At 37.8% G+C, this 121,896-nt stretch overlaps 7 protein-coding genes across 15 annotated transcripts; 3 read left to right on the plus strand and 4 right to left on the minus strand.

Annotated features, from left to right (window-relative positions):
* Nucleotides 1–22,530: 22,530 nt before the first annotated feature.
* LOC111564418 (proteasome subunit alpha type-4) lies at nt 22,531–28,345 on the minus strand. 2 transcript variants are annotated; one of them, XM_035945321.2, is made up of 9 exons: nt 28,184–28,320; nt 27,765–27,790; nt 27,628–27,670; nt 25,537–25,699; nt 25,380–25,457; nt 24,905–24,993; nt 24,560–24,690; nt 23,057–23,180; nt 22,531–22,758 (listed from the first exon to the last, which is right to left on the minus strand). In XM_035945321.2, the coding sequence occupies exons 2-9, from the start codon at nt 27,765–27,767 to the stop codon at nt 22,604–22,606; spliced, it is 786 nt and encodes a 261-aa protein (XP_035801214.1). In that variant the 5' UTR covers nt 27,768–27,790; nt 28,184–28,320; the 3' UTR covers nt 22,531–22,603. The 2 variants fall into 2 exon arrangements, with proteins under 2 accessions (XP_035801214.1, XP_054865399.1); XM_055009424.1 differs by lacking the exons at nt 22,531–22,758; nt 23,057–23,180 and adding an exon at nt 23,893–24,018 and having other exon boundaries at nt 28,184–28,345.
* Nucleotides 28,346–31,450: 3,105 nt separating this feature from the next.
* Nucleotides 31,451–38,734, plus strand: LOC111564417 (solute carrier family 25 member 44). The gene is made up of 4 exons (XM_023263964.3): nt 31,451–31,655; nt 35,506–36,177; nt 36,271–36,398; nt 37,430–38,734. The coding sequence occupies exons 2-4, from the start codon at nt 35,547–35,549 to the stop codon at nt 37,619–37,621; spliced, it is 951 nt and encodes a 316-aa protein (XP_023119732.1). The 5' UTR covers nt 31,451–31,655; nt 35,506–35,546; the 3' UTR covers nt 37,622–38,734.
* Nucleotides 38,735–44,772: 6,038 nt separating this feature from the next.
* Nucleotides 44,773–54,488, plus strand: LOC111564423 (cellular retinoic acid-binding protein 1). Its single transcript, XM_023263977.3, has 4 exons — nt 44,773–44,909; nt 46,121–46,299; nt 48,401–48,514; nt 54,167–54,488. The coding sequence occupies exons 1-4, from the start codon at nt 44,840–44,842 to the stop codon at nt 54,215–54,217; spliced, it is 414 nt and encodes a 137-aa protein (XP_023119745.1). The 5' UTR covers nt 44,773–44,839; the 3' UTR covers nt 54,218–54,488.
* Nucleotides 54,489–61,043: 6,555 nt separating this feature from the next.
* Nucleotides 61,044–86,203, minus strand: LOC111564410 (paired amphipathic helix protein Sin3a-like). 2 transcript variants are annotated; one of them, XM_035945323.2, is made up of 22 exons: nt 86,004–86,203; nt 81,799–82,009; nt 81,378–81,563; nt 81,022–81,128; nt 80,608–80,929; nt 80,270–80,521; nt 79,285–79,437; nt 77,581–77,736; nt 77,194–77,277; nt 76,962–77,080; nt 76,374–76,599; nt 75,502–75,618; nt 75,149–75,387; nt 74,871–75,054; nt 72,078–72,654; nt 71,762–71,931; nt 71,223–71,396; nt 71,039–71,131; nt 70,129–70,223; nt 67,903–68,110; nt 62,489–66,033; nt 61,044–61,548 (listed from the first exon to the last, which is right to left on the minus strand). In XM_035945323.2, the coding sequence occupies exons 2-21, from the start codon at nt 81,985–81,987 to the stop codon at nt 65,815–65,817; spliced, it is 3,870 nt and encodes a 1,289-aa protein (XP_035801216.1). In that variant the 5' UTR covers nt 81,988–82,009; nt 86,004–86,203; the 3' UTR covers nt 61,044–61,548; nt 62,489–65,814. The 2 variants fall into 2 exon arrangements, with proteins under 2 accessions (XP_035801216.1, XP_023119723.1); XM_023263955.3 differs by having other exon boundaries at nt 77,194–77,280.
* Nucleotides 86,204–88,945: 2,742 nt separating this feature from the next.
* LOC111564425 (lactase-like protein) lies at nt 88,946–105,457 on the minus strand. 7 transcript variants are annotated; one of them, XM_023263979.3, is made up of 14 exons: nt 105,306–105,457; nt 104,742–104,890; nt 103,273–103,433; nt 101,955–102,042; nt 100,843–100,952; nt 100,630–100,758; nt 100,403–100,498; nt 97,259–97,313; nt 97,007–97,168; nt 95,408–95,682; nt 94,079–94,205; nt 90,650–90,849; nt 90,514–90,577; nt 88,946–89,400 (listed from the first exon to the last, which is right to left on the minus strand). In XM_023263979.3, exons 2-14 carry the CDS (start codon nt 104,866–104,868, stop codon nt 89,285–89,287), a joined length of 1,710 nt encoding a protein of 569 aa, XP_023119747.2. In that variant the 5' UTR covers nt 104,869–104,890; nt 105,306–105,457; the 3' UTR covers nt 88,946–89,284. The 7 variants fall into 7 exon arrangements, with proteins under 7 accessions (XP_023119747.2, XP_035801199.2, XP_054869372.1 ...); XM_035945306.2 differs by lacking the exon at nt 105,306–105,457 and adding an exon at nt 104,979–105,268; XM_055013397.1 differs by lacking the exon at nt 105,306–105,457 and adding an exon at nt 90,317–90,393 and having other exon boundaries at nt 104,742–105,268.
* Nucleotides 105,458–107,622: 2,165 nt separating this feature from the next.
* crybgx (crystallin beta gamma X) lies at nt 107,623–115,148 on the plus strand. The gene is made up of 6 exons (XM_023263980.3): nt 107,623–107,728; nt 108,063–108,111; nt 108,940–109,061; nt 110,726–110,861; nt 113,309–113,448; nt 114,922–115,148. Exons 1-6 carry the CDS (start codon nt 107,685–107,687, stop codon nt 115,052–115,054), a joined length of 624 nt encoding a protein of 207 aa, XP_023119748.2. The 5' UTR covers nt 107,623–107,684; the 3' UTR covers nt 115,055–115,148.
* A 2,539-nt stretch (nt 115,149–117,687) lies between these two features.
* On the minus strand, nt 117,688–121,324 carry ccnb2 (cyclin B2). The gene is made up of 8 exons (XM_023263956.2): nt 121,165–121,324; nt 120,838–120,939; nt 120,112–120,381; nt 119,880–120,038; nt 119,575–119,811; nt 118,662–118,802; nt 118,474–118,584; nt 117,688–118,402 (listed from the first exon to the last, which is right to left on the minus strand). The coding sequence occupies exons 1-8, from the start codon at nt 121,189–121,191 to the stop codon at nt 118,292–118,294; spliced, it is 1,158 nt and encodes a 385-aa protein (XP_023119724.1). The 5' UTR covers nt 121,192–121,324; the 3' UTR covers nt 117,688–118,291.
* Between the last annotated feature and the right edge of the window lie 572 nt (nt 121,325–121,896).

The following is a 121,896-nucleotide window of genomic DNA, read 5'->3' on the forward strand; positions in this document are numbered from 1 at the left end:
TATATATATATATATATATATATATATAAAAAGAGAAAAAATTAAATTAGCATTTTGGGCTACTATGGAGCAAAAGAACTCAAAAACATCTCCCTCTACTTACCTCTTCTGGAGACAAGAGCGCATCTCTTCATCTGGACTCGTGTTTCTGGTACCTTCACTAAAATGGTCCGTTGTAGCTCGGTTTTGGTCTCCACATTCACATTGAAGGAGATCTTTAGCTGCTCCATTTTCTTCACCAGTTTGTTGTAAACTTCATGATCAGATCCTTGGTTTGTTGTTTGATGCTACGAGGTGAGAGCGGTTTGCTGCAAAATACAAAACGGGGTCAATGTGAAAGTCAACCTATAAAGACAGAACAATAAAATATTATAAAATAATAATAATAAAAATAAAATTAAAGGAGCTGAACAGTCTGAGGTCATGAGTTTAGGTTTAAATTGTCTACATCTATCTATCTATCTATCTATCTATCTATCTATCTATCTATCTATCTATCTATCTATCTATCTATCTATCTATCTATCTATCTATCTATCTATAATCTATCTATCTATCTATCTATCTATCTATCTATCTATCTATCTATCTATCTATCTATCTATCTATCTATCTATCTATCCATCCATCCATCCATCCATCCATCCATCCATCCATCCATCCATCCATCCATCCATCCATCCATCCATCTATCTATCTATCTATTCATCCATCCGTCCTCTGTCTGTCCGTCCGTCTGTCCATCTATCTATCTATAGTGATTCCATATATATCAGTAAAATTTCTAATGTTTTCTTTAAGAACATTCACATAAAAATCAAACAAAATCCAGTGAAATTCGCTGGATTTTGGTTGATTTTTTTGTGAATGTTCTTAAGAAACATTTTTTTAATATTTCTTTTTTTTTTTTAAACCAAAAAATGTTCAAAGATTCCCCAAAAATGTTGAAAATGTGGACATCAGATGTTTCACTGTGAAAATATGTTTTTTTCCCATATTTTCAAATTTTAAAGCATGTCAGTGACCCACAGGACGACACGAGGACTAAACTCCCCAGACAGACTTAACATAACTAACTTCCATGGTTTTATCTCCACAGTGCTGCTACAGCCGGCCCACTAACTCCTGCATCTTGTTGTTTTGTTGCAGTTAGAGTTGACGTCTTGGTGGAAGCTGTTGGATGCTACGCTGTAATGGAAACAGAAAGATTGAAAGTGCAGATTACAGCTGTTCCTGTAAATGTTCCCCTCACATGTGCTCTGAGTTTCTGAGGTGTTTGTATTAATTACGTGCACGTGTTTCTCCCACATGTTGATAAAGGTTCTGTTAAATCCACAGCGGTATCAGAGGAATGTAAATTTGTCAACGTGTCGTAGTTTGTGTGACTGGTCGCTGTCGTTTTCAGCTTCAAAAGCAGCCTGAAGCAGCTGAAGCAAGAGTCCTAACCTCTGCACAACAGCTGGAGGAAACCATGTTCTGTCTGTCTCACCTCCTGGTCCAGATGTGCAGCAGTGACACGGCGGTGACATCTGTCTGAGAGGAGACCATGAGAAACAGCTTCACTGCATGAAACTGTTGATGGAAACCATCCAGCGTGTCAGCATTAATCCTTCTTAACCCTCGTGTCGTCCTGCGAGTAAAATTGACCCGTTTTAAAGTTTGAAACTGTGGAAAAAAATATATTTTCACAGTGAAACTTCTGATGTCCACATTTTCGGAAAATTTTTGAAAATTTTTTGGTGGAAAAAAATGTTTCATGAGAACATTCACAAAAAAAAACCAACCAAAATCCAGTGAATTTCACTGGATTTTGGTTGATTTTTTGTGAATGTTCTTAAAGAAAATATTAGAAGTTTTACTGATATATATGGAATCACTATAGATATATTTAGGATTTTTTTGGAAGATTTTTACTAATTTTTTGAAAATATTTACAAGAATTTTCTTGCCAAATTTAGGGGATTATTTTTTTAACAACACTTTTAAAAGAAACTTTTAAGGAATTATTGGAATTTTCTTCCTGAAGGTTTTGCAAATGTTAAGTTTGAAAATGTGGAAAAAATACATATTTTCACAGCAAAACTTCTGATGTCCACATTTTCAACAGTTTTGGGAAATCTTTGAACATTTTTTTGGGGAAAAAAAAGAAATGTTAAAAAAAAGTTTCGTAAGAACATTCACATAAAAATCAACCAAAATCCAGCAAATTTCGCTGGATTTTGGTTGATTTTTTTGTGAATGTTCTTTAAGAAAATATCAGAAGTTTTACTGATATATATGGAATCACTTTACATATTTTTAGGATTTTTTTGGGAAGATTTTTACTCATTTTTTGAAAATATTTACAAGACTTTTCTTGCCAAATTTGGGGGATTTTATTTTTTTCAAAATAAAACTTTTAAGGAATTATTGTAATTTCCTTCCTGAAGGTTTTGCAAATTTTCTGAAATTTGAAGATTTTTTTTGCTGAAGTTTTAGATTTTTTTCAGACAAGGACACAATATTTTTTGTCGCCCATAAATGAGGACAACAGGAGGGTTAATAAAAAAAGAAAAGCCTCTCAGCTCCACCAAACAGAAATATCTCCTAAGTGTGACTCTGCTAAACACAGTAACTCCAGGTCATTGCCTCCAACTCTCCTGGATCTCAAAAGTGTTATGTTTCCTACAAAGACAACAGAGTCGGAGCCAGCGCCGACTGTGTTTATTTTCTCATATGAAGCACAAAACAAAACTATGAAGTAGAAAAATGTTCCGGAACATTTGCCAGATTGGGGGGACTACTGTGAGGTTGTGTTGCATGTTGTTTGCAGCTCAGGAATAAAAACAAATCTTTATTTCATTTCATCTTTCAGGTCGACTGCTGGTTTCTTTCGGACAGTTTTTTTGGACGTTGAAGATACGTGAGGACGGAGATGATCGTGATCTCCAACAGGCTGAAACAGACGTAATATCAAAGTGTTTCCTCCAACACTCCCACTCTGAGCATTCCTAACTGGAGGAAACGCTGAAGAAACGACCCACTGGGACCATTTAAACAGCCATTTTCTCATGAAACCAGCAGATAAAAAAGAAAGTCCTCTGAGACTTTCCTCAACATGAGAAAAACATACTAAAAAAAACCTCAGAAACTCATGAAACAATTAAAGTCAATCTAGAAAATCCAAAACGAACACAACTAATCAGCATTTCTTTCTTCTTTTATAGTGGTGCAGCTGTGAAATGTGAACTTGATGGAAAAAATAAACACTTTGACAACATCCTCCCCCAGAAGTGAGGCCTTCACTTCCTGTTTGTGTATGGAGTATTGGACGGAGGGTTACACTATTTAAACCAAAGGGCAGCAGATTCCCAGCTCTCCCAGGCTGGTTGGTGGGATCTCACAGTCTGCTGCCAGCTTCTCAGGGGGACCAAGAGGCTGGGAAAGGCCCAAAGCAACACCAGATAGTGATGCTAAAGAGAAGACGAGGGGGATCATTAACCGGAGGGGGGACGGGAGGACATGAAGACATGACATGATGATAGATTTTTACAACTTTGTATTAATTTAAGAAGCTTTTTAAAAGAGAAGTTTATGCAAAGAACAGTCAACAATATCGAGACATTACTCAGACACTATCGTTAACAGTCTGGGGTCACTTAGAAATGTCCTTATTTTTGAAAGAAAAGCAGTTGTCTTCAATGAAGACAACGTTAAATGAATGATAAATCCAGTCTAGACATTGTTAATGTGTATTTTTTTAGTATTTTTATTTCATTTTTTCCAATATTTTTTACTGTATTTTTAAAATATTTTTAATGTATTTGTACTATATATATATATATATATGTGTGTGTGTGTGTGTGTGTGTGTGTGTGTGTGTGTGTGTGTGTGTGTATATATACATATTGTATTTCTACTGTATTTTTCTATATTTTTTACTGTATTTTTGCTATTTTTTTAAACTATATTTTATTATATTATATTTTTGCTATATTTTTCCTATATTTCTATTGTATATTTACTGTCTTATTTCAGTGTTTTTACTCAATGTTTTATATATTTTTACTGTGTTTTTTCAATATTTTTAATGTATTTTTGCTATATTTTTCAATATTTTTACTGTATTTTTTCTACATTTTTACTGTATTTAACTGTATTTTATTACACTACTGTTCAAAATTTTGGGGTCACTTAGAAATGTCCTTATTTTTGAAAGAAAAGCAGTTTTTTTCCCAATGCAGATACCACTAAATGAATGATAAATCCAGTGTAGACATTGTTAATGTGGTAAATGACTATTCTAGCTGGAAACAGCTGATTTTTAATGGAATATCTCCATAGGGGTACAGAGGAACATTTCCAGCAACCATCACTCCTGTGTTCTAATGCTACATTGTGTTAGCTAATGGTGTTGAAAGGCTCATTGATGATTAGAAAACCCTTGTGCAGTTATGTTAGCACATGGAGAAAAGTGGGAGTTTTCATGGAAAACATGGAATTGTTTGGATGACCCTAAACCTTTTGAACGGTAGTGTATATTTTAATTGTATTTTTAATATATTTTACTGTTTTTATCTGTAATCAACAATACCTGGAATTTTGTGTCTGTTTTTCTTGTGTGTCTCATTCATGTTGTTTTGTGTTTTTCTTGTTTTGTTGTGTCTGTTTTTGTTGTATTGTGTCTTATTTGACATGTTCTACCTGTAATCGTTCAGTTCCATTTATTGGCATTCAAACGAATGAATGAATGAAATTCGTTCCCGATAGTTTTGTGTCTTATTTTTGCCATTTTGTGTTTAGATTTTGTAACTTTGTGTCTGTGTTTTGTGGTTTGGGTCTCATTTGTGCTATTTTGTGTCTGTTTCTAGTCATCTGATTCATTTTTGGTTGTTTTGTGCCTCGTTTGTGTTATTTTGTGTCTCGCTTGTGTTGTTTTCTGTCTGGTTTTGTCATTTTATATCTCCTTTGTTTAGTTTTCTGCTGTGTTGTGTAAGATTTTTGTAGTTTTGTGTCAGGTTTTTGTCATTTTGTGTCTCATTTGTGTCATTTAGTGTCCTCTTTGTGTTGTTTTCCCGATCGTTTGTGTTGCTTTATGTGTTCATTTTTGTTTTTGACACCAGAAAGGCATCAGATTTGACAGGTTTTAAACATATTTTGGAAAAACAGTGCGATACTGTTAGAATTTGCTGTATTTTGCAGTAATTTATCCCAGTTTATCTATCTATCTATCTATCTATCTATAGTCTATGTATCTATAGTCTATCTATCTATCTATCTATCTATAGTCTATGTATCTATAGTCTATCTATCTATCTATCTATCTATCTATCTATCTATCTATCTATCTATCTATAGTCTATGTATCTATAGTCTATCTATCTATCTATCTATCTATCTATCTATCTATAGTCTATGTATCTATAGTCTATCTATCTATCTATCTATCTATCTATCTATCTATAGTCTATGTATCTATAGTCTATCTATCTATCTATCTATCCATCCATCCATCCATAGTCTATCCATCCATCCATCATCCATCCATAGTCTATCTATCATCCATCCATCCATCTATAGTCTATCTATCTAATATAAACCCTTGAATGTATACAAAATATAAAGTGCTCAAAACTGAATTTGTCCAGAGAAAAAACTCTGAGCCTCTGAAATGATAATACTGCATTTTATGAATTCACTATTCAAAAGTCACATCATTGTTGGAACACAAAGCAACATATTCCTGTCATAATTACCTCGTTAACGTTCTGTAAAGGTTTTCAGAGAACGTTTCCGTCTGCAGGCAGATGTGTTGATACTGCAGTGGTTTAGTTTCTGCCAGAAAATGAAAATAAAAGTCATAAAAGGCCAAATTCATCCTTGATAAACTTACAGGAGTTCAACATGTTTGCTGTCTTTCCAAGAGTAAAATGAAAAGATCAATATCTGTCTTCTGTCTGAGGGTTTCTGACCTCAAGCCCAGCAGCTTTTCCTTTTATGAATAGGTCATGGTAAAAAGGAACGCAGCTACGCATGACCAGCGACAGGAACATGGAGCTAAACGCTGAGGGTTTCAAACTTTTAGAAATGTGACTTTGGGGAAATGAATGCATTAAACATGTATGTTGGTGAGGAACACTGAACATAAAAATAACTCTAGTTTGTTTCCAGAGAAAACTCCACAGGGCACATTGAATTATTCAGTCAGGATGTGGTTAGCTTAGCTTAGCTTAGCTTAGCATGAGGACTGGTTTTGGTTCTTTACAGAGAAAAGAAAAAAAACCTACAAACACCTGAAGGTCATCAACAAGTTGCATTGTGGTTGTTTAGAACTAGAATATGGGACTTTTGAGACAGAATAAACTGCAGCATCTTCAAATACAGTGAAGAAAAAAGTGTCCAAGAAAAGTTTCTGATGCTCCAGATAAAAGAAGAAACTGAACATTCAGAGTGAGGAATCTAAAATAGAACCAGGTCAATGTGTTCGTACCACTCTGTAGGTTTAATCCTGTGTGGTTCTGGGGGCAGTACTGCAGTATAAATATGTTTTATTGATCAGCAACCAGGAATAATGACTGGACACACACTGCCTGTCCAAAAAAAAACATGTCTCCACCTGGATTTACAGTTTTTCTCAATTGACACAATGATGTGAAGATTGAACAAGTAGTTTTGCGAATGTCAATTCCGGTCAGAGAAATGTACCAAAGCGACTGAGAAAAACTGTCCTTAACCCTCGTGTCGTCCTGTGGGTCAAATTAACCCATTTTAAAGTTTGAAAATGTGGAAAAAAAAATTTTCACAGTGAAACTTCTGATGTCCACATTTTCAACATTTCTGGGATATCTTTGAACATTTTTTGGTGGAAATAAAGAAATTTTAAAAATGTTTCTTAAGAACATTCACATGAAAATCAACGAAAATCCAGCTGATTTCACTGGATTTTGGTTGATTTTTATGTGAATGTTCTTACTGAAAATATTAGACGTTTTACTGATATATATGTAATCATTTTAGATATTTTTAGGATTTTTTGGAGGATTTTTACTCATTTTTTGAAAATATATGTAAACAAAACCAGACATTAGACATGATTAGGGAAGGATTGTCGGAAAGCTGAAGATCCAACAATTATTTCTGTTTTTACAGTTTTAAACCATGAGAAATGTTGTAATTTTGCCCATTTATTTATTTATTTATTTGGCTTTTATTTTCAAGGTAATAAATGTTTGAGAGCCAGTTCTCATTTGCAAACGTGACCTGGCCAAGAGGCGCCAGCAGGAACAAACTACAGACTACAGACACAAATAGATATAGAAACACAACAAAGAACAAAAATTTAACTCTGTCTTTTCAGAGCAGAGTTTTGTGGAGTTCATCTGCTGTGATTCAACATTTTTTCTGTTTAAAATCAGGTCGCTTTTCATCCAGATGAGCCTATTGAACATAGATATCTTCTGAGAGTTCATTAACCCTCGTGTCGTCCTGAGGGTCAAATTCACCCGTTTTAAAGTTTGAAAATGTGGGGAAAAAATATTTTCACAGTGAAACTTCTGATGTCCACATTTTCAACATTTCTGGGAAATCTTTGAACAAAATCAACCAAAATCCAGCGGATTTCACTGGATTTTGGTTGATTTTTATGTGAATGTTCTTAAAGAAAATATTAGAAGTTTTACTGATATATATGTAATCACTTTAGATATTTTTAAGATTTTTTTGGAAGATTTTAACTAATTGTTTCAAAATATTTACAAGAATTTTCTTGCCAAATTTGGGAATTTTTTTTAAAATAAAACTTTTAAGGGAAACTTTTAAGAAATTGTTGGAATTTTCTTCCTGAAGGTTTTGCAAATTTTCAGAAATTTGGGCAAATTTACTGAATTTTTTTCAGACAAGGAAACAATATTTTTTGTTGGCTGTAAATGAGGACAACAGGAAGGTTAAACACACAGGTAAGATCCTTCCATTGGATAATTACTGCAGTGATGACACCGACTTATTTAACTCTAGCTGATGCAGTGAGGAGCTTCTCGTTGCTTAGAGGCTAATGAAACTAGAGAGCCTGGCTGAGCCGTCCTCTAAACAAGTTCACCTAGAAAATGTTTCAAAACGGTCGCTCTAAAACTGCTCTAGAAGTAAACCGAAATGTTCTGGAAGTAAACGAGCTTGTCTTCTCACGTTTTCGTCCTGCTGTTTATTCAGATTTGCACCAAAAACTGACATTGCTTCTTTGTCTGACTGTTACTGGAATAAGATTTTAAGATATTGACGCTAAATAAGACACTGACAAACAAATAGCACAGAACCTGTCTAGTGAATGTTAAATATTAAATGTGGAAATGTAGACGAAGCAAAAAATGCCTAAAATCTGGACATTAACACAGAAAATTATCAAAAACCTGCATTTTAAAGCAGAAAGTGTCTGCAGACGTCCTCAATCTAAGATCCGAATAGAACATAGATGAACTTAAAAGTCACCAAATAAAAATGACTGATGGAGTCTTATTGCTGTATCCTGAGTGTTTCTGTGTTTACGCTTAGACCTGATCTGAGGACGGTAGTTAGCAGAGACTCAGACAGGAAGGCCTTTAGATAATAATCTATGAAATATGAAACTTTTATCATGAAAAATCAGAGCTTTTCATTTAAAACTCTTCAACATTTAACATGTAAAGTGTGTGAAGCAGCTCGTTTACCCTGAGTTCAGCCCTCTGCTGCAGATCTTTGAAGGACGAATCTCAGCATCAATCACTGGACTCCAATCCAAACACATGTTCAAGCCACGTTCTCCTGTTCCCTCTCAGGCATGGATCTCGTCTAATGGACAATAACACAGCAGCTAAAAGCAGCAGGACCCAGTTCAGGCCTTCTCCAAGACACTAAATCAATCTGTACCAAATAAACATCAGGCTTTTACGCCACTAGCTCATCCTGAAACCTGAGTTCAGAGGGAAACATCTCCAATTTATTACAGTCCAGCCACTTTATTTAACCTGGATGGAACACAGTCCTCAGCTAAAATACCTTCACTCTTCCTCACATTTCTCTTCTGTCCCTGAAATCTAAATATTCCTTCCTGGATTGAAGAGGAGCCGTTTGGGGGATTCATTTGGTTTTATTTTCAGGTTTCAAGAGAAACTTCACCTTGACTTTGTAAAAAATCTTATTTTCTATAAATTAATGCACAGTTTGATGTTTCTGTTGAAGTCAACAGAAGATCATGATTTGGTTTATTTAACACTTGATGCATGAGATGAACATTTAACATGAATCCCAGCGTTTCCATAACCTTCAGGAAAAGTGGTTTTGGTTCTTAAATGCATTCAGGATGTGAACCAGAGTCTCTGGAGTCAAAATCCTGCATTTTAAATGTCCCACTGTTCAAAGTCTTCTGATTACTTCTATGTGGTATGAAACTGTAGGATCTTTCTGATATTTTAACTGAATAACCAGCAAAGTAATTTTAATTTATCTAAAAAACTGTTGTATGAATATAAAAATACATAGATGCTACTGCAGTAACTTAACCCTCGTGTCGTCCTGCAGGTCAAAATTGACCCGTTTTAAAGTTTGAAAATGTGGGAAAAAATATAGGCCTTCACCTATAAGCACCCAAAAAATATTGTTTTCTTGTCTGAAAAAAAAATCCAAAGATTCTGCAAAAAATTCCCCAAATCTCTGAAAATTTGCAAAACCTTCAGGAAGAAAATTCCAATAATTCCTTAAAAGTTTCCCTTAAAAGTTTTATTTAAAAAAAAAAAAAAATCCCCTAAATTTGGCAAAAAATTCTTGTAAATATTTTCAAAAAATGAGTAAAAATCTTCCTAAAAAATCCTAAAAATATCTAAAGTGATTCCATATAAATCAGTAAAACTTGTAATATTTTCTTTAAGAACATTCACATAAAAATCAACCAAAATCCAACGAAATTCACAGGATTTTGGTTGATTTTTTGTGAATGTTCTCAAGAAACATTTTTAACATTTCATTTTTTCCACCAAAACATGTTCAAAGATTTCCTAAAAATATTGAAAATGTGGACATCAGAAGTTTCACTGTGAAAATACTTTTTTCCCCCACATTTTCAAACTTTAAAACGGGTCAATTTTGACCCTCAGGACGACACGAGGGTTAATGACTATTAATGCTTGTTAATGGTTTGCAGAAACCCTGTAATACAGGAGCTGCTAACAGTTAACAACAACCAGGCTGCTGATGAGAATCAAAAAGCTCCACAGACATCTTTAAATTGTCACTCATTACACGTGAAACCATTTACTAAAAAGGAAAAATCAGGCTGGAGGCACTGAGCAGAAGTAAGAGTGCCAAAGCAGCGAGCAGAACTAATTTCATCAAATATTAAACCTGGTTAGGAAGAGCAGGACTCAGCTGGAGGATCATGGGATGTTTAGTTGAGGAAGCAGCCATTTTAGAAAGCTATTAGCCCAATTCATTGTGGCTTATTATCAATATTTGGTAGCTTGTCTGTGACTTCTGTGCCCCAGGGTAAAACTGCTGCTAATGCAAACATGCCTCATGTGCTGGTGAGTTGGTTTCTGTGTTTTTTAGATTATTAATAAAAGCAGAACATCTTGTTCTCCATGACAGCATCCGCATGAGACTCAGAGTCGGCTGCTTTATGTATGAATGTGCGTTTCTAAGAAAGTCTCAAAGAGTGGAATCATTCAACATGTTGAAAAAAGAAAAGTTAACTTGCCGGGTTAAAAAAGAGACATTCTATGGAGGATAATAAGTTTAACCCTCATGTCGTCCTGCGGGTCAAACTGACCTGGTTTAAAGTTTGAAAATGTGGAAAAATAATATTTTCACAGTGAAACTTCTGATGTCCACATTTTCAACATTTTGGGGAAATCTTTGAACATTTTTTGGTGGAAAAAAGAAATGCTAAAAATGTTTCTTAAGAACATTCACAAAAAAAAAATCAACCAAAATCCAGCGAAATTTGTTGGATATTGGTTGATTTTTATGTAAATGTTCTTAAAGAAAATATTAGAAGTTTTACTGATATATATAGAATCACTTTAGATATTTTTAGGATTTTTTTTGAAGATTTTTACTAATTTTTTCAAAATATTTACAAGAATTTTCTTGCCACATTTGGGGTATTTTTTAAAAATAATACTTTTAAAGGAAACTTTTAAGGAATTATTGGAATTTTCTTCCTGAAGGCTTTGTAAATTTTCAGAAATTTGGGGAATTTTTTTGCTGAATTTTTTTCAGACAAGGAAACAATATTTTTTGGTCCCCGTAAATGAGGACAACAGGAGGGTTAAATGAAGTCCTGTTTCTGCAGCATTTTTGACTCTTCAATTTTTTTAATCCAAGAGCGACGCACTTCCTCAAACATCTGGCATTAATCTAACATCTGAATATTAACGGAGGAGGAAAACTGAAGCTGATCTAGGACAAAACTATTAAAAATACATCAGGAAAACTCTGCTCAGATCAACTCCTCTTAAAACAAACAAATCATGTCGATGCATTTATTATTTGGCCATTATTTATGAACATTTGTACAGGGAGTGTCTTTAATGTTGTGCAGTAATATTTGATTTCCTGCTTTCTAGAGTTCTAAGACTTTGTGCCGTTACTTTCTGTAAGACATTACTGATGAGTTTAAGAACTCTTAAATGTCTCAAACACACGGATGTGATGAAGCATTTAAACCTGAAAACAGACGGAATCTTCATATCTGAAGACTGGATGTTATGTAAAGAGCATCTTTTTAAAAAGCGCTGTGGATCGCCATCTGTTAGTCGTCCTCTGCACGGCTGCAGGACTTTTATTTGGGGAAAATGGAGATTCTGGACGTTTTAGGGCCGGTGCTGTGTTGAAAGGTGGGGGGCTGCAATGTTTTTTTGGAGATAAAGTGCATTAACTGCAGGCGACCAATAGGGTGGCTCCGTCCCATCGCCCTCCATCGCCTCCACTCAGCTCCTCCAGCTGAGGCGTACTTAGCACCATCCATAATGCATGTCGCCACCCCCCACGCTCCGGCCTGTCACGGCTCGTTCCCTTCGACAACTCAGCCCAACTCTACTTTTGCCCCTAAGAGGATGCGAACGGCTGCATAATTTAGAAGCCTCCCGCTGTTTTCTGGGCTCATCTCTTATCAAAAATGTAACAGACGGAGTTTCTGGGGGAGTTTTATCTAAAGGGGGCGATGGAAGATGTTCTAGATCAGACAATGGATGGAGGCGTGGGACAAAACTTCTGAAACTTTTTCTGTGGAACTTTTCCGAACCCCAGTGACGTCAGTGACATGTACGGCTGACTGTATGTAGACAAACCCTAAAACCTCCATAACATGTATGTCGTATTTAAAACTGATTCTGCACAAACTAGTCTACTTCCTATTAAAGACTTGCTGTTTTTCTTGTGCTTGTTTTTCACCATTAAAGCAAAATTTACAGTCCAACACTAAAAACTTTCCCTAGTGTGTCTTAAAATGTCTGAATATGAAATGTGTGTCTCAGCACACAAGTGTTCAGGGTGGATCAAAGTATAACATGTTTAATAAACCAGAGGATTGTTCCAACGGGAACAAAAGGCCCATTGTGGGGAACTTTTCCAGCCGGTGTGGCCATCTGTAGCCGGCAGGTCAAGGTGACCGAGGTCACAAAGACAAGAAAGATACCTAAGAGAGGCAGCGAACACCTGCTGGAAATATCTGACTATTAAAGCAAAGACACGGGTCTCAGTGGATAACCTGAGGTGTCTTTAGTTAACAGCCTCCTTATTGGTCTGCTTGGAAAAACAACAGGTGACAAAGTTTAAACAGGTATTCTGAAGACTGTTTCGATGTTATTGACAGCTCTCCTGAGACCATAATAAGCCCTTTGGTTCTGCAACAATCATGTTTTCAAAAATCCCCTCTACATGATCATCAGGGACATTTCACTACCTACCAGTAGTGGGAGTTTTTGTCTGGGTGACCCCAAACTGTTGAACAGTAATACATATTTTTAGCGTATTTTAACAATATATTTTACTGTATTAAAAATATATTTTTACTGTATTTTTGCTGTTTGATGAGATTTCTATTGTTTCTATTCTACAATTTTTTTCTGTATTTCTACTGTATTTTAAAAATATTTTACTGTATTTTTTACTATATTTCACATTCTATTTTTACTATATTCATGCTGTATTTTTTTACTATGTTTTTACTGTAATCTATTCTATATTTTTACTATATTTTCCTATATATTTCCAGTATTTTTTCAATATTTTTACTATATTTGGTTGTATTTTATTACACTGCCATTCAAAAGTCTGGGGTCACTTAGAAATGTCCTTATTTTGAAAGAAAATCAGTTTTATTCCAATGAAGATCACATTAAATGAATGACAAATCCAGTGTAGACATAGTTAATGTGGTAAATGACTATTGTAGCTGGAAACAGCTGATTTTTAATGGAATATCTCCATAGAGGTACAGAGGAACATTTCCAGCAACCATCACTCCTGTGTTCTAATGCTACATTGTGTTAGCTAATGGTGTTGAAAGGCTCATTGATGATTAGAAAACCCTTGTGCAATTATGCTAGCACATGGATAAAAGTGTGAGTTTTCATGGAAAACATGGAATTGTCTGGGTGACCCCAAACTTTTGAACAGTAGTGCAATTCCAGCTACAAGTTTTGGCATTCCTAGTTTAAATCTAATCATCAGCATCGTGGCTTTAATGGTGCTGTTTTCTGAGTTAAATAGTAAAATATTTTTGGTAATGAAAACATATTTGAGCAGCGTCCAGAAACCCAACTGGGTTCATCTTTAACTCCTAAATGGGGTTAGAGCAGACACACAGATGATCAGGAACCTAATGTTCTTTGTAAATTGATTCCAAACCAGGTTACTAGAGTGCAGGTAAACACATCTGATGCATCTTCTAGCTGCTCTTGAGTATTTAAAGGCCACAGGTCAACATAAAATTGTTAGTGTCTGGCTCAGGTGGAACTTCCACCATGTTTCTGCTGCCGTGATCAGTTAAATTATGTAAAGGAAGCCGTCATGAAACCAGCACAGCTCTCATGCTACGTCTCTGTAGCAGCGTTAGCAGAAGAATGAGATCAGTTCAGACGGACCAGCAGCACCTTGAACAGCATTAAATCCGCTCCGTGTCGATATGAAACAAGCCAAGCATGACGTGTAGCTGCTCGGTTTCTGTCCTCCGTGCACCGCAGCTTGTTCCACATCAGCAACTGAAAACGATGCAGTCTGGAACACAACATCCCTGATGGAACGGAAACACTTCCGATAGGTGATCTCATGTATTAACGTTAGTTAACCCTCCTGTTGTCTTCATTTACAGGCACCAAAAAATATTGATTCCTTGTCTGAAAAAAATACAAAAATTCAGCAAAAAATCCCCCAAATTTCTGAAAATTTGCAAAACCTTCAGGAAGAAAATTCCAATAATTCCTTAAAAGTTTCCCTTCAAAGTTTTATTTTTTTTTAAAAATCCCCCAAATTTGGCAAGAAAATATTTTCAAACAATGAGTAAAAATATTCAAAAAAATCCTAAAAATATCTAAAGTGATTCCATATATATCAGTAAAACTTCTAATATTTTCTTTAAGAACATTCACATAGGGGCTGCACAGTGGCGTAGTGGTTAGCACTTTCTCCTTGCAGCTAGAAGATCCCTGGTTCACGTCCCGGCTTTCCCGGGATCTTTCTGCATGGAGTTTGCATGTTCTCCCTGTGCATGCGTGGGTTTTCTCCGGGTACTCCGGCTTCCTCCCACAGTCCAAAAATATGCTGAGGTTAATTGATCATTCTAAATTGCCCGTAGGTGTGAATGTGAGAGTGATTGTTTGTCTCTGTATGTAGCCCTGTGACAGACTGGTGACCTGTCTAGGGTGTCCCCTGCCTTCACCTGAGTCAGCTGGGATAGGCTCCAGCCCCCCATGACCCTAGTGAGGATTAAGAGGTGTATAGATGATGGATGGATGGAACATTCACATAAAAATCAACCAAAATTCAGCAAAATTCGCTGGATTTGGGTTGATTTTTTTGTGAATGTTCTTAAGAAACATTTTTAACATTTCTTTTTTTTCCACCAAAAAATGTTCAAAGATTTCCCAAAAATTTTAAAAATGTGGGCAACAGAAGTTTCACTGTGAATATATGTTTTTTTTCCACATTTTCAAACTTTAAAACGGGCCAATTTTGACCCGCAGGACGACACAAGGGTTAAATGAAACTTTCAGTAAAAAACTTTGAGCTTTTTTTTTGATAGGAACGATAAAAAGCGGTTTGAAGGCCACGTAAACATTTAGCCCCAAAAATCTGCCAATGCCGACACACTCTGCTGCGCCACAAACCTGCTGTTATGTTCAGCAGCAACAATAGCTTCATTTAGCTCCATAATAGGTCACATCAGCAGCACGGCTGTAATTACTGTTTACTGCCACCAGCTCCATCTATGGACGAGTCCTGATCTGGAGGATTTACAGCCTGCTCACTAAATTACTGTCATGGATGAGAAGATTATTTAATTCCTGATTCCCAGTAAGGTCAGCATTTCACACTCCAGTGAGCATCCTGGACGTTTAACCCTCGTGTCGTCCTGCAGGTCAAAATTGGCCCGTTTTAAAGTTTGAAAATATGGAAAAAAAATACATATTTTCACAATGAAACTTCTGATGTCCACATTTTCAACATTTTTGGGAAATCTTTGAACATTTTTTGGTAGAAAAAAAGAAATGTTAAAAATGTTTCTTAAGAACATTCACATTAAAATCAACCAAAATCCAGCAAATTTCACTGGATTTTGGTTGATTTTTATGTGAATGTTGTTAAAGAAAATATTAGAAGTTTTACTGATATATATGGAATCACTTTAGATATTTTTAGGATTTATTTGGAAGATTTTTACTCATTTTTTGAAAATATTTTCTTGCCAAATTTGGGGGATTTAAAAAAAAAAAAACTTTGAAGGGAAACTTTTCAAGAATTATTGGAATTTCTTCCTGAAGGTTTTGCAAATTTAAAGAAAAAAAAAACATTTTCACAGTGAAACTTCTGATGTCCACATTTTCAACATTTTTGGGAAATCTTTGAACATTTTTTGGAGGAAAAAAAAGAAATGTTAACATTTCAGACAAGGAAAAAATATTTTTTGGTGCCCGTAAATGAGGACAACAGGAGGGTTAAATAGGATCCTGATGGTGAGTGGAGGAGAGTCGATCTGTCCACGTTCTGACTGCAGGTCTCTGCTCTTCAGGATCCTGATCTTACATCTCTGATAATCTATGATGCTGAGCTTTGGGCTTTCTAATTATCTAAGGTGCAGTTTATGGCTCATAAATTAGGCTTCTGATAATAACGATCCAGTGTAACTCCAGGTGTGGTATTATGGCTAAAGTTCAGAATAGTTGGTAGTTATTATTGACTTCAGGTATAATAAAGATATTATTTATCACCGGCAGAGAGACACAGAGATGATGTATTAGGTCCAGGACAGTTCAACTAATCCATTACAATCAATTTAAAACAAATTAGGTCAAATGTTTTTTTTCCTAAGAAGTTTAGGCGACCCATTAAGAGATGCTTTATGCGTGTGCTATAGGGAGGATCATACAATTTCCTAAACAAACAAGAAAAGCCTTCAGTGAGTGCAGTACTCCTCCAAGGCTGCGCAGTACTCCGATGAACAGATAACAGGAGGAAATTAAGATTAAAACTCTTATTTACTCGTGTTAAAACTGGTAAAATAAGTTAAGAGCCACAATACCTGGTTGAACAGTGAGAGCTTTGGGTGTTTCCACACTTTGTTGTTGAATTGAACTTCATTTGCTGCCATCTCTTTACTGTCCATCATCTGGGAAAAAAAGAAGAAAATACACAAAAGCCTTGTTTAAAAAAAAGAAAGAAAAACTATAAAAGACTAAAATGAAGAAGGTATTCCCTTTTAGTTTTTAAAGCATATTATAAAACAATCTATGAACCCATCTGTTTTCCAAAAAATACATTTTCAGATTAAAGGTTTTACACCCAGCTTAAAAACATTAATATGTACAATTATAGATCCTAAAAATCACATAAATGTGAATAATATGATGTAGATAATGTGCAAAACATAGTGTGGGGAAAGCTATCAGGAAATAAACTGATGACTGAGAAGACAAAATGTTAAAAATGTTTCTTAAGAACATTCACAAAAAATCAACCAAAATCCAGCAAATTTGCTGGATTTTGGGTGATTTTTATGTGAATCTTCTTAAAGAAAATATTAGAACTTTTACTGATATATATGGAATCACTTTAGATATTTTTAGGATTTATTTGGAAGATTTTTACTCATTTTTTGAAAATATTTGCCAGAATTTGCCAAATTTGGGGGATTTTTTAAAATAAAACTTTTAAGAGAAACTTTTAAGGAATTATTGGAATTTTCTTCCTGAAGGTTTTGCAAATTTTCAGAAATTTGGGGAATTTTTTTGCCGAATTTTTGGATTTTTTTTCCGACAAGGAAATAATATTTTTTGGTGCCCATAAATGAAGATAACAGGAGAGTTAAGTATGAATCTGCAGCAGTAAAACAGTAAATAAACAAATTTAAGAATCAATTTTTATGGCCAGAGTTCAACATGCTGCGAATGATCTTCAACAACAAAGAAGTTTTTATGCAGAATGAAGTTGCATTTCTTGTACCCGATGATGCAGCAATAACTAATAATAGGACCTATAAGTCGCATATGTTTAATATGATGTTGATAATCTGCCTAACATGTCCAACGACAGATCAAGGAATAATCTGATTATGATATTAGATAAATAGAGTGTCACACAGTTCTATCACTATAATCTATCACATAATCTGGTACATAATTAGTAGTAAAGTAGTAAATAAACACTTCAGAGCAGTTAACAGGCTCAGCACGCTGTAATCCTGGAAGCTGTAAACCATCTCAGGATCAGTGCTGGATCCAGATCAAGGCAGATAGTCTCATGTTTAGCCTCCTATGCTAACTGGTGTTGCCCCTGAGGGACTGAGGGTTGGTGGGCAGATGATCGGGACACTCCCCCTCGTTCTTCTCTTCTTTCTCCTCCTCCAGAGGCAGCAGGATCACATACCGCCTGCTTCTTGTTTGGATAAGTTAATGCTGAGATGTCAGCCTCCGTTCTGATGTATACCACCTGCCTTGGCCTCCGGCTGACCTCGTCCTCCAGCTCCCACTGCAGAGACATTCCAGTGCTTTTCTGGTTCTGTGTTTACTCTGCAGCAGATTGCCCTGCTCTCCCTATCTGCCTCCTCCAGTGGACGGTGGAGGGCCGTCCTGGTACTCTGCTGCTGTCCTGGTACTCTCACTGCAAAAACTCCACATCTTACCAAGTCTATTTGTCTTATTTCTAGTCACAATGTCTCATCCCACTCAATTTAAGATAAATTCACTTAACAAGAGACATTTCAGCAGATGGAGGGACTTGTTTTAAGACAATGCATCTTAAATATCTTGTAAAGTCAAACAATCCTGAAATTATCTTGTTTTGAGTTGAATTTTACAAAAAAAACTCAAAATAAGTTTAACCCTCGTGTCGTCCTGTGGGTCAAATTGACCCATTATAAAGTTTGAAAATGTGGGGGAAAAAAATATTTTCACAGTGAAACTTCTGTTGTCCACATTTTCAACATTTTTTGGTGGAAAAAAAGAAATGTTAAAAATGTTTCTTAAGGACATTCACATTAAAAAATCAACCAAAATCCAGCAAAATTCGCTGGATTTTGGTTGATTTTTATGTGAATGTTCTTAAAAAAATTATTACAAGTTTTACTGATATATATGGAATCACTTCAGATATTTTTAGGATTTTTGGAAAATATTTACAAGAATTTTCTTGCCAAATTTGGGGGATTTTTAAAATAAAACTTCTTAAGGGAAATTTTTCAGGAATTATTGGAACTTTCTTCCTGAAGGTTTTGAAAATTTTCAGAAATTTGTGGATTTTTTTTGCTAAATTTTTGGATTTTTTTCAGACAAGGAAACAATATTTTTTGGTGCCTGTAAATGAAGACAACAGGAGACTTAATACATCTCAAATTAGGAGATTACATGAAAGCAAAAATCTATTTTTGAGTCAAAAACTATTATTTTTTAGCATGTCTCGCTTATTTTAAGACACAATCCTTGACAATCCTGGTAAAATAGAGCTTAAAATAAGTTTCCCAGCTAATTTTATGATCTCAATATTCTAAATATCATATCTTATTTCTAGAAATCTTACCAAGACATTTGCACTTGTTCTATTGGCAGATTTTTTCACTTATTTCAAGGTAAAACTTTCTTGAAATAAGTTTTTTTTTTCTTGCTTTGAGAGGGGCGTTTTTTCCAGAGTGTCCTATGTGAGCTAAAACACATCCTAAAAGTGTGAACTGAAACGTTGGTCACAGAAATGAAAGTCTAACAGGACTAGAGGAGGAAAGAGGGGAGGCCTGTTAGCAGCTCCAGCCACTCGGAGCCAGAATCCTCCCACTCATTGCTGAGAGCTCATGTGAACACCATGACCTCACTACGTCTGCCTCTAAATGACTTAATGCTGCTGACTTACATTTTTAGTCCATATAAGATCCCAACCCAAATGAAAACAAGTTTTATTTCCGGGAAGTCTTTCTGCTAGATGAGGCTCACATATCCCTAAAGGGTGACGTCACTCACAGTCTGACCATAGACTGTATAGAAAGAATCTTTACATACAGTCTATGAGTCTGACAGCAGAAAGTCGGAGAGGAAATGTGATTTTATGGTTTTTTTTTTCACTTTTAGTTAGTTTATATGAAGGCAGACATGTTACTCCGCCACCAGCAGTTAATATGCTGTTATAGCGCCCTCTACTGGCAGTCTGATAGCAGTTTAGGTGGTGTTTGTTACTTCACCATTTTATCTAGTAATATCAAAATATCACATGTATAACAGATGATATTCAGTTTTAGGTGTCTTTTAATCATAGAAATGCAGCTGTTTTACATTTACTGTGTGGATGCAGTGAAGATACAAACATCCTGATTAGTCTATAAGGAAAACCTCGGTTCATTTTCTTTATTTCTCAAAATTCCCAAAAATGTTGAAAATGTGGACATCAGAAGTTTCACTGTGAAAATATTTTTTTTCCCATATTTTCAAACTTTAAAACAGGTCAATTTTGACCCGCTGGAAACACGAGGGTTAACTGAGATGTTTTTAGGCTGCTTTAGTGTCACAGATCACGTTTTGTTCAGTACAAGCAGCACTAAAAACCTCAGGAACACCAGTTTTTATTTTCCTGTTCTCCCCAGCAGCTGGTTTCAGTCCAGTCGTGACCACCTACGTGGAGTAACTGAATGCCCTTTACTGATCACACACACCACAAAAACACACACTCAGCCGCCGCCGTTCACCAGCTGTTCTCAGATACACCAAACCACGTTTAAACCACCATCTCCAACATTTCTGAGAGTTTAACGAGCAGAGTTTAGATTTAAAACGACATCAGACTTATGCAATAACGTGATTTATGTAGAGCTCCTCTATGGATCAGGAAACACACATGAACATGGAACTGGTGTGTTTTTGTCTTTACAGTAGGTAATGGTGTGTGTGTTTGCACTGATCAGCTGAGTTCTCTTCACTGATTGGACAGCTTTAAACCAAAATGTGATAAATATTAACATCACTTGGAAATAAAACAACTTAATCATGGCTCTGTGTTATTAAAGTATGATACTGTAACACAGAACAGAAAAACGTCAACCTTCATATATGTAAAGAGTGAACACCATCGCCATCAAGTGGACAAACAAGTAAATAAATAAAAGGTTATGTAATATAAGAAATCAGCAACTTTAGTTAGCCTGACTGGCAAAGGGTTGAAATTGTGATTTATACCAAAATTAAATGTATAATTTGCTGCTCTAATTCAGGTTTTTCCACAACAAATTGTTTACCTTAAATGTTCTACAGCTTTTCTTCCCTGCTTCAGTTGTGCCAGAATAAAAAACACCTCTGTGGAGGTTTAACCCTCGTGTCGTCTTGCGGGTCAAAATTGACCCGTTTTAAAGTTTGAAAATGTGGGGAAAAAAATCTATTCTCACAGTGAAACTTCTGATGTCCACATTTTCAACATTTTGGGGAAATCTTTGAACATTTTTTGGTGGAAAAAAAGAAATGTTCAAAGTGTTTCTGAAGAACATTCACAAAAAAAATCAACCAAAATCCAGCAAATTTCACTGGATTTTGGTTGATTTTTATGTGAATGTTCTTATAGAAAATATTAGAAGTTTTACTGATATATATGGAATCACTTTAGATATTTTTAGGATTTTTTTGTAAGATTTTTACTCATTTTTTGAAAATATTTACACAAATTTTCTTGCCAAATTTGGGGGATTTTTTAAAAATAAAACTTTTAAGGAATTATTGGAATTTTCTTCCTGAAGGTTTTGCAAATTTTCAGAAATTTGGGGATTTGTTTTTCCTGAATTTTTGTATTTTTTTCAGACAAGGAAACAATATTTTTTGGTGCCCATAAATAAGGACAACAGGAGTTTTAAATAAGATTTTGTCCTCTGTTATTTGTCTCCTCTGACGTTTGCTCTGTTTGTTTAAAGCAACATTTCCCCTCATCGCTGATAATAAACGTGATTCTGTGAACTCCTGGTTTAATGTCGATGAACCAACTGATTTTGATACTTTAAAACCAAAAGTTCTCAGTAAAAAACAGTAAATCTGCTAAATTTAAGCAAACGAGTAAAATATCACGTCTAGTTGTTTTAGATGTGCAGCGACAGGACTGACAGCACCACCATGTGGTGAAATAGAAGAATATTCCGTGCAGTAAGCATAAATATTACATAAATGCCAAAAATTAAAAATGCCTCCTTTAACCCTCCCGTTGTCTTCATTTATGAGCACCAAAAAATATTGTCTGAAAAAATCTCAAAAATTAGCAAAAAAATTCCCCAAATTTTTCATTAAAAGCTTCCCCTAAAAGTTCAATTTACAAAAAAAATCCTCCAAATTTGGCAAGAAAATATTTTCAAAAAGTGAGTAAAATCTTCCAAAAAAATCCTAAAAATATCTAAAGTGTTTCCATATATATCAGTAAAACTTCTAATATTTTCTTTAAGAACATTCACATAAAAATCAGCCAATATCCAGTGAATTTCGCTGGATTTTGGATTTTTTTGTGAATGTTCTTAAAGAAACATTTTGAACATTTTTTTCCACCAAAAAATGTTCAAAGATTTCCCCAAAAATGTAGAATATGTGGACATCAGAAGTTTCACTGTGAAAATAGTTTTTTTTTTTCCACATTTTCAAACTTTCAAACGGGTCAATTTGACCCACAGGACAACATGGCGGTTAAGATGATATAAAACTTCAATCAGGATGTAAAATTTAGATTTTGGAGCTGATAATTTTGAAAAGGTATTTTTACTGCTTATTATTTTGACAAATGTCTGAAATTTGTTTTGAGGTGCGACCAAAAGGATGTTTCTTTATTATATGACATATTTCTGCTGAACGTACAGACAGACAACCATTAATTTCCAAACGTTTAATGTAAAAGACATGACAATACAGATTTGGTGACACATGGGCATAAAACAGTGGAATTATTTGTCTTTCTCCTTCTGCTCTTTCTCCTTCTTGTCCTTCTCAGCCTTGGCCTCTTCGGCTTCGTGCCGCTTGATGAGCTCCTCCACTTCTTTCTGTTTCAGAACCTTGATCTTTGTTTTCCCATCTTCCCGTGTCAGGGTGGCAATCTCAACTGCAACAGTCAGAATAATACAGGTTTACTACTATTACTGCCCAGAGCAAACTGTAGAACCTGAAAGATCTTCAGCAACAAGACAGAAAACTAATTCTGTCCATCAGTCATCGTGTAGCCGATGGACATGTAGAGAATAACTCGACTCTTTCACCATAATCTGGTTCAACTTTCAGACACGGACTGACTTCCTGCAGTAATTGTAGGTGTGATGTATTTTCATTTTGGTAGAGCTACTCAAGCTCATAAGCAGCTCAGATTCACACACTAGTTAAAAACAAGTCCATCTGAAGCTCACCTTTCTCTGCTGAGAGCTTACTGACATCCATCGTTTTGTTGAGGACTTTGACGGCCAAAGCCAGAGCAGAGGACAGCGTCATGTCTCCCTCTTTGTAGTCCTGCTTCAGCATGGAGACGGCAGCCTGAAGACGACAAGACAACAAATAAAACACCAGAAACACAATGAGCATTTAAAAAAAAAAAGGGCTTCTGCTTCAGCATGGAGACGGCAGCCTGAAGACGACAAGACAACAAATAAAACACCAGAAACACAATGAGCATTTAAAAAAAAAAAAGGGTTTCTGCTTCAGCATGGAGACGGCAGCCTGAAGACGACAAGACAACAAATAAAACACCAGAAACACAATGAGCATTTAAAAAAAAAAAGGGCTTCTGCTTCAGCATGGAGACGGCAGCCTGAAGACGACAAGACAACAAATAAAACACCAGAAACACAATGAGCATTTTTAAAAAAAAAGGGTTTCTGCTTCAGCATGGAGACGGCAGCCTGAAGACGACAAGACAACAAATAAAACACCAGAAACACAATGAGCATTTAAAAAAAAAAAAAAGGGTTTCTGCTTCAGCATGGAGACGGCAGCCTGAAGACGACAAGACAACAAATAAAACACCAGAAACACAATGAGCATTTAAAAAAAAAAAAAAGGGTTTCTGCTTCAGCATGGAGACGGCAGCCTGAAGACGACAAGACAACAAATAAAACACCAGAAACACAATGAGCATTTAAAAAAAAAAAAAAAAAAAGGGTTTCTGCTTCAGCATGGAGACGGCAGCCTGAAGACGACAAGACAACAAATAAAACACCAGAAACACAATGAGCATTTAAAAAAAAAAAAAAGGGTTTCTGCTTCAGCATGGAGACGGCAGCCTGAAGACGACAAGACAACAAATAAAACACCAGAAACACAATGAGCATTTAAAAAAAAAAAAGGGTTTCTGCTTCAGCATGGAGACGGCAGCCTGAAGACGACAAGACAACAAATAAAACACCAGAAACACAATGAGCATTTAAAAAAAAAAAAAAAAAAAAAGGGTTTCTGCTTCAGCAAGGAGACGGCAGCCTGAAGACGACAAGACAACAAATAAAACACCAGAAACACAATGAGCATTTAAAAAAAAAAAAAAAAAAAAAGGGTTTCTGCTTCAGCAAGGAGACGGCAGCCTGAAGACATCAACAAATCAGACACCAGAGAAAGAAATAGCATAGTAAAAAAAAAAAAAAAAAAAAAAGCATGTTTTTTGTTGCAACTTGTGAATTTTAACAGAAAATTGCACTAAATTCAATTTTGCTGCTGATCTTTAGAGTGAATGTCTGTTCAACCAACAGTTTTACATCTTCTATTGTCAGATCAAAATAGCATCGAACAAACTACAGCAACTCCAGAAAACATCCTCCTTTATTCAGGATGATGACATTCACTTGTGTTGTGTTGTGTTGTTCTTGGTGTTTCTACTGAGATCAGCTCAGTAACTTCCATCATCTGTGTCCTTTCAGACTTACAGCGCTGTTGTTTCCAATACAGGTTGCCTTCCAGCCTCCATAGTTGCCGCTGGGGTCGCTCTGGTACAGCTGGAAGCCGTAGTGTTTGTCCCAGCCCATGTACAGCAGGGAGACACCAAACGGCCTCTTTCCTGTTCAGGCAAATCACACAACTGTTAAACAACGGAAAAATCCCCAGAGATAAGAACACCTGTAGTGTGTTTACCAGAACAACATTCAATCAGGTGCTTTGGGGAGATGTCTAAACTAAGACTGACAATGAGCTGAAACCACCAGATAGAATCCTTCAGCTACATAAAGGGATGAATGCAGTAAAGTGTAGGAGGACAAGGCTGTCCATCTCACCTCCAAACTGTGTGTAGGCCTGTTTAATGTCACACAAAGCTGTGACCAGCTGCTCGCAGGGAATCGGCTCCTGGTACTGCAACAGAAACCTGAACAGAGATTTAAACATGTCAGTGTCTGGAGGTGGAAGTAATAAACATGCAGAAACTAAAGACAAATGTTTGACATGCTGAAGGGAACAGAGTTTTAAGCACTCACTGAACTACATATTTAGTGTAAAGAAAATGTCCGTCTGTGTGTGTGACAGCATATACTTCTTGTTGTTGGAAGTTTTTCTTGTTTTAGAGTTACCAATAATGGGCTGCATTTAATATCATTACTCTCACAATGTTAATATTTGCTGCTGCTGGTTAACTCATTTAAGTTTTGCTGTATTTATGACAATAAAGCCTCTAATCTATCCTTTAAAAATGCATCTTAGTGTGGAGAACAGTGAAAACACAACTCCACAGATTGTTTTTTCTCTGAAACTCACCTCTGTGCAATCAGCCGAAGCTCATTTGTCAGAACGTTGGCGTCTGATGTGATCCCAGCAACACTGCAGGCCATGTCTCTGAAAGATGACCGGAGATGAAGCACTCAATGCCAGCTCTAAAACAGAATGACTGCTGTTTGTGGTCAGAATCACACACTCATTGAGCTTGTAGATCTTCTCAGAGAAGAAAACCTCATCCAGCAGTTTGTGGATGTTGCGTCTCTCCGCTGCTAATAGAACTCCATCGTTGGCTAGGATCCCCAGACATGTTCCAGCGTGACCGATGGCTTCCATCGCGTACTCCACCTGATACAGGCGGCCTGGAAATGATAATGACCAAGTTTATTTATTTACCCTTATTAAACCAGGAAGCCCAATTGAGATTAAAGATCTTTTTTTTTTTTTTTAAAAAGTTATTTTTTTGGCCTTTTATCGGCTTTCTTGGACAGGTGCAGTGAGAGAGAGAGACAGGAAACGGGAGAAGAGTCGGGGGAAGACATGCAGCGAAGGGCCGCAAGTGGGAATCGAACCCGGGCGTTGCGTCGGGGACCAGCACCTGTACATAGGTCACCTGCTTAACGCGTTGAGCTATACGGGCGCCCTAAAGATCTCTTTTAAAAGGAAGACCTGGCTGAGGTAGCAGTCATACAAAATGGAAAAAGTTATACAAAACATATATGATATACAAATAAACGATAAATCAGACTGACAGTTGTTCAGTGGCCTCTGATTCCTCCTTCACTGTAGTCTTTATGATACTCAAACTCATTAATGCACTAAATCCAGTCTCTTTAAGTTGGAGGAGGCTGCATGGCTGTAAGTAGATCACCATCTTCAACCACAGATAGTAAAGTGTTTTCCACGAGAATGTGAAGCATGTTTTATTTCTAAAATAAAAGTCAATCTTTAGTTTGAGTTTCTTAACTAAATTAGAAATGTGTACATTAAATGAAAGCTTTTCTTCGATCCATATTCCCAGGTATTTTAGGAGGACACCTTTTCAGTCAACGTATCATCAGATGTAGAAATTCTTAGACTGTCAAAGTTTTGTTTAATTTGTTTAAATCAAACATTGTAGGAGAAAAACAACCCAGAACCTTTTAGACTTACATCTCTAGAACACACTGACTATTAAAGTAAAATAGTCTGACAAGAGTTTCTCTGATGATAAAACTAGCAAGTAGATCTTCTGTGTGAAATTTCCAACCCAAACAAAGTCTGAGTTTAGTAAAGATTGCGAACATAATGTCTGTGAAACTTCCTACTAGTTGAGGTCCTTAGTATTACTCAGCGGTCCAAGAGCATCAGAGGCACAAAAAACATCACTGCATGTGTAAACCAAAGCATTTCAGAGAATCTACAGCCTGATGAAGACTCTGAACCCAAACATGACTGAAACATTAATAAAGGGTTTGTAGAATGGACTGCCGATCATAAACTAATGACTTAGAGAAACAGGAAGCTGAACAGTCATCATATTTTCATCTTAACTGACCACTGGCTCAATCCTGGAAGAGTTTTCTTCACTTTTTAATCCTCCTGTTGTCTTCATTTATGGGCACCAAAAAATATCGTTTCCTTGTCTGAAAAAAATCCAAAAATTCGGCAAAAAAAGTTCCCAGATTTCTGAAAATTTGCAAAAATTTCCCGAAGTAAATTCCAATAATTTCTTACAAGTTTCCCTTAAAAGTTTTAGTTTAAAAAAAATCCCCCAAATTTGGCAAGAAAATTCTTGTAAATATTTTCAAAAAATTGGTAAAAATCTTCCAAAAAAAATCCTAAAAATATCTAAAGTGATTCCATATATATCAGTAAAACGTCGAATATTTTCTATAAGAACATTCACATAAAAATCAACCAAATTTCAGTGAAATTCGCTGGAATTTGGTTAATTTTTTTGTGAATGTTCTAAAGAAACATTTTTAACATTCCTTTTTTTCACCAAAAAATGTTCAAAGATTTCTCAAAAATGTTGAAAATGTTGATATCAGAAGTTTCACTGTGAAAATATATTTTTTCCACATTTTCAAACTTTAAAACGGGTTAATTTTGACCCACAGGACGACACGAGGGTTAACCACCAACTTTATTGAGACTTTGCTTCTGCAGTAAGATCTTAAACCTATTGAGCATTTCACTGTATGGTAAAAGTGTGCAGGAATAATAACAAGCATCTTATATTTGATTATTTCACTTAATATCTGATCATCAAAAGTTAATGTTGTGTCAGGAAAGAAATAAGACTTGCCTTCAGGAGAAAATATGGTAGTCCGGGAGTCATATCTGCGAGACTAAAGAACAAAAAAACTGCTTAGAGATGGAAAAAGACACAAGACACACAATCCCACATAGTTTGTAAAGTTTAAGAGTATAACAGCTACCAACCATTTTCTCACGTCACTGAAAATATCCTGAAAAGCAGAAGACAACAACAGCAGTAGTTAATAGCAACCAGCAGGAACCAAACAAGGAGAAGAAAATGCTTCAGTCTCTTTAAACGAAATTAACGAAACTGTTCTGGGTTATAAAGGAAGGAAGCAAATAAACATTAACTGTCCGTAAGAATAGTTCCAAACACAGAAACAGCTTGAGCTTTGATAATGAACTGACAGCTAGCTGGCTAACTAGCATGCTAGCTATCTGAATGAATCTGCAATATCTCGGCATGCTAGCTGGTTAGCATGCTAGTTAGCTCATAATAAAGAAAGTCTGGAGGCCGGACGACGGCTACGAAATGAATAATGAGACAATGTGATAAAATTAAAAACAAAGCAGTAAAAAGTGAAGTAATAATTTGCTATTACCTTTTTATGAAAGGACCAAAGTTTCCGTCTGAAGACTGAAAGATCACTTTCAGTTTGATGTTTCCTCGCTGAGACACACCGGCTCTGTGGAGCGGAGGAAGGAGCCGCTCAGCAGCGCCACCGCTCGGAGGGAGGACCGACCAACATGTTTACGATACAACACTACACTGGAAAAAATGCCCCTCTCAAAACAAGAAAAAAAAATTATTTCAAGGAACGTTTACCTTAAAATAAGTGCAAAAATCTGTCAATAGAACAAGTGAAAAATGTCTTGGTAAGATTTCTTGAAATAAGATATGATACTTAGAATATTAAGATCTTAAAATTGGCTGGGAAAACTTATTTTAAGCTGTATTTTACCAGATTTGTCAAGCTTACGTGTCTTAAAATAAGCCAGACATGCTAAAAAAAAAAAAAAATGCAATTTTTCTTTCAAAAATAGATTTTTGCTTTCATGTAACCTCCTAATTTGAGATGTATTAAACTTATTTTGGGTTACGTGTAGAAATACAACTCAAAACAAGATAATCTCAAGATTGTTTGACTTAACAAGATATTTAAGATGCATTGTCTTAACCCCCCTGTTGTCTTCATTTACGAGCACCAAAAAATATTGTTTCCCTGTCTGAAAAAAATTCTAAAATTCTGCAAAAAATTCCAAAATTTCTGAAAATTTGCAAAACCTCCAGGAAGAAAATTCCAACAATTCCCTAAAAGTTTCCCTTAAAAGTTTTATTTTTTTTAAAAATCCCCCAAATTTGGCAAAATTCTTGTAAATATTTTCAAAAAATGAGTAAAAATCTTCCAAAAAAAATGATAAAAATATCTAAAGTGATTCCATATATATCAGTAAAACTTCTAATATTCTCTTAAGAACATTCAGAAAAAAAAATCAACCAAAATCCAGCATTTTTAATATTTCTTTTTTTCCACCAAAAAATGTTCAAAGATTTCCCAAAAATGTTGAAAATGTGGCCATCAGAAGTTTCACTGTGAAAATATATATTTTTTTCTCCACATTTTCAAACTTTAAAACGGGTCAATTTTGACCCCCAGGACGACACGAGGGTTAAAACAAGTCCCTCCATCTGCTGAAATGTCTCTTGTTAAGTGAATTTATCTTAAATCGAGTGGGATAAGACATTTTGACTAAAAATAAGACAATTAGACTTGGTAAGATTTTGAGTTTCTGCAGTGTACAAGAACTTTATTTATCCCTAAAGGGAAATTCAATCATGTGGGAGGCTCATCTGTTTACTTTAGAATTATATAGTCTAATTGCTGATGGTATGAAGGCTTTTCTAAATCTTTCATCTTCTTTAATTAAGTAACTGCTTTATCTTCCTTGTCAAATTAATAAAGATTTATTTCACAGAAACTGAAATGTGTCACTTATAGCTTAGTATTCTTTTTTGACATAAAGTTGTTGTGTTTTCATTCGGTCATCATCTTCTTTCATGATGTACATTTTGTCCACTAACTTCTCATTTTATTTATTGGATGTTATTTTTGTGTTTTGTCTTTTGGTGGCTATCATCAGGTCCTACTACAGACACTTTATCTTCTATTTGTTAAGATAAACCCTTCTTCAATGTCTGCTGAAAACCCATTTGTCTTGTTTAGTTTTATTGAAGTAAATCTGATTATTAATGAATCTAGAGCTGAAACAAATAGTTAATCAAGCAAGTGACATATTGAATTTTATTAACTGACATTGTTGATGATAAATTAACACTTTTAATTGTTACCGATTAAGCAGAAATGCCAAACATTTGGTTTTTCCCTTTCTCTATTTAAATATCTTCAAGTTTTGAATTGTGGTTTGAAAGAAACAAACAGGAACTATTTAACCTTCATGTTGTCCTGTGGGTCAAATTAACCCGCTTCAAAGTTTGAAAATGTGGGGGAAAAAAAATCTATTTTCACAACTTCTGATGTCCACATTTTCAACAGTTTTGGGAAATCTCTGAACATTTTTGGTGGAAAAAATGAGGAAGAAATGTTAAAAATGTTTCTTACAAACACACAAAAAAAATCAACCATTTTTTAATGTGAATATTCTTAAAGAGGGGCTGCACAGTGGCGTAGTGGTTAGCACGTTCGCCTTGCAGCGAGAAGATCCCTGGTTCGCGTCCCGGCTTTCCCGGGATCTTTCTGCATGGAGTTTGCATGTTCTCCCTGTGCATGCGTGGGTTTTCTCCGGGTACTCCGGCTTCCTCCCACAGTCCAAAAATATGCTGAGGTTAATTGATTACTCTAAATTGCCCGTAGGTGTGAATGTGTGAGTGCTTGTTTGTATATATATATGTAGCCCTGCGACAGACTGGCGACCTGTCTAGGGTGTCCCCTGCCTTCGCCTGAGTCAGCTGGGATAGGCTCCAGCACCCCCCCGCGACCCTAGTGAGGATTAAGCGGTGTATAGATAATGGATGGATGGATATTCTTAAAGAAAATATTAGAAGTTTTACTGATATATATGTAATCGCTAGATATTTTTAGGATTTTTTTGGAAGATTTTTACTAATTTTTTGAAAATATTTGCAAGAATTTTCTTGCTAAATTTGGGTGACTTTTATTTTTTATTTTTTTTAAATAAATTTTTTAAGGGAAACTTCTAAGGAATTATTGGAATTTTCTTTCTAAATGTTTTGCAAATTTTCAGAAATTTTTGGATTTTTTTTGCAGAATTTTTGGATATTTTTCAGACAAGAAAACTATTTTTTGGTGCCCGTAAATGTAGACATTAAGGACGATATCTTCAGTACTGGGACAAACCTGTGATTTTTAATTTTTTTTTATATCTGACTCACAGACTGCATAAGAAATAATAATATCTTTTCTGTACAGTCTATGGTCTGACCGTTTGCCTTTAAGGCTGAAACAAACAGTTATTTTATTGTTGAGTTGCTGAATAGTTTGAAAGTTGACTACTAAGCTCTACTTTTGTTTGAACATCTGACAGATTTAACTCAAAGTCAATGAAAATAAACGTAGATTAGCTCACACAGCTAATGCAGCTACAGGCTACATGTAAGAAACTAGGCAGGGGAAAAGTATGAAAGCAAATTAAAATCTGCACTTGAGTTATTTACCTTTGTAACTTTCTTTTCTCTCTAAATGTGCTGACTGAAAAGCTGTAGCTGTCTGGCAGGTCGGTAAAATTCGGTAAACAATCCTCCGGCTCCGGTGGTCGACAGTAAAGAGTCAACTGACGCTTCCTGAAGTGTGAAATTAAAGGGGACGAAGAAGAAGAAACACCCGCCTGTGATTGGCTGTTTCAGCAGCATGGCGTTTGAATGGGAGCAGGAAGACAGTTAGCCGACTAGCCAGGAGGGGCTAACTTCATATTTTAAATGTCTTAAAGCCATTTAACGACGCCACTTTGAAGTACATATATCTAGCTATTGACACGAACTTTCGTGCCAGAATTGGATTCAGGACGTAACATTAAAATATACGTCTGTCCAGAGAGGTAAGTTCAGTTAATGTAAACCGATGCTAACGCTGTTTAGCTTACAGCTAGCCTAATGTTAGCTAACGACACATATCCAGCAGGAAATCTCATAAAACACGTCTCCTTGTGACTATGTCACTCTCTTTGTTAGGCTTGTTGAGTGTTATTGGCTAAAATAGGACCGTCCATGTAGCTGTGAGGTGGTTTGACACCGGAACACGGTGTCCTCTGGGTTGGAGTTTCACCTTTGGCTCCAGGTCGGCTGCTCTCTGGTGGTAGCATTTAGCTGTTAGCTTCACAGAAAGGCGACACTTAAAACATAACAGCGACGTGACTCTGTATTTTAGCTGCTCGTTTCTATTCATCAATAAGTTAGCTTCAGCTTGCTAATGCGTCCTGGTCAGGAACAGTTTCTACCCATGGTCCATCACACTCCTGAACTCCAAACACATGTTTTTACCTGAATGCACAATGTCGCTTTTTTGCAGCTTTCGTGCACTTCCCTAACATATTTATCCTATGCTGCTGGTTCTTTTTCCATTTCATTTACCTCCCATATTGTATATATCTGGCCTCCTTTACCGATGTTGTCATTTTTAATATTTTGTTATAAATGTACATTTGATTTTATTAATTACTGTTGATATTTTATTACTTATTGTTGTGCACCGTCCAGTGGAAGCTATTTATATTCTCGTCATACCATGTATGATGACAACAAAGCCATTCTAATTCTAATTCTGCTGCTGCTGGACCTTTGAACTGTTTTTATAGATAACTTTAGATGAAACCTGCTGCTCCATGAGAAGTCATAGTTTAGCTCAGGATCAATGAATTACAGCTGTTAGACTGTACAACCTGCACTGTTCTGACCAGAAAACCAGTCATTCTCTGATGCAGCATTAACTCATTAAACCAGTGTGTTGTGAATTCTTTGTACATTTAAAACCCTGTACAACACAAATTTATCTACACATTGTTATATCTGTGTCATATTAATGGAATCTGTGCAATAATATCAGTATTTTTATATTCATGAAAGAGTCTCTGGTATACTTGTGTCTTTCTACATGTAGAAAAATGTTGTGAAATATTCTTTTCCACATCCAAGAAATATGTGCAGTGTCTAAAAATCTGTACAATATCAACAGCATTTATGTACATTTCTTATTTATTGTTTTTCTACTGATGTCACAGTGTGTTTTGCCTTTTTTCTGCTGTAACCTTGCAGATTTCCACTCGGTGAGATTGTTCTAGGCTTATCTTATGTGGTCTTATCTTAAAGACTTGTCATCTAAGCAATCATTTCAGACCCTGGATGGACCAGTGCAGTGATCCTGTCCTTCAGAATTTCCACTAACGACACTAACCCTAACCAACAAACTCATAAACTCTGTGTAGTATCTGTGTGTTACTGCCGGATGGAGTAAATGCTCATTACCAACTAGTGATTTCTGCTCTATGTGAATAATAATAGAATTGTTTACTACTAATACTTGGTTGTTTCATTCTGTTGTAGAGATGCTTTGTGTTGGAAAAAGAAATAGTGATAGTCTAAAGAATGGATGGAACTTCATTTAGGATACTAGGAGCTCATTTCTATTTTCATTCAGTATAGTTAGGTGAAGTCCAGTAGAGCAGAATTCTCTGCTTCAGATCAGCAAAATCCAAATAATCTCAATTCAAGGTTCCCTTAGTAGCTTTTTTCCTGGAGTTATTGTGCTAATTCAGATGTAGCATGTTAAACTGTAATTTCTAAGGTGAATTCTGATGTTTAAAACTCCTTTTAGTGACTGATAACCCTCGTGTTGTCCTGCGGGTCAAATTGACCCGTTTTAAAGTTGGATAATGTAGGAAAATATACAATGAAACTTCTGATGTCCACATTTTCGGGAAATTTTTGACCATTTTTTGGTGGAAAAAAATAAATGTTAAAAAAGATATTTATTAAAAACATTCACAAAAATCCAACCAAAATCCAGCAAATTTCACTGGATGTTTTTTCTGCGAATATTCTTAAAGAAAATATTAGAAGTTTTACTGATATATATGTGTCAAGTGTTCTCCCACTTTCAATGACGCTTGAATATCATTGATGATTTTTGAGGTCTTGTGTGCAGTTTCCCCACTTGAAAAAGGATGTTTCATCTACCCAGGATATGAGCTGGGCTCCACTCATGAGTCAAACAGTTGCTTTCTTTTCTTCCTCTTTTATTTTGCAATGGTTGCAAGGTCATGGAATACAACGATGGCAACTTAGATGATAGGGTTAGTTGATAGGTTTAGTTGATAGGGTTAGTTGATAGGTTTAGGTGAAAAACCTTTAAACAAAACACAAAAGAACAATGTTCACACTATGGCATTCAGCAGATAGTAGCAGCCATTCCCCATGTACAATTTCACCTCATTAGTAAATGCTTCTCAATTTATGTTTGTTAACCTCATCATCAAATAAGTGAAGCAACAAACCATGGCATGACCAATTTTCAACAAATCCTATGCTGCATATGAATTTACCTGCATTTTAAAGAGTTGATTTTAATCACATTTTAACAAATTTTACTCAACATTTCTATTTGACTTTTTAAACTATTTTATACTTTTTAATTCATATTTTTAAAATTATTTAAAGTGCATAAAATGACTTTTAAAGTGCATTCCTTTCCAGATCCAATAAATAAACAAATAGAATAAAGTGCATAGTACAAACCCACCATTACAAACAGAATGAATTAACTGGTTTTTAACCTTAGCTGGAAAACCTCTAATGAGCACCAATTAGCCTGCAATCTTATTTTCAATTGAGCAATTACAAACACACAGCAATTTTGGCATACAGACGTAAGAAAGTTAACAACCAGCCGCTCGTGGCTGACGCCGATCTCCGTGGCTAATGCTAATGCTAGCACGTTCTGCAGCGGCTCACATCGGCAGGTTAAACAGTCTCCCAGATCTTTTATGATTCTGCTCTTACCGGTTGTTACCTGGATTTCTGTAGATGAAGCAGTCCTGCACAGTTTGCCGCAGATCCTCACGCTCACAGCCACTTTGTTTGAGGAGCTCATTCATTCTCCGTTCCTCCTCAGTGCTGCGTGTGTCCCTTTTTATGCTGCAGGTCGCAAACCTGCAGCCGCAGATTGGTTCCGCCCCAGCTGAGTGGAGTACCTGTGTGAATGCTTCTTCTTTCTATCAGACTTCAGCTTCTTCTTTCTATGAGGTTTCAGCTTCTCCCAGTTTGACTTGATGATATGTAAACCCTTTAGATATTTTTAGGATTTTTTTGGAAGATTTTTACCAATTTTTAAAAAATATTTACAAGAATTTTCTTGCCAAATTTGTGGGATTTTTTCAAATAAAACTTTCAAGGAATTATTGGAATTTTCTTGTTGTTCAAATTTTCAGAAATTTGGGGGATTTTTTTTTGCTGAATTTTTAATTTTTTTTTCAGACAAGGAAACAATATTTTTTGGTGCCTGTAAATGAAGACAACAGGAGGGTTAATGTAGTTCAGTCAGTAATAAGTTTAATTGTTGCTAGTTCAGTCTATATATGCACGTGTGTGTATTAACATGTATGTCTGTGTGCACGTATGGATATTTATACATCATACTTTAGTTGTATTTTCTGTGAATGATTTTTTACTTCTTTGTTGTCTTATTGTATGATATTGTTCTGTTAGGACTTCGTAACTCTGGTTTAGAAATAGTTTGTTGTTATTATTATTATGATTATTATTATGATTATTATTATGATTGTGATTATGATTATTCTGACTATTAAGCAGGGGTTTCATTCTGATTTTTAACGCTCCTTTAGTGGCTGTTATTGTAGCTCAGTCAGTAATAAGTTTAGCTGTTTGTGTTTCCAGGCAGGAATCATTCTGATGACGGGGTTCCTCCAGCTGTCAGGATGCAGCAGAAGAGGAACATCCAGATCATCGAGTGGGAGGACCTGGACAAGAGGAAGTTCTATTCTTTCGGGGTGTTCATGACGATGAGCATCCGGGCCACGGTCTACCCGGCCACGTTGATCCGCACCCGGCTGCAGGTCCAGAGGGGAAAGTCTCTCTACAGCGGCACATTTGACGCCTTCTTTAAGATCCTGAGAGCGGAGGGCGTGCGAGGTCTTTACCGAGGCTTCATGGTCAACACCTTCACCCTCATCTCCGGCCAGGCCTACATCACCACCTACGAGCTGGTGAGGAAGTACGTCTCCCAGTACTCGGAGGACAACACAGTGAAGTCTCTGGTGGCGGGCGGCTCGGCGTCGCTGGTGGCTCAGAGCATCACGGTGCCCATCGATGTGGTGTCCCAGCAGCTGATGATGCAGGGCCAGGGCCAGCACCTCAGCCGCTTCAGGCTCAGCTCCAACTCAGACGCTGGAAAGGCCAAAAAGAAGGTGTTCGGCCAAACCAGGAACATTATGGCTCAGATCTTTGCTGCCGACGGTTTCCGGGGCTTCTACCGGGGATACGTGGCTTCGTTACTCACCTACATCCCCAACAGTGCAGTCTGGTGGCCATTCTACCACTTCTACGCCGGTGAGCAGCTGGAGGTTGTGTTTTACCACAACTGTGTCCCTCTCTGGCTTTCCTTGTGGTTAATAAATGGTCTTTGTGTTTAATGTTCTACAGAGCAGCTCTCCAAACTGGCTCCCAGTGACTGTCCTCATCTGGTCCTCCAGGCCATGGCGGGACCTCTGGCTGCAGCGACGGCGTCCACTGTGACCAACCCGATGGACGTGGTCCGAGCCAGAGTCCAGGTAGCCCTCCTTTATCTGCATTTATCTGGTAGAAAGAGTTAAATTCTTCACTTCACCCTCATGTCGTCCTACGGGTCAAAATTGACCCATTTTAAAGTTTGAAAATGTTGAAAAAAAAATTTTTCACAGTGAAACTTCGGATGTCCACATTTTCAACATTTTCTGGACATCTTTGAACATTTTTTGGTGGAAAAAAAGAAATGTTAAAAATGTTTCTTAAGAACATTCACATAAAAGTCAACCAAAATCCTGTGAATTTCGCTGGATTTTGGTTGATTTTTATGTGAATGTTCTTAAAGAAAATATTACAAGATTTACTTTAGATATTTTTAGGATTTTTTTTGAAGATTTTTACTCATTTTTTGAAAATATTTACAAGAATATTTTTGCCAAATTTGGGGGATTTTTTAAAAATAAAACTTTTAAGGGAAACTTTTAAGGAATTATTGGAATTTTCTTCCTGAAGGTTTTGCGAATTTTCAGAAATGTGGGGAATTTTTTTTGCTGAATTTTTGGATTTTTTTCAGACAAGGAAACAATATTTTTGGTGCCCGTTAATGAAGACAACAGGAGGGTTAAAGCCCAGAAATAGCAGCTAGTTAATGAAACCCAGAGCACAAAACTACTGGTTTAGTGATTCTCTGAGGAAAAATCTGCAGAAAAGTAGATATAAAACGACTGATAACAACAAGGAGGCTTAATGTAGTTCAGTCAGTAATGAGTTTAGTTGTTGTTAGTTCAGTCTATATACGCACGTGTGTGTATTTACATGTATGTCTGTGTGCATGTATGGATATTTATGTTTGCATGTTGTATTTTTTATCTACATCATACTTTAGTTTTATTTTCTGTGAAAGATTTTTACTTCTTTGTTGTCTTAATGTATGATATTGTTCTGTTAGGACTTTTTAACTCTGGTTTAGAAATAGTTTGTTATGATTATTATCATGATTATTCTGGTTACTAAGCAGTGATGCTGGTTTGTGACTCCAGATAACAACAGAACATGTAACATCCGTGTATGTGTTCAGGTTGAAGGACGGTCGTCGGTCGTCGAGACGTTCCGGCAGCTGATCAGAGAGGAAGGATTCTGGGGTTTGACCAAAGGACTGTCGGCTCGAATCATCTCCTCCACGCCCACCGCCATCGTCATGGTGGTCGGATACGAGACGCTGAAGAAACTGAGTCTGAGACCAGAGCTGGTGGACTCCAGGCACTGGTAGAGGAGAACCTGAGAACATCAGGACTGATTTTAGAACTCGTCTGAATGAAACACTGGAGGAGAGAGGGTTTGTTTTTAGCGACAGCCTGAGAACAAAGTGGAGCTGCTGCTTTGAATATGAGTCTAAACCTGTATTTTAACTCAGAACAAACCTTCTCGTGAAGATCAGTCATCAGGTTCATAGTTTATCTGCTGCTGTTTAGTTGAAGTGAGGAAAGCAACGCTGTGGAAGATGCAGACCAGCTGACGGGATTTTAAATCTATTCAGTCTTCAGAGCATCAGTGGAGATGATCACTGGGAGAACCAGGAGGTTCCTGAAGGAAGCCCAGAAGAGTTTTAATCAGAAGACGAACACCTGAACTCACCTGAGCAGTGAACAGATCTGTGTGTTTGCAGCTTTGTGTCCGTTCTGCACTTCCTTCTGTTGGCCTTTTTGTATTTTTAAAGCTGCCTTCATGGTGTCAAAATCGAGGCAAATAATCTGCTTTTTGTTCTTCATTGATAAATATTGATAGAATCTGTAACATGCAGTTTTTATGTTGATTTAAATCTGTGCTTATAAATTCCATGTAACGCATTCTACAGGCACAGTTATTTATCTGACATGCTAGTATTCAGTCTTTAGTGAATCTTTTGTGGATCCAGCAGGTTGATTAAAGGCTGAACTGGTTTGTTGGTAGAATATTGAGATGTTTCAGAGACTAAAGGGCAGTAAACGACTAAAACCGTCTCCCTCTTGTCACACCGTGTGTGTTTGAGTGCAATAATGTAAATGTTTTATCCTTTCAGCACAAATTGTGATTGTATATTCCTGTAAGTTGTGTGAAGAACATGTCTTAAAGATTTTAAATAATTTATTTCTTTTTTTGGGATCACGACAACAAAAAGTGTCCAAACTTCAGAATCTCACATTGTCCCATTTATTTTTGTTGCTTTGTATGAATGTTTTATCAGCTCCAAATAAAAAAACAAGAAATCTTATTTATAGTGGTGAGATGTGGCTGATAGAAGTGGTTTTTATAGGATTTATGCTTAACATTAGCTGTTAATCCGTCTGATGTTGATTCTTTTAACACAGAAAGCAGAAATATTTTGGCTGATTTCAGTTTAAATTCCTAAAACAAAGTCCGATGAAGCTGCTCATGTTTTCTGATCTTCTTTGCTCAGATGTGACCTGTTGAACTCTGAAGTCCTGAATTTTCTTTTCACAGTTTTTAGTGTCTCTGAAAGTGTGATATTTTGCTAGTGATCAGTTTTATGTCAACCACAACTCCTCCGTTAAGTCCATGTGGTTCGGTGTCTTCAGGTCAATAAAACATCACAGCTGCTGAACAAACATCAGGCTGCTGGACTTTCATTTGTCTTGAAACTTATTAAAATTTAACTCTTTTCAATCATTTCTCTTTAAAATTTGACTCCAGAAATCTGCTTTAAGAATGAGCATAAAATGAGTCATCAGGTTGGCAAAAAGTGGGTTTGAGGCATTTATCAGTATTTGACAGTAGAAGAAATCTAATGTTGACACATTAGAGGATGAACATTAAAATTAAAAACTAAATTAGACATGCAGCTGAATAAATACTTTAAATCAACCTAACTTCCCACTAATTATGAATGTAGAGTAAATTATATGACACTGTTTAGTCAGAATATTAAAACCACCTACCTGATATCAGATAATTCCTCCTGCAGTCTGGACTCCTCACACCTCTGAAGGTGTTCTCTGCTTTCAGGTAAAAACATCCACAGTGGATCCTTTAGGTCCTGGAAGCTGTGAAGTGGAACCTCCATGGGTTAGATTTCTTCTTGCAGAACGTCCCACAGATGCACGTTGAACTCTTGGTCATGTTTCTCAAACCGTTCCTGAACAGGAAAGGATTATCCTGCAGGAAGAGTCCATCAGGGCTTACAGCTGCCATAAAAGGAGGTCTGCAGCAGAAGATCTACATGAATGCAGGACTAAAGGTTTCCCAGCAGAACATCATCCAGAGAATCACACTGCCTCTGGTGGTTCTTCTTCCCATGGTCCATCCTGCTGCTGTCTCCTCTCCAGATATATTGTAAAGATTGCATGTTGAACCCACAGGTTGGTTTTGGGGTTCAGTCGGTTAAAGGATGTCTCAGAACTGAAACAGCTTTTCATAGTATTCCTTCACCTTAGTAATGAGACTCTAAAAGAGTTAGGACAACATCTACAGGACATCTACAGGACGGCATCTAGAGGACGATATCTAGAGGACCACATCTACAGGACGGCAACTAGAGGACGATATCTAGAGGACCACATCTACAGGATGACATCTACAGGACATCTACAGGACGGCATCTAGAGGACGGCATCTAGAGGATGACATCTAGAGGATGACATCTAGAGGACGACATCTAGAGGACATCTACAGTACGACATCTAGAGGACATCTACAGGACAACATCTACAGGACATCTACAGGACAGCATCTAGAGGACGATATCTAGAGGACCACATCTACAGTACGACATCTAGAGGACATCTACAGGACAACATCTACAGGACATCTACAGGATGACATCTAGAGGACGACATCTGTAGGACATCTACAGGACGGCATCTAGAGGACGACATCTAGAGGATGATATCTACAGGACGATATCTAGAGGACATCTACAGAACAACATCTACAGGACATCTACAGGACCACATTTAGAGGACCACATCTACAGGACCACATCTACAGTCATTTCATTTCAGCAAAAATATAAAGCCAAAGTGACTTTTCAATAATATGAATTATACCAACAAAGTGCTGCCATATCCACATAAACACTGAATACAGATTTTACTGCTTTGGACTCCAAACCAGTCACAGACCTGAAGGACGCTATGGAGAGGTGATCATCTCCTCCAGATGTACAACCAGCATGATGTAAAACAAACTGTGATCTATCTGACCAGACCACCTCCTTCCAGTGCTCCCTGGTCCAGTTGGTGGTGAACCATGAACAAACTAGTTTCTATCATGGTGGTATTAAAGTTTCTGACCTGCAGTAGATCTTCAGCCTTCAGTCGTTAGTGGTCCTCAGCGTCACTGAGGCCTTGTCCACACGTAGCAGGGTTTTTGTGAAACCGAATATCCTGCCCCCTCCGTCTAGAAAAAAACTTACGTACACACCACCTCGTTTTTAGAAAAAAACTTCATCCACACCTAACTGCATAAGTGCGTTTTTCAGCACATTCATAAGTATGCCGGACCTTTAGGTGGCAGTAGTTCCCCAAATCCTAGCAAGGTGGTGGAGAATAACCGTCCTTAACGTCGTCCTTCGCCTGTGTTGTTGAATGTGGAGCAGTATCTGGGCTTGTAAAAACAAGCAAGTAAAAAGCGCCTGTACAAGAAACAGCGCCCAAAACCTTGTGAGAGCATCCATATTGTTACCGAATGTAAACACAGGTCGCATATGTGACGTAAGAACATATTTTGTCGCAGGCGGTGACGTTTCGAAACGCAAAACCCCGGTTACTGATGTCCACATGCAGACGCATAAAACGGAGAATTCGCAAATCTTCACTTTGGTCGGAGTTTTTAAAAATAATCGTTTTTGATGACGTAAATCTGCGTTTTCGTGTGGATGATAGGCCGAATCTTAGAAAAATATCTTCGTTTTGTGAGATACCCGGCTACGTGTGGACAAGGCCTGAGCCTCCAGGTGAGCATGATCCTGTCACCAGTTCCCTCGTTGTTCTTCTCTGCACCACTTTCAGCAGGTTTAAACCATGACGGACTCTCAGTCTTCTAACCATCAGAGTCTCTCAGATCCTCATGCAGCACATTTTTCTGCTTCCAACACGTAAACCTGAAGATCGTCTTGTTCTCCTGCTGCCTGGTAGATCCTCCTCCTGGTGGAGCAACCAGACAATCAGAGTGACTCAGCTCACCTGTCAGTGGTTTTAATGTTTCGGCTCATCAATGTGAAACTACCGGTCACTTAGAAATGTCCTTATTTTTGAAAGGAAAGCAGTATTTTTCCAATGAAGACACCACTAAATGAATGATAAATCCAGTGTAGACATTGATAATGTGGTAAATGACTATTGTAGCTGGAAACAGCAGATTTTTAATGGAATATCTCCATAGGGGTACAGAGGAACATTTCCAGCAACCATCACTCCTGTGTTCTAATGCTACATTGTGTTAGTTAATGGTGTTGAAAGGCTCATTGATGATTAGAAAACCCTTGTGCAGTTACGTTAGCATATGGATAAAAGTGGGAGTTTTGTCTGGATCACCCCAAACTGTTGAATGGTGGTGTTTGGTTAGGGCTAGTGTGTAGATTCTCCTGAGAATAAAAGAATCCTCTTTCTTTTGTTAATTCAGGTTTGAGATTCAACAAAATTTTTTCAGCTGAAAACACTCAGAAATAGAAAAAAACTTAAAATAACATCAGTTTTAGGTCTATTAATGTTTCTTGGCTGATGAATCCTGAGGAACAGTTTGTCTAAACTTCTACACTGAATGGTGGATGATTCCTTCATTATATGTTAAAGTGCTCAGTTAAAGAGTAAATTTTATATTTAAAACTAACATATCAATGTTAAGACGAAGTAAAACCAGATATTTCATATCTAAAATGCAGACAGAGTACATTTAACTGGGAGTTCCTCCAGAATCTTTGACCCCCATCAGAACAACCTGCAGGTATTTAAGTAGAAAGAGGCTCTGAGCTCATATTTGCTGCATAAAAAGTCAATATGGGACATTTCTGAACCGTCCTCAGGGAGTCGGTTGCTCCGTTAAAAGGGTAAAATGTGATCGTGCTGCTGGAGGAGTTAATGCGTTTCCTTTCTGTTCTCATAACTGTGGGGCGACCATTAGTCTGCTCAGAGGTGAAGCTCTGACTCCAGAGGTCATCTCTCATTATGGAGGGTAGAAGATGACGTGGAAACATCTCCAGAAGGACGTCTGCTCAAACACAAAACTGTTTTTACAACACTGACACTTCAGCTGACAGAATCTTTAAATAACATCCTAATAATCGTCTTCTTCACAAGGTTCAGTTTCATTTTAGACGATGTTGTTCCCATGAATCTCAATAGCAATAAATATGGATTTACTAGATCAACTCTTCCTCTTCATTCAGCCTGAGCTGTAATGTTAAAAAAATCCAGAGTTTGTATTCAAATCCATTACTGGCCCTCCTCATTTTTAATAAAACACAGATTTACTTCACTGGAGATGCAATAAATTCTACTCCTTTAAAAATGGACATAATTCTGCTTTTTAACCCTCGTGTCGTCCTGCGGGTCAAAATTGACCTGTTTTAAAGTTTGAAAATGTGCAGAAAAAAAAAACTTTCACAGTGAAACTTCTGATATCCACATTTTCAACATTTTTGGGTAATCTTTCAACATTTTTTGGTGGAAAAACAATGTTTAAAATGTTTCTTAAAAACATTCACAAAAAAATCAACCAAAATCCAATGAATTTCACTGGATTTTGGTTGATTTTTATGCAAATGTTCTTAATGAAAATATTAAAAGTTTTACTGCTATATATATGGAATCATTTTAGATATTTTTAGGATTTTTTGGAAGATTTTTACTCATTTTTCGAAAATATTTACAAGAATTTTCTTGCCAAATTTGGGGGTTTTTTTTAAAATAAAACTTTTAAGGGAAACTTTTACAGAATTATTGAAATTTTCTTCCTGAAGGTTTTGCAATTTTTCAGAAATTTGGGGAATTTTTTTTGCAGATTTTTTTTGGATTTTTTTCAGACAAGGAAACAATATTTCTTGGTACCCGTAAATGAAGACAACAGGATGGTTAAACCAATAAATGTCATAAAAACACCAACAGGAAAGTTAAAAAGCTAAATGATCACGGACTGGGCAGCAGATGGCAGCAGATAACGCTCATTCAGCTCACATTTATTCCTCCAAACGTCCTCAAACCGTCCCAACGTTCACTTTCCCTTCTGGAAATAAAGCCAGCAGACGGATCTACTCATGAATGAAAGAAACGAGGTTTCCTGGTGGGATGACGGAGTGCTCCCTGCTCTGCTCTGGACATTAATTATCAGCCGAGTCTGGAAGGCACTTTGTCAAAGAGATGGATGAAGATCTGTCTGAGAGGAACAAATGGGACCTTTAGGGTTAGAAGGAGGGGCACCGCTCTCAGGGGACGAATGGAGGAAATGCTGCAGAGAAACGCTAAATATCAGGAAGGAGCTTCATTATTCATGTCCATATCTCATCTTTAGTATCAGCCAAATGATGAAACTCAGCCTTAATGGGAATTTATTCTGCATTTGAGCAAATCTTTCATGTTTAATGCTGTGAACTCTGAAGCGGTTTCTGGCCGTTTTTTTAACTCTCGTTTGTGTCTGCGATATAAAACCCTGAACCTCTGTGGAAACAGAAGGAGAGAGAACTTCAGCAGGTTTCTGTGTAGAATGACACATTTAGAATGAACCATAAACCTTTAACCCTCCTGTTGTCTTCACTTATGGGCACCCCAAAAAATATTGTTTCTTTGTCTGAAAAAAATCCCAAAAATTAGCAAAAAAATTCCCCAAATTTCTGAAAATTTGCAAAACCTTCAGGAAGAAAATTCCAGTAATTCCTTAAAAATTTCCCCTAAAAGTTTTATTTTTAAAAAAATCCCCCAAATTTGGCAAGAAAATTCTTGTGAATATTTTTAAAAAATGAGTAAAAATCTTCCAAGAAATTCCTAAAAATATCTAAAGTGATTCCATATATATATCAGTAAAACTTATAATAATTTCTTTAAGAACATTCACAAAAATATCAACCAAAATCCAGTGAAATTTGCTGGATTTTGGTTGATTTTTTTTTGTGAATGTTCTTAAGAAACATTTTTAACATTTCTTTTTTCCACCAAGAAATGTTCAAAGATTTCCCAAAAATGTTGAAAATGAGGACATCAGAAGTTTCACTGTGAAATATTTTCTCCCAACATTTTCAAATTTAAAAACAGGTCAAGTTTGACCTGCAGGACGACACGAGGGTTAAAGAAATGACACTGCAGATGAGAAGGGCTTCTAATGAATCCTCTGAAAGCAGCGGATGTGAGCTGAGGGGATTGGGTCGACTCTGAGGGATGGGAGGAGAGACGAGGAGGAGGAGGAGGAAGAGATGGAAGGAGGGAGAAAGAAGAAAGGCAGCTGGTCAGACAGACGACAGGAGGTGTTGGCCGACACACAATCAAAAAACCCCCGAGGAAAAATGTCGAATTTTACAGGAACCTGGAAAATGAAAAGCAGTGAGAACTTCGACGAGCTCCTCAAAGCTCTGGGTGAGAAGAGTTCTGCTCTTTATGATAGGAAGGTTGTGTTTTAGGAAATAAACGAGACATGTAGCTTCATTTTGAGCTACAGTGCTGTTAAAGGAGCAGTTTTTGGATTTCAGATAAAATCATCAGATTTAAGCTGCAAACTGAAGGCTGTAAAATGTGATTAAACTGCTAAAAACACAGCAGATGTTCTAACATCTAACATCTCTAATCTGGGCTCCAGAACAGCAGGTTTTTAACCCTCCTGTCGTCCTGCAGGTCAAAATTGACCCGATTTAAAGTTTGAAAATGTGGGAAAAAAACTATTTTCACAGTGAAACTTCTGATGTCCACATTTTCAACAGTTTTGGGAAATTATTGGACATTTTTTGGTGGAAAAAAATGTTAAAAATGTTTCTTTAAGAATATTTACAAAAAAATCAACAAAATTTTTTTATGTGAATGTTCTTAAAGAAAATATTGGAAGTTTTACTGATATATATGGAATCACTTTAGATATTTTTAGGATTTTTTTGGAAGATTTTTACTCATTTTTTGAAAATATTTACAAGAATTTTCTTGCCAAATTTGGGGGATTTTTTTAAAATAAACATTTTAAGGGAAACTTTTAAGGAATAATTGGAATTTTCTTCCTGAAGGTTTTGTAAATTTACAGAAATTTGGGGAATTTTTTTGCAGATTTTTTTTCAGAGAAGAAAATATTTTTTGGTGCCTGTAAATGAGAACAACTAGAGGCTTTTAACTGAGTGTGAAGAGAAAAGGAGAAAAGTTCAAGTGGAACAACTGGTTTTAATTCCAGCATATCCCTGACAGTGGAGGCAGACTGTAATTGTGTAAAACGGAGGAGGTTGATAGTTTTTCCACTCGTTCTAAGGACAGAATCCATCACGTCTGCAGCAGAGCTAAACAAAGCAAACATTCCTGCCTCTCATCACGTCGTCACGGCGACGTCTGCTGATAAGAATCTGAGTTGCTGGAGGATCCTTCTTTAAAAACTCTAATATCTCCTGATGTGTTTTCACTGTCTGCTAAATCTGGTAAATAATCCATCTCTGAAACATGAACTCTTTTTTTTCCCAATGTTTTTGGCGCCAGAGTCAGACAGGAGAATGTGAGGCAGACAGCAGAACCTGGTGACAGCAGGTCTTCTGCTGATCGCTGATGGATGGGGAATGAAGGTTCTTGTCTGGAACTCTTTGGTTTTCTTCTTTCAGGTGTGAACGCCATGCTGAGGAAGGTAGCGGGGGCGGCTGCATCGAAGCCTCACGTAGAGATAAAACAGAACGGAGAGCACTTCTACATCAAGACGTCCACCACCGTCCGAACCACCGAGATCAACTTCCTGATCGGCGAGGAGTTCAGCGAGGAGACGGTGGATGGCAGGAAGTGTAAGGTAACTGGAATAACTGGTGACGTGCACGTAGACTGGATGCAAAAGATGGACGTATACGTCCATGGAGGTTGGAGGTTGGAGGTTATAACCTCCAAGTTTGAGAAGTGAAGCCAAAGTGACTTAAACCTGAATTCTTTCTAACGGCCAGCAGGGGGCGACTGCTCAGGTATCAAAGAAAAGTCAGATCGTATAGAAGTCAATTAGAAAATGAGCCTTTTTCTCACTTCATTTGTTCCCACAGTTAACATCTTCCTGATTGAGTTTATGGTCTCAGTTGCTGATTTCAAGTCTCCTTTCACACAGGATGGTGTTTATTGAGTCATTTATGGTCCCATTTAGCAGAAAACAGGTGATAAACCCGGCTATACTTCAGGGCGTGGCTACCCTGTGATTGACGGGCAGCTACCATATTAGTGAGCAGTGTGTCTTCAAGTTGTGTTCTTGTTACATCAAGTTTTCAAAGACCAAGACTGTAACGGCCAAATTACAAACTTCAGGTGGTTTCGTCCATCTTTTGTCTACAGTCTGTGGATGTAAGCAAATCTGAACTGTAATTTTTAAGTATTTATGAGTATTTATGACATGTAAGAAAAACAACACTTCCTGTATTTAAAATAAATTATAAATTAATTATACATGGGCGTAGATTTAAGGACACATCCCCCTAAAAACCACTATAATGCTACTAATAGATTCAACAATGCCTCCGGCAGACATTCAAAGTTTAAATTATGAGCTCATACAACCACTGAATCAACTTAATTACATCCATATGTACTGTATCACCACCGGATCGGTGAATTTTGTGTTTTCCCTTCACATAAATAGACATTTTCACCATAAATTAATGCAGAAACGGCCATAAAAATCATCATAATGCAGGAAATTAAGTGTTTAATACTCTCTACTTAGTAAATCCCATTCTAATATTCAGATTAAACCTACCATGTCTGGATTATCACACAATGCAATATTGTGTTATTTGCAAAACTGATTTCCCCTCCTGACGTCCCTTTAGTTTGCCCCTAGTTATGCTGCTATAGGCCTAGGCTGCTGGGGAACCTCTCTGGATGCACTGAGCCCTTCTCTAACTACCTATGTATTTACTATATATACCATTATTGCATTACATTCACTCTGTTTCTTTCTGTGTCCTTTCTCCGAGTGTCCCTGGTCCCAGAGCTGGATGCTGGATGCTTCAGATGTGTGGCTGTGTTTTATGGTCCTTGTGTCCCACCCCCCACCTCTCTATCTCTACCCCTCTACCTCTATCCCTCTATCTGTATCCCTCTATCTCTATCTCTACCCCTCTACCTCTATCCCTCTATCTGTATCCCTCTATCTCTATCTCTACCCCTCTATCTCTACCTCTCTACCTCTTCTGTCCCTCTCAACCCGTCCGGCCAGCAGGCAGATGGGTCCCCCCACATTAGAGCCGGGTTCTGCTCGAGGTTTTTTTCCCTGTTAAAAGGGTGTTTTCCTGCCACTGTCTCCTTAGGGCTGCTCTGGGGTTCAGGCATATGGGTTCTGTAAAGCATCTTGAGACGATTTGACTGTAATTGGCGCTATATAAATAAAATTGAATTGAATTGAATTGAATTGAATTGAATATAGCCATAAAAAAACTAGATTAACTATCTCAAACATTATTTAATTCTGCAAACAAACCCAAATTGACACTATAACACCAACGGCTACTAGAAAACTCTACATAGTCAACATTAAAAATAATTAAAACATGCAAGACGCTGGTATTATCAAATGAAACCTGCACAAAGTCTAAACACTGCACCCTAAAAAAAGTCCAAAACTTTGGTTGTACTACCAAAAAGCAATGCAATATAACTACAGTAAACTAGATGAACTGTCTCAGACTAGTCTTAAATCTGCACACTAACCCAAACTGCAACTACAAAACCAACCGCTGCTAGAAAACGATCCACACTACAATGTTCTAAAGGGAAAAGTCAGTAATGAAATCTGACTAAAACTGGTGTGATCCATTAGAAATACAGAGCCAGTCCTCCCATCTCACATCCATCTCTGTTTTACTGGGGAGAAATACGAGGAACTTCATTTAAAAAGTGCTGCTTCTCTACAGAGTTTGGCCACTTGGGAAACAGAAAACAAGATTTACTGCAAACAGATTCTAGTGAGCGGGGACGGCCCGAAGACCTTCTGGAGCCGAGAACTCCGAGGAGATGAACTCATACTGGTGAGCACTTTTTCTCTCTAAACTTTACTGGAGCTACAAACATAATAGCTGTAAGAAAACATGGCTGGACTCCTCAGAATCTTCTTTAAAGTTCTCCGTTTGCTTTTCTGAACCTGTGGCTCCTGAAGCTCCCATCAGTGGAGGAGGATCATCTCCACAGTGACTCTAAAGTCCCTCAGCAGATTAACGGACAGATGTTTGGGTGCTTTAAATGAGGATAAGGTGTCACATCTGGACATCTTTATTCGTTTCTAGTTCTATTTCTGCTAACAGGAAAATGAGGGACTAGCTAAAGGGACGAAGCAAAAACACTTTTATTCTATACAAAGCAGTGCTGGGTCAGTTTGACCTGCAGGACGACACGAGGGTTAAGGACCGTCCTTAACCCTCGTGTCGTCCTGCAGGTCAAACTGACCCGTTTCAAAGTTTGAAAATGTGGAAAAAATTTTATATTTTCACAGAGAAACTTCTGATGTCCACATTTTCAACATTTTTGAGAAATCTTTGAATATTTGTTGGTGGAAAAAAAAGAAATGTTAAAAATGGTTCTTAAGAACATTCACAAAAAAATCAACCAAAATCAAGAAACCAAAAAATATTGTTTCCTTGTCTGAAAAAAAATCCAAAATTTCTGCAAGAAAAATCCCCAAATTTCTGAAAATTTGAAAAACCTTCATTTGCAAAAATTTAAATAATTCCTTAAAAGTTTTATTTTTAACATTCTTGTAAATATTTTCAAAAAATGAGTAAAAATCTTACAAAAAAATCCTGAAAATATCTAAAGTGATTCCATATATATGGGTAAAACTTGTATTTTCTTTGAGAACATTCACATAAAAATAAACCAAAATCCAGTGAAACTTGTTGGATTTTGGTTGATTTTTTTGTGATTGTTCTTAAGAAATATTTTTAACATTTCTTTTTTTCCACCAAAAATGTTCAAAGATTTCCCAAAAATGTTGAAAATGTGGACATCAGAGGTTTCACTATGAAATTTTTTTTTTTCACATTTTCAAACTTTAAAATGGGTCAGTTTTGACCCGCAGGACGACATGAGGGTTAGGTAAGTTTGCAAAAACTCACAGCTTTCAGCTCCACAAACATGAATATTTTCAGGTTTTATATCTGAATATCTGGCTTTTGGATTGTTGATCATATCAAACAAGTCATTTTAAGACGTTAGCTTGGGTTTTTGAGGCTAATAAATCTTTTTAACCATTTGCAGACATCTTAAAGACCAAAAGATGAATCAGATAATTAAGAAAATAATCTCTGCATCAGCTGCATGTTTACAGCAGATATAGAAGTGTGAGATCAATTTTCTCTCCTAACTCTCAGCAAGAAAGCAAATAAAAGTCATTTCCAGAGAATGAAGTCCCCATCAGCAGAAACTGAAGCTGGAATGAAGGTCAGAGGAGACCAGGGCTGGGTGGCGACACCACATGTGAAAATAAGTAATTTTCTATAAAACTGTAATTCTTGGGAATTGTTCTGAACACCCATGGAGACATAATTCATCTCTCAGATTTCCTGCTGTTGCCAAACGAGGGCGTGGATAAACATGCCTGTATCTGTGAGGCATCCCATAATACTGATGCATTGTTGACTATTTTCACATCAAAGAAAAAACAAAAAACAAAACTTGTTTCAACCCTTAAAGCAAAAGACTTGTTTGTGTAAAGAGTCTAGAGTACGGAGCAGAAGCCAGCTGAGATAAAGGCTGTTTTTCTGGATCTTTTAATGCTGATCTTTTCTCCTGTCGGCTCCATGATCCATGTTCACGGGAAGAAAAAAGACGTGAATTATTTCCTGCAGTTTGCGGCCATTCGGGGCTCCACAGGGAAAACAGAATCCAAAGGAATAAATGAAGGTTTGTTGTTGCGTTCCTCGCAGCCCTTCATGATCTTGCATCCATCAGAAACACGTCGAGCTGCTGCTGCAAACATCTGGTCCTGGGTTTGGAGGCCAGATGGACAGAAGGCCGAGTGTCCAGCTTCATGTCTTTTCTGACGGCAGAGAGGCAATCAGGGAAACATTCGGCCGTAAATTGGATTGAATGCAGGTTCTCTGACGGGAAACAAAGCTTTGAATGGACCCAATCTGTTTTTATTCAGGATGAGGGTGTGTTGGGCTGTAATCTGAGAGGCATGGGGGATGAATCACTGCACAAAAACGTGACTTTCAAAGGAAACATGGAGTTTTAATGTGATAGCAGTCCCACGGATTCCCACCTAGTGGACCTCAATGCTGCTTAGATCTGATGATGTTGGAGGAGAGATTCTTGGATCTGACTGTAAAATAATAACTTAATAACCCTTCTGTTGTACTGCAGGTCAAATTGACCCGTTTTAAAGTTTGAAAATGTGGAGAAAAAAATATTTTCACTTTGAAACTTCTGATGTCCACATTTTCAACATTTTTGGGAAATCTTTGAACATTTCTTGGTGGAAAAAAAGAAATGTTAAAAATGTTTCTTAAGAACATTCACAAAAAAATCAACCAAAATCCAGCAAAATTCACTGGATTTTGGTTGATTTTTTTGTGAATGTTCTTAAAGAAAATATTAGAAGTTTTACTGATATATATGGAATCACTTTAGATATTTTTAGGATTTTCTTGGAAGATTTTTACTCATTTTTTGAAAATATTCACAAGAATTTTCTTGCCAAATTTGGGGGATTTTTAAAAATAAAACTTTTAAGGAATTATTGGAATTTTCTTCCTGAAGGTTTTACAAATTTTCTGAAATTTGGGGAATTTTTTTTGCTGATTTTTTGGATTTTTTTCAGACAAGGACACAATATATTTTTGGGTGCCCATAAGTGAAGACAACAGGAGGGTTAAAACTGATCTGGAGGCTGAACTCCGTCGCTGCATGTCGCCATCATCACCTGTAAAACAAGACAAAACTGCAGCGTGAACACAGAAGCTTCGAGTTTCTAAGTTTCTATTACGTGATGTCAAAATTCAGATGTCAAAAACACCAGACAGATTTATTAAATTAACAATCCAGTACCGTCCGAAGGTGGTGACGGCGGTAGGTTTGCATTTCATACTAAAATAAATAAATCTGTATATTTCTAGGAGTCTGAAATGGAGTTAAAAGAAAAATAGAACAAAAGCTGTGCTAAATTCAAGCCAACTGCAGCAGAAAAAGCCTTCAACAGCCGATAAAGTGAAATAATTATGATCCAGTCTTTCCTGGAACTGAGAAAGTCTGGAGTCCATCTGGAGCCATAAGTCAATGAATCAATGACTTAAGAACAACAACCAAGTTTTCCACTTTACCTTCTTATGGAGGTGATTAAAAATGTAAAATTATCCCTTAAAAAAGTCATGGTTGAATACAATAAATGAAATCTCTTTGGGTCGTGAACCAGCGGTCAAATGAAGGAGGGACTTAAAGACGTCACATCAGGTTCAGGTTCACTAAAAGAATCATTTAATGCAGCAGAGAACTCCATTTATACATAAAACCCTTTAACTAAATATTATTTACTATTATATTCCATCATTTTAGAGTTTAGGGTTACATTTTCAAAAGCTACAAAGACTAAATTATTGCTGTCTGCCTCTTAAACTAAAACTAATTCATCATTTTCTCCAGTTTCAACAGAAAAAAAAATGCTAAATAGACCAAGAATCACTGAATGTAAACTTTGGAAGGATTTCAGCTTCAGGGAACAACAAGAACTAAAAGAACAACGTAAAACCAAAAATACAGCTAGAACTAAAAGAACAAATAGAACTAAAACAACTAGAACCAAATGAGCTAGAAGTAAAAATACAACTAGAACTAAAAATACAACTAGAACTAAAACAACTAGAACTAAAAGAACAACTAGAACTAAAAGAACAAGTTGAACTAAAACAACTAGAACTAAAAGAACAACTTGAACTAAAACAACTAGAACTAAAAGAACAACTTGAACTAAAACAACTAGAATTAAAAATACAACCAGAAGTAAAAGAACAACTAGAACTCAAAGTAGAACATTTTAAATTTCTCTGTCCGGTTCAGTTTTAAAGATGTTGTTAAACTTGGTGAAAATGTAAAAACACTGCTGGAAACCACTTTATGAGACAATCAGAGCATTTCTGGCCTTTTCATGTTTAGATTCTTTTACTATTTTGTCTGTTTACAGTATATTAGGTAAAGGTGTGTATTTTGGAGGGAATTCTGACTTCTCTAAAATAAATCGACAGAAAGTTAAAATCAGGGCCTTAAAAATAAAATGAATCCCAGACGGTTTATCCCCCAAAACAAAGAAAATACCCATAAGTAGATGGAAAATGATTCTTTATTCTTTCTTTAAAAAATAACTGGACATTACGTAAACAAACAAATTTAAAGGGTTAAAACCTGGAAAGTGAATGAATATTGGACCGTTACGACCAGAACTGATGTTGGTTCAGAAGTCTAACTCAGTGAAAGTGGAAAATAAAGTTAATAATGAATATTTTATAGCAGTCTTTGAGGTCTTCCGTATGGCGGTTTATTTGGTAAACCGGAGCAAACATGGTGATTTGTTCTGCTGTTTGGAGGAACGTGATGGATCTCTGGGTGTAAACAGGAGGTGAATAAAAGCAGCAGATGAGGAAACGAGGCTCTCAGGGAGAGATGGATGGACGGAGCTTAATGAAGACAACATGTGGAGGTTTGACTGTGATCTAAGAAGCCTGGACTGTAATGAGCGCTGGGGGAGACGTCGGTTCTAAACCAGGACGAGAAACGTTCCGACCTGTCCATGAGATGAACCTCATGTCTGTCCTTCACATGTCCAGGCAGCAGGTATTGATGGGACTGGATCCAGGTGGAATAGGGGGTCGTGGTCCATATGAGTCCTCCTCTGGGCTCTAATGGTCCTCATTGATCAGGCTGGTAGAATCCAGAGGACCTGGTGTTCCTCCAGCTAATGTCTCCCTCGGCGTCGAGCCAGATGGAGTCGCCTCGGACTCATTTTTCACAGCTCCTTCCTCCTCCTTCAGATAATGATGATGTGTGGCTGCAGCCCCCAGGACTCCCATAAATCTGTGGTCACACCCGGATCTGACCCTTAAAGGCCTGAAAGCTTTCACCTCGGTTTAAATCAGCTTTTATCATGTCTGTTTCTTCTGCACAGTCAAGATGTCAGATCAGATCAGTTTAGACCAAAGAGTGCAGAAAAGGACAATTTCTGAGAGTGGAAATGTGAGAAATAAATACTTCAGTGGAGGAAACTCATGAGAGATAGAGATAAACAGATAGAGATAAACATAGAGATAAAGAGATAGAGACAAAGAGATAGAGATGTATAGATACAGAGATAGATGATAGATGATAGAGATATATAGATAGAAAGATAGATGGAGATATATAGAGATATATAGAGAGAGAGAGATAGAGCTATAGATAGATAGAGATATATATAGAGATAGAGTTAGTTCAGATTAGCTAGTTAGGGCTAGTGTTAATCAGATAGGTCTGAAACTTTTTCTCTGTTCATCCTCAAAGTTAAAAGGTTTTCTTAAAACATCCACGCTGTGAATTCAGACCAGGACCTGAGTTATCTCTCCTCTCCTCCTATACACTAAAAGCAACCAATAATATTTAAAAATATCACGATACTGCTGCTGGTAATGATCAGATTCATTTCTTTAATCTGGTTTCAGATCTTCGGAGCTGATGACGTGGTCTGCACACGGATCTACGTACGAGGATAGACGTCCTTCCACCCGTTAACCAACAAATAACTCCATATATCATCCAGAATAATCTCTATTAATAGTCAGCGTGTTGCATTTTATGTAAATCATCATTTCACCAACATACCTCTGCTTTATTTCCTCCCTTTTTTTGTATATAATTTTTCTAACATTGCAAAGTAAAACAGTTTAAATCTGATTTGTTTTTATTAAAGGAGCAGTTTTCCACATTAAATGATCCAGGAAGCTGCTGCTCAAAAAAGAAATAAAAAGGTTTTTTGGAACAATATTCAGAGTGAAGACCTTTTTAAAAAGACCTTTGCTGTTTTTACCTTGATAATGAGTCCATATTTGTCATTTTATCTGCTAGAAGACACATCCTGACCAATGTTCCCTGTAATTTTTCCTGAGTGTGAGCAAACACACAAACTCCCTGAGCGTTCCTTGGACCACTGTGAGCAACATCAGATGTGTGCACTGTGGTCACACCAGCATCACATCCATTCAAGTTACATGGTTCATTAAAAGAATCAAATTACAGCATTTACATTTCTGTTAAAACACTTTGTCAACAGGAGCCAGTTGAAGGCTGCAGTGATTTTAGTGACACTACAATGTATAAGAGTGAAGTTATTGAATATTTGTCTCTCTTTACTGTTGCAGCGCTTTTGCAAATTGCAGACGGACCCTGTTCACTCCATAGACACCAATGTTATTCCTGTAGCTTGAAAGACAGCTACTTTTGATAAAACTGGGCTTGTAGCACATTGTCTGCCTTGCAACAATGGGAAAGAGGCACTGTTTATGTTTTGACAACCTATATCTAATGAGTTATTGATGCTGGAAGTCCGAATCTGTGAATATCTTTCCAACTTTACTGAACTTGGGGCCACTACCACCTAAGGAGTGATATATTTAATTTTGAAAAAAGCATTTAGCCATACTTAAAGCTTTAAGTGCTTTATTAACACGGAACTAAAAATTTTGTATTGTTTTATTATCATAGGTTCTGTCTGAAAAGAGGTGGCATCATTTTAAACAGTGAAATCAAACTAACAAAATGTAATGACCAACCAGTGAGCAATACTGGATTCTGCAAAAACATAAACAACTTTTTTAAAAATCTAAATCTTATCTTAACACAGTTAATGTATTAACTTATTTTTGTGTGTATGCATGTATTTATTGATTTATTTAGTACTGTTAACATATCAGAGTTCTGAGTGAATTTTTCTTAAGATAGGCAAAGACCATTTATTGATTACATATAGGCTGTTAAATGTTTATTAAAAACTAAAAAGCATTTTAAAAAAAAACAACTTAGGCATTTATTGAGTCACTAAAATACTGTAGAGTACAGACCACATCAGCATGATTATAAGCATCCTCTGGTAAATTAACAACCAGATACTGATGTCTCTCACCATATGGACTTCAGGAGATGATTAGATGATGATAAACTGTGACCTACTGGTTGGGTTCTCTCTGTTCTCATGGTTCTTACATGTTTGGCCCCTGACAGCCGGGTCCTAATGTTTTTTGAGCAACACACCATACTATGATGTTTTTACAATGATGGTTCTACTATGGAACCAGTTTGACATGTTCAGGTGTTCTTTGTGTGAAAACTCAGAGATTTCAGGTATCAGAAGGTGGTTTTCAACTTTCTTTGTTAACTTTCTGCTTCAACTTTAAATTAAATTTCCTTCACTAAGCCCGCCCTCTGGACTTCCAGGAAGCTGTGTTCCTATTGGCTGTCCAGGTGGCTGCTTGGTGTTATCAGGAACACCTGAGCAGCTCAGTGTCTTCCTGCTTTATTTAGCTGCAGACAAACATTTCCTCTGCTTCTCTTCACCAGTGAACTGGGTTTGGTTCCGTTGCTTTAGTGTGTTCTTTAGGCGTTGGCTTGCAGCTTCCAGCAGTAAAATCGTCTTTAATGTGTTTCTTGGTGTGTTTTAGGGCTTTGTACTGGATAGTTGTCTTGGTAAATGTGGTTCTTTAGCCACAGTTAGCACATGGTGCTAATGTGTGCAGTGATTAGTGGATTTGGTGCAGCTGAGTTGTGTCTTTATCTTGGCTGTAGTGAGTCTTCAGAGGTTTTTGGTCAGACACATTCTGTATTCTTGTTTGAGAACCAGCGTTGGTTGTCCAGAAGGTAAGAGTTCCTGTCCTGATTCTCTGTTCTCAGAGCTTCTCTGGTAGACTGCAGGAGACTTTAGCGTTTGGGTTGTGCTAGTTTGGTTTTTGTACGGTTTCATTTGGACGACTATCTTGAGGCCCCTCCATGTGGTTTAGTGAGGTTTTCTGGAACAGTTCTACAAAGCAGCCTGCAGCAGAAGAGACTCAGAGTTTTTAGGAAGTTCTGGAGAGCAGACTTTAGAGCAGCAGAAACATTTGTCAGCAGTTTGAGCAGGAGAAGGTGATCTTCAGAGTAGAAATGAGAAGGAAACCTTCTTGACCCGTGTGGTGAGGTCCTGTACCAAGAGTTTGAGCAGGTTGTGAAGAGTCTGTAGTTCTTTGGTCTGAAAACAAAAGAAGAGTCGACTCGTTAAAGGAGAAAACAGGAGATATTGTTGGTTCTTCTGTCGCTCTGCAGTTTCCTTAGACTGAATATCAAGTTTATATTTTAAATGATTTCCCATGTGAGCCCAAGAAGACTTCAATAAACTCCCTCCATCACCTGGACACAACATATTTTATTACCATGTTAAATCTTTTTTATGTTTTTGAGTTTTAATCATAGTTTTAGCATAGTTTTTTTCTCTTTGCTTGTTTAGTTTTGTAATCTGTGTTAAAGGTGCTAAACAAATAAAGTTGAATTGATAAACTGAATAATTGACTAACTCATGATTGTGACAACAGAAGTATTTTCATTGTGTTTTAAGGGTTTGTTTCATTTTTAAGGTTGGGGTTAAAATCTTGACAGAAAAAAGATTAAAGAAATAAACTACAGTAAAAAAGCAATTAAAGCAAAGGAAAAAAACATTAATTATTATTATTTAATATAATTAAACTTTTAAAAAGAAAATTAAGCATTAAATACAATTAAATTATATTAGACAAAATATTTAATTAGATAATTAAATGGAAGATACAAAGCATGTAATTATCAAATTAAAGAAAAATTTTTAAACAAAAATATTAAACATTAAAGATGAAATATTTTAGATAATTAAACATTTAAAAAATACAATTAAACAAGAATATTACACATTTAGAAAAATACAAAACATTTAATTAGATTATTAAACCTTTAAAAGTCAAAACATTTAACTAAAAAATTAAATGGTTAATTAGAAAATTAAATCTTAAAGACAATAAAACTTTAAATAGGAATTAAACAGAAAATACAATGAAGCATTAAAAAAGAAAACATTTAAAGGTCGTAAAACCTTTAAAAAGAAAAACCTTAACAAAGATTTAATCGAAAAATTAAACATTGGGAAAGAAAAGGAAATTTTTCAAACAAGCCGATAAAACATTTGAAAAAAACAACAAACATTAAAAAGACAAAACATTTCGAAATCAGATCAGACATTAGAACAGAATAAAAGGTGAGAAAAGAGCAAAACTAAACATTTAAGAAGAATCAAACTAAAGACAAAACATTTGAAAAGACACCAGTTAAACTTCAGAAGATCAAATTAAACAGAAGAGACAATAAAAGGATGAAAAAGAGCAAAAACAGATAAAGGCCTTAAAGTCTTTTCTAGTCTGAAATGAAAACATCAAGTTGTTTCTTCAAACATTTCCTCTTTCTATGTTCTTGGTTTGATTGTGGACAGATTTACTAAGAACTCATTTCAGAAAACTGATTTCCAGATAAAGTCTACTAGTAGCTGAAGGCATTTATCAAACTAGTGTTACCTTCTGATCTCCACAAACTTTGCTGTTCAGTGAAGAGAATCAAAGTTTGTTCAGGATTTCTAAAAAACCCACAGGTGAAGGTCTGAGAAGAACTCAGATGGATGATCTAAATGTGAAATCAAGACTCATGGTCACAAGTTTTAAGGCTTCTGTTAACCACAAAGTTCAAACTAACAGAGAAGTACTGAGAAACTTTTAAGATTTCAGTCCTCAGACTGTCTGAAGGTTCAAACGAACAGAGAACTACTCAGGAACTGAGAAGATATCAGTCCTTGGGCTGTCTGAAAGTTAAATCTAACAGAGAACTACTGTGGGACTTAGAAAATTTCAGTCCTCAGACTGTCTGAAGGTTCAAACGAACAGAGAAGTACTGAGAAACTTTTAAGATTTCAGTCCTTGGACTGTCTGAAGGTTCAATCTAACAGAGAACTACTGTGGGACTGAGAAAATTTCAGCCCTCAGACTGTGTGAAAGCTCAGGTCCTGAGGACTTGGGAGGTGTGGAGGCTTTGGAAAGTCTTGGAACTGAGGGTTCCACCCTCCAGCACAAAGGCTGAAGTCCAACCTCCTGAGAAAAACGGTCGAGTCGAGACTCGAGTTAAAAAAAAAACTTGAAAATGGGAAAAAATAGATGATAAATGCGCAAAAAAAAGAAGAATTAGTATCTGAGCGAATAGCTCAGGGGGATAAGAAGAAGACTACCAAGTGGAAGGTCGCAGGTTCAAGACCCACCACCGGCCTTTTTCTTTCTTTGTCTTTGTCAGAATTTTGAGAAAATTTAAGAAGTGTCTGGTCTTGAACCAGCGACCTGCAGCTCCATAGGCAAATCCTTAACTCACTGAGCTACAGATCAGATACAAAGAAATAAATTCGTCGTCCCTTTGGCATCGTAGTTCCTGAAGTGACCACATGGGTGGAGCCAAGGTGGAGTCAAGGTGGAGTCAGGGCGGAGAGTAGGCGGGGAGGTGGGTGGCGGCCTCCCCCCTCTACTCCCCCACCTCCCCCCACCGTCCACCACACCTTCCCCCGCCCGACGAGTTCTTCGAGTCTCCACGAGTTTTTCGAGTCTCCACGGGTTTTCCCGAGTTTCTGGAGTTTCCACGAGGTCGGAGGCAGAACAAGTTGTCATGAAGAGGTGTTGAAGTCGGCCAGGATGGACTGACTTTTTACAGCGACTAGAAAGAAGACCACTAGAAGAGCAGGTCTTTAACCACCATCCATAAAATCCATGGAGTCGCTCCAGAGAAATGAAAGAAGGTCAACTTTTATCAACCTTCATCCAGATGTTCAACTTCATCTTTACTTTGACACGTTTAGCACCACAAACCTTTAGTATCACACTTTATTATCATTTATTAGGACTTTAATGGAATCCACCAGCAGATTTACTTTTTGTTGACAAACTTTATTCTTGTCGTCGTGGGACTGCAGAATTTAAAACTGTTCCTTCTATTTGACCTCATGTTTATTAGTTTTAGTGGAGAAAGTTATTTTAATTGTCGATTAATCTCTTAAAAGCTAAATAATAAATTGGGTTAGTCAAGATGTTAAAATTTCTTACTTTGTCATATTTTAAGTATGACAAAAAAATATAAAAATAAAGCGTCTTGAGACAATTTGACCTGTAATTGGCGTTATAGAAATAGAATTTAAATTGTATGTATCTTGTAATGGAGTAATTCAGCCATATATGTTGGAAAACACATTTTCTTTGTCCATTAATCTGTTGATTATTTTCTCCAGTAATTCATTTCTTGTTTTGGTTTATAAAATGTCAAACCCAAATATATTCAGTTTACTGTCATAAAACCCAAAAAGATTTACATTCATGATGCAGGAATCAGGCAGTTTTTCACTTTCTATCTTAGTTTAGTCAGAAAGATAGTTGATAATGTGTGAATTGTTGCAGCTTGTGAGCCGTAAAAGGTTTTAATCTTTGGGGCTGAGTGTCAGAAAACATTTAGAAACAACATCAACAAAGCACTCAACAAAGATTTGAACATCATTAAAGGGAAATCCAACTTTTGCATGACAATGTCTAATTAAAGGACATTTATTTCCAACATAAATGTGTGATAGTCATCCTCTGGAGCTTTCTCTTCACATCGTCTTCCACCTGGACTGGTTTGGTCGGGAGCATGTGCAACAAACATTTGAAAAACTGCACTTTAACATCAATGAATGACACTGAAGTTTAATCTCTACATAAATGAGACTGAGTCTGGATGTGCTGCTCCGTCATTAACTGCTAAGTTTAGGGAAAGTTCAAACAAAACAGCACAGTTCAGAGAAGACTTGAGAATGAGCTTATTTTGAACAAACATCTCAGACTTTGTGAGCTTCAGCACCTCTAGCAAGATATTTTAACAACAAGCAACTCAAGAGATCCACAAGTTGGAGAGAGTTAGCTTTAGCTGAGCCAAAGAACATGTGGGACGCTAACCTAGCAAACATTTCAGACATTTCTCTGTGAATTCTGAGAAATAATTTCCTATTTAATGACAGAGCTACACATCTGAACTCAGTCTCATTAAAACAGACTCTAATTCAGTGTCATCCATCCATATTAAAGTGCAGTTACCCAAAATGTTTGTTGCATGAGCTCCAACAAAACCTGTCCAGGTAGAAGGCCACTTTGACAAACAGGAAGTGGAAGATTCCAAGCAGATTTATAGAAGGGGGAACCGGACTGTACTAAGTGTCGTCGAGTATAGAGGGGTGTTTTGTGGGTTTTTAAGGCTGATAATGATTATTAGTGAGACATTTGGAGTAGATATTCATTTGCAGTAAATGAAAGTATTTAAAATCTTGGAGTTAAACTTAGAAGAACACAAACTCTAACAGAAAACTTTGTTGATACGTTTTTGTTTTGTTTACAGATGTTAAGTTAAAGGAGTTTTATTCGTGACGTATAACCAATCAAATCACTCCAGAAGACAGAGCGACCACAGGTAGATAAAGGTTCAGAGCCAAAGTAGCACCATTTTTAAATGTATTTATTACCATAAATCAGTAAAAAATAAAATACTGATAATCAGTAAATCAGTCAGCCCACAATTACTACAATTCTACAATGTATGTCTCTTTGCTTTGACTTGTTATTTGTACAATATACAATGTATATGATGGTGTTTTTTCATAGCAAAGGCTATACTATGATGTTTTCTAAGAGACATACGATGCTACTCTGTTTGTTCTGGTCCTGGTCTGCTGCACTCCTCCTCTGTTGTTTTCTGGATTGTACTCAGCTGCATGCCTTCGTCCACCCGGCCTCCGTTGACTCGTCCCACCTGCCGTCTCTGGAGCTGAAGCTGGATTGGAACAGACCAAAGTACAGTCCAATCACGATGCCAGCTGCCTCTCAAAAGGCTACTTCATCTGGCAGGTGGAGGCACTTCTTCTGAGGGGAAGCTGAGCTGGTCAGGCAGAACTTTGGAGATGTGTTCCAGTGGTTGGTGGATGTGTGGGGAGATAGAGAGGGACCTTTGAATTGTTCACAAAGGAAAACAGGGAACCCATTGGTAGTTTTAGTTTAGGCTGCTACTGTGGTGTGTTTTTGAGTTTTAAGAGGTGAACAGGAAGAGTTTTTTTTCATATTGATTATCTTTTACTTTGTTCCTGGTTGGAATGCCCATCAATGTCAACGTGAAGTTCACTTTTAGTTCTGTTTATTTATTTTTATTTTACTAACACCCATTTGTTTTTAACCCCCTCACATGTTGTGTTGTTGTAAACTTACTCTTTCAAATAAATTCTCATCTAACCCTCTGGAAACCAGCGTTTGGACTGTTTTTGTGTTGCTCCTCACCTACTGACAGCTGTGGACTAAAGGCCATACTGTGACGTTTTTAGAGTGACATGCTATACTATGATGTTTGTTGGGCGACACGCTATACTATAGGATTTTTTAATTGACATATTACTGTGACGTTTTTTTGTTTTAGTTTTTTGGGTTTTTTTTAGCAACATATAAGAATTTGAACAGTTTTAAAAGTTACTATACTTTTACTTGTGCAATGAAATTATTATTCTATGGCATTTTTTAGACGACATATTATACTCTGATGTTTTCTTGAATTACATACTATTTTGACAATATACTGCACTATGACATTTTTTGAACCACATATCATACATGACAATTTTAGGCAACATCCTATCATTTTGCGCTTTTTGAACCACATAATAATCTATGTTTTGTTTTGTTTTTCTTGCCAACATGCTGTACTATGAACTACAGGCCATACTATGTTATTGTTGAGTAAAGTATACTATACTTTGACATTTTCTGAACTACATCCTATACTATGGCGTTATACACAGAGTGCTTTGGTTACATGTTGATTTATAATCTAGATTTTTTTCTGTTTTGTTTATTGACAGGATTACCACAGACCTGACCATGAACACCGTTGACACCCACCTCAGGGAGACGCTGTCTAAGATCTCAAGGCTGCTTGGTCGTGGTTTTTCTGGCACGTACTCTTCCAAGATGAGCCGGGAAGTTTAACACTGATGGAATGACACCAGGTCTAAGCCGACAAACTTCCAATTCCTCCTCAACCCATAGTCTCTGGGAAACCTACATGGAGTAAGAAAAGTAGACAGACAAGTAAATAAGTCTCTACACAACATATTAAAAAGAAATCATGCTAATAAATTAAGTACAAAGAACCGAATTCACCAATATACTGGAGACCAGAGCTATTTAATTTGATAAGTATAACCTTGTTTAGTAACATTTCAATTATTTGAGAGCAGTCCTAAAGAACTGCCTGTAATCCCAATCATAAAATGGGTTTGGTGGAAGAACATAGATGGTAATCTGGATATACATGAGTTAGGCTTTATAACTACTATTGGTAGTATTGGTGGTAGTAATAGCAATGCGACTACTACTAGTAGTAGTGGTAGCACACTAACTACTGCTGCTGATACTGGCACTGCTACTACAACTTGTAATACTATTACAAATGCTGATACTACTTCTACGACTCTAACAGCTGTTTATACTACTACTGCTGCTTGTACTTTTAGTATTACTACTACTGCTTGTACAACTATACTACAGCTACTATTAATCGTCTGGTATTTGGTTGTCAAGCTGCTAGCTCGCCTTAGCATTTTGCTAGTGGCTAACTAGTTAGCTCTCATAGACTGGTAGCTCTCAACAAGATTTCATAATGAAAAAAGAGCCAAAAACTATTCTTACCTATGAAAAGTCATTCCAAGTTTCCTTGTCTCAATCGTACAACGTAGTGTGTAACTGTATGCAGCACAGTGAGCCGGCATACTTGTTGTTTCCGTTTTCACGCCGTCTACATGAACGGAATGCACTGAAACTTTGCCCCCACTAGCTTAGCCTCGCTGTAGCACGCAGCTCAAAGGGGCGTGTCCTATCTACTCATTCATATCTATGAGAACAACGGTGGCTGCACATAAGGACGCCTGACGTTGATTAGCTGCATAAGTACCATTATATACAGTCTATGGTAAATACGTATGTGAATCGCATCATTGGCTGCAGCAGCCAGTCACCGGTCACTCACTGACTCACATTGAAAAATCGCACAGAATGAATTGTTACGTGTTTATTTTATTTACAATTTAGGTTGGATTTTTTTTTTGTGTGCAGCGCAGATTTTCTGTGCGCGGAGACCGTGTCAGCAGTGTGCAATTGCGCACGCGCGCAGTTTAGAGGGAACAGTGATCCTGAGTAAATTACGCAGCTGAGTATCTAAACTGTTATTCTGCAGATAAATCAGACACAGATTCTAATTTTAAAGTTTTATATGGAACAAATCTCAGAAGTAATCCTGTCAGCTTTATGAATCATTCTGATTCTTCCAGTTCAATCATGTATGGTTGGATTTCTCTTCGATAACAACTTATTTTTGTGTAGTGCAGAGCAGTTCTACAGTGTTTGAACAGAATGTAGGTGAGCTGGAGTGCTGGAGCTTCAGAAAAGGAGGCTATGATAGGACCATAGATAGACCATCTGATACCCCATATGACCACCATACCTCCACCCATGGAGGTTTAGTGTAGAGCCACATCAAAGCTGTTTAAAAGAAAGGGATTATTTTTATGGAGAAATCCTTCTAAATATGTACTTCTGATAGACAGACGGGTGTTTAGGGGGAATCTATACAATAGATAAAAGAAACACAAAGACAGAAAAGGAAGAAAGAAGGTTGTTTGTGTCTACTCAAAGGATAGTTTAATGCCAAACACCAGACTAACACTCCTGTACAACATCAGAAAAGTCAAGAGACAGTAAACGAGGTACAAAGTCTTTATGTACAATCAGCTCCCCGGGACTTCCTGTGGTTTTTCCATATTAAACACGTGAATAGAAAAATAAAAACACTGGTAATAAACACTTCCAGGATTGTCTGCGGCTGGTTTTGTTTCGGATCACTGTCTCCGGAAACGACAGCGTTTTATCAGGAGCGTCTCTAAACCTGCATCCTGCCAGAGTAACGATCCATTAAATCATTAGGTTTGAAGTCAACTAAATCCTGTTTTTATGTTTCTAATGTGAAACACCTTCCAGCATTTTATGGATCACTACCATCCATCCGACGTCACTACCAGGCCCACATGGAAAATTCATTCTATTAAACTGCAGAGAGGAAAGGCAATAAAAGAATCCCTAGTTTACATCCCTCTTAAGGGTTTACAACATTCACATTCGTATTCCAGCAGAAATACAAACCGGTAGCTTTAATAAACAGCGACTGGAGGACTTATTGCTTGCTCTCTGAATTCTTAAACCGACATTCACCTACAGACCTTCTGTTCCGTCACTGGATTAATGAAGATTCATACTGAACCTGTCCACAGATTCCAACCAAACACCAGAAAAAGTTGACTGCTAAGACTTCAGACGTACAGTTTAGTTTAGTTTGAAAATAGGAGAAGCTGCTGCTGGGCTACATTCGATCCTCTTTAAACAACCAGAGATACTGAAGGTAGAAATGCACAACGGATCCAGAAATGAGAACTTTTCTATCAACAGACGCAACAACACGTTCAACAGACCACAAAGAAAACCTCTGACTTTAACATCCTTTGGTAAAAAACTGTTAAAATTGTTCATTTTCTTAATAAAATTCTCTGCAACGTCTTTCTAAAGATGGATCCTATGTGAGCTAACGTCCGCAACACATCAACGATAAAAAAAAATCTAGATATAAACACATATTTACACTCGGAGTTTTGGGCAATCATAAATTACTGTAGTTGTCCAGCCAGCAGAGATGTTGAATATATTTAGTGCTCTACGGCGCCGTTACCATGGAAACATTCAGACTGTACAGGTTTGGAGCCAGACGGTCCAGGTCTAACAGAGGAACAGGAACTAGTTCTGCTACCTGAAGACAAACGTTGAGGTTGTTCTGTTTCTATGAAATGAGGAGTGAACACTTTATTCTGCTGTTTTACAAAATCTGTCAACTAAAAGATGCATTCAGGTTGTTTCTCTGCAATAATCTCATGGAAACATCTGCATTTAATGCTCTGATCTGAATATTCAGGCAAGTTTTTATCCAGTATGATGACTTCCTACCTCACATCTGCTGCAGCCTGAAGATCAGCTCCTGAATCATGTGCAAAAAGTGGAACATCTACATCTATCTGAACTACAGATCAACAACCCCAGAAAACTTTTGGCAAATGAATCCAGTAAAAGCAGGTCTGAGAATTCATCCGGCCGGTTTGTGTGAAACCTGCCAGGTTCTGGAGAGACTACAGAGTTCTGTACTGGACCCGGTACTTGTTAATGTGGAGATAGTGGAGGATCTCGGGGCAGCAGGTGGTGGAGCACGGCAGCAGGTCTTCCTGAGCTTCTCCCATCAGCCACTTCCGGCTGTCGGCCGCCATGTCGCCGGTCACGTGATCCTTGGCCCAGGAGTCCAACCAGGACTGGAAGCGTCTGTGGAGGCGAGTGTTGACCCCCTGGTGGGACTGGAGGAGAAAAGAACATCAGAGGAGTGTCACAGGAGGGACGCTAATAAAGAGTCATCTCATTCAGGAGAAACATCTCCTCCATCTTAGGCTGGAAGGAGATGCAGGAAACGTTTCTTCAGCGCATTCTTTACCAAGTTTAAAACTGACAGTTAAATTCCTTCTACGAGCTTCAACATATTCAATTTTATTTATATAGCGCCAATTACAGGTCAAACTGTCTCAAGATGCTTTACAGAACCCATATACCTGCACCTCTCTGTCACAACTAATTAGTACCAATTATTTATCTTCTATCTTATTTTTTTGGTGAGGACATAATGGCATAAATAGTGTCTCATTACAACACTTTGCTAACTAGATAACATCAGAGAAACGTACAAAAACACAAATATCTTTGTGTTCTCTAATGTAGCTGCTCTGGCTGTTCTGAGCATTTAAGAACAATCTGTTCAAGCATCTTCTCCCAGTGTTATCTAAAAATTATTTTCCTTGACTAATTAATATGTTCTCACACTGCAGAACACAACCACACATCAACACACTGAGACCTCCTAAAGATGCCAAACATCTGCTCCATCTAAAAGCAGTGTTAGAAAAGCGATATGCAAAGCTGCTATTGTCATTCTTGGACATAAAAACTGCTCAGTGTAGACAAATCTGCATATTTCTGACATCCTTGGAATTACTAAACATAGAATCCTAGTCCTGAAACTACTGAAAATGAAATAGAAGAAGACTAAAATGTATAATGTATGTAAAGACATGAAGAACAAACACTTGTAAGGAGGAGATAATAAAAGCATAAACCAACCTCAAGAATGCACTGCAAAAACTCTAAATCTTACCAAGTCTATTTGTCTTATTTTCAGTCAAAATGTCTCATCCCACTTGATTTAAGATAAATTCTCTTAACAAGAGACATTTCAGCAGATGGAGGGACTTGTTTTAAGACAATGCATCTTAAATATCTTGTTCAGTCAAACAATCTTGAAATTATCTTGTTTTGAGTTGAATTTTACAAGAAAATTCAAAATAAGTTTAACTCTCGTGTCGTCCTGCGGGTCAAAATTGGCCCATTTCAAAATCTGAAAATGTGGGGGGAAAAAAAAAAACATTTTCACAGTGAAACTTCTGATGTCCACATTTTCAACATTTTTGGGAAATCTTTCAACATTTTTTGGTGGAAAAAAAGAAATGTTAAGAATGTTTCTTAAGAACATTCACAAAAAAATCAACCAAAATCCAGCGAATTTCACTGGATTTTGGTTGATTTTTTTGTGAATGTTCTTATAGAAAATATTAGAAGTTTTACTGATATATATGGGATCGCTTTAGATATTTTTTGTATTTTTTTGGAAGATTTTTACTTATTTTTTGAAAATATTCACAAGAATTTTCTTGCCAAATTTGGGGGATTTTTAAAAATAAAACTTTGAAGGGAAATTTTTAAGGAATTATTGGAATTTTCTTCCTGAAGTTTTTGCAAATTTTTTGAGATTTGGGGAATTTTTTTTCAGACAAGGAAACAATATTTTTTGGTGTTTTGTAAATGAAGACAACAGGAGGGTTAATACATCTCAAATTAGGATGCTACATGAAAGCAAAAATTTATTTTCGAGTGAAAAGCTGCTTTTTTATTTTTATTTTTTTTAAAGCATATCTGGCTTATTTTAAGACACCTAAATATAGCTTCAAATAAGTTTTCCCAGCTAATTTTAAGATCTCAATATTCTAAATATCATATCTTATTTCAAGGAATCTTACCAAGCCATTTTCACTTGTTCTATTGGCAGATTTTTTCACTTATTTCAAGGTAAAAGTTCCTTGAAATAAGGCGCATTTTTTCCAGTGTGCCTCCATACTGACCTGATGAGCCCGTGTGAGCGCTGTGTGTCTGTACATGTAGTCCTCTGACTTGCAGACATAAACCATCTTGTAGGAGTTGAGCTTGAACATACACTCCATCTTCAGCTCAGTGTTTCCATCCTGAGGCTTGTCCGAGGAACCCTTGGTCATCCTCTCCTGCTGCAGCTGCTCCCAGCCTCTCTGGCATTTCCGTATCCGTCTCAGATTCCTGAAGGCCAAAAGACATCGACATCCATCAATAGTCTGGACTAATCCAAGAGAAAAACATCTTCTGATTACTCCAAACATCAAAATAGTGCATCACGTTTAATTTATAAATTCACTTGAGCATGATTTAAGGCACAAACAGTACGTAGTGTGCAATTTAAAGCCTAGGGGTTCATTCACGATGCACAATAAGCAAATCTGAGAACAGTAGAGTCAAATTTGAGAAGACTGTCCCTTTAAACAATTATTCTTAAACCCATGCATTGCAACTCACCGATAACGAATCGTTTGGGGAGTCAAATAATTTGAGGGAAATGTGGATCTATAAGAGCAGCAGAGGCAGCAGTTTTAAATTTCTGTACAGTGCACTTCCGTTGCACAAACACACTGTTCAGATCTCTATATGCAAACAGCTGGAGATTGATCAAGATTTTGTGCAGGCAATAAAAAAATGCAATTATTCACCCCACCTGAATGAAAGTTTTAAATGTGTACTTACCAGGAGGGACAGGTGAGCGAGGACTGAAACCATGAAGCATTTTTAGCATTCAGGGCTCCACTTAAAAGACATGACAGTGAGGCCAATTTCAATTCAAACTGTTAGAAACAAACACTAGAAAGTTGCTGCCTGACCAGAAACCAATCCAGAATATGAGCTGAGAATACTTGGATGTGCACAAACTTTCACCGACAATGACCATGAGATGGAGACCCAACACAACTGGAAAAGAAACTGCAGAAATTTCACTGCCATTGAAGGATTTTTTTTTTTTTGTGAAGAAAGGTCCAATTAATTAGAGCTCATGTGCTGCTGATCTCTCATAGATTTGATGAAAAGGAAAAGAAGGACAGGATGTGGGTGAGCCCACTGATAAATCATAGTCAGGCACCAGATTTATGCAATGGGTAATAAGAGGAAACTACGAGCAACTCTGTGTTTTAAAAAGTCTTTGGAAATGTTTATGGTAATGGACAGCCATCTCAAAGAAACAAAAAAACTCAAAAAAAGCACCAAAAAGGAGGACAGACAGGCTTCATGTGAGTTTTATCAAAGCGGATTCAGCCTTCATGCTCTGACGTGTCAGAAAGAAATACACCAACATAGTAACACACAAGTTAGACAATCATTTTATTTACAAACCTACTCCTCTGTACAGGTGTTGCAGATAAATGTGCTTGACCAGAGTTTAAAAAAACCTACGAGCACTAATCTGTCAAACCAGTGGAAAAAAAAATCTCACCAACAACAGAAAGTTGCAACGGGAGTGCACTGTTTCCCCCGCAAACAAACAGAACACTGAGCAGAACAGACTTCAACAGATGGACATTTGAACATTTACAGTTTCAAACAGTGATTAAGTCACAAACAGGACCTTCGATCTGAATACAGTCACAAACAGAGGGCATGATCAGTCAGAAAGCAGGGTCCTGTCCTCTAAACAAAGAGCTTCAGTCTCTCTAACTCAAACATCGCAGGAAAACAAAAGAAAAGTGACAAAAGATCAAACCCATTTGTTTTGCTTTCAGTGACTTTGTTGGTACATAACACAGTGAAATCATTATTTAAACTACATACAAGGTGAAAAATCAAATCAATAACTCCTTTAAGTGGTCTCCTCAGGTGAAAATTCAAAAAACCCACGATCAAGCCAAAACCATCTTAAAAAACTTTACTAATAATAAATAAAATTCCCATTAAAAAGGAACTGAATGAATAAATAAATTCCATATTTTAAAAGATGTAAAGTGCAATCTTCCATGTGAGGCATAGTCAGAAACTGAAAAAGTCCCAATTCTTAACAGACGTTCACCTGAACCTCCAGAGCTCCTGAGTCTGGTCTAAAACTCTGTGATGATGGAAAGCTCTCTAAGTCAAGCTTGTTCTGGACTGCTATCTGTGGAAATGAGGTGTTTGGCAGCTGGTTTGGCTTTCACCAGTGGAGCGGCTGCTCAGACTACAGCTTCAGGACAGAAGCTTTAAAGTGTGCAGACTAAAGGAGGACATGGCTGGAGCCTCACCTGGGGAGGAACACCGGCTTCTCGGCCAGATGCTCGCGCAGCTCTGAGGAAGCAGAATCTGAGTTCAGGTACCTGCCCACGTAGTCTGACCACCTCTGTAAGGACAGAGCAGAAAAATAGACATGTAGACATGTGTCAGGGCTGTAGATGGACGTTTCCTCTGGCAGGACTGGTGAGAACACCTGGTCAAACCTTCCGCACTGACAGGAAACTGATCAACACAGCAGAATTTACTGATGTCCCCCATACACTTCGCCATGCAGTAAATGGCTGCAGGATCCTCAGACAGGTAAAGATATATATACAGGTGTTCTGAGATGAAACAGAGTGATTTCATCTACAAAGTTCTGTTTTCTAAGAGGTTTTTAACCCTCCTGTTGTCTTCATTTACGGGCACCAAAAAATATTGTTTCCTTGTCTGAAAAAAATCCAAAAATTCAGCAAAAAAATTCCCTAAATTTCTGAAAATTTGCAAAACCTTCAGGAAGAAAATTCCAATAATTCCTGAAAAGTTTCCCTTAAAAGTTTTATTTTAAAAAAATCTCCCAAATTTAGCAAGAAACATCTTGTAAATATTTTCAAAAAATGATGAATAATTCATAATATTTTCTTTAAGAACATTGATTAAAAAAAAAATCAACCAAAATCCAGTGAATTTCACTGGATTTTGGTTGATTTTTAACATTTCTTTTTTCCACCAAAAAATGTTCAAAGATTTCCCAAAAATGTTGAAAATGTGGAAGTTTTCACCGTGAAAATATTTTTCTCACATTATCAAACTTTAAAACAGGTCAATTTTGACCCCGCAGGGTTAAACGCCATCAGTAACTCAATAATTAATATTACAACAGTCTACCAAATAATAAAAAAGCATCATTAACATCATTAAATGAACTCTAAAAAGTCTTACTTCTGCATCTGCCGGTTCATCAGAGTTCTCCTCCTCGGTGTCCAGCAGCTCCATGGCCAGGCTGACTGAACCTCGGCTCTTCATGAACATCAACTGAACAGAACACAAATAGAAGGAAATGCAGATAAAGACTTGAAAGCGTTTGTAACTGCTGCAGGACGTTCTCCTGTACTTCTTTCAGTACCTTGAAGCAGTTCTCGTCTGACATCAGCTGCTCTGCTCTACGCTGGTAGACGCCCTCTGCTGGGGTTCTGGAGGTCTGCGTGGACAGAGCGCCTCCTGTGGCTTTGTTGGAACTTTCACTCAGGTACATGTCAGTCACACGTGCACAAACATCATCGGCGACGAGGTGCTGGAGCTGTGGAAACAGGAGGTTCAGCATGAAACAGATGTGTCGACATTAGCATGGCAGCAGTAAATGACAGCATACAGGACCCAAGAGTTCTAGATTCAGTCATCCGTCAGTTATCACAGAGCAGCAGACGTTTTCTTTAGACTAGGGGTGTCCAACATGTAGCCCGCGGGCCAAAAGCGGCCCTCCAGAGGGTCCAATCCAGCCCTCAAAGTGTAAAAATTACAGAGAAGACATTAACTGCAGATTGTAAATTGGTAAAATTGTAAATTTAAAATAATATAGATGGTTATAGATGGATGGACGGATGGATGGACTCTAGAGTCTTTCAGACTGACAGAAATCTACTGATATGACTGTGAAGTTCTGACCTGCCGGACGATGCTCTGGATGAGTTTATCCATGGTGAAGGCAACGTAGGCATGGATCGTAAACATCTCTCTCAGGGAGTCTTCATACTGAGCCGGCTCCATGTTTCCATCCAGAAGATTACGCACCATCTCCAGAAACACTGAGTAGTAGTCCTCCACATCAACGTCCACTGCAGGCAGAAAGGGGGACATGCTATTAAATAATTATACTATATGTAGATAATAATAAGTAATGAAGGAATAATAAAAAAAGACTGTGGGGTGGAATCAGAACCAAAATTAATGAAGATATGTGAGAATATTCAATAAAACTTACTCGGCTCTTTCATCTTCAGCTGGATTGCTGGGTTTTCGTTTTTCTCCCTTTTGAGCCCCAGAACTTCTCGTTCCCACTCTCGCTCTCGAGCTTCTTCCTCGATCTGCTTCTCGGCTTGTCCGTAGATCCGCAGCAGACGGGAACAGAGGATGTGGTGAAGACGGAGGAAGATGTACCAGTAGTTGTTCACAAAGAACAGGTTGTAGGCTTCGTCTGAGCCTCGCAGCTTCTGGGCGGCCGTGTTGCTGAACAGGAGTTTGGACTTGGGAGGGCTGCTGCCCGGCAGGCCGTTGTGCTTCTTGGGGCCGTCCTGATCCCCCTCCATGTCTTCCTCCTCCTCTTCCTCCTCCTCCTCCACGTCGGAGAGCTCACCTCGTCGGGCAAACAGCAGGTCAGGGATGAAGTGGTGGATGATCTGTTTGATCTTTGACTTGTCCTCTTTCTGGATGCCCACCTGTCTCTTGACGTGGTGTATGATGAGGGCGGCAGCGTCCTCCAGGATCTGGCTGTCGTCGTAGGTCAAAGTCATGTGAGGACCGCTGAGGGCCGGCGTTTCCTCTGACGCTCGCTCCTGGCGCTACAGAACACACAGCAAAGGATCAATTCCTCTTAGTAGACAACCACTATCTGTGTACAACCAACACATGTAGACAACATAAAGTGATCAACAAAGATATTCAAGTTTGTTCTCTGGGTTTTACTGGTGGACAAGCAGGAGAAGTTATTTTACAGACTTGTGGAGCTGGTCATGCTAATGCTAAATTATAAATTATAATTATTAAACCAGGGCTGCACAGTGGCGTAGTGGTTAGCACTTTCGCCTTGCAGCAAGAAGATCCCCGGTTCATGTCCCAGCCTTCCCAGATCTTTCTGCATGGAGTTTGCATGTTCTCCCTGTACATGTGTGGGTTTTCTCCAGATTCTCCAGCTTCCTCCCACAGTCCAAAAATATGCTGAGGTTAACTGGTTATTCTGAATTGTCCATAGGTGTGAATGCAAGTGTGATTGTTTGTCTGTATACGTAGCCCTGCGACAGACTGGTGATCTGTCCACGGTGTCGCCTGCCTTCACCCCAAGTCAGCTGGGATAGACTCCAGCAACCCCGGATGGATAATTATTAAACCAGCTCTTCTTTCTTCCTACCAGCTGAAGTTTATCTCTTCACATCAACAGAAGACTTCAGAAGCCATAATTAGTCCAACAGTAGGGATGAAACGATTCCTCGAGTTATTCCAGTAATTCGAATACTAAAATTCCTCAAGGCAAAATTCTCTGAAGCGAGGCTTCATTTACTCAACTCCATGCTAGACTCCAGGTCACGAAGTGACAGACCGTGGTCCGAGGTCGGACCCAGACTTCATTAGGTACAAACCAGGTCCTTAAATTTGATGGGATGCTTCTATTTTAACCAGTGCAGCTTTTCTACTGTTTACAGCAGGAGTGTCCAACCAGTCCACGGTCTAAACGGTCGTCTAAACTAGCCATCAATGAACAAAAACCAGGACAGATTCAGCTGCTGCACAGATTATTTCTCACCTCAAATGTTTTCAGAAATACTTTTCCCTGAAGTGTTTTTGAACTTAAAGAGAAAGTTTGCAGCCGATCTGCTGTGTTTATCTGACGCATCTGTTGGACTGTCAGGCTGAAAGCTCGGTCATGTGACCACGTAGTGATCCACTGAAGCTCCAGCGCTGTCATGTGACTACCTAGTGACCCGCTAGTAACCAACCACCATGCATGGGATTTTCAGATGTGGTGCGTTTACATGCGGGAAAAATGCATCTAGTGAACACGTAGCTTCACTGTAAGTTTTCTGGAAATGATGGAATTCCGGCATGCAGCTCAAAGAAAGAAGACAGGACTACACTGCCAGTCGAGTTCATCTACCAATGGAATGAGGGGAACGCAGCTTTTGCTCTCAACCAAACTAATGTCACTAGCCAATGGGAAGTAGAGTGGGGGCGGGTCTTAGAAAGACGTTGAGATCCAGCTGCAGGTGAGTCCATACCAGCAGCAGAGAGCGTAGTATTCAGCCAAGGATGCTCAGTCGTTGTATAATTTCTGACTGATAAGTCCTCAGTAGTGGATTTGTAGTAGGATCATAATCATGTGATCATCAGCAGGCAGTTGACGTAGTGTTCACTTGTTGTCATGGTTACAGTGATGCTAAATACATGTGGTGTTCCCATGGCTTTGAGTTTTAGTTGATATACCCCTGTACTACACGATATATATATATATATATATATATATATATATGTATACGTATATATATATGTATGTGTATATATATATATATATATATATATATATATATATATATATATATATATATACACACACACACACAAACACACACACACACACACACTATACCCCTGTACTACACTATATATGTACTATACCCCTGTACTATACTATACATGTGTCCAGGACGGTTATTTCTGTTGCACTGCGCGTTCACTTCCTCTTTTGATGCTGTAACATGCATGCCTAGTGCAGAATCCGATACTCTACTGATCGCCAGAATAATCCATAGAATACTCTATTACTAAAATAATCAATAGCTGCAGCCCTATCCAACAGTATTATTCTAATTATTCTGTGTTGTGTATCCTGAGCATCAGATGTATAGGAGCCTGTAGTTGATATAATAAAATAATAAACTAAGGTTGTCACAAACACGTGTCCATCATATTCCTGCGTTTTTAATATCAATGATATCATTTTTATCACTGATCGGCTCTGAACTACAGACTGGTACAATCACTAGAAGAAAACATGCTTCCTCACGTCATCGTAGAGCATCTCAATCTCGTTGAGCAACGTCTTTGAACGCAACACTTTGGTGTCGTTCTGCTTGAAGTTGATGCCCTGATGGTCGAGGGACTTCAGGTAATACTTTTCATTCTGCTCACGCCAGATTTTGTTGAAGCCTCTCTGGGCTTCTCTCCACTCCTCGTCTTTCATTTTCAACCTGAAACGGAGACAAACACAGTGATGGACGACCTTAAACCAGACACTAAACAGCATGAACAACTGTTAAAGCTGGAGACAGATCAGGCTGCTACCTCTTCAGCACTATGGGGACAGACACAGCAGGGTTCCTCTTCAGGCCGTCGATGACGTCGTGGGCTTTGTCCCCGTATATCCTCTGGATGGCTTTGCGGTGAACGACCTCAGAGGAGCCTCCCAACGTGTTGTCCAGCTTGAAGCGCAGCTGCTCCTCTGCTGACATGCGAGAAAGCCTCCGCTGCACTGTCTCCAGAGCTCGGATCGTGGCCAGGTTGGTTTCCAGCACGACGTCCAGCTGAACGGAACACAGACATTACTTCCTAAAGAGTTTAATCATGTCTTCCCCAGATATGTTGATCTGAGGCTTTCTCCTGTTCTTTAGACTCACAGCTTGTATTTGATTCCTCACCTCGAAGCGCTCGTCCTCACATCTGTAAATGTGCTCCTCATACTGAGTCTTCTTGGAGCTCACAAAGGTGGAATCTTCAGACCACGATGGAAACGAGACCCACGTGTCATTCAGAACCTGCAACAGGACAGTTGTTTTAATTTAAATATACTTACATGAATCAATATGTGCAAACGAATCTGGCTTAAAAAAACAACTTAGAACACCGACTCAAACTTAAAGCTCTGTTCATTTTAAATACAAGGTTTTCTTTAAATAAACACAGCTTTACAATGAATACGGTATCTACGGAAATCTCTCTGTGCAAATATACTAGTTGGAAATAAATGACATTAAGCTAAGTGCTAACCAATAATCAGGAATTTAGGAATATATAGGGTAACATTAGGAAAGAATTAAGATGTTTAATTCCTTTATATTTATATAGCAACAATCGTTATATGTGGAAAATGGGACTATTTGCTGTTTTTTGTGTCATATTTGTCATCTGAAAGGATTTTCTAATAATAAGTGAAAATAGCAATGAAAACATTTTTTACTTTATTAACTTGTAATGGACATTCAGCATGTTTGGTATTTTTCTGAATAAACACTCAATCAAAGAAGTTACCTAAAAAAAAATTCCAAAATGGATAAATCTTTGTGCATCCCTGCTTCTGTTTATTTGTCTAATAGGTTCCTACTTAGCATCCAGCATTAATCCCACAAAAACACATTTTACAGGCATTTAGCTGCTTCTAGCTGTTACACTGGAAGCATCGTCTCATTAAAATGATTATCTGAAGCTCACTGATCCTGTTCTACTGCTTCCTCTGCCAGTGAGAATAAACGGGTTCCACAAACACCGTTACCTAACGGACCTCCTGCCTCACCTCTCTGCACAGCGGTGTTCTCCCGGTACATTTGGGCTGCTGGTAGCTCTTGGGCAGAGCTCTGTAGCTGGAGCCCAGCCTCTTGCAGGAAGCGTAGTCGATCTCCATGGCGATGCCCTCCGTTGCTCGCTCCTTGGGTAAAGTCTCTGCGTGGCTCGAGTCCCCGTGACTCGATTCCCGGTAGCCCAGGAAGTTCTTAAACCAGGTGAAAAGCTCTGGGAATTTCCTGTCAATCAATCAAAAATATACATGAAATATAAAGTTAGTAGAGGGTTAGGAAATATAAAGTTAATAGAGATTAGGAAACATAAAGCTAATAGAGGTTAGGAAATATAAAGCTAACAGAGATTAGGGAACAAAGTTAATAGAGATTAGGAAACAAAGTTAATAGAGGTTAGGAAATACTCAAGAAATTCACTCTGCTTTTCTCTTTCCCTTTTATTCTTCTATAAAATAGAAAAGATGAATCCCGTTGGACTTATTACTGCACTCTGCTGATCATAAAACTCCTTCAATCAAAGTAAACACTATTTGCACCTGTTTGTACCTGCAGTGTTTGAGTGTGGAGTTGATTCAGTTTAAACTCACCCCAGGAATGGGATAACTAACTGGACCAGCTCAGTGCGTGAGATGACCTCCTGGTTGAAGATGTGGAGACACCGTAGGAAGTTGTCGTACGCCTCAGAGCTGCGGAGAGCCTTCTTCACCTGTTCAGAGATGACATGTAAAAGTTCAGTGGCTTTCCTTTGAGATGGTATCCCGTGTTTAACATTCAGGCAGTCCCATTCTCCATCCTGTTACTGAGTAGAACAACACTGACCTTCTCAAAGAACATGGTTTCAGTGCTGGTGCTGTGTTTGCCGACGTCTCCCAGGCCGTGATCTTTCCCCATTATCTTAGGCTTCTTCTGTGAAGGTAGAAAGAAGTGACAAAAGACTCTCAAAAATGTCTTATTTAGAAAAAAAGAAAAGTTTAACTGAAGAATTTATCATACATTATATAGTCTGAGGTTTGGGTGGAGGTTTATGACCCTCAGCTTGTCTCATAAATTTAGCAGATACTAATAAAATCTCATTAAATGCTCATAAAGATGAAACCTTTGTTGTTGTTTGAGAAAGGTGCTGGAGCTAAATTAAAAGCTTTTTAATATTTAATCTGCTCTCATTGACCTGTGCAAACAGCTAAATACATGCAGAGAGTCGTGTACCTTGACAGGTGGCGTGGAGCCGACTCCAGCAGGTCTCCGGATCGGGAGGCCATTCTGGCTCAGCCTCTGTTTGTTGTTCAGTAAAGGTCTCTTTACTGTACCGCCGTGATCATTACGGACCGACTCTGCCCTGTCTGGCGCAGCTTTACTCAGCAGCTGAATAAAAAAAACAACATAATCTCACCAAAGAGGCAACAAAACAAACAAGAAGCAAGGAAAACTTGTGTAAATAGAGTAAAAACCCTGGTTCTGGTTAATCAGAGTCAGACTGAGGGTGCTACATGAAGAATATGAAACTAGTCTGGTGTTTGTACAATTTTAAATGTTCTATCTACTCATTTCCCAAAACGGTCCAAAATTTGCTGACATTCTACAGTAAAAACACACTTTAAGTTATTGAACATTTGCTGAATCGTCGACAGTTAGAGTGGTGTAAAAGACCCACAGTTTGGCACAAATTCAAGCCACCGATTCCTTAAAAACAGGACCATCATAGAGTGAAATACAGCTTTACTGCCACTGCTACTGTTTAAATTAACTAAAAGTGCACTCAGTGAGCGCTATCCTCCGCCAAGACCCGTCCTCCATCCCACAGTTTTAAAGGCAGTGATGCAGATCCACAGTCAAATAGAATCAAGCATTAATTTGTCCACCAGGTTTCAGGGATTCTTTCCTAAACTTTAAAGCTGAGCAGCTGGGTTCACATGGAGGAGGTCAAAGCAGCTGATCTGAAAATTGATCCCAACCACGACTAAAATCCATGATACCATCTAAACTTTGACTTTTGTGATAAATTTTTAGGATTGTTTTACATTTTTTTGTAAATTTCTAACTAAATTTGACCCATGAGGGGCTCAGAAGATCTTCAGAGTGTGTTTGAGTAAAGAAAACTTGGGAACCTCTAGAGTATAAATAAAGGTTGAATGAAGAAGTAAAGCCTTGTGATGCTCCGTGTGTTTGCAGTGACATTTAACACTATTCAGACAGAACCAATAGATTTTCAGGCTCTTTAACCCTCGTATCGTCCTGCGGGTCAAAACTGACCCTGTTTAAAGTTTAAAAATGTGGGAAAATATATATATTTTCACTGTGAAACTTCTGATGTCCACATTTTCAACATTTTTGGGAAATCTTTGAACATTTTTTGGTGGAGAAAAGAAATGTTAAAAATGCTTCTGAAGAACATTCACATAAAAATCAACCAAAATCCAGCGAATTTCGCTGTGATGAATGTGAATGTTCTTAAAGAAAATGTTAGAAGTTTTACTGATATATCTGTAATCACTTTAGATATTTTTAGGATTTTTTTTGAAAGATTTTTACTCATTTTTTAAAAATATTTACAAGAATTTTCTTGCCAAATTTGGGGGATTTTTTTCAATAAAATTTTTAAGCGAAATTTTTAAGAAATTATTGGAATTTTCTTCCTGAAGGTTTTGCAAATTTTCAAAAATTTGGGGAATTGTTTTGCTGAATTTGTGGATTTTTTTCAGACAAGGAAACCATATTTTTTGGTGACCATAAATGAGGACAACAGGAGTTTGAATAATAAATAATAATAGTAATGAAAATGTTTATTGTGCAGTTTTTTTGAGGAAATTAGCTCCATAATACATAAGAAATAAGTTTATATAAACAACTATTGAGGACAACAGGAGGGTTAATTCCACATTAGTTTAATCATAGGGCTTCACAGAGACTCACCATGGAGCTGTTGGCATCAGGCAGGAACTGTCCAAACTCTGACAGCAGGTCCTCCTGGTTCTTGAAGAGTCTCGCCACCTGAGTGTAGACCTCCTGCTCGGTCAGTGCCGGGGTGTAGTTCCCTCCTGCCTCTTTAGCATTTCGCTGTTCCTTCTGGGAAATATAGAATTCAGAAAGCATTGGTGAGTGTTTTGGGCATATCTGATTTACTTTTCTACATGTTATGCTGCTCAGAAACAGCCCAGTGTTTCCTCTACATTCATTTAGGAGCGGCGGGCCACCATTCCTAAATCCCAGCCACCGCTCCTTCAAATTTCTTTCTTTTTTTTAATTGTCGTAAATCCTCCACCGCCGCATGTCTCCACCTCCACAGCAGAGTTCTGCACTGTGTCAGGTTCTCACGAGTACTAAGGTAAACTACAGATAACTATCCTGCTCAGTATCTACTCTTTGATACGTCGGGTTAATATGACGTTAATTAGTCGCCTTAAAGTGACGTCACATCCAGCATCCAGGCAGCAGGTCAGAGAGTCAGAGGAGTGACGTCTTGGAAAATAGAGCAGCGACTTACCGGAGAAAAGTTATTAGCTGAAGATAACTCATAATAGATTCTACAAGTTAAACAGACATTCTCTAAATATTGATGTCCAGCTAACGCTACGTAGCAGATCAGTAGCTTCAGGTAATTAGACCTGGTGCCAACTCAGTGTCGCTAACGTGAGTGAACTATTGATAGCATTAAGCTAATATCTACACCATGATGTAACTGCTGACTGTGTTTTCAGATGAGTTTGTTCAATTTTTTTTTTTTAATTTTTACATTCAGCCTTTAAAAAGCTATTTTCAACTGGCCATTCAATAAATAAGTTGTAAAAGGAAAATCTTCAGTCAAGTGTCATTTGCTTACGCCACCGCTGCTGAAAAAAATCCTAGAGAAACACTGCAGCCTCATGTATTCTACAGAGCCTGAATGTTCTTTCCTCACCTGGTACGTGTGCAGGATCTCCAGGAAGGCTTTGTAGATGTCCGGCTGACCCTGGAAGCGGTTCTTGATCTTGTTGACATAATTGATAGCGTGGTTGAACTCCACAGGCTGGTTGTTCTGGACAGGAGGCCCGCTGGATGGCGTGCTGCTGACAGGAGTGTGCGACTGGACTGACGGGGAGCGTGGCGAGGCGTAGGATGGGATGGATGGATTGGGCTGGCTGGTGGGGGTGTGGGCCGGAGACTGGACTGGCTGTTGAGAGAAACAACAGAACATGAGGACACCTATCTCTCTGGGAAACCTCCTGCACTCATTCAGCAGTAAACTCTTTATTCTACCTTGCTGGTTTTACTTGGAGCAGGCTGGGCGGGGTTGGGTGGGGTGGAGGTGGTGGTGGTGTGGGTGCTGGCCTGAGGCACACTCTGGTGCTGGTGGTGGGTCGCAGGCTGAGCTGGTGCTCCGCTCACAGGGATGTTCTGGACAGAAATACCGTGCGGGGTGATGTAGTGGATCTGACCCGGCGTGGTCACATTGACCAGATCGTTGGTTTGAACCTCAATCTTATAACCAGGTGGCAAGAAGGTGTTAAACCCCATGATGAGGTCAGGGTGGCCCTTGAAGAGCTGGGACACACGGTTGATGACTCCTGGAGTGTCGATGCTGCAGGAACAGAATAAAAGATGGTGCTTCAGATTCATACTCAGCTGGTTTCACAGATGTTGTTTCACCCGTGGGTGTACACAGAAACTCACCTCTGTGACTTGAACTCTTTCATAATATCAAGGAAATCATTATAAACTTGTGGCTGATTCCCAAACTGCAGCTTCACTTGGTCCAGATACGACAACGCATCTTCGACCTAACAAAAAAAAAATTAAAGAAAAAAAACAAGTGAGAAATTATTGCAAATGCCTCCATCCAAAATCTGATATTCTGCAACCACTGCAGACTAAACCACTGTGACTGAGAGACGTATAAAGTGTTAACAACTGGTTTGTGTCCAACAATCATTTCATGTCTTTCACTGATGATCGTCATAAATCAACACATTTGGCCCAGACAGCCATTTACAGTTAATTTTAGTGGAAAGACTTTAAAGTTCGTGTACCTTCAGTCGCTGAAACTGCTGCTGGCCCTGGGTTGAGCTCATGGGGGCCGGTGGGTGAACGTGACCCTGGACCACTGCAGGACCCTGGGGCTGAACTGCTAAACTGTGTGCATGGGGACCAACATGAGGTGCAGTACTGTTGTGTCCATGTCCGTGTCCACCTGTGCTCTGGGGCAGTGTAGGCACCTTATAGGAGGAAATATACAGGAAATTTCACAATAATAAATGAGAGAGATACAAATAAAAACATAAATAATCATAAAAGATAACAATATCCTCAGTGGGGTTCCATAAAGTCCTGTAAATACTACATTTCCACTAAATAAAAATCAGTTTTTCTAAGAACAAGTCTGAAATGTTCTGTAAATACTAAATGTGTTCCATATCCATACTAAAAGCAGCTGTACTGCTACGATCATACCTGGTAGCCCTGGGGGAGGGAATACTGGATGCCGGTGGATGGCTGCATGGTGTCTGCCTCTATCACAGTCGGGGCTGGGGTGAGGGCCCGGTGCTGGAAGCTTTCTGTAAGACCCTGAACTGGGGGCCGACGTGGCTGTTGTTGCTGGGGCGCAAATAATGGTTCCTGGTCCTCTGCACGCCTCTTCATTGTATACACATACTCAAAGGGGCTAAAAGAACAAACACAAGGGACAATTAACAGGCAATTAGTATGATGAGCTTTAATTAATAGTTTAAGCATTCTGCAGGCATGTGCAGTCTATATTTACCCTGCAGTAAAAAGGACGAAAAGAATGCCAGGGGAGACAGTTGAGTGTCACATAATTAATATAATTAATAAACAGCAAGTAGTCAACCTTTTCAAAATAAAGTACTTCACATAAGTAATGCAGAGAGCTCACAGAAAACCCCAATAAGTAATTTCACTGCTGTTTGAAATGTACCAGCAGAACTTTCTCCTTGTTCTAATTGCAACTTAACAGAAAGCAGTTTAAAATCTGACTGACATAAAAGCGTGTGCACATTTCACCCTCGTGTCGTCCTGTGGGTCAAAATTGACCCGTTTTAAAGTTTGAAAATGTGGAAAAAAAAAAATATTTTCATAGTGAAACTTCTGATGTACACATTTTCAACATTTTTGGGAAATCTTTGAATATTTTTTGGTGGAAAAAAAGAAATGTTAAAAATGTTTCTTAAGAATATTCACAAAAAATGTTTTTTGTGAATGTTCTTAAAGAAAATATTAGAAGTTTTACTGATATATATGTAATCACTTTAGATATTTTTAGGATTTTTTTGCAAGATTTTTACTCACTTTTTGAAAAATATTTACAAGAATTTTCTTGCCAAATTTGGGGGATTTGTGTAAAGTAATACCTTAAAGAGAACCTTTTAAGGAATTATTGGAATGCTCTTCCTGAAGGTTTTGCAAATTTTCAGAAATTTGGGGGATTTTTTTTGGTGATTTTTTTTCAGACAAGCAAACTATATTTTTTAGTGCCCGTAAATGAGGACAACAGGAGGGTTAATGAGTTTCTCCTATAAAGACGGGGTAGTGAATGTGTCTGAGGTAATAGTTTTAGAGTTTAATTAATCCAAACCGCTGTCTCATGAGCTGTGGTTTACAATTTCGCTTATTTAACATGTACCAACATGTTGGTACCTGTTAACTATGTATGTCGCAAAACACGTAATGAAGGTATTCAGTGTTTCCCTGAATGTAAACAGACATCTAGGCGACTTATCAGAATGACTGTAGTTACGGATTAGATAATATAAACTATTTATTTAGGCTGTGCTTAAAATCTTTTTCTGACTCCCTAAATAGACTGAGTGGCTGCAGCAGCTGCTTAGGGACCATCATCCAATAGGTATTAAATTACCAGCTAACATCTGTTTAATTCAGAGCAGCGCTACTTACTACATATCTGCCAACAATTAAACCATTCAACAACTATTTTGATCATCAACTAATCAGTTTTAGTTTGTTTTTTTTTTAAAGGAAAACAAAAGTCAAAATCCTTAAAATCCCGATTCTTAAATAGGAATAATTTCTCGTTATTTACTCCTGCTGGGTTTACTCTCATCAATAAATCTGAAACCAATCACCAATAAAAGATATTTTTAATTACCAATACATAATAATTGGTAGTATAAACACAAGTTTTTAAGAACTTGAAATCATGAATGCGAGATGGAGAAAATTTAAGTCATCAAGCAATTTTCATTAATTTACTAATTTAGTTTAGAATTTAGTTTTGAATCAATGAATGCAAAAACTCCCGTTTGAATATTAAAGTTGATGTAGTTACCAACAATATTATGTTAACTCATCGAAAAAATGTTAAACTTACACTCATGCATTTACATAAGTGATGCTAACAGGTCCCTGTGTAAACAGTGGTATATGAATTTAATATTATTATAAGAGTACGTCAAGCGTTTAACAGCAACAAAAATAATAAAAAGAAAGAATGAAATACATAAACAAAGACCACAAAAGTAGTGTCAGAAAACAGAAACAGAGCAGTAACAGGTCACCTGAATTACACCTCAGTGTGTGGTGCCTGAATTTGCATTTGAATATACTAATGCAATTTTAAATACACACAAAAAAATTATAAATCAGCTTATTCTGAGGGACATCATTGCCTTTTCATTTTACAGTTGATATTTCTGAGGATATGCTCCCCATTTAGGATATAAATTTGAAAATGTGAGTGATATAAGCTGTCAAAACCTTTAAACATTACAAAACATCCTATTTAAACTGCTTGAATATGTTTTATTACCATCTTTATTAACTGACAGTCCAAGAAAATGAAAAAAATGACAAATAAAAGCGTATGAAATGGAAACAGACAGCAAACATTAGTCGACAAAGTACAAATACCTACATAAAGCCACTGAGGGGTCAGGTGGGATGTGCTAATTAATTAACCCTCGTGTCGTCCTGCGGGTCAAAACTGACCCGTTTTTAAGTTTGAAAATGTGGAAAAAAAAATATTTTCACAGTGAAACTTCAGATGTCCACATTTTCAACATTTTTGGGAAATCTTTGAACATTTTTTGGTGGAAAAAAGAAATGTTAAAAATGTTTCTTAAGAACATTCACAAAAATGTGAATGTTCTCAAAGGAAATTTTACACGTTTTACTGATATATATATATATATATATATATATATATATATATATATATATATATATATATATATATATATATATATATATATATATATGTGTGTAATCATTTTAGATATTTGTGGGATTTTTACTCATTTTTTGAAATTTTCTTGTCAAATTTGGGGGGATTTTTTTTTACTGAATTTTTGGATTTTTTTCAGACAAGGAAACAATATTTTTGGTGGCCGTAAATGAGGACAACAGGAGGGTTAAAGGGCTATAACTTCTTTTACATTCTCACAGCGTTTAGAGAACGTGGCTCTGAGCGCGTTCACGTACAGAGCAGTAATTTGAGGACGCTCCCTGACCTGACGTCACTACCCCCGGTCAGCGGACGGCAGACATCAGTGTCCTGCTGCACCACCTATTCGGAAAACACGGCGGTCTTCGGTCGCCCAGATCGTGTCTGTCGCACATCCAGCTTCCGATTTTCTTTGCCGAAACGCGAAGCAGACACGACAGACAGTAAAAGGCTGTGAAATTAGTTGAGTGGCGCTTAAAAAAGGCTGACATTTAGCCAGCAGTTAACATTTTCCAGGCATGTAGGCGCTGTCTCTCTCTCTCTGCCTCATCCCCTCCCCCTCTCCGCCGAACACCGAGCCGAGCGCTCCGATCACAAGGGGCTTAGCTGTCCGTTCACGGAGAGCTCACCGCTTCGCTTGTCTGATGGCTAAACGGCGAATTTCGGTCCCGGCTTTAAGTTATGTATCAAGCAGGTTAAGATTTACAGTGTGCAGATCAAATGTTGTCCAGCTGAAAGAATCAGCGTGTCGGTCATCGCTGCTAACTGAAGCATCCGAGCTAAACATGTTGGCTAACGGACGTTAGCCTCGCTGCTGGGTGGAAGAAAAGAAAACAGCACAACACAATCTGCTGTTTAGTTTGTAACACAACAGCCACCGCTACACGAAAGTAGCTCAATTTAAGCTTTACAGTGTGGAAATAATTTTGGCCATGCTCTGTGGTTAGCCCAGGAAGAACGCAAGCTAGCTGGGTATTAGCTGTGTTAGTTAGCCAGCTAGCTAGCTAACACGGCTAACACTAACGTCGCATAGACGTGAAGTTAAGATTAAGATAAAGTTTTCTGACACACAAACGGCTTCCCTGCCCGCAATGCTAGTCTCATATCAAATCCAAACCAGTGCAGCAAATCTATCAGAGTACCAACAAACTAGCGGCGGATCCATGTAGGCAGGTCACCCCGGTTATCGTTAGCCTGGAAGCTAATTCATGGACGTAGCTTCACCTCACTTATCGGCACCGCAGCTAACGGAGCCGCTGCTGAAAGCCCGCGGTATTTATCTTTGAATAAATTAAAAAAGCACCAAACTGTTAAAGTCACAACAGAAAAGTTGCCGGTGTTGGCTCGCCGTTTTGTCAGTTTGGCAAGGTTATGCAGCGGGCTAGCTCCTCTGCTAGTTAGCACAACAACCAACCCCCCTCGCTGTCCGGCTAACCGAGCTAGCAGCAGTTTAACTCACCTCCAGCCACCGCCAGCAGCAACAACACACCGGTCTAACGGATCCCGACTACCGCACCGTTACTCCGGCATCCAGCCGCCGGTGACAGAAAGTGAAGTTCAGAGAAGTGGTCGCAAAGAGAAATGTCATAAATGAGATTGTCGTAGAAGCTACGTCGCTAACAACAGTGTATGTATGGAGCGGTGTTCCCTGAACAGAGAGGCGTGTCTTCGGGAAAGGCGGGACGCTCCGCTGGACGTCCGGCTCCGATTGGGCCGATCCGCTGGATGTCCTTCCCGGATTGGTCCGATCCGCTGGATGTCTGGCCCAGATTGGTCCGATTCGCGGGATGAAAACAAATACAGGGAAGGCTCTGGTTAAAGGCGTCTGCTTAGTTTAGAGCATAGACTGTATATACTTTATATACAGTCTATGGTTTAGAGCTGCTGATCTTCATAAAGATAACTTTACAAAATGCATCACAGAATAAAGGATGTTACCAAATGTCACATTACACAAGTAAAGTCACACTTATTTATGAAGCACGTTTATACCAAAACAAAGTACTTTACAGAAAAAAGACTGGTGTTAGGATTTAGTCTAACAGATTTAATATTACGGTTAGAACTCTATATTGTTATATATAACACAAATATTACCTCCAAGAAACTACAATATTGCATATATATAATACATATGAACATGACTAAATTTAATAATGCTGTTAAGACCCTACAGTATTATATATAATACAAACTACCCTGAGTAATTTGAATATTGTTACTCTACAATCTTATATATTATGTAAATTATTTATATAATACAAAATCACCTAAGAAACTACAGTGTTATTTATTTTGCAAATTTACATAAGTAAGATAAATATCATGTCTAAGACCCTAAAAAATCACAAACTCTAACAAATTACCCCGATTAATTCAAATAATAATACTCAACAGTTGTATTTATTATCGAAATTTACCTGATTAATTTAAATATTGTCTCTAAGAAACAACAATATTACATATATATAATACTAATGTACATGACTAAATCTAATATTAAGACCCTAAAGTATTATATATTCTAACAAATTACCCTGAGTAATTCAATATAGATGTTCCAATCAACAAATTCCAAGTTACCCCGGCTAATTTAAATATTAGCTCTGTTCTTATTCATAACCCTAATATTTAATTAAATATCATAGAAATTGAACAGGAATGGTGCATTTTTCTCTTTAGTGTCTTTCCTTTGGAGAATCAACCTTCTTTAACATGCACAGGCCACTTTTTCAGTGATACACTGATTCATTATAAATAATTCATAAACCCTCAGAGTTTCAGCTCATGATCCAAACTTTCTGCAAACAGGATCTTTGTCCACTGCAGTGTTGGACCAGGAGAGGTCAGTGCTCAGTTATGTTTAGTTAGTATATATATATATATATATATATATATATATATATATATATATATATATATATATATATATATATATATATATATATATATATATATATATACACTTAAAAGTGTGAAAAATTCACTATTTTCCAAATAAATATGAATTGAGGGAGCATTATAACATCTTTTAAACAACTTCATATCTTTTTTTGATATATCTACGGTGGATTTTAACACAGGGATTCTACATCTTCTCGCTAAAATATGCAAAATATCTCCGTAAAAGAGGGCTCGAGCTCTGAAGCAATATTTAGAGAGATCTGAGCCAAATTTCACAATATCTGAACATTTTCTAAGCATCTTAAAGTAAAATTTCAATTCATCTTTTAAAAACAATGGATAGCTGCCAGAAGGTGAGAAAAGAAAAAGAACGACAGACCCGAAAAGTCAGAAAGAAACCTTCTACTTTTAGAGAGAATATGCAGTTATGGGACTCCTCGTCTCCTTTTATTGTTTTTTTTGTTGAGTATATTGTGTTTTATCCATAGTCCCCCTTTTGCTTTGTGTGTTTGGCTTCATGTCAAACTTTTTAGCTGCATACAGAAGAATAACTTCAAAGAAACAATAGCTTAGATGCATATGGAAGATATCTAAATTCAAATTTTAGACTTTGAAGGGACACCATAAGAACTGTGAATAAAAGTATTTATCAAGAACCATCAACTGTTGAGTGGACTTCAGGCTGTAGAATGAAAACAGGATGCTCACTGATCATGTTATTAGGAACACCTGTGCAATCTAATGCAACCGCTACTAGTTCTCCTTTCATAATGTTCCTAATGTTTTCTAGAGTAAAAAATATTGTAATTATTAACCCTCCTCTTGTCCTCATTTACAGGCACCAAAAATATTGTTCCCTTGTCTGAAAAAAATCCAAAAAATTCGGCAAAAAATTCTCCAAATTTGTGAACATTTGCAAAATCTTCAGGAAGAAAATTCCTTAAAAATTTTATTTAAAAAAAATCCCCAAATTTGGAAAGAAAATTATTTTTTAAAAAAAGTAAATATTTTCAAAAAATGAATAAAAATCTTCCAAAAAAAATATCCTAAAAATATCTAAAGTGATTACAGCTATATCAGTAAAAGTTCTAATATTTTCTTTTAAGAACATTCAGGAATAAATCAACCAAAATCCAGTGAAATTCGCTGGATTTTGATTGATTTTTTTGTGAATGTTCTTAAAGAAAATTTTTTTTTAACATTTCTTTTGTTCCACCAAAAAATGTTCAAAAATTTCCCAGAAATGTTGAAAATGTGGAAATTTTCACTGTGAAAATATTTTTCCACATTTTCAAACTTGAAAACAGGTCAATTTGACCCGCAGGATGACATGAGGGTTAAAATACTAAAACTGTTGGGGATATATATGCTGTTAATCTTATTTCTTCACTGGAAAGCACTTTGGCTCAGTGTCAGTTGTTTGAAATGTAAAAATATGAAACTCAAATGAATGAAGAAGAGATTTTGTCAGATAAAAAAAAAACATAATCACTCACATTTACCACTTAAAAATGTCTTTTATTGAAGTTTAATTATTGATTTTACAAACTTGTTGACAGTAAACCAACTCCTCTCTGCAGGTAGCCTGAGTAGCTATGAAAATAAAGCTACATCAAAAACCACACAAGACCAGTTCTTTAAAAAATAATAATCATAATAATAATGTACCAAGCTTGAAATCATTCTTCCAGACAGGTTCTGGCTGGTTCTGACTCCTGAAAAAAAGACAGTTAAATCTACAAAAGGCTCTGGACAGGATGAGATTTACAGCTTTGGAGTGACTCTCGGGTTCATTTCTTCTGATCTGATGAGAACCAGAGGATGGTTGGTTGTTGTTCAGAGGCGTCCACGCAGCAGGAACATGAGGAAGATGGCGCTGAGGAGGATGCAGAGCGTACAGACTGTAGGAACCACGATCTCCGTCACCATCTCCATGTGGCCGATCAGCGGGTCTGCAGCACAGAAATGGAAATAAAAGTCTCGTTTTACCTCTCAGCTTCTCTGAAAATCTTCAGCTACAATATTAACCCTCGTGTCGTCCTGCAGGTCAAAAGTAACTCGTTTAAAAGTTTGAAAATGTGGAAAAAAACATATTTTCACAGTGAAACTTTTGATGTCCACATTTTCAACAGTTTTGGGAAATCTTTGAACATTTTTTGATGGACAAAAAGAAATGTTGAAAAAGTTTCTGAAGAACATTCACATAAAAATAAATAAATAAATAAATAAATAAATAAAAAATTTTTATGTGAATGTTCTTAAAGAAAATATTAGAAGTTTTACTGATATACATGTAATCACTAGATATTTTTAGGATTTTTTTGTAGAAGATTTTTATTCATTTTTAAAAAATATTTACAAGAATTTTCTTGACAAATTTAAGGGATTTTTTAAAATAAAAGTTTTAAGGGAAGCTTTGAAGGAATTATTGGAATTTTCTTCCTGAAGGTTTTGCAAATTTTCAGAAATTTGGGGATTTTTTTTGCTGGATTTTTGGATTTTTTTCAGACAAGGAAACTAGATTTTTTGGTGCCCATAAATGAAGACAGGGTTAAACACTCAGCTAATGAGAATGTTTATTGGGCAGTTTTTGTGAGGAAATTAGCTCCATAATACATAAGAAATAAATTTATATAAACAACAATTAATTCATCTGTATTTCTACAATATCACAGAAAGTCTCTAATGACTCCCAGATCTGTCATTGAAACCAATAACTTGTTTGAATTAGTGGAAACTAGCAGCTGAAAACTACTGAGCTGCTGTTCTTAATGAAACTCACCTTTCTGTAACCTGCTGCGTTTAACGTCTTTAATACTCAGAACTTGAATACATGACTTACAGGCTCTATAAATAAAGTTTTAATACCTAAACTTCATCATGCACTGGCCAAGCCTTTTGCATTGCTGCATGTTCCTGCATGTTTCCCTGGGACTGTCTTCTAGCTGGAGGGGCGAAACAAAGAAAAACCCCGTTAGAAAGACGAACAACAAGCTTCAGACCGACTCTTTCTTTGTTTGGCCCCACCGAGCTACACAGGCTGCTGCAGTGTTTCATCTACTGACCTGCAGCCAGCAGCTGGTTACTGGAGGAGCACGTCTCCACAGCTTTCCTCTTCCAGCTCTCCACCTGCAGACACCAGCAGACCCACAGTTAAGCAGCTCATTGGTCTTTAACGGGACATGTGATGTCAGAACTTACCTCTCTCTGATTGGGGAAGCCGTTAGAGCTGATGATGCGTTTGTAGTACTGGACCGAGGCCTTCGGGTATCGGGGTTTGTTCTTGTTCCTGAAGTCGACGTAGAAGAGACCGAATCTCTCCGAGTAGCCTTCATCCCACTCAAAGTTGTCCAGCAGAGACCAGGCGGTGTAGCCCTTCACGTTCACCCCATCCTTCATCGCTGGGAGTTCAAACATATTCACACAGTTAATCCTCCTGTTATCTTCATTTACAGGCACCAAAAAATATTGTTTCCTTGTCTGAAAAAAATCCAAAAATTCAGCAAAAAAATCCACAAAATTTGCTGGATTTTGGTTGATTTTTTTTTTGTGAACGTTCTTAAGAAACATTTTTAACGTTTCTATTTTTCCACCAAAAAATGTTCAAAGATTTACCAAAAATGTTGAAAATGTGGACATCAAAAGTTTCACTGTGAAAATATATTTTTTTCCACATTTTCAAACTTTGAAACTGCTCAGTTTGACCCACAGGACGACATGAGGGTTAATTATTGCCTCATATACGTGAGCATAGTGGGGCTGCAGCGTTCAGGTCCATGTTTTGGTCAATACACTCTCGTAGGACCAAATTCTGACGGGTTGGACAACTGCAGGTGTAACTTTCAGTAGTAAAACATTTTACAACAGCATCTCTCCAGGATTAAACCAGTGTTTGTGGAGAAACAGACTACCTGTGAACATCCTGTTTGCATAACTTTGAACTGAGTGAACCTAACTGTAGCCTGCTACATAACTTATTTAACTATAACCTAAATGACACCATGTCCAAGAAGCTGTCTGTTAATCCTCTGAACCCCAAAGAGTTTGCTATCTGTAAAAATGACACCATTTATCAGCCACAAACTGTAAAAGTAGAAAAAATCATCACATCTTGAATTATTCCTCTCCGACCTGCCATTCCATTGGAAAAATGATCCAAACCTAAGCTTAAAATAGTGATATTTCATCAAAATCATTTTATTCTACATGTTTAGTTTAGTTACAGTGGCTTGTTGGTTAGCACCGTCGCCTCATAGCTAGAAGATCCCCAGTTCGCGTCCTGGCTTTCCTGGGATTTTTCTGCATGGAGTCTCCATGTTCTCCCTGCTGGGTTTTCTCCAGTGATTTCAGTAGTCAGTCAGGATGTATAATCTTTATATATCTGTATACATTTTTGGGTTTATGGGTGCCCAGATAGCTCAGCTGGTTGAGCAAGTCACCCATGAATTCAGTGACCTGAGTTTGATTCCAGCTCATGACTCTTAACTGCATGCTTTGCTAGAAATAACATATTTGGGATACCCTTTTTTGCAGTGTGTGATAGACTGTTACCTGTCCAGGTGAACCTGTGATAAACTGTCCAGGTGTCCCCTGCCCTGACCCTAATGAGGATTAAATGGTGTTTAGATGATGGATGGATGGATGGATGGATGGATGAATGGATGGATGGATGGATGGATGAGTGGATGGATGAGTGGATGGATGAATGATGGATGGATGGATGATAATGGATGGATGGATGATAATGGGCGGATGGATGGATGGATGGATGGATGGATGGATGGATGAATGGATGATGATGGATGGATGGATGATGAATGGATGGATGGATGAATGGATGGATGGGTGGATGGGTGGATGGATGATGGGTGGATGATGGATGATGGATGGATGGATGGATGGATGATGGATGGATGATGATGGATGGATGATGGGTGGATGGATGATGGATGGATGGATGGATGATGGGTGGATGATGGATGGATGGATGGATGGATGGATAGATGGATGGATGGATGATGGGTGGATGATGGATGGATGGATGGATGGATGGATGGATGGATGCATGGATGGATGATGGGTGGGTGGATGATGGATGGATGGATGATGGATGGATGATGGGTGAATGGATGATGGATGGATGATGGGTGGATGGATGATGGGTGGATGATGGATGGATGGATGATAGATGGATGCATGGATGAATGGATGGATGATGGATGGATGAATGGATGGATGAATGATGGATGGATGGATGATAATGGACGGATGAATGGATGGATGATGGATGGATGATGGATGGATGATGGATGGGTGGATGGTTGATGGGTGGATGATGGGTGGATGGATGATGGATGGATGATGGATGGGTTGATGGATGATGGGTGGATGATGGATGGATGGATGATGGATGGATGAATGGATGGATGAATGATGGATGGATGGACGATAATGGACGGATGAATGGATGGACAGATGGGTGATGGATGGATGGATGGATGGATAGATGCATGGATGGATGAATGGATGGATGGGTGGATGGATGGATGGATGGATGGATGGATGGATGGATGCATGGATGGATGGATGGATGATGGGTGGATGGATGATGGATGGATGGATGGATGATGGGTGGATGATGGATGGATGGATGGATGGATGGATGGATGGATGATGGGTGGATGATGGATGGATGGATGGATGGATGGATGGATGGATGGATGCATGGATGGATGGATGGATGATGGGTGGGTGGATGATGGATGGATGGATGATGGATGGATGATGGGTGAATGGATGATGGATGGATGATGGGTGGATGGATGATGGGTGGATGATGGATGGATGGATGATAGATGGATGCATGATGAATGGATGGATGATGGATGGATGAATGGATGGATGAATGATGATGGATGGATGATAATGGACGGATGAATGGATGGATGATGGATGGATGATGGATGGATGATGGATGGGTGGATGGTTGATGGGTGGATGATGGGTGGATGGATGATGGATGGATGATGGATGGGTTGATGGATGATGGGTGGATGATGGATGGATGGATGATGGATGGATGAATGGATGGATGAATGATGGATGGATGGACGATAATGGACGGATGAATGGATGAATGGATGGACAGATGGGTGATGGATGGATGGATGGATAGATGCATGGATGGATGAATGGATGGATGGGTGGATGGATGATGGATGGATGGATGGATGGATGGATGGATGGATGGATGGATGAATGGATGGATGATGGATGGATGAATGGATGGATGAATGATGGATGGATGGATGATAATGGACGGATGAATGGATGGATGATGGATGGATGATGGATGGGTGGATGGTTGATGGGTGGATGATGGGTGGATGGATGATGGATGGATGATGGATGGATGGATGGATGGATGGATGGATGGATGGATGGATGGATGGATGGATGGATGGATGATGGGTGGATGATGGGTGGATGATGGGTGGATGGATGATGGATGGATGATGTGTGGATGGATGATGGATGGTTTTCCTCTCCAACCAATTGATTGGTTAAAGAGTTGGAATGACTTTGGTTGACTACAGCCCCCATACATAGCTGTCCGATAAATGGTTTCACCTTTGAGCATTTCATTGATGTAGTCCTTGTAGTACTGCATCCTCCAGTTGTCGCACAGGTCCGTGCACAGCATCTTCTCTGAGACGCCGTTTTCTGTCACGTAGATCATCGGGTTTCCGTACTGGGTCTGTTGGTGAGACGTCATATTACATTAGTAGATCTGTTTTTAGTTAGTTTTTTGTTTGCTTAATGTCTGTGCAGTAATGCTAATTCTAGCCATGGAATATGCTAATATATGCAAATAACACTGCTAATTTCATCTGCAGTAGATGTTCCACCCCCCTGAGAAAACTGCACTTTAGTTGATTTTTTTAATTGAAGAGAAATAAATGAACCAGAAGACCTTCTGCATCTGGTAGAGCGAGAAACAAGCCTGACTGGACTGTTGCTGAAAGCTGGAAAGACGAAATTCATGCACCTTAACCCTCGTGTCGTCCTGCGGGTCAAAACTGACCCGTTTTAAAGTTTGAAAATGTGGAAAAGAATATATATTTTCACAGTGAAACTTCTGATGTCCACATTTTCAACATTTCTGGGAAATCTTTGAACATTTTTTGGTGGAAAAAAGAAATGTTAATAAAGTTTCTGAAGAACATTCACAAAAAAAATCAACCAAAATCCAGCGAATTTCACTGGATTTTGGTTGATTTTTATGTGAATGTTCTGAAAAAAAATTACAAGTTTTATTGATATATATGGAATCACTTTAGATATTTTTAGAATTTTTTGTAAGAGTTTTACTAATTTTTTGAAAATACTGACAAGAATTTTCTTGCTGAAATTACTTTTTCAAAGTGCTTTTTGTCTCACTCCCCCTTCTTGATTTTGCATATTGTAGCTCTACTTAAAAACCTCATTAAGATCCAAATGTGCAAAAGGTAAATTCTAGCTATTTTTTAACTGGTCTTAAGATTTTGTATTTCTAGGATGTTTTTGGAAGATTTTTACTCATTTTTTGAAATTTTTTTTCAAGAATTTTCTTGCCAAATTTTGGGGATTTTTAAAGAAATAAAACTAAGGGAAACTTTTAAGGAATTATTGGAGTTTTCTTCCTGAAAATTTTGCAAATTTTCAGAAATTTGGGGAATTTTTTTTGCTGAACTTTTGGATTTTTTCAGACAAGGAAACAAAATTTTTTGGTGCCTGTAAATGAGGACAACAGGAGAGTTAAATCACAGCAGTTTGTTCCATTTGAGTGCAGTCTGTGCATCGGCTGATTTTATTTGCTTTAGTAGTTGACATGACATTTGTCCTGTAATTTGTGCACGTTGCATTAGTTCTACTCTGGTTACTAAACCTAAAGAGTTCATTTTCAGGTCTCAGATTTACCTTGACGAAGTTCAACAAGCGTCTGAAGCCCCATGGAACGGAGTAGAGCCACTCAGATCCAGGATCCGGCCACTGGGGATCGACCAGTTCGGCCAGGTCTCGGTCAGCGAAGTAGCTGTCTCCCACGCCTGAAGGGTAGTTCTTCTGGGTGACGTATCGGGTGGTGAAGTGTCCAAGGCCCAGGAAGTCGCAGGTACCTTTGATGTAACTTTTCTCCTGAGGCGAGAAGACGGGAAGTCGAGAAGCTCCAAGGCCCTGCTGGCCACTTTTCCTGCCTGGAGGTGGAGGTTCAGGACGGTTAGTAGAGAAATAAACGTATCAGCAGTATCAGATAAGGTCACTCACAAGTTCTAATAATGAATAAATAAATAAATAATAATAAAGTTCACAAAGACAGAAACTCCAACTTTCAGAGGAGGTTTTGAGGATGAAAAAGGTTCTCAAACCATCTTTGAAGAAATGATTTCAAGATGTCACGTTATTTTTATTCAGAGTTCCTGAATGTGACAATACAATGAAAAATTTCAACTCTCAAAACAAGAAAAAAAGACTTGTTTCATGGAAATTTTATCTTGAAATAGGTGAAAAAATCTGCCAATAGAACAAGTGAAAAATGGCTTGGTAAGATTTCTTGAAATAAGATATGATATTTATTATATTGAGATCTTAAAATTAGCTGGGAAAACTTATTTTAATCTCTATTTTACCAGGATTGTCAAACTTAGGTGTCTTAAAATAAGCCAGATATGCTAAAAAAAATGGCAGTTGTCACTCAAAAATAGATTTTTGTTTTCATGTAACCTCGTAATTTGAGATGTCTTAAACTTATTTTGAGTTTTCTTGTAAAATTCAACTTAAAACAAGATGATTTCAAGATTGATTTACTTAACAAGATATTTGAGATGCATTGTCTTAACCCTCCTGTTGTCTTCATTTATGAGCACCAAAACATATCAGCAAAAAAATTCCCCAAATTCCTAAAAATTTGCAAAAATCAACCAAAATTCAGCAAATTTCACTGGACTTTGGTTGATTTTTTTTTTAATGTCCTTAAAGGAAATATTAGAAGTTTTACTGATATGTATGGAATCACTTTAGATATTTTTAGGATATTTTTTGAAGATTTTTGCAAATTTTTTGAAAATATTTCCAAGAATTTTCTTGCCGAAGAAAAAATTTGGGAGGATTTTTTTTTTTTTTTTAAATAAAACTTTTAGGGAATTATTGGAATTTTCTTCCTGATGGTTTTGCAAATTCTCAGAAATTTGGGGAATTTTTTACTGAATTTTTGGATTTTTTTCAGACAAGGAAACAATATTTGTTGGTGCTGGTAAATGAAGACAACAGGATGGGTAAAATATTGAAAGAGTAAATTCACTTTTAAAGGCATTTTTAATGAAAAACTTCTTGGTATATGTTTTTAAAATCTGCCTAGCTACTGATGACGCGTTCTACAGTCGCTGTGATTCGTCCAGGCCAATAAAATCCATTCAGTTGTCTGATTGTGGAACAGTCGGAGCTAAAGTCTGACAGTTTAACGCCTCAGAAATGCCATCAGTTTTAAGCAGATTTTTCAGGTGCAGTTTCACCTCCACGTACCTACGTAATCTTTCATGACCTGTGGATAATCTCCGTGGAAGACGGGCGCGGCGAACCAGCCCATGTAGAACTGGATGTACCTCTCTGCTGCCTCGATGTCTCTCTGGTTGGAGATGTCCACCGGTTCCCCCCAGTCGGCCGTCAGAGAGATGCCGACGAGGCCTGGACACAAACAACAACTTTAATGATTCACCCAAACACAGCAACCAAAAAACAACCAGAGAAACCAGAAAGTCCTGCTGTCTCTTCCACCTTTCTGTTTGCTTCTCCACTGCATGTCGTACGTGTGCCAGACTTTAGCGTGGGCCTGTTGGAAAGACAGAAAGACGACAAAATAAAACACTTTACCTGACATTAACTTCCAAAAGATGCCAGTAAAATCTGCTGTTAGTGTGAAGACGAACGACTGGAGAACATCAAACTACCAATAATAGCTGGAACTGATCGAGTTAACCCTCCTGTTGTCCTCATTTACAGGCACCAAAAAATATTGTTTCCTTGTCTGAAAAAATAAAAAATAAAAAAATTCCATAAATTTCTGAAAATTTGCAAAACCTTCAGGAACGAAATTCCAATAATTACTTAAAATTTTCCCTTGAAAGTTTTATTTAAAAAAAAAAAAAAAAATCCCCAAATTTGGAAAGAAAATTTTTGTAAATATTTTCAACAAATGAGTAAAAATCTTCCAAAAAATTCTAAAAATATCTAAAGTGATTCCATATATGTCAGTAAAATTTCTAATTTTTAAAAAATATTTATTTTCTACTATTTTTCACATAAAAATCAACCAAAATCCAGTGAAATTTGCTGGATTTTGGTTGATTTTTATGTGAATGTTCTTAAGAAACATTTTTAACATTTCTTTTTTTTCCACCAAAAGATGTTCAGAGATTTCCCCAAAATGTTGAAAATGTGGACATCAGAAGTTTCACTGTGAAAATATATTTGTTTTCGCCACATTTTCAAACATTAAAATGGGTTAATTTTGACCCGCAGGACGACACGGGGGTTAACAAAAGCTCATTATTACTCATGAAACCGTTCACTTAGCATCTCATCAACATTTAGCCAGTCTAAACTGGGAACTGCCTCTCATCAACACCAGTGGAAACTGGGAATTTAAAGGTCAGAGATTAGGTTTAGCTTGAACAGTGGTTGGGAAACAAACAGGATGGTTCATTTCCTTTGATGCACCAATTAGTTCCTTTTCTATATATATTAGTTTGTGGTCTGTTCTATTTTGTTCAGTTCTATGTTACCTTTATGATGTGGTGAGCAGCTCTGTAGGCTCCGGTTCTATTCTATTCTATTCTATTCTATTCTATTCTATTCTATTCTATTCTATTCTATTCTATGTTACCTTGATGATGTGGTGAGCAGCTCTGTAGGCTCCGGTTCTATTCTATTCTATTCTATTCTATTCTATTCTATTCTATTCTATTCTATTCTATTCTATTCTATTCTATTCTATTCTATGTTACCTTGATGATGTGGTGAGCAGCTCTGTAGGCTCTGGTTCTATTCTATTCTATTCTATTCTATTCTATTCTATTCTATGTTACCTTGATGATGTGGTGAGCAGCTCTGTAGGCTCCGGTTCTATTCTATTCTATTCTATTCTATTCTATTCTATTCTATTCTATTCTATTCTATTCTATTCTATGTTACCTTGATGATGTGGTGAGCAGCTCTGTAGGCTCTGGTTCTATTCTATTCTATTCTATTCTATTCTATTCTATTCTATTCTATTCTATTCTATTCTATGTTACCTTGATGATGTGGTGAGCAGCTCTGTAGGCTCTGGTTCTATTCTATTCTATTCTATTCTATTCTATTCTATTCTATTCTATTCTATGTTACCTTGATGATGTGGTGAGCAGCTCTGTAGGCTCCGGTTCTATTCTATTCTATTCTATTCTATTCTATTCTATTCTATTCTATTCTATTCTATTCTATTCTATGTTACCTTGATGATGTGGTGAGCAGCTCTGTAGGCTCTGGTTCTATTCTATTCTATTCTATTCTATTCTATTCTATTCTATTCTATTCTATTCTATTCTATTCTATTCTATGTTACCTTGATGATGTGGTGAGCAGCTCTGTAGGCTCCGGTTCTATTCTATTCTATTCTATTCTATTCTATTCTATTCTATGTTACCTTGATGATGTGGTGAGCAGCTCTGTAGGCTCCGGTTCTATTCTATTCTATTCTATTCTATTCTATTCTATTCTATTCTATTCTATTCTATTCTATTCTATTCTATTCTATTCTATTCTATGTTACCTTGATGATGTGGTGAGCAGCTCTGTAGGCTCCGGTTCTATTCTATTCTATTCTATTCTATTCTATTCTATTCTATTCTATGTTACCTTGATGATGTGGTGAGCAGCTCTGTAGGCTCCGGTTCTATTCTATTCTATTCTATTCTATTCTATTCTATTCTATTCTATTCTATTCTATTCTATTCTATTCTATTCTATTCTATTCTATTCTATGTTAACTTGATGATGTGGTGAGCAGCTCTGTAGGCTCTGGTTCTATTCTATTCTATTCTATTCTATTCTATGTTACCTTGATGATGTGGTGAGCAGCTCTGTAGGCTCTGGTTCTATTCTATTCTATTCTATTCTATTCTATTCTATTCTATGTTACCTTGATGATGTGGTGAGCAGCTCTGTAGGCACCGGTTCTATTCTATTCTATTCTATTCTATTCTATTCTATTCTATTCTATTCTATTCTATGTTACCTTGATGATGTGGTGAGCAGCTCTGTAGGCTCTGGTTCTATTCTATTCTATTCTATTCTATTCTATTCTATTCTATTCTATTCTATGTTACCTTGATGATGTGGTGAGCAGCTCTGTAGGCTCCGGTTCTATTCTATTCTATTCTATTCTATTCTATTCTATTCTATTCTATTCTATTCTATTCTATTCTATGTTACCTTGATGATGTGGTGAGCAGCTCTGTAGGCTCCGGTTCTATTCTATTCTATTCTATTCTATTCTATTCTATTCTATTCTATTCTATTCTATGTTACCTTGATGATGTGGTGAGCAGCTCTGTAGGCTCTGGTTCTATTCTATTCTATTCTATTCTATTCTATTCTATTCTATTCTATTCTATGTTACCTTGATGATGTGGTGAGCAGCTCTGTAGGCTCCGGTTCTATTCTATTCTATTCTATTCTATTCTATTCTATTCTATTCTATTCTATTCTATTCTATGTTACCTTGATGATGTGGTGAGCAGCTCTGTAGGCTCCGGTTCTATTCTATTCTATTCTATTCTATTCTATTCTATTCTATTCTATTCTATGTTACCTTGATGATGTGGTGAGCAGCTCTGTAGGCTCTGGTTCTATTCTATTCTATTCTATTCTATTCTATGTTACCTTGATGATGTGGTGAGCAGCTCTGTAGGCTCCGGTTCCTCTCAGCCTCATTCCAGGAGCATGTTCTCCTGTTTCATATCCCTCCACAGCGATGGACTGAAAATATAAAATAAAAACTCACATCATGATCCTCAGTCATCCACAGACACAGAGTTTTTATCCACAGACACAGAGTGTTTTATTGAAATCTGACGTACCAAGGGGTGTTTTTATTAAAGATGACGTACCCAGGGGTTGTTGAAGGTGATCCAGTACTTGACTCTGTTTCCAAACCGTTCGAAGCACAGGTTGGCGAAGTCGTTGAAGTAGTTGACCATACTGACGTTCTGCCAGCCGCCATATTTATCCTGCAGCACCTGGAGGAAACACAGTGTGGAATATAACTCTGATGAACCCACAGATCAGCTCCTAGACAGCAGAAACACACCTGGAGCTCTCACCTGAGGCAAGTCCCAGTGGTACAGAGTCACTATGGGGGTGATCTTATTGTCCAGCAGCATGTTGATCAGGTCGTCGTAGTATTTGATGCCTTTCTCGTTGATGTGTTCACCTGTAGGAGTTACCCATGATAAAATAACAATAATAATAGATTAGAGCAAATTAGATTCAACTGCAAAAGCAGCAGTAAAGTGCATAATTTACAGTCTGTTACAGAATAAACAAAATAGAATGTGATCAAACCCACTAATATATGAATGTACAGATGTGGATATGATATAAACTAGATGGGATAAATCATAATGAATAAGAAATAAAAAGTATAAACACTATAAATAGTACGTATGGATAAACTGTATGAGTAACGCTGTAAACCATAATTAGGCAATTAGAGTTCCAAAATGATTACTGTTATGAAGATTTTTACATTAATTTAGAATTTTTCTGGTCTTTAAATGTCAAAAATGCTGTCAAGACCAAACAAAGACGCCAAATTCCCATTTAAAAGGTCAATCCAGTGTATTTTTGACTCTTTGAATGACTTGAAGTTTTAAAATTAGTTGTCAGTAAATTGTAGTGGAATTTACTAATTAAACAGCATTATAATATTTACCTAATGGAAAGTGATATTTCAGCACAAAATACTTACATATATAAAATCAAAAATAAAATGACTGGAAACGTTCCCATAATGTTACCTAAGATGATTTTAAGTTTTATTCTAATGTTTAAAGACATTTTGAAGGATATTTATCATTTTAAATAATGCTTCTATAATGTTAAAAGTGCAGTAACATGACAAACTGCAGCATTCAGAAGAAGTCTGGAGGATGTTGTCAACATTCTCAAATAAAAAACCCTAAAAACCAAATGTTTTCTAGTTATTAGACGACTTTTAAAAAAAATACTTCCTGTAATATAACATCCTAACGAAGGTAGGACATTTTAACACAATATTCTTTCCTATGTTTTAGGGATGTTCTTGAGATAACACATTGCAAAACATTCTCACAACGTCCCTTAATGTTACAACGATGACACAGAAAGAACGTTCTGAATGCAGTCTTCAGTGCCACTAGAACCATTTTCTAGAATAAACAGATCCTCTGCTCACTCTTCAGTCCGCCTGGTAAAAGCCTCGGCCAGGAGATGGAGAACCGGTAATGATTCAGCTTCATGTCCTTCATCAGGTTGATGTCATCCTTAAAGACAAACATTATTTTAAATTTCTGCATCGTTCCGAGATAAATCAGAAACAAACTCATCTTCAGCTGTGAGACTGGCATTAATATAACAGAGATCCACATTTTCAGAGTTAAAAATATGAGGAAATTTATCAAAAATAGTACAGAAGACAACTGGAATATCTCTGAGCAGCTCACCTATGAATATCTACTCATTTATTTGGTGCAAACAGCGTCTCGCTCCGTGGAGCTTTTGTCTCCCCCTAGTGGCAGTGAGAGTAATTACACAACTACAGTGAGGGAAAACTCTTCCTTATAGCTTCTTATAGTTTCTTCTTCTACTGTAAAATACAGAGACGTTTCCCTGGAGGTGATGGTTTAACCCTCCTGTTGTCCTGCGGGTCAAAATTAACCCAATTTAAAGTTTAAAAATATGGAAAAAAAATTATTTTCACAGTGAAACTTCTGATGTCCACATTTTCAACATTTTTGGGAAATCTTTGAACATTTTTTGGTGGAAAAAAGAAATGTAAAAATGTTTCTTAACTCACTGGATTTGTCATTCATTTAATGGTATCTTCACTGAAAAACAAATAGATTTTGTTTGAAAAAATAAAGACATTTCTAAGAATGATAGTGTAATAAAATACAGTCAAATACAGTAAAAAATTAGTAAAAAAATTAGAAAAAATATTTTAAAAATACTGTAGAAATATAGTAAAAATACAGAAAAAATATAGAAAAAAATAAATAAAGTTTTACTGATATATATGGAATCGCTTTCGACATTTTTAGAATTTTTTGGGAGATTTTTACTCATTTAAAAAAAATATTTACAAGAATTTTCTTGCCAAATTTGGGGGATTTTTTTCCAAATAAAATTTTTGAGGGAAATTTTTAAGGAATTATTGGAATTTTCTTCCTGAAGGTTTTGCAAATTTTCAGAAATTTGGGGAATTTTTTTCAGACAAGGAAACAATATTTTTTGGTGCCCATAAATGAGGACAACAGGAGGGTTAACTGACGCTCTGTAAACATGCATGGCATTCATGTTATGTTAAAAAAAATCCCATAGTTCAGCTTTAATAATAAATAATAAATTTACACTTTAAAAAGGGTCAAATAGATATTATGAGGATGAGAGAATTTGGTTTGCTGTGACGAATATAGAAATATATAGGATCTTAAAGTTTATCCAGCTGTTTGGGTGTGACGGTGGAGTGTTGAGGGCTTTTCTCAGCTCATCACCTTGAATTTGTAATAACCTTCACATGAAGCATCTCCTGTGTCGTTATATAATATTTTCCCCTTTTTGTGGGCAAATGCGTCCCAGATGCTCATTCCTTTTCCATCTATGTTCCAGGCTCCTTCAGTCTGATAGGCAGAGCTGCCAGCTCCCCAAGAGAAGCCTGCAGAGGAACAAAGACACCAATTAATCCACAATGGAAAAAGGTGGTCTAAATCAGGGGAGTCAAACTCATCTTAGTCCAGGTTCCACATTCAGCCCAGTTTGATCTCCAGTGGACCAGACCAGTAAAGTCACAGCATATGAAACAATAAATAACAACAAATCCAATATTTTCCTTTGTTTTAGTGCAAAAAAGTACGTTCTTGAAATGTTCACATTTAACCCTCATGTCGTCCTGCGGGTCAGAATTCATCTGTTTTAAAGTTTGAAAATGTGGAAAAAATATATATTTTCACAGTGAAACTTCTGATGTCCACATTTTTGGGAAATCTTTGTAAAAAATGTTTCTTAAGAACATTGACAGAAAAACCATCAAAATCCAGTGAATTTAGCTGGATTTTGGTTGATTTTTTTAATGAAAAAATCATATAAAAATCTCGTAAAAAATATAGCAAAAATACAGTAAAAATATAGTAAAAATACATTGAAAAAAATAGTAAAAAATAGAGTCAATATAGAAAAAAATTGTAAAAATACAGTAACAAATATAGTAAAAACTGCAATAAAAATCTTGTAAAACTAAAAAAATATAGTAAGAATATATTAAAAATACAGTAAAAAAATAGAGTAAAAATCTAATAGAACAGTAAAAATATTGTAAATATACAATCAAAATATAGCAAATATACAGTAAAAATATAAAAATAATACAGTAAAAATACACTAAAATATATACCACTGTTCTAAAGTCTGGGTTCATCCAGACAATTCCATGTTTTCCATGAAAACTCCCACTTTTATCCATGTGCTAAAATAGCTGCACAAGGGTTTTCTAATCATCAATGAGCCTTTCAACACCATTAGCTAACACAATGTAGCATTAGAACACAGGAGTGATGGTTGCTGGAAATGTTCCTCTGTACCTCTATGGAGATATTCCATTAAAAATCAGCTGTTTCCAGCTACAGTAGTCATTTACCACATTAACAATGTCTACACTGGATTTATCATTCATTTAATGGTATCTTCATTAAAAAATTCTTTTCTTTCAGAAATAAGGACATTTGAATGGTAGTGCATGCATATATGTGTGTCTATTTTTTGGATGTTTTTATTTTCTGATGCTTCCTACAGGTTTGCATTAAATCCTTTGCTGCTGTAACTCTGCTAGTTTCCCTGCTTTGTCTTAAAAGCTCCAGAACAGCCAATAAATGGACTTTTTGACGATGGAACTGAATTTAGCTTCAAAAAGCCGATCTGAGAGGATGTTTTTCCACTGATTCAGGCAGTTTGTCGTCATGTTTCCTACCGGTTGGGAAGGTGCCGTAGTAGAAAGACGTCCTGTCGTTCCTGGTCCAGTCAAAGTCCTCGCTGGTTGAAACACACAGCACCAGTGCAAACACATGGTACAACCTCAGGATTCCCCACTGCAGCATCGTGATCTGTCTTCACTTACACCTGCAGAGCAAACAGCCAGGTGAGATCATCGCAGATTACTAATAAAACCACTGCAGTCTGCCTGCTGCCGGTCCATCCAAAGACTCACGCTCAGGTGTCAGGTGTCCACAGAGTAAAATCATCCTAATTCACCCCCAACCAAACCTCAGGATCATTAGTTAAAAATCCACTGAAATGTCAGAGAAGCTTCATTTCAACCAGCTGTAGGACACACTGACACAGAACGCTATGAGAGACAGAAAATAAGCCAACTTGTCCAGCACGGTGAGGAGGAGCGACATTTCAAGCTTCTCTTTTTAGATTTCAAAAAGAATCAGTGGGTTTTAAAGTCCTTGTGTGAAGCCTGTGTGCTGTTTCTTTCCCTACAGCTTCTGTCTCAGCCTCAGCCTCACCAGAACCACATATAATGTCTGACCTGCTGCATTTGTCTCCGCTGGAACCTGCTCCAAAGTGCAAGAAGCATCGCCAAGCTTCTGGTTAATGCTCAGCGGTGTCACCGGCCGGTCTGCTGCCAGCCCACAAAAAAACAAAACACAGCGAAGCATCCAGGACATTTTTTTCTGCCATTCATCAGCCCACATGCAGCTCGGTCAATAGCCTCCATTTGGAAGCAGCGGAGTGTGAGGATAAATCTGCTGGGGCAAACAGATCTTTTGGAAAAAGGAGGGGTTTTGACACTGTAAGCAGAAGTTAACCCTCCTGTTGTCTTCATTTATGGCCACCAAAAAATATAGTTTCCTTGTCTGAAGAAAATGTAAAAATTCAGCAAAAAATTCCTCAAACTTCTGAAAATTTGTGAAACCTTCAGGAAGAAAATTCCAAAAATTCGTTAAAAGTTTCCCTTAAAAGTTTGATTTTAAATAAATCCCCCAAATTTGGCAAGAAAATTCTTGTAAATGTTTTCAAAAAATGAGTAAAAATCTTCCAAAAAAAATCCTAAAAATATTTAAAGTGATTCCATATATATCAGTAAAAGTTCCAATATTTTTTTCCCGACTATAAGTTCCAACATTCGGGGAAAAAAATCCAGTGAATTTCGCTGGATTTTGGTTGATTTTTTTTGTGAATGTTATGAAGGAACATTTTTAACATTTCTTTTTTTCCCACCAAAAAATGTTCAAAGATTTCACAAAAATGTTGAAAACGTGGACATCAGAAGTTTCACTGTGAAAATATAGTTTTTTCTTTAAATTTGCAAAACCTTCAGGAAGAAATACCAATAACTCCTTAAAAGTTTCGCTTAAAAGTTTTCTTAAAAAAATAAATAAATAAATGAAATCATGCAAATTTGGCAAAAAAAATTCTTGTAAATATTTTCAAAAAATGAGTAAAAATCTTTCAAAAAAACTCTAAATATATCTAAAGTGATTCCATATATATGAGTAAAACTTCTAATATTTTCTTTAAGAAGTTTCACTGTGAAAATATATTTTTTCTCCCACATTTTCAAAGTTTAAAACGGGTCAATTTTGACCCGCAGGACGACACGAGGGTTAATGTTAGTGAGCAGGTTGGTCTCACTGCTGGTGGCTTTAGACTGTATTTATGTGAAAACAGAGCAGAGAATATCAGGAACTATCAGAACTACATCAACCCCGGGTCTGTTTGGATTCAGAATTCAGCAAATACGTTGAGGAACCAGCTCACATTTATTTTATTATTTGGGACCCAAACATGAGATTTATTGAGATGCGTTTTGAATTATCATCACTTTTTATGTTCAGTTTTCATTTTATGTGCATGAAGTTTATATTTTAGATAAACATATAATTATTCATAATGGCCTTTAACCCTCCTGTTGTCCTCATTTACAGGCACCAAAAAAATATTGTTTCCTTGTCTGAAAAAAATCCAAAAATTCAGCAAAAAAAATCCCCAAATTTCTGAAAATTTGCAAAACCTTCAGGAACAAAAATTCCAATAATTCCTTGAAAGTTTCCCTTAAAAGTTTTCTAAATAAAATAAAATAAAATAAAATAAAATCCCACAAATTTGGCAAGAAAATTCTTGTAAATATTTTCAAAAAATGAGTAAGATCTTCCAAAAAAATCCTAAAAATATCTAAAGTGATTCCATATATATATCAGTAAAACTTCTAATATTTTCTTTAAGAACATTCACATAAAAATCAACCAAAATCCTGTGAAATTTGCCGGATTTTGGTTGATTTTTTGTGAATGCTCTTCAGAAACATTTGTAACATTTCTTTTTTTCCACCAAAAAATGTTCAAAGATTTCCCAAAAATGTTGAAAAGTTTCACTGTGAATTTTTTTCCCACATTTTCAAACATTAAAACGGGTCAATTTGACCCGCAGGACGACACGAGGGTTAAAGACCCTCCAGAGGTTATTTTTAATAAACAACATGCCTTCATAAACATCTGCATCACGTTCTTCAGATTTTAATGAGAACATGCAGGTTCATGGAGGTGAAAGAAGTCCATCAGACCATCGCTGTCAGCTGCCTGGCAGGTCGTGACCTCTGGCTCAATACAGTGAGCTGCACAAAGCATGAATGCCACCATTATCATAAGCTGCTTTGTTTTACACACAAAATGCTGAATTGTTCGAAGCCAAAACTGTCGCCGCTGCACTCTGAGCGTACATTTACATGCTAGTGTGCACAAACTGTCCCCTGGTGTGTTTCTATTGCCGGCTTGTATGTGCGTTTGTATGTTGTTGTGTTTAGCATATCAATGGCTTCAGGCAGAAACCCTCTGAGCTTTCTAGTACCTGTCCTCTCACCTCTACTCACCGTATTTAAGGGGCTTTCTTGTGGCCTCGCAGAGCTGACATGAACATCTTTACTAAGGTCCCAGGATTAGCCCAACAAACCAGGTATGTTGAGTTGACACCCAGCCCAGAGGGGTCCAGGTGGGTGGGCCATGGCTCCACAGCCCACCTCCTGCTGGTTCTCACACTCTGCTCTCCACCACTGTCATAAAAGAATCACCTGGAGAGTGACGATGGTTGCAGGAGACACGCAAACACACTGCAGATGATAGTCTGGATCTGAAAAACACAGAAATGCTCCTGTAGAAGCAAAAGCTGCAATAAGAAATGAAACGTAGACATTTCCATAAATTGCAGAGCTTCTCTGATTGTTGTAATTACTGAGTGTGTGTGTGTGTTTGGGTTCTAAATAGTCATATAAATGCTTCTACATTTACAGCAAGCTGGGGTCTGTGCTCCAACGTGCCTTCTACGGGTCCAGTGGGAGGGTGAGTCAAATAATTAGAGTTATTATGTCAAGGAAAACTGAATTGCTTCATTTAACCCTTGTGTCATCCAGTGGGTCAAAACTGACCCGTTTTAAAGTTTGAAAATGTGGGTAAAAAAAACAAAAATTCACAGTGAAATTTCTGATGTCCACACTTTCAACATTATGGGGAAATTTTTGAACATATTTTGGTGAAAAAAAAAGAAATGTTAAAAATGTTTCTTAAGAACATTCGCAAAAAAACCAACCAAAATCCAGCGAATTTTGGTTTTTTGTCTAAAAAATATTTCAAAAATTCAGCAAAACAATTTCCCCAATTTTCAGAAAATTTGCAAAACCTTCAGGAAGAAAATTCCAAAAATTCCTTATTTTAAAAAAAACCCCCAAATTTGGCAAGAAAATTCTTGTAAATATTTTCCAAAAATGAGTAAAAATCTTCCAAAAAATCCTAAAAATATCTAAAGTGATTCCATATGTATCAGTAAAACTTCTAATATTTTCTTTAAGAACATTCACAAAAAAATCAACCAAAATCCAGTGAAATTTGCTGGATTTTGGTTGATTTTTTTTGTGAATGTTCTTAAAAAACATTTTTAACATTTCTTTTTTCGACCAAAACTTGTTCAAAGATTTCCCTAAAATGTTGAAAATGTGGACATCAGAAGTTTCACAGTGAAAATATATTATTTTTCCCACAGTTTCAAACTTTAAACTGGGTCAATTTTGACCCGCAGGTCGACACGAGGGTTAAAAGGAAGACCTCACGTTGCAGCTGTGGAATCCCTGCAGACTTGATGTTTCTTGTTTTTTCTCCTGTCTCTGATCTCAGGTGACCCTTTTCGAGCAGCGTAACTTCGCTGGCAGACGTCTGGACCTGAGCTCCGACTGCTCCAGGCTCAGCGACAAGAACTTCCCAGAGAGATGTAACTCTGTGCAGGTGGAGAGCGGAGCGTAAGTCCTCACCACGTCCATCTACAGCCTCTGGGGTCAGAGTATGTCCAAAACGTAGACAAAAATGTGCAACCATAACATGAAAGTGCGTTGTTTTTTTTTTGTTTTTTTTTAACCTTTTACAGACGGTAACTAACCGAGTAGATCATGTTGGATTAGCTAGAAATCAATGGGCAGCAGGAAATTCACTCTTATTTCACCTGTTATTGCTTCTAACAATCTAGCATCTGGTTTTTCAGGTCAAACTGCTCTAAATTTCAGGGTTCATGGTTGCTCTGGTTGTTTTCTAAAACCCATATTCTCATGGATTAATGGTATTACTGGACAGAGCAAACACGGCACAGTAATACCATATTACAATGATATAAGAAAGGTTTATCAACCCTTCTGTCGCCCTGTCGGTCAAATTTACCCGTTTTAAAGTTTGAAAATCTGGAAAAAAATATATTTTCACTGAAATTTCTGATGTCCACATTTTCAATATTTTTGGGAAATCTTTGAACATTTTTTTGGTGGAAAAAAAATGTTAAAAAAAAAAAAAAGTTTCTTTAAGAACATTGACAAAAAAAACCCCAACCAAATCCAGCGAATTTCACTGGACTTTGGTTGATTTTTATGTGAATGTTCTTAAAGGAATTACTAGAAGTTTTGCTGATATATATGGAATCACTTTAGATATTTTTAGGATTTTTTGAAAGACACTTACTCATTTTTTGGAAATATTTACAAGAATTTTCTTCCCAAATTAGCTTTTTTTAAACTAACATTTTTAAGGAAAACTTTTAAGGAATTATTGGACTTCTCTTCCTGAAGGTTTTACAAATTTTCAGAAATTTGGGGAAATTTTTTTGCTGAACTTTTGAATTTTTTTCAGACAAGGAAACAATATTTTTCGTGAAATGAAGACAACAGGAGGATTAAAACATAAACTTAGGCCGTGTTTCACTAAAATAATGTCTATAATCTGGTAATTTAGGAGGACTAAGGTAGAAGAAGCTCTGGTTCAGTTACAAGTAGAAGTTTGAATTTTCTTTTTGAATCTTCAGTACAGAAGTTTTAGCAAAACCTAACACAGTAGGTCAATAACCTATTTAATAAGATGTCAGGCTAAATACTGATAATTAAATATTAAAAGGGAAAGCTGGTAGAATAAGAAAAACATTGTTTATAGCATTTAACTTCTAGAAATGAAGCTGGTTAATAAGGATAAAAATGAGTCAAGCCATTAGTCCAGGTGGAGACGGGATATTAATATTACATTCTAATCTGTGTTGATATGTTATTATATTAGAATAAATCTGGAAAGCAGCGTGGTAATAAGAACAATATCTGCCTCTAGACTGCAGCAGAGTTGAAGCACAAAGTTGCAGAAAATAGAAATAATCAAGTAAAATAGAAGTCATTCCAAATTGTACTTAAATTAAATGCAGTTAGACTCAGTTTTAACCAAAACAACAACTTGCAAAATCATTTCACTTCATGTTTCATAATAATTATTAATTATAATTCAAGTTCTGGACCAAAGCAAACTTCATGGAAATAACTTTATGTCTGATCCAGGATTTAATCTGAGTTAATTCTGAAGTTTGACAGGAAGTTGTAGGAAACGGACAGCATCGTTTTCCTCCATCTCTGACTCACCTCTCTCCTCTGTTCTCCCAAAGATGGGTCGGCTACGAACACGAGAACTTCCGTGGACGTCAGTACCTGTGGGACATGTCCGACCGGGGCGAGTACAACTGCTACGATAAGTGGTGCGCTCAGGTGGACCACGTCTCCTCGGTCCGCTCCGTCAAACAGGTGAGGAACAGGCTACAGCTGGTACAGGTGAGGGACAGGCTACAGCTGGTACAGGTGAGGGACAGGTGACAGCTGGTACAGGTGAGAGACAGGTGAGGGACAGGCTACAGCTGGTACAGGTGAGGGACAGGTGACAGCAGGTACAGGTGAGGGACAGGTTACAGCTGGTACAGGTGAGGGACAGGCTACAGCTGGTACAGGTGAGAGACAGGTGAGGGACAGGCTACAGCTGGTACAGGTGAGAGACAGGTGAGGGACAGGCTACAGCTGGTACAGGTGAGGGACAGGTTACAGCTGGTACAGGTGAGGGACAGGCTACAGCTGGTACAGGTGAGAGACAGGTGAGGGACAGGCTACAGCTGGTACAGGTGAGAGACAGGTGAGGGACAGGCTACAGCTGGTACAGGTGAGGGACAGGTGAGGGACAGGCTACAGCTGGTACAGGTGAGGGACAGGCTACAGCTGGTACAGGTGAGGGACAGGCTACAGCTGGTACAGGTGAGGGACAGGTGAGGGACAGGCTACAGCTGGTACAGGTGAGGGACAGGCTACAGCTGGTACAGGTGAGGGACAGGTTACAGCTGGTGCAGGTGAGGGACAGGTTACAGCTGGTACAGGTGAGAGACAGGTTACAGCTGGTACAGGTGAGAGACAGGTGAGGGACAGGCTACAGCTGGTACAGGTGAGGGACAGGTGACAGCTGGTACAGGTGAGGGACAGGCTACAGCTGGTACAGGTGAGGGACAGGTGACAGCAGGTACAGGTGAGGGACAGGTTACAGCTGGTACAGGTGAGGGACAGGTGAGGGACAGGCTACAGCTGGTACAGGTGAGGGACAGGCTACAGCTGGTACAGGTGAGAGACAGGTGAGGGACAGGCTACAGCTGGTACAGGTGAGGGACAGGTGACAGCAGGTACAGGTGAGGGACAGGTTACAGCTGGTACAGGTGAGGGACAGGCTACAGCTGGTACAGGTGAGAGACAGGTGAGGGACAGGCTACAGCTGGTACAGGTGAGAGACAGGTGAGGGACAGGCTACAGCTGGTACAGGTGAGGGACAGGTTACAGCTGGTACAGGTGAGGGACAGGTGAGGGACAGGCTACAGCTGGTACAGGTGAGAGACAGGTTACAGCTGGTACAGGTGAGGGACAGGCTACAGCTGGTACAGGTGAGAGACAGGTGAGGGACAGGCTACAGCTGGTACAGGTGAGAGACAGGTGAGGGACAGGCTACAGCTGGTACAGGTGAGAGACAGGTGAGGGACAGGCTACAGCTGGTACAGGTGAGGGACAGGTGAGGGACAGGCTACAGCTGGTACAGGTGAGGGACAGGCTACAGCTGGTACAGGTGAGGGACAGGCTACAGCTGGTACAGGTGAGGGACAGGTGAGGGACAGGCTACAGCTGGTACAGGTGAGGGACAGGTTACAGCTGGTGCAGGTGAGGGACAGGTTACAGCTGGTACAGGTGAGAGACAGGTTACAGCTGGTACAGGTGAGAGACAGGTTACAGCTGGTACAGGTGAGAGACAGGTGAGGGACAGGTTACAGCTGGTACAGGTGAGGGACAGGTGAGGGACAGGCTACAGCTGGTACAGGTGAGAGACAGGTTACAGCTGGTACAGGTGAGAGACAGGTGAGGGACAGGCTACAGCTGGTACAGGTGAGGGACAGGTGACAGCTGGTACAGGTGGACTCGCTGTGCGCACAGAAGACACGAGAAACTGCAAAAAAAAGACTTAGAAACCATTAAAAACACTTAGAAAATCTGAGAAACATTTAGAAACCCGTAAAACACTTAAAACCAAATAGAAACCATTAAAAAAACACTTAGAAACCTTGAGAAACACTTAGAAACCCTTAAAAACTCTTTAAATGGCTTAGAAACCATGAAGAAACATTTAGAAACACTTAGAAACACTTAAAACCACCTAGAAACCCTTAAAACATTTAGAAATACCTAAAGCCATTTAAAAACCCTTAAAACCACTGACACTATCATAAAACTGGCATGAAGTCTAGATTGTTGAGAAACAGTTCTTCAATCTGACATTTTACAGAAAAGCCACACTGTGTACCTGCAGTGCAATTTGTTAGAAAAATGTTCATTTTTACATTTTTAGTGACGTTTTAATGAACTTCTTGTGAAACAGCGTCTGTCATCTGGTGTGGTCAGATGAACTTCCACATAAACTCCTGTTTAGTTTAAACTTTAAATTAAATTAACTTGAAATGAATTCAGAGGACAGTCAGAGGTTTTATTTTCAGAACTCAGAGCCGTGCCCTGATTTAAAACCTCCTCACATTGAAGGTAAAAGCAGCTGTAGGTGTTAAATAAGAGAAACTCCAGAGGAACCATTTCAGACTGATATGCCAGCTGGTTTTATGATCTCTACGGTCTGTGATGATGAATAAACGGCTGTAACTCTCCGTCTCTGTGTCTCTCAGGACACCAACCCGGCCAGAGCTCAGCTGTTTGAACGAGCCGGTTTCTCTGGAAAGAAGATGGAGATTCAGGACGACATCCCAAACCTGATGAGCCGCTACAGCCTGAACCGAGTGGCCTCCATCCGGGTGCTGGGAGGAGCGTAAGTACAGATTTCACTGTTCAATATTAGAATTTACTGGGATTAATTCGTCACCAGGTTATAAAAACACCAAATCTTCTAAAAAAATCATCAGTAAAACTTCTGTTTTCTTTAAGAACATTCACATAAAAATCAACCAAAATCCAGTGAATTTTGCTGGATTTTGGTAGATTTTTATGTGAATGTTCTTAAAGAAGATATTAGAAGTTTTACTGTCATATCTTTAATCACTTTCCATATTTTTAGGATTTTTTTGAGGATTTTTACTGATTTTTTGAAAATATTTACAAGAAATTTTTTAAATATATTTTTTTCCACCAAAAAATGCTTAAAAAAATTCCCTTCCCAAAAATATTGAAAATGTGGACACCAGAAGTTTCACTGTGTAAATATTTTTTCCCACATTTTCAAACTTTAAAACTGGTCAATTTGACCCACAGGACAACACAAGGGTTAAATAGTTTATTAACAGTGAGCTCATATTATCATTTTGCTGTGTTATTTTTAAACCTAGAGACACTTTAAAGACTAATATTATCATATTATTATCTACTGATCATAGATTTGGTAAAACTACAGTTTAACATGTTCATAATTATCTAAAACATAAACATTTATCTAATAAATACATTTAAAACATCCCTGAATATGACAGGTATCCTGACATAAACATTCCTCACAAACATGTGTTTTTCTTCTATTTTTCTATTCTCTCTCTATTCAATTTCTTTATAATAAATAGCATTTTTTCTCTATGTTTTTAATTGCAACATCCTTGATGCCAATAAAGTTTATTGAATTTAATAACCCATTATTCAGGTGAGAATCTGCTTGAAACCTTAACATAATAAAACATACTCTAACATCCATCTGATCTACAGTTTCAAATATAACAACAGTATAATATAATATAGCATAATACAATATAGTATAGTATAATATAGTATAATATAACACAGTACAATATAAGAAATAAATAGATGCAGCTTCATTCTTAGAGATTACATATATTATATTGTATTATATTATAATACAATATAATATAATACAGTATAATATAGCATAAGAAGTAAATAGATGCAGCTTCATTCTTAGAGATTACATATATTATATTGTATTGTATTATAATACAATATAATATAATACAGTATAATATAGCATAAGAAGTAAATAGATGCAGCTTCATTCTTGCAGATTATATGTGTATATTGTATTGCATTATATTAAAATACAATATAATATAGTATAATTTAACACAATACAATATAATATAGTATAATATAATAATATATAATATATTATAATAAGAAGTAAATAGATGCAGCTTCATTCTTACAGATGAACTAAAAGGAACTGATCTATGATTTTAGGGACTGGAGTCAAACTGAAGTTTAATTAAACTATGATTCAGTTCCGTTCCTCCTCCAACTAGAGTTATTTTAGGATTCTGATGGAGTTTCTCCTCCTCCACAGCTGGGTGGTTTACCAGGAGCCCAACTACAGAGGACCTCACTACATCCTGGAGAAACGCGACTACAACAACTTCTCAGACTGGGGCAGCCAGAACAGCACCGTGGGCTCCATGAGGAGAGTCCGCTTCAACTGAAGCCCAGGCCTCCTGGTCCAGACCATCTCACAGCAAACCTGTCAGCTTTACACGCCACAAAACCTATTTTAGTAATAAACTGGTAAAAGACAAACGCTCTGCTTCTCACTTATTTCTAGTTGGTCTCAGTTCAAACCATTGATGGTCTGATTTAATCGTCTGGAACCGACAGAAGAAAACTCCTGTCTCTGTGAATAAAAGATGAACTAAAAGGCAGAAATTCAAAGATGAAACTTTATCCTGAACATTTTAATACGGTGGCCGAGAGGTGCAAACCAAATTTACATAATGCAAAACACTTTTACAACCTCCAAGACAAATTTACAAGCGACAAAACACTTTTACAAGTCCAAAAACACTTTTACAAATCCAAATGTAACCGGAAAGGGAATGTCCCAACTCCGGGGTTGAAGCGGAAGTGACGACGAGGAGCGGCTAATACAACGGACAGCGAGCAGGTGATGTTTTGCCCGTTTTGTGGGGAACATGTGAACCGATTGACGCGGTTTTGTTTTTCGTGTGGTCGGTCTTTAGAGTGTTTAAATGGCGCAGATCAGACCGACAGAGTGCATTAGCCGCTCCTCGTCGTCACTTCCGCTTCAACCCCGGAGTTGGGACATTCCCTTTCCGGTTACATTTGGATTTGTAAAAGTGTTTTTGGACTTGTAAAAGTGTTTTGTCGCTTGTAAATTTGTCTTGGAGGTTGTAAATTTGTCTTGGAGGTTGTAAAAGTGTTTTGCATTATGTAAAATATTGTTTCCTTGTCTGAAAAAAATCCAAAAATTCAGCAAAAAAAAATCCCCAAATTTCTGAAAATTTGCAAAACTTTCAGGAAGAAAATTCCAATAATTCCTTAAGTTTCTTTTAAATTTCATTTTTTAAAAAAAACTCCCCCAATTTGGCATGAAAATTCTTGAAAGTTTTTTTTTTTTTTTTAAATGAGTAAAAATCTTCTAAAAAAATCCTAAAAATATCTAAAGTGATTCCATACACTATATTGCCAAAAGCATTCGCTCACCCATCCAAATAATCAGAATCAGGTGTTCCAATCCCTTCCATGGCCACAGGTGTATAAAATCCAGCACCTATGCTGCAGACTGCTTTTACAAACATTTGTGAAAGAATGACTCGCTCTCAGGAGCTCAGTGAATTCCAGCGTGGAACTGTGATAGGATGCCACCTGTGCAACAAATCCAGTCGTGACATTTCCTGGCTCCTAAATATTCCACAGTCAACTGTCAGCCGTATTATAAGAAAGTGGAAGTGTGTGGGAACGACAGCAACTCTGCCACCAAGTGGTAGAACCATGTAAACTGACGGAGCGGGGTCAGTGGATGCTGAGGAGCATAGTGCCAAGAGGTGGCCAACTTTCTGCAGAGTCAATCACTACAGACCTTCAAACTTCATGTGGCCTTCAGATTAGCTCCAGAACAGTGCTTCAGCAGAGAGCTTCATGGAATGGGTTTCCATGGCCGAGCAGCTGCATCCAAGCCATACATCACCAAGTGCAATGCAAAGCGTGGGATGCAGTGGTGTAAAGCAGCCACCACTGGACTCTAGAGCAGTGGAGACACCTTCTCTGGAGTGACCAATCACGCTTCTCCATCTGGCAATCTGATGGACGAGTCTGGGTTTGGAGGTTACCAGGAGAACCATACTTGTGGGACTGCATTGTGTAAAGTTTGATGGAGGGGGGATTATGGTGTGGGCTTGTTTTTCAGGAGCTGGGCTTGGACCCTTAGTTCCAGTGAAAGGAACTCTGAATGCTTCAGCATACCAAGACATTTTGGACAATTCCATGCTCCCAACTTTGTGGGAACAGTTTGGAGCTGGTCCCTTCCTCTTCCAACATGACTGTGCACCAGTGCACAAAGCAAGGTCCATAAAGACATGGATGACAGAGTCTGGTGTGGATGAACTTGACTGGCCTGCACAGAGTCCTGACCTCAACCCCATAGAACACCTTTGGGATGAATAGAGCAGAGACTGAGAGCCAGACCTTCTGGTCCAACATCAGTGTGTGACCTCACAAATGTGCTTCTGGAAGAATGGTCAAAAATTCCCATAAACACACTCCTAAACCTTGTGGACAGCCTTCCCAGAAGAGTTGAAGCTGTTCTAGCTGCAAAGGGTGGACCCACGTCATATTGAACCCTATGGATTAGGAATGGGATGTTACTTACCTTCATATGCCAGTCAAGGCAGGTGAGCCAATACTTTTGGCAATATGGTGCATATCAGTAAACCCTCTATTTTCTTTAAGAACATTCATAAAAATCAACCAAAATTCATTGGATTTTTGTTGATTTTTTTCTCTGAACGTTCTAAACATTTAACATCTTTTTTCCCCCTCAACAAAAAAATGTTCAAAAATTTCCCCCCAAAAAAATTTATAAAAAAAATGTTGAAAATGTGGACATCAGAAGTTTTACTGTGAAGAGATTTTTTTCCCCACATTTTCAAATTTTTGAACGGGTCAATTTGAGCCGCAGGACAACAGGAGGGTTAAGAAATGTTTACCAAGAGAAGAAAAGGTTTGTTTTGGTTGAATTCACAAAAAGCTGCTGCAACCAAACCCAACATGAATGTTAGCACCACAGTAAGCCAAAGACTGTCAAAACCACACAGCAGGATACCTAAAACCTTTTATTTAGCTTTACTTTATACCATAAAGTCCACGATCTGAGCCTTAAAATGCAGCCGAATCATGCAGCACACATTAAAACTATAAAAATAATTACAGCAAAACATGTAAGAGAACACAAATAAGGCACTTAAACATTTCATTTACAGCCGATAAAACGCAGAGCTTCAGGTCGTTGCATCCAGTTTACAGCTCAGACTTCTGGAAGCAGAAGAAAGATCTTCCCTGAAAGGAGGCGAGAACTCTGGACGAGGAGCTGGAGGTTTGTTCTGGACCTGGAGATGAATGTCGTCCTCATGTCCCTCCCAGCATACAGCCAGAAAACCACCTCTTTAACATCTCAGATGAGAGAAAGCCCTGCAGGACGTTTCTGCGTCACAGAAGCTGGTTGTAAATGAACCGATGGAGGTTTGATTGACACGACGCAGCTGAAGATCACAAAAGATTCAGGAAAAACTGATCTCAAGTAAACCATGAAGCTCAGGTGAAAAATTAAAAACATCCTATAAAAACTAGTAAAGTTTCTCCACAGGTTGAGATAAAGCTCCAATAAAGTGCAAGTGAAACGTCCATGGATGGAAAGTCAAAGTCTCTCAGGGGTTGCTGAGCAGAGCGGCCGCCAGGTTCTCGATGATCAGAGACTTCAGCTGAGGGATCAGGCTGATCTTCATCAGTTTGCTGCTTGAGTATTTGTTCCTGACGGCCTGCAGAGGAACAGTCGGTCAGTTTGAGCCAACAGGTCGTCGTCTGGAGAACGATCTGAAGTCAGACTCACCTGGAACTTAGTTTTCCCCTCGTTCACCATCACAACGTTTTTGGCGATGTGCTGCACGATAGGCTTCAGGTGGACCTCGTCGTAGGTGGAGTAGTGCTGCTGGGTGGGAGACTGACGGGGGAGAAGGTCCGTTAACTACCTGGATAAAGCTGATGAACATGAATGATGCGTTTAAAGGTGAAACTGACCCAGGGCAGGCCGTCCAGCAGCAGCTGGGACAGACAGAGGGAGGCAGCAGCGATCTCAGAGGGCCGGTAGTGGACCATGGAGTAGTCCAGGAGGGTCAGCTCCATCAGGTACTTAGCCAGAGTGTGTCTCTCTGTGTCAGACTGAAAAACATTAAGAACTAACATTTTACTAAAGGATTCGGGGATTTAACCCTCCTGTTGTCTTCACTTATGGGCACCCAAAGAAATATTGTTTCCTTGTCTGAAAAAAATTCATTAAATGATTCATTACCAACAATTAAACTAAATGCCAGTTTTTAATCAGTTTGAGTAACTTCAGGAAAAAAAGAAAGGTAAAGATTGTGATTGCAACTGAAATGTTAATTTCTTCTGGTTTACTTTCCTCCAATATGACAGTAAACAGAAGAGCTCCAGGTTGTGGACAACAGAAGACATGAAGGACGACACTTTGGGCTTCAGGAAACACTGAATAACATTTTATAGAACAAACTACTGATTAATGATCCCGAAAAATTCATCCACAACAAAAACCACTAGGTGCTGCTGGATAGTCTGTCCACTGTAAGCTTAAAACAAACCCTTAGATGTTATTATGCTCATTGATAGGGATCTAACTGCATTTGAGACCAACAGCAGAACATTTACAGGCTTCACAGTTCAATAATAAACGTCTCCTTCATTCTGTACGTTGCTGCAGCTCCAGACTCTAATCTCAGGTCTTACATGGAACAAAGGCTCGGAATCGAACCTGGGACTCCAGGAAAGAAGCAGTATTCTGTGGAGCATTCTGTATAATTTTGCAGACTTTCTGCATGAAAGCTCAGAGACCAGATCTGATCAGTAAAACAATTAAATCCTTGATGTGAAGTCAGTGAACCCTGCAGCTCTACATCAGATTAAAGCAGAAACTCACGTTTGCCACTTTGGAAGCCCGTCTGAGGAAGTGGAGCGGCAGCGGACGTCCCAGCTGGAAGTTGAGGCTCCTCAGAACCAGCTGCTCCATCTCCAGAATCTGAGATTTGGTGAAGGCGTTGTCTGTGATGTAGGCGAAGTCTCCGACCTCAGGAGCGTACATCTCCTCGTACTTACAGGCCACCAGCATGGCGGTCACTCCGACCAGCTGCAGCTTCCTGCGAGACACCGGCTGGACCTGCAGCACAGCAGAAGCTCTCACACTGCTCACACAACACCAAAAACAGAGGGTTTAGACGTTCTCACCTGCAGGAACCGGTCCAGGATGGCCACTGTGAGGTACAGGGTCTCCTGCAGCAGCTGGAACCTGGCGTGGACCTGGACCAGCCAGTCGATCAGGAGAGCCCTCATGCGTTCTGTGATTTCATAACCCTGCATGTAGTTTGCTCTGACGGCCTGCTGGATCTGAGGAGACACGCTGGAGTGAAGAAGCTGCAGATGGAAGCAGCTGGTGGGGCTCAGCAGGAGGAGAACTTACCTCCAGCATGTGCAGATACTTGTAGATATCTTTGACGTATTCTGAGCAGAGCTGTGGCTGGTCGGCATCCTGCTCGTCAACGTCCTGAATGGTCAGCAGCGTCTCAGAGAACGCCTGGCACAGCTCCTCCTCCACCTTCATGGACACATCTGCCTCCTCTGGAGCTGCAGGAGGAGGATCTGCTGGGACCTGGAGGACCGGAGCCACGGGGCCAGGGGGCTTCGCTTTCTGAAGACCGGAAGGTTTGGATGGTGCTTTGGAAGGTCCTTTCTTTAGAGACAAACGTTTGAGATTTGGAAAACGACATGTTTATCTGTGTGTGTGTGTGTGTGTGTGTGTGTGTGTGTGTGTGTGTGTGTGTATACATATATATAAAAAAAAACATAATACGTATATTGAGATGGTTAAACATGAGATAATAAACTTCAGTTCAAACGGTACCATGTTCTTTTATTCAGCAGCTTTACTGCAGCTAATAAAGCTAAACCCAGCAATGATGAAGACCCCAGATCAGCGTCTGTGTTTCTACCCTAACAGCAGGGCTAACCCTGCTAACCGAGCTAACCCTGCTAACCCAGCTAATCCAGCTAACCCTGGTCTGGTACCTTTGTTTTAGCTTCTGCTGCTCCGGGGAAGTTGGTGATTTCTCCCAGAGCTGCGCTAACCCTAACCCCGGTACTTTAGAATGATATAATTGTAATAGATAATGACATATATAATTATTACCTTAGGGATAGCTGCTGGTCCATTACAGTTGGTGATTTCTCCCAGAGCTGCTCTCCTCTGCGTGGGTTTAGCCGTCTTTGAGGGGTTGTTAGCGGCTAGAAGCTGTAAAAACACACGAAAACAAAACGTCAAACACGAAGGAGAAGCAGTACAGACATTATGAGAGGAAGGAGAAGCAGGACAGACATTATTAGAGCGACCCTGATGTTTGCATTTTACAAAAACAAGCTAATAGCGGCTAACGCAGCTAGCCCAGGAAGCTAACAGCTGCTGCTTCAAAAACAACTAAACTAGTGAAAAAAGACCGAAATAACTCAGTTTACTCACCGCAGAGCGAACTTCCACAGACGACATGTCTAACGAGGACAACCTTTGGCGTACAGAAACAAAACGGTGATTTATTTCAGCTCCGAGCAGCAGAATTTACCATCAGGATCCTGGGTTTGTTTGAAAGCTAACAGAGACGAGCAGCTTTCAAATAGCGCTCCGGCAAATCTGATTGGACGCAGCTGGAGGGAGGACGCTTCTGATTGGCTGAGAGCCTGAAGTCAAAGGTCGAGTGTTCGCGTTTAAAATTTTTCAATAATCGAAATTATTGTTATATTTTAAAATTAAAAACAAGAAATTAAAATAATTTCAACAATACAGAAATATTCACTTCCACCAGCAGTTACCGGTAAGTAAAATGGCATAAATATATATATTTAACTTATTGTAGTAAAAGCCCAGATAAAATAAGACCCCGTGGTTCATTACCATACTGTATTATATTATATTATATTATATTATATTATATTATATTATATTATATTATATTATATTATATTATATTGTATTATATTGTATTGTATTGTATTATATTATATTATATTACATTATATTACATTATATTATATTATATTGTATTATATTGCATTATATTGTATTATATTATATTATTCTGTATTATATTATATTATATTATATTATATTATATTGTATTGTATTGTATTGTATTGCATTACATTTATTACATTATATTTATTATATCTATTACCACAGACTGTATTGTATTATATT

Source organism: Amphiprion ocellaris, chromosome 1 (genome assembly GCF_022539595.1).
Source record: "Amphiprion ocellaris isolate individual 3 ecotype Okinawa chromosome 1, ASM2253959v1, whole genome shotgun sequence".
In the NCBI taxonomy this organism is placed as follows: Eukaryota; Metazoa; Chordata; class Actinopteri; family Pomacentridae; genus Amphiprion; species Amphiprion ocellaris.

Coding starts and splice junctions, on each gene's coding strand:
- LOC111564418 (XM_035945321.2), bottom strand. Junction 25,700..27,627: donor TACCATATTTTCTCCTGAAG/GCAAGTCTTATT, acceptor TATCATTTCCAG/GCCGCCTGTATCAGGTGGAG. Junction 23,181..24,559: donor GTATTGGAAACAACAGCGCT/GTAAGTCTGAAA, acceptor TGTCGTCTTCAG/GCTGCCGTCTCCATGCTGAA.
- LOC111564417 (XM_023263964.3), top strand. CDS start 35,547: ATGCAGCAGAAGAGGAACATCCAGATCATCGAGTGGGAGGACCTGGAC. Junction 36,178..36,270: donor ATTCTACCACTTCTACGCCG/GTGAGCAGCTGG, acceptor AATGTTCTACAG/AGCAGCTCTCCAAACTGGCT. Junction 36,399..37,429: donor TGGTCCGAGCCAGAGTCCAG/GTAGCCCTCCTT, acceptor GTATGTGTTCAG/GTTGAAGGACGGTCGTCGGT.
- LOC111564423 (XM_023263977.3), top strand. CDS start 44,840: ATGTCGAATTTTACAGGAACCTGGAAAATGAAAAGCAGTGAGAACTTC. Junction 44,910..46,120: donor CGAGCTCCTCAAAGCTCTGG/GTGAGAAGAGTT, acceptor TTCTTCTTTCAG/GTGTGAACGCCATGCTGAGG. Junction 46,300..48,400: donor TGGATGGCAGGAAGTGTAAG/GTAACTGGAATA, acceptor GCTTCTCTACAG/AGTTTGGCCACTTGGGAAAC.
- LOC111564410 (XM_023263955.3), bottom strand. CDS start 81,987: ATGAAGAGGCGTGCAGAGGACCAGGAACCATTATTTGCGCCCCAGCAA. Junction 79,438..80,269: donor AGATCCTGCACACGTACCAG/GTGAGGAAAGAA, acceptor TATATTTCCCAG/AAGGAACAGCGAAATGCTAA. Junction 68,111..70,128: donor AAGCCGGTGTTCCTCCCCAG/GTGAGGCTCCAG, acceptor TTTGGCCTTCAG/GAATCTGAGACGGATACGGA.
- LOC111564425 (XM_023263979.3), bottom strand. CDS start 104,868: ATGCTGCAGTGGGGAATCCTGAGGTTGTACCATGTGTTTGCACTGGTG. Junction 90,850..94,078: donor CATCAATGAAATGCTCAAAG/GTGAAACCATTT, acceptor TTGAACTCCCAG/CGATGAAGGATGGGGTGAAC. Junction 89,401..90,513: donor TAACCAGCTGCTGGCTGCAG/GTCAGTAGATGA, acceptor TCTGTGCTGCAG/ACCCGCTGATCGGCCACATG.
- crybgx (XM_023263980.3), top strand. CDS start 107,685: ATGAACATCTTTACTAAGGTCCCAGGATTAGCCCAACAAACCAG. Junction 109,062..110,725: donor GTGCAGGTGGAGAGCGGAGC/GTAAGTCCTCAC, acceptor GTTCTCCCAAAG/ATGGGTCGGCTACGAACACG. Junction 110,862..113,308: donor CGGTCCGCTCCGTCAAACAG/GTGAGGAACAGG, acceptor TGTGTCTCTCAG/GACACCAACCCGGCCAGAGC.
- ccnb2 (XM_023263956.2), bottom strand. CDS start 121,191: ATGTCGTCTGTGGAAGTTCGCTCTGCG. Junction 118,585..118,661: donor TGCTGGACGGCCTGCCCTGG/GTCAGTTTCACC, acceptor CTCCCCCGTCAG/TCTCCCACCCAGCAGCACTA. Junction 118,403..118,473: donor AGGGGAAAACTAAGTTCCAG/GTGAGTCTGACT, acceptor GTTCCTCTGCAG/GCCGTCAGGAACAAATACTC.